The following is a 127,031-nucleotide window of genomic DNA, read 5'->3' as shown; positions in this document are numbered from 1 at the left end:
CCCAGATTCCATGTTGTTGGGAAATGTTCCCCCCCTCCCCGCTTCCCCACAGTGTTGTGCACCTCCAGGGGTTTCCCCAGTTTTTCTCAAACCTGCTTTACTGTGATGTTTTGGGGAAAATAGCGGTAAAGCATGGATGGCTGCAGTGTGGGTAGGAAAATACAGAATTTCCCAGTCCTACAGCATCCATTTCCCCTGACCCCACAACAGCCATTTCCTCCACCTACCAGCAGGGGACTTAAAAAAAATCTGCAACTAAATATTGTTATATCAATATAACATTATAACAATATGTGCAACAGGTTCTTCAAATCCCCAGCTTTCATTTTCTCAAAAGTAAGGCTCTAACCTCTTCCATTGTAGAGATATAAGGGGAAAGGTACACCTCTGCAACTGAAGGAGCTAGAAACTTTAAAAAATGAAAGCTGGGAATTCAGAAAGCCTGTTACACACAATGTTGCAGTGTTATATTGGTGTAACAATATTTAGTGGCTGATAATATATATATATATATATATATATATATATATATATATATATATATATATATATATATATATATATATATATATATATATATATATATATATATATATATATAATTGAAAAAGTCCCAATGGCCCAGAGAAGGGAGGATGGCCACTACTGTATCAGGTAAACGGCAGGGAAACATGTCATGTGGAAGCCCTGTTGTCACTGTGCTGAATTAGCAGCCACTCCAGCAACGGGGAAACCACACAAACTTGTCCCCATGTGGAAATCCTCTCAGTTTATCTGGTGCATTTTTATCCCTCCATGGAGCTCAGGGTGGCACGTAGGGTTCCCTCTCCTTTTCATTCTCACAGCCGGGAGGTAGGTTAGGCCAGCAGAGCATGACTGTCCCAAGGTCACCTAACAACCTTCATCATGGCAGTGTGAGACATTAAGAAGAATTTTCTAACAGTTAGACCAGTTCCTCAGTGGAACAGGCTTCCTCGGGAGGTGGTAATCTCTCCTTCCCTGGAGGTTTTGAAGCAGAGGCCAAATGGCCATCTGTCAGCGATGCTGATTCTATGACCTTAGGCAGAGGGAGGGCATCCTGGCCATCTTCTGGGCATGAAGTAGGGGTCATTGCATGTGTGTGGGAGAGATAGTTGTGAATTTCTTGCATTGTGCAGGGGGTTGGACTGATTTCAATAAATTTAGGGAACTACTGGGTGTGATCCCGTGAGTGAGAATATTGAATGAGAAGGGAGTACATGAAGGATGGGAAATTCTAAAAAGGGAGATATTGAAGGCGCAATTTAAATCAATTCCCACAAGGAGAAAAAAAGGTAGAGGTTTGAAGAAACCAGGGCGGATTTCTAAAGAACTTTTGGTTGAGATAGGATTTAAGAAGGGCATGTACAAAAAGTGGAAAAAGGGAGAAATCAACAAAGAGGAATTCAAACAAGTAGCCGGCACATGTAGGGAGAAAGTCAGGAAGGCTAAAGCGCAGAATGAGCTCCGGCTAGCCAGGGAAGTTAAAAACAACAAAAAAGGGTTTTTTGGTTATGCCCATAACAAAAGGAAGATCAAGGTAACAATCGGGTCACTGCGTGGAGAGGGCGGTGAGTTATTAACAGGGGAGGCAGAAAAGGCAGAATTACTTAGCTCCTTTTTTGTATCAGTCTTCTCCCAAAAGGGGAATAGTGCTCAACCTGAGAATAATGGAGCAGAGGACGCAATAGGGGAATTACAGCATAGTATAGACACTGAGATAGTACAGGAATACCTGGCTACTCTCAATGAATTCAAGTCTCCGGGGCCGGACGAACTGCATCCAAGGGTGTTAAAAGAACTGGCTGAAGTGATTTCAGAACCACTGGCAATAATCTTTGAGAATTCATGGAGAACAGGAGAAGTTCCAGCAGACTGGAGGAGGGCAAATGTGGTCCCACTTTTAAAAAGGGGGGAAAAGAAATCCCAAACAATTATTGCCCAGTCAGCCTGACATCAATACCAGGTAAAATACTAGAACAGATAATTGAACAGACGGTCTGTAAGCACTTAGAAATGCCGTGATCACTGACAGTCAACATGGGTTTCTCAAAAACAGGTCATGCCAAACTAATCTCATATCTTTTTCTGAAAGAGTGACAAGCATGGTAGATGAAGAGAATGCTGTAGATGTAGTGTACCTTGATTTCAGTAAAGCCTTTGATAAAGTCCCCCATGATCTTCTTGAAACAAAGCTAGTAAAATGTGGGCTGGACACTGCTACTGTTAGGTGGATTGGTAATTGGTTGACCAACCAAACCCAAAGGGTGCTCATTAATGGCACAACTTCATCCTGGAGAGGAGTGACCAGTGGGGTGCCACAGGGGTCTGTCCTGGGACCGGTACTATTTAATATTTTTATAAATGATTTGGATGATGGGATAGAGAGCATGCTAATCAAATTTGCAGATTACACCAAGTTAGGAGGGGTAGTTAATACCCCGGAGGATAAAATTCTTCCTAATATCTAGACAGAAACTCTTTTAATTTCAACCCCTTGGTTGTGGTCCGACCTTCTGGGCCATAAGCAATAAAATGGATTTCAATAGAGAGAAGTGTAAGGTACTTCACCTAGGCAGAAACAACATAAGGCACAGGTACAGGATGGGAGAGAGTTGGCTTGACAACAGTACATGTGAAAGATCTGGGAGTCTTAGTGGACCACAAACTAAACATGAGTCAACAGTGTGATATGGTGGCTAAGAAGGCCAATGCAATTCTGGACTGCATCAATAGGAGTATTGTGTCTAGATCAAGGGAAGTATAATATTGTCATATTACAGATGACAATTATAATATTGTCACATTACAGACGACAATTATAATAGTTAAAACACCCACATGCCACCTTTCCACCCAACTCACAGGCAGCATACAATCACAATATAAAAGCAAACTTTTAAATACAAAAGAATACACTACTTTTAAAAATTAATAAAATATGTAAACACGCATCCTAACACTTCAGAGGCTGAGGAATGGGCATTAGGGTTGCCAGCTCCTGGAGATTTGGGCGGTGGGACCTGGGGAAGGGAGGTTTTGAGGAGGGAAGGGACCTCAGCAGGGTATAATGCCATAGAGTCCACCCTCCAAATGAGCCATATTCACCAGGGAAACTGATCTCTGAAGACCAGTTGTCATCTCAGGAGATCTCCAGCCATCCCCTGAAGGTTACAATACAAAATAGGCACCTCCGTGCCAATACCAATGGTTAGAAAATCTGCAACGGAGTCTCCAGTACAAAAGTAGCAAAAAATTCTTATTGGTGCTCACACATGTAACATCAACAATACAAGAGTGAAAGATACATATAGGAACAATCAAAGTTATATACAGTATGTACAATCTAAGTAAGGTGCAGTTTCAATGCACCAATTGCCATGTTCTTTCAAGTAAATGTTGTATTTTCTTCAAAAAGTCCAATAGTAGGTACTATCCCAAAAGCACACTTTTTGGGAAAAGGTGGGGGACGGCCGTTTCAAATCTTTTCTTCAGCCCCAAACAGTAAACATATCCAAATCGTACCCAATAGTAAAATCTTACACTCTGTTCTCAGTTCCCAGTGGTTCCCAACCTTTTTTTGACCAGGGACCACTAGGACTTTTTTGTTCGGTGCAGGGACCCCAAGGCTCAAAACAAAAATTCCGAGAATTTGAAAATAAACTTTAATCATAACTGTTAGTTAAACATTAAACTTAGAATAATATTTGAATATATATTTTTATAATAGAGAACTTTTAATTGAAAATATTAATTTATTATGGGTTTATGACTTTGTTTCGCAGACCTTAATTTAGTTCTCACGGACCTCTGGGGGTCCACGGACCCCAGGTTGGGAACCAGTGCTCTATATGTATCTTCCTCTCTTGTATTGTTGATGTTATATGTGTAAGCACCAATAAGAATTTTTGCTACTTTTGTACTGGAGACTCCGTTGCAGATTTTCTAACCCCCTGGAGGTTGGCATCCCAGTTTGGAAATGATACGGTAAACAAGGGTTCGTGGGGGGAGAGAGAGACCTGAGATCATTATTCAAGAAAACAGTTTATTTGCAGCTGCTGACTCAGAGGCCCTAATGGGCAGAAATCTCTGAGCCCCGATCGTACTGAGGAAGGGATATTTATCCAAATTCAAGATATGACAACCCATCAACATTCAGGGTAGCGCTGATAACACTCCAGGCATAGAGGCGGCGCAGTACAGTTCAGTTCTATCCAGTTTCTCCTATCAATGTTTATAGTTCACTCTGACTCTCCATGACTCTTAACCCACTTCCTTAGCACACAGACATACAGGGATATTCTGCCCAGCAACAAGCTATTCCCTGGCTGTCCTAATACATTTGACAGAAAGGAAAAGAGATTATTACAAATTGCTAAATCAGTGGATCTTCCATAGTCAGGGGAAGTCTACCTGCTGTCACAGTATTCATAACCACAGTAATGCCCCACCACCCCAAAGACGAAGGGCTCCTCCTGAGCAACAAAGGCCCCACACCGTACACTTACCAGGGCGGCCCCGACCTCCTCCCGGGCCTCCCTCTTCGACACTGACAGTAACCCAAGCCGGAAGCAAAAACTCCCGGCAGGAACCGGGAACCACTTCCGCTCACATGACCCCGGCGCCGCCAAAACAACCGCCGGCGTCATAGAAGCCCGCCCCCTCCCCGTTCCTTCGCCTTTCGATTGGTCCTTTTCCCTGATTCGCCGCTCGGCTCCGAAAGGGGCGGGGCCAAAGGCCGGGCGCAAAAAGCCCCGCAGTTACTTCTGAGAGAAACCGCCGCGCAAAGTAGGCGGGGCAAGAAAGGGAGAAGAGAACCGTGGCCTGTTATTGGCTGGGGCGGAGCGAAGAGGCGGGAAGGTGCGACTGTGCCCGCAACCCATTGGCTAGTGAGAACCCCCAGGGGCGCGCTTATTGGTTCACTGAGAAAGACCGGGCGGATAAAGGGAATCTCTAGTGCGGCCGGAAGAGCGGTAGCAGACACCCAATGGGGGAAAGAAGCAAGAGTGTTCATTGGCTGTTCTGGGGTGAAAGGCTATTGGTTGGATGGGGAAAGGGAGGGATGGAGTTGAATGAATGAAAAAGGAAAGTACAAAGCTTATTCCAGCCACAACCTGTTTAATGTCAGGATCGTGATATATGGAAAGTAGACAACATATAAGTTATTATCATAATTACCGATAGGTGGCTGCCAAGCGTTCCAAACAATATTTATTTTATTTATAGTTTATTTATTTATATTCATTGTCACTGAGTTAAGGCAGATTGCCAAATATAAAACCATGCAATAAAAACAGCATGAGCATAAGACGTACAATAAACAATGCTAAAACTGGATCACAAAAGTAAGAAGAAAATACAGTAAAGCGACAAACAGCGCAACAGCCACTGGTATAGCCACTGGTACTGGGATCTGGGAGACCCGGGTTAAAATCCCCACTCAAAGGAAAGTACAAAGCCTCCTCATCTTCTGCCTTCCCCCAACAAGGTGGATAACAACAAGATAAAATAACATAACAGTTATACAAACAAAACATCATATTATAAAAATCAGGCTGCAGCCCTGATCTAGATTTGCCCTGCCTCTAGGGCAGTGGTTCCCAACCTTTTTTTGACCAGGGACCACTAGGACTTTTTTGTTCGGTGCAGGGACCCCAAGGTTCAAAATAAAAATTCAGAGAATTTGAAAATAAACTTTAATCATAACTGTTAGTTAAACATTAAAGTTAGAATAATATTTGAATATATATTTTTATAATAGAGAACTTTTAATTGAAAATATTAATTTATTATGGGTTTATAACTTTGTTTCAGGGACCTTAATTTAGTTCTCGCGGACCCCTGGGGGTCCACGGACCCCCGGTTGGGAACCAGTGCTCTAGGGCCATTTATGCAAGGAAGTTTCCCCTCCGTAACCCCCTCTGACTGCCTTGGGGCTTCCTTTTGATTATGCATGCCTTTCCCAATACTGGCTCAGAGCTCTGAAATGGCAAAATGGATTGCGCCGATTGAAGCTGCAGGGTGGGGGAGGTGGTTACATTTTTTTCGAAGTTCCCCTGCATTACTCATTCCCTGCAAGTGCAAAACTAGAACAGCATGGAGACAGGTAGGCTAGAACTGCTCTCTGGCAACCCTAATAATGCCACAGTGAGAGATCTGCAGCCACCACCTGAAGGTTGGCAGCCCTATCCCATCATGGGAAGAGGTGCTAAAATATTCACCAAGCAATGGGGACTCATAATTCCAGGAGATCTCCAGCAATCACCTGGAGGGTGGCAACCCCAAATGACTTTTAAATTCTATAAATATGCCAAACATATGCCAAACAGTACAATTTTGTATGGTAAGTTATAAACGATGCATTTTATGTTGTTAAATCAGTAAAACAAGTTAAAGTTTGATAGGAAAGTATTTCATATTTTAATTTTCCTCAAATTTACTTTTTTCTGAGGAAAAAAACTTTGAAACCCCCCCCCCCCATGGCTTCAAAATTTCCAGATATTTATGTTCGTGGGCCGGGGGGAGTTGACAGGTAATATGTATATAATTTACAAATTAATGAATGACTAATAAAGGAATTTTTTTATACATATGCAGCCTGATTCTGTGCATCTTTACTTGGAAGAAAGTCCTGTCAGAAAGAAGCAACCAGATTTAATTTAAAAACTGAAATCCCACCTCATAGTCACTGGCCCTCAGGATGCAATCCTAAGAAGCTCCATAGAATAAAATGAGCCTTAGTTTGGGGGTAGACTTGCTTAGTATTGTTCCTTAAGTTTACTGGGCACTATGCTTAGGTTACAGTCCATAAGCCATCAATGATTAGAATGAGCTGTATAAAACTGTGTGTGTGTGTGTGTTTGGATATGACCATTTACTAGCACTGAAGCTGAATTTTTGCAACAGTCTGAACTAGCTGACTGCCAATAGGCCAGGTGGCATTCCTGGCTTCTGTCTGTTGAGGAATACACCCTTTGGCCTTGATCCAAGAAGAAGTGCAGGGACAGAGCAATTGGGAGCGCCAGTGCTTAACCTCGGAACATTTGGGACTCCCCGTGAGCTAAGCCTTATGGTAGGGAGTTCTGCATGCATGGTGGATTCCTAGCTGCTGTCTCCCTCACCCCACATACCCACATGCAGCAGGCTTTTGTGCACCTGTTCTGACCATCTCTTCACATAGATTACATGAATTGATTATAGGCAATTGACTTGTTGCAGTGAAAACAGGCACTGCTTGGAGAGGGCCATTGTTCCTTCCAAATGAAAGCTTAGGACTTTTTTGCATGGCTGTTTCACTTGCTGTCATCCTTCCGATGACTTTGGGTCTCTGTGTTGATTATGTATACCGTTTCCAATCGTCAGAGGTTGCCTTGCTCTCCCCTGGCGTTTCCCCGCATTTTGCCTGCGTTTTCAGAGACCTGTTTTATCTCACATTTCAAAACATGGGCAAAACATGGGGAAACGTGGGGGGGGGGGGAGAGCGAGGCGACCTCGGAAAAAGCATGCATAATCAACACAAAGACCCAAAGTCGTCAGAGGGGTGATGGCGAGTGAAACAGCCATGCGTAAAAGACCTTATTTGCCAAAAAAGCAAAACCAAAAAACCCACACTGACCTCTGCCATACATACGTCCAAGCAAAGTTTTCATAGCTGGTAAATCTGTTTGTGCTGGCGTGCAAACTAGCTTTACATATCATCGCTTGGATCAGGCTGGGCCTTAAAACAAGCTCTTGGCACACTTTTATGGACAGTATTTTTGGCCAGTCTAAACTAGTGCAACTGTTACTGAATGTACCAAGGCAATTGACTCCCAGTCATAGCTATTTTTGCTGGCCCACCTATTCGTGGAACTTTCCAAGTGATATCAGAAAGGGGGGCTTGGAGAATAGAGATGCCAGCCTCCAGGTGGGACCTGGGGATCCCCCCGGAATCAAGGCTCATCTTCAGATCACGGAGATCAGTTCCTCTGTAGAAAACGGACTCTCTGGAGGGTGGACTCTATGGCATTGTACCCCACGGAGGTCCCTGTCCTCCCCGGGCTCCAAATCTCTAGGAGTCTCCCAATCTGGAACTGGCAATCCTACCCCCACATTCCCCACCAATGGTCAGGGGGAACCTGGCAACTCTATGAAGGAAAGCAAGTGGAAAAGAGTGCCCAGGACTCTTGAGATTCTAAGACTTGCTGTGGTGTGTCCTTCTTAACCTTTAAAATGAAAAGCCAAAATAGTTTCCCAATGCACTTTTTTTTTTGTAAATCCTGTAGAACGGGGGGGGGGACCTTTTTTTTTTTTTGCCAAGGGCCATTTGGATATTTATAACATCATTCACAGGCCATACAAAATTATCAACTTAAAAATTAGCCGCCCAAGCCCCAAGCAGGCAGCTGCCCCAGATGACCCCTCCCCAGCACGGGCAAGCAGGCAGGCATCCAACCGGTGGTGCACTCGGCCATCTGGTGGCACAGGATGGTCTGTTGCACCAGCCAGGTGTAGCCGTCCAGCCACATGCTGGAGTTGCTCCTGCTCCGCATGGTCAGGGCCAGATTCTACAGCTGGCTCCTGCTACCTCCACCTGCAGGGATGAAATGAGGACACACTGGCTAAAAACTTGCCCCCCTCCCGTGCATTCTGGCCCTGCCCCCTTTAACCCCTCCATTGTTGCCACTTCTGCCCCCAGCCCTCTTGTAGTACAGAGGGAATACATTTCTCCATGGCCCGAGTGGGAAAGGGTTAACACAGTTTCTTGGGCGGTCCTAGCAGCTCCATAGCTAACAACTCTTCTGCAAGGGGGGAACAAGATTCCTTTTCTCAGAAAAAACAACTCACATCTGCCTTGAATAGAGGCTATTCCTGTCCGCGGGAGGGGGCGGATCACCAGTCTTAAATCCTTCTGAGCTAGAGATCTGCCAGGACGTACAAAGGGCCAGACCAAATGATTTCGGGGGTCTTAAACGGCCCCGGGGCCTGATGTTCCCCACCCCTGCTGTCGAATTTCTTCATCCCCAGTTATAAAGTGGGGTGGGCTCACTGAGGATAGAACAGCTAGGCTGAGTGCACAGCCAGCAATTTCCCCTACTGTTTGTGTTTTTCCTTTTGGGGAAAAAAGTTTAAGTGCAGCCCTTAAGTTGAAAAAAAGCACACTACAAGCTACTTCTAAAAAGTGCGCACACATGGGACAGAGGCATGGAGGGCTTGTATTGTGAGATTGGTGCAACCACCTTGCACACTGCACTCAGAAATGCAGTGCTGGCCGGGGGCAGGGTATCACAATTTGTTTGCTGGGAAACTGTGATCCCTACACAGTGCGAGCTTTAGCAAAATGATTGATTGACTGCTGTCTTTTTATTGCACAAAAATCCTCCTTGTCCAGAATAGGGTTGCCAACCAGGGACTAGCAGGAGATCTCCTGCTATTACAACTGATCTCCAGCCAGTTCACTGGGAGAAAATGGCTGCTTTGGCAATTGGACTCTATGGCATTGAAGTCCCTCCCCTCCCCAAACCCCACCTTCCTCAGGCTCTGCTCCAAAAACCTCCCACTGGTGGCGAAGATGGACCTGGCAACCCTAGTCCAGAAAGACCCAGAGATTGCTAAAGTCTTTAGGGTTCTTGTAGGGTTGACAGGGCTGGATCTTGGGGAGTCTGGCGGGGGCACTTGCCCCAGGCACAAGAAGAGGTTGGGCACCAGCGCGGGCATGTGGAGCACAGGCATGGTGAGAAGGAGTACCGTTGCGCTGCTGCATGGGTACAGTGGCCCACCTAGCTGGTGCACGTGCTGCCCGCCCGCAGCTCATACCAGTTGCTGCTCTCCAATGTGCACCCCACCCAGCGCAATTTTTTCACCCCTGGGGCCACCAGCAGCTGACTCCAGTACACGCATGTGCGTGCACACACACACACACACACACACACACACACACACACACACACATATATATGGCACACCCCTTAGGGTTGCCAACCTCCAGGTGGCGGTTGGAGATCTCCCGCTATTACAACTGATCTCCAGCCGATAGAGACCAGTTCTCCAGCTATTACACTTGATCTTCAGATGCTCAAGGTCAGTTCTCCTGTACAATGGCTGCTTTGGAGGGTGGACTCTATGGCCTAGGCAGGGATAGAGAGCGGGGTATAAATCTAAATAAATAATCATAATTGCACCCTGCTGAGGTCCCTCTCCTCCCCAAGCCCTGCCCTCCCAGGCTCCTTCCTCAAAATCTCCAGGTATTTCCCAATCCAAAGCTGCCAACCCTTGTTTCCAGTGTTCAGAAGAAACAATGTGCTGTAAATTTCCCTTTTCCTGGAGGAGGTGGAAGTGAAGGCTTGCAAGGATGTATCAATGTTATATCCCTTTAACGGCCACAACCTTCCTACAAAGAATGATGGGTGTTAGTGAAGGGACGCGAATTCTCTTTGGAGCCTCCTCACAGAATTAGAGTTTCCAGGGTTTGCTAGGGAAAAGGAGTGATGATTGAGCCAGGGTTGCTTCCATACAGAGATTTTGCTCCAGTTTAAGTACAAACCTGATCATTTGGAGAGAGTGGGGGTCCATACAGCGGTGTCCTCTAATCATTCACTTTCTGGGTTTTCCCCTCCTTTGTTCTGATAATTCTCAAACATGGTTGGGCACAACGTTTTCCAAAATATCACAGTCAAAGGGTTTTTCTTTGCTGTGTGGACAGCAAGGTGCACACCTTGCCAGATCGAACACACATCGCCATAGGGTTGAAAGGTCCCCCCTGTCTACCATTGGGGGTACAGCTGGCAGCGCCAGGCTTGGAAACTCCTGGAGATTTAGGGCTGGAGCCTGGGGAGGGAAGGGAGCTCAGTGGGGTACAATGCCACAGAGGCCACCCTCCAAAGCATCCATTTTCTCCAGGAGAATTGATCTTCATATACTAACGGTTGCTAGAACAAATCCTGCAAGATATTGGAAAAGCAATAAATTCCCTGATTTAAATAATTGGCTTGATAAGGTTAAAGAAACCTATGCTTTAATTAAGTTGACGTATTATAATAACGACAAAAATACAGAAGAACTGGATGCTCGCCGGAATTTAACAATTTCAGGAATGAAAAAAACACTCCAATGTGTAAATCGCAGAGAGGTAGTGATAATAATCATGCGGATTTTAGATAAATAGGTAGAGCATTGCTTGGTTCACTGTTATGGGTATTTTACTTATATTACCAGCACGGTTTTAGTTTCTTTTCAAGAATTCGTATTATGAGTATTTTAGTAATGTTATATTTCCATTTTCTTTTATTGTTATATTCTCATTTTCTCTTAAGAAATTCTCTTTAAGAAAAGAGAGAATTGATTTCTGTCGTCTAGAGATTACCTGTAATTTCAGGAGATCCCCAGGCCCCACCTGGAGGTTGGCATCCCTATGCATCATCACCATTTTCATTCCCTCTGTGCCTCTCCCTCCCCGTTGCTGCCACTGACCTCTACCATTGATAGGGTTGCCAGGTCCCCCCCCCCATCGGCGGGAGGCATTAGGGGTGATTGCATGTGTGACATGATCATGTCACTTCCGGGTTTACCCCCAGAAGCGCCGCATCGCCGTGGCCATTTTATCACTCAAACGGGGTTTGAGTGCTAAAGTGGCCACAGAGATGCACCACTTCTGGGGGTAAATCCGGAAGTAACATGATCCAGTCGCATGCCATTGTGCGGCCGTGCAGTCTCCACACCGAAGCAGCTGGGTGGATTGGCGGGCAATTGGCCGCCGAAACCACCCACCTGGCCACCCTGGCCATTGGAGGTCTTTTTCTAGCTTTAAAAAGAAACAGCAACTGACATATCACAATAGTGTTGTAAACAATATTACAATCTACTAGCTCCTTTGAATTCAGAGAACTTAGAAGGTGAGGGTGTGTGTGGAGAGGAAATGGGTTCTAAGGCCAGGAAAGTTTAACTAATACCGCTACACTATTTGATCGACTGCTTGATGGTATGCCAATAAAAGTATTGAAATTTAATTTTTTTTACTGCTACACTAGGGTTGCCAACCTCCAGGTGGAGACGTCTTACTTTGCCGTCCAGATACAAAGGAAAGGTACACTCCTTCACGCACTGATCGAATAGTGCACGGCAAGATTGAAGGCTTGAAAAAGTCTACTCGAAATGGAATTATACCGGATCTCCATTGCTCCACATCTTGTTGCTGTGATTTACTGATGCACTTTGTACAATTATTCATACGGACTGAATAAGAACTGAGCATTTTGGCTTATATTTTGTACCTTAAAGCTTTATTCTAAGAGTTGGGGTCTGACTCAGACCAATTGTGATATACATTTCTTTGCTCTAGAGTTGCATGTTTCCAATATATCTCTTTAATAGCAAGAGTTGCTTTTGTTTGATTCCTTTAATTTGGAAATAATAGTCTTGTGCTGCATTTTGAATTCCACACTCCTGATTAGCACTTGTAAGCCGTTTTTTGATTACAACCTCCAGGTGGTGGCTGGAGATCTCCTGCTTTTACAACTGATCCCCCGCCGACAGAGATCAGTTCACCTGGAGAAAATGGCCAGTTTGGCAATTGGACTCTATGGCATTGAAGTCCCTCCCCTCTCCAAACTCCGCCTTCCTCAGCTCCACCCCCAAAATCTCCAGCTATTTCCCAACCTGGAGCTGGCAACTCTTTGCTACACGGATGCTCCTTTACCCCTTTCCATTGGAATGGGCAATGGGGATAGACTTCTTTTTTGGGGCACGTTGAAACACATTGGGCAGGGCTCCATCTATGAAGCTGAGGGTTTAGGAGAACCACAACGAAGCCGACAGTTGGGCAAGGTGCCAGCATCAGGCCCTTGGCCACCCGATCCCATCATGTTGTGTCCTGGCCAGAAGATAACAAGCTGCTACATGCTTTGGGCAGCATTCCTGAAAGGGATCAAGAAACAGGCTAGCCACCTTGACTAAGAGAAAACACAACCGAAGCCCAATGTGAAAACAGACCTTGGGCTAGGGTTGCCAGGTTCCTCTTTGCCACCGGCAGAAGGTTTTTTGGGTATAGCCTGAGGGCAGGGTTTGGGGAGGGGAAGGACTTCAATGTCATAGAGTCCAATTGCCGAAGTGGCCATTTTCTCCAGGTAAACTGATCTCTTGTCGGTTGGAGATCAGCTGTAATAGCAGGAGATCTCTAGCTAGTACCTGGAGGTTGGCAACACTACCTTGGGCACTTCCACACATCCTGAATAATGCACTTTCAATCCACTTTCAATGCACTTTAATGATCGTTTGCAAGTGGATTTTGCCATTTCACACAGTGCCTTGAAAGTGGATTGAAAGTGCATTATTCAGGATGTGTGAAAGAGCCCCTTGGTCATTTATGCATGGGCACTTGGACTCACATTGGGTCTGACTCGGTTGTTCCTTGGAGCTCTGCACGAGTTCTCCGTCCCTTCGAAATGACTTCACTGCCAGCCCCTGCAATGTCCGGTCTCCCCATTCCTCTGTTAACCCGCCTTTTCCCTCTAACCTGAGCTCAGCCCGGCTGAAATCTCCGTGCAGGTGGCAAAACTGGGTCACAAAAAGCTTGGCTTCTCTCACAGCCAATCACAAAGCAGCGTGTAAAGAGGGAGCAATGCAATTACAAAGCAGCATTTAAGGGGTCGGGACTTGACTTGAGCTTGGAGGCTGCTGGTGCAGAGATTCCCAACAGGAAAGTGTGGGTCCAGCCAGCAACGAACCTCAGGCAAAACTCCCGTGCATAAATGGCCCTTGTCCCTTCCGCGGGGAGAGGGCCAGGAGCCGGCTGGCTTGACTTGCTTCCTCGTTGAAAGCGAAATGTCCGCTCACAAGTAGTTCTTTGACTACAGCGCCTGTTGCTGCACATGGTCCCAGTGGGAAGCTGGTGTGGAAACAAATTCCCCTTTCTGAACTCACACAAAGGGACTCTCTGGTAGGAGGGTGATTTTCTTGTTTATGGAGCGCAGAGGCGGGGTGGAGTGAAATGCGGGGCATAGATGAAAATCAATAGACTCCCCATGGTCCATCGCTCCGCAAGTCCATCATTTGACAGAGGAAAATAAGGGGCACTTATTTCAGGAGAGGGGAATGGCTGGTTCACAGTTTGGATGCAGGCAAGTCAAATAAACAAAACTGGTAATGGGGGGGTTGGTAGCAGGACATTCCCCGCTACAGACATTTTTGCAAGGTTAATTTCAAAATATGCACTCCATGGAGAGGCAGAAAGCCCATATCCAGTCTCCAGAAGACATACGGCTGCGCATATTTAATCTCCCCCCCCACACCACCCACTCCCAAAATATTCAAGTGTTTAGAATTTCTCAGCTCGAAGCTGAGAAATAGCTCTCAAATAAATCAGGAGCCGTTCTTTACTTGCAGCAGGAAAACAGCAAACATCAGGGAAGTTTTATGATAAAATAGGTACAGTTGGAAGAGAAAGCAAGTGGCCTTGCATTTGTTACTTCACTCAGTCTTTTGGTTAAAAATCTCCTGGGGGGAGGTGTTCCTGATCGATCAACTCAGATTCGCCCTAGGGATGCCAACCTCCAGGGGGGCCTGGAGATCTCTCAAATTTACAACTGACCTCTAGATTACAAAGATGAGTTCCCCTGGAGAAAGAGCCTGCTTTGGAGGGTGAATTTGATGGCATTCTATGGCAGTATACCCTTCTGTCCCTGACCTGGATAGCTCAGGTTAGCCTGATCTCATCAGATCTCAGAGGCCTTTCATGCAGGGACATTTCCCCGAGGTCACCCCCGCCCCGATTGCTTCAGGGCTTCCTTTTGACCATGCATGCCTTTTTCACCTGTCAGCAGTCGCCTCACTCTCCCCACGCGTTCTGCCCACATTTTCCAGATTCTGGCTAAAACAGCATCTGGAAAACATGGGTAAAATGCGCGGGGAGAGCGAGGCGACCTCTTCAAAAGGAAGCCCCGCAGCGGTCGGCGGGGGTGACCGCAGGGAAACGTCCCCGCATAAAAGGCCGGAAGCTAAACAGGGTTGACCCCGGCAAGTATTTGGATGGGAGACCTCCAAGGAATACCAGGGATGTGATGCGGAGGCAGGCAATGGCAAAACCACCTGCGAATGTCTCTTGCCTTGAAAACCCTATGGGGTCACCGTAAGTCAGCTGTGACTTGATGACAATTTTAAAAAACAAGAGAGGTCCCTCTCCACCCCAAACCCCGCTTTCTCAGACTCTACCCCCAAAGACAGGAATTTCTCAACCCAGAGTTGGCAACCCTACTCCCAGCCCCAAACGTCTGCCCAGTCTACTGGCTGTATCTCTCAGCACTTACGTTTAGCCTGGGGGTGGGGGGAGGGAGGTGATCCAGTCCTTCGGGGCTGTGCAAACCTGTCCTTCCGTGCGTCTTCTGGGCTGATGCAATAAGGAAGACCTGGGTGGCCTCGTAGGTTTGCAGCCTCCCCTCCCCATCCCGCACTCCATAAAACACACTCTTTAAACACTGCACTTTATTTACAAAGCTTTAATAGACCGGAGAGGCATACAGGGAGGGGTGTAGGGTGTGCTGGGGAGGGGTCAAAGGACACAGAAAAAGAGAGAAAAACAACTTCAACTATACAAGTGGACTGGATCTGGATTCTTCTGCTTTGGGATATATGAATGGAATATGGGGGGCGGTGTGTGGGAGGCTGGAAGTGGGCCAGTTCTGTCTATCCTGCCAATCTGGACCAAGCGGAGAAGAAAAAGGCTCCTCTATACTAATACCAATTAGGTTAGGAAAACAGTACAGGGGCAACAGTCATGTACAAAAAGGTGCAATTTATATAAGCTACTGAAGTGAAAACATGTACAATATTGTACTCAACAAGGTAACCACGCAACAAACTAACATATTGATTGTTAGTTTGTTGCGTGGTTACCTGGTTGAGTACAATATTGTACATGTTTTCACTTCAGTAGCTTATATAAATTGCACCTTTTTGTACATGACTGTAGCCCCTGTACTGTTTTCCTAATCTGGACCAAGCGGCAAGATATCAGGCCAGGAAGTCAAATGGCAAACTCTCTGTCTCATCCAACAACCTGAATTCCTTCGCTTAGTTCAGGGATCCCCAACCTTTTTGAGCCTGTGGGCACACTTGCAATTCTGACACGGTGGGCACAGCAACACAATGGCTGCTGCAGGAGGAGCCCTACCTGGCCCTCCCCTAGGGTTGCCAGGTCCCTCTTGGCCACCAGCGAGAGGTTTTGGGGGGCGGAGCCTGAGGAGGGCAGGGTTTGGGGATGGGAGGGACTTCAATGTCATAGAGTCCAATTGCCAAAGCGGCCATTTTCTCCAGGGGAACTGATCTCTATCAGCTGGAGATCAGTTGTAATAGTGGGGGATCTCCAGCTACTACCTGGAGGTTAAGGAACTTAGTACAGGAGCAAAACATACAACAAGGTGCAAAAGTACAAACTTTATATGCTACAGAAATTCCCAAAAATAACAGTGTCTATATAAATACAAATTGTGAAGTCTCTTCTTCTTTCCGGATCCCTCACGTTTGGAGGCTATCTATCTACCATAGAAAGACATGTTATGAGAAAGTAACTTTATTCCATGATCTTGTACATAGTTACCCTAGGATTTTGTATATAGCCACTATGTTTGTTCTTACTGTTTGGTGTATTTATATAGACACCTTGTTATTTTGGGGAATTTCTGTAGCATATAAAGTTTGTACTTTTGCACCTTGTTGTATGTTTCACTCCTGTACTAAGTTCCTTTTCGATATTGGTACAGTGGTGCCTTTTTTTCCTCCACTACCTGGAGGTTGGCAACCCCATAATCCCCACTTCCTAAAAAACTTGGCGGGAAGGCAGAAAAGGTGTTGACGGATGTCATCGCTCCCATGGGCACCATGTTGGGGACCCCTGGCTTAGTTAAATGACATGGGAATCCGGTGGCAACTTACAGACTCATGCAATTTGTCCCAGCCTAAGATTTCATGACTGCAAAGCTCACTTAATCAGATGCACCCAGCTCTTTGGGTGCACGCTTCATGCCTCTGAGGAAGTGAGCCCTGACACAGGAATATTTCTACTGGAATAAACTGTGTTAGTCTTTAAGGTGCTACTGGGCCCATGCTTGGCTGCAAACAGACTAGCATGGCTACCCATCTGCAAGATTCCCCTGGACATCCTTATGACTACTGGCTTAGTTCAGGACACTGGCCACTGGCCTTGCAAAACATGGTCGCAGAATTTCTGATCGTAGGGTTGCCAGCTCTGGCTAAGGACATCTCTGGACATTGGCGGGCAGAGCCTCGGACAACAGAGTTTGGTGGGGTGAGAGAGCCAAGCAGAGATGTCAGGACATCGAATCCACACACCCCCCGAAGAGAGGTTGCCAACTCTGGGTTGGTGGATTCCTGGAAATCTGGGGATGGAGACTGGGGAGGGAAAGGTTTGGGGAGGGACCTTTGGCGCAGGGTATAATGCCACATTCTACCCTCCAAAGCACCCATTTTCTCCAGGGGAACTGATCTTTGTCATCTGGGGATAAGGTGGAATTATGGGTGATCTCCACTTGACGTTTGGGAAGCCTACCTTCAAAGCTGACATTTTCTCCAGGGCAACTGATCTCTTTGGTCTGGGGAGCTGTCATAATTCCTGGAGAACACCAAGCCCCACCAGGAGGCTGGCAGCCCTGTCTGAATGGAAATGCATGAAAGCGTATTGGGTATCTCCACGCAGGATCGGACCAGGCGTCCGTTGAGTAGGGTTGCCAGCTCTCGGTTGGGATATACCTGGAGATTTTTGGGGCGGAGCCTGAGGAGGACGGGGTTTGGGGAGGGGAGGGACTTCAATGCCATAGAGTCCAATTGCCAAAGGGGCCATTTTTTCCAGGAGAACTGATCTCTGTCGGTTGGAGATCAGTTGTAATAGCAGGAGATCTCCTGCCACCACCTGGAGGCTGGCAACCCTACCGTTGAGTCAAGCACTGCGCCTCAGCCAGTGGCCAGCCAGATGTGGCCTGGAAGCCCGCAAGCAAGACACAAGGGGAGGTGGCTCCCCTCTGCCATTTGCCACCGGCATCTGGCCCCCTGAGGTAGCCTGCCTCTGACCCTGGAGGATTCATTCCCTGCTGCTGTGCCTTCTGGGTGCCCTTCCTTCTCCCTTCCTCCATGCGAAATAATTCACTGAACACAAACCAAACCACAGCCAAATGAAATACAACAGAAGAAAAGGATAAAAGAGAAAGGAAACGATCCAATCTTTCTTGGTGGCAAATGGGAGTTTTCTGCTGAGAGGAGGGTCTCCTGGTTTCTCTACTCTTCCCCTCTTGTGCTAGGTGGTTGTGCGGATTGGAGGTGGGGAGGAACTGGTTTCCAGGTCAGCGGCACAAGGAGGTTTCTCTTCCCATCCAGACTGACTCAGTTCCATGATGTGATCTACAGTATAGGAGGGTGAAAAAGTTACATGTTCACTTGCAATATCACAACGTACTGTTTCATTCTTCAAAAGGTAGGCAGAATTCTTCTCTTCTGCTTTCCTTATTCTTCTTCTACGGCCTTTTATGCAGGGACGTTTCCCCACGGTCACCCTCCCGACTGCTTGGGGCTTCCTTTTGATTATGCATGACTTTCCCGCCCATCAGAGGTTGCCTCGCTCTCCCCACATGTTTTGCCTGCATTTTCCAGATTCTGGCTAAAACAGCATCTGGAAAACACGGGCAAAATGTGCGGGGAGAATGAGTCAACCTCTGGTGGGTGGAAAAGGCATGCATAATCAAAAGGAAGCCCTGAAGAAGTTGGCAGGGTTGACTGGGGAAATTCTGCGACCATGTCCCTGCATAAAAGGCCATGGCCATTTATTCATGGAAGGTTTTGCATTGGATTTGCCACTCTTTAGATGCACTTTTCCCCCCATCCATATTCTCAAAACTCAACAATAAACCGCCATGCAGAACTTTGAGAATTCAGATGGGGAAAACGTGCATCTATAGAGTGGCAAATCCAATGCAAAACCTTCCATGAATAAATGGCCCATGTGTCACTTTTGTGCCGGCTTTGGACTCTGGCCTTTGTTATTTTATGTTTCTTCTATTCTTTGCACACTGAGCCAAAAGGCAGGATATCATAAAAAATAGAAAAAAAGGGGGGGAAAGTCACCAAGAAGCATGATGAGGACTAAATATGTGTCAGAAGCCATTTCCCGGTGTCAGAGGCTTCAGTGTACAAGTAGAGAGCAGCTGGCTGGCTGCTGCGTGAAAGAAGTATGCTGGACCATCTATTCTGGACTAGATGGGTAGGGTTGCCAGGTCCCCCCTTGCCACTGGCAGGAGCTACATTGTGGTAGGGCTGGGGGGAGGGGGTGTATCGGCATAATAACATCACATCCAGGGTAAACCCAGAAGTGGTGAGGATGCTCTAGCACATTCCTCCAAAAGCTGTCCTGGTGGTATAAAATGATGTCTTCAAGGGTAGGCCCCACAGTCTGAGCAACCTGTCAGTAGCGTGAAGATAGTGCTGTCGCTTCCTCAACCTTATTACATACTTCCAAAGAGGCAGAAGGATGAGAGCAGGAGTCAAAGGGAAAATGGGCGAAGAAGGAAGAAAGCTGCCTGCTGAAGCCCCTTGGAAGCTTAGAGGATATTGCAGTGGGGGGATTTCCAACCCACCAAAGGAATTTTTGCAGGCCCCCAAGTTGTAACTGTGTGTATGTGGAGTGGAGTGTAGGGCTAGGATCTGGGAGACCCACGTTTGTATCCCCACTCTACCGTGGAAGTTTGCTGGGTGACCTGGGGCCAGTCGCATGCTCTCAGCCTACCCTACTGTGCAGGGTTGTTGTGAAGATGAAATGGAGAAGGGGCGAATGTTGTGAGCTGCTTTGGGTCCCCACTGGGGAGAAAAGCGGAGTATACATGAAGTGGATGAATGGATCCAGTAGTAAACTGGGTGGTCCCTGTGAGAATCACAAAAACAGCAGAACCCACAGACAATGTGGGGTTCTCTTCAGACTTGGGGGACTCCTTGGATATGCAGAAAAATATGACTTTATCAATTCACTCAAAGAGAAAAACTCTTTTATAAACGGAAAAGGGGCTGTGTGAGGGGGGAATCAACCTGCTAAAGCTATTGATGACCTTATAAAATAATGCAGGGTAGGATTTGGGGGGTTTCCAAATCGTCCCCTGCCTTTGATCCTTGTGGGCCCCCAGCTTGTATAAACCAGGGGTCCCCAAACCATTTGAGCCTGCGGGCACATCTGGAATTCTGAGATGGCACGCTGGCCGCAGCCACAAAATGATTGCCACAGCTTAGCTTGAATAACACAGCGTAGATCCTTGTGCTGTGGTGGCAGCAGCTGCCAAAGCAACATTTAAAAAAAAAATCCGCATAGTCAATCTAATCTCCAATAGTCAATCAGAAGCCTTGCTGGGCTTCCTGGCCCCACTCTAGGGTTGCCAGCTCCAGGTTGGAAAACACCTGGAGATTTTGGGAGTGGAGTGTGAGGAGGGAAGGGTTTGGGGAAGGACTTCAGTGAGGCATAATGCCATAGAGTCCACCATCCAAAGTGGCCATATTCTGATTCCCACAAAGGAAATATTCTTCCTATATAACTACTGGACATATTGGACTTACATCTGAATGGACTTGAGAGGTTTCCAAGTCCTGAATATGCTGGATTGAGATATATTACTTACCTGTATCTTGTTGTATTATATTGTATATATTTATTGTCACTTTTGCACTTTATTCACTTATAAAATTAAGCATTGCATATATTGTTTCTGTGCTGTTTTAGTTCTCCAATACTTCTTCAGCACTGAGCCTTTGTTTTCTCCACCACCTGAAGGTTGGCAACCCTACCCCACCCACTTCCTAAAAACACTTGGTGGGCACCAGAAAAGATGCCGATGGGTGCCATGGGGCCGACCGGCACCATGTTGGGGACTCTGGTATAAACAATTAATAGCCAGGGACTAGGCAGGCCCTTGTGTTGCTTTGCCGTTGGCCAGGACAGAAAGAGCCTTCCATTCGGCTCCCTTACCTGCAGGGGGTGGGTCTCCCTTCTCCAGCTCCACCTCTGCCTCCTGGTTCTGCTGGTCCTCCTCTTCCCCTCCTTTGGCACCATCTGGTTTCTCAGACTCACCAGGGAAGCTGGGCTCCTCCTGGACCTCCTCTACAGATCCAGCGAAGGAGACTTTCTGCCCACCTAAGGGGACCAAACTTCGGTGATCAACAAGAAAAAAAAATACATTTTTGGTCCCTCAGGCCTCCTCCAGTCTACTTTATCACTAGGATTGCCAGCTCTGGGTTGGGAAATACCTGGAGATTTTTGGGGCGGAGCCTGAGGAGGGTGGGGTTTGGGGAGGGGAGGGACTTCAATGCCGCAGAGTCCAATTGCCAAAGCAGCCATTTTCTCCAGGTGAACTGATCTCTGTCAGCTGGAGATCAGTTGTAATAGCGGGACATCTCCAGCTACTACCTGGAGGTTGGCAAGCCTATTTATCACTGCAGTCTTGAACATTCCAACCTCACTGTCAGCCAAGCAAACCTTGCCTAGTTTCATACTACAGATTTAGGTCCCCTCCTTGATTCTTCTCCTTAAGGGCCATTTATGCTTGGTGCCCTGCATATATATATTTTTTTATTTCTTCAAGCTGAACCGTCATTTCAGAAGTCACTGCAAAGCCAGCGCATCCCGGCTTCACATTTCTTAAGAACGCGACCTTTTGTATTTGCTCCACCCCTCATAGAAGCATTCACTGAAGGAAGCATGCAGAATCCCAGCTGAGGCTTAACTATGCAAACGGCCATTGCTATTGGCTATGCAAACGAAGGAGCAGGCGAGTTGGGGGGTGGAATTTGTTTGACTTTCTCCTCTTGCCTCGGGACCGTGAATAGTCATTTTAAAGGTCGGATTTAAAAAATCAGCATTGAGCGAGGAGAGGAATCGACCCTGCATAAATGGCCAAGGAGTCCAGACAGGGAAACAATTCTAGAATCGGTGCACTGGTAGCAGTCGGGTTAACAAAGTCGGGTTTACCTGCCTGCTGACATGTAAAGGAATTACCACAAAGTGTTCTTTGAGGCCCCTTCTTGTGGTTCAGTCAACTATAGTGCTTTGATGGGTGATGGACTAATGCAGGGGTGGGGAACGTCAGGCCCGGGGGCCGTATAAGGCCCGCGTAATCATTTGGTCTGGCCCTTCATGGGTCCTGGCAGATCTCTAGCTCAGAAGGATGCTTCCCTGCCTGAATTTCTTGGGCCCAGCTGGGGACAGCAGAGCTCAAAAGTGAGCCGCTCTATGTGGCAGACACTTGGAGCCATCTCCGGCCGTGCCCCTTGGCTAAATGTTTGACCAAATATAGCAGGCTAATTTTTAAGTTGATAATTTTGTATGGCCCGCGAATGATGTCATAAATATCCAAATGGCCCTTGGCAGAAAAAAGGTTCCCCACCCCTGGACTAATGGATCTGGAGGAGGACTGTGGAACTGCTGCAAAGGTGTCACGATAAACAGTTGAAGGGAGGGAGGCCCAAATGTGTTCTGTATGCCCATACCCACTGTGCCATGTCTAAACAACATTTTCCATGGCAGGGTATGAAAGATGTGAGTTCATCTGCATTATGTTTGTGTGTGTGTGTGTGTGGGGAGATAGGGGAATGAATACAAGGAATATTGGTGCATGTTTCGAAAACGTTACACTGAAGAAATACAACTCTGCCCCCCAAAACTGAAATCTGTGACCCGCGTAACTTGGCTAACTATGAAAAGCTGCAGATTTCTGCTGGTTTTGCATAACCTGCCTTTGCTATTCATATACTAAGGCAAAGAGCTATACTGAGCAGCACAGTCACAGAGAAGATCCACGGCGCTGCCTACAGTTCTGTTTCCATGGCAATAATAACTGGTGGCAGTCAAGGGTGGGTTTTTTTTGGGTTTTTTGCAGAGAATTCAAGGTGACATTGCAGGTACATGTTGGCTTGGAGTGCTGCACTGTGCACGCTTGCCTCGGTTCAAAGCTTTGGTGAGTCTTTGCAGAGCTTTAGAAACCGGCGAACCCTTTTTGACCAGAGTGGGTCACATGCAATGAGTGTAAATATTATGGGTAATAAAACTGCTGGGGAGGGAAGACAGCGTAGAATAGCCAGTCTCATCAGGTCTTGGAAGCTAAGCAGGGTCAGTACTTGGAAGGGAGACCACCAAGGAAGACTCTGCGGAGGAAGGCAATGGCAGAACACCTCTGCTTTTCACTTGCCTTGACAGCATCTTGCTGGGGGTTGCCAGAAGTTGGCTGTAATTTCACAGCTCTTTACACACATGTATACATACAACAAAACTTTAATCACACCCCCTTCAATTATCTTAAAAACTATTTCTATCAGTGGTAGTTCAGTGGTAGAGCATCTGCTTGGCATGCAGAAGGTCCCAGGTTCAATCCCCGGCATCTCCTATTAAAGGGACTAGGCAAGTAGGTGATGTGAAAGACCTCTGCCTGAGACCCTGGAGAGCTGCTGCCGGTCTGAGTAGATGATACTGACTTTGATGGACTGAGGGTCTGATTCAGCATAAGGTAGCTTCATGTGTTCATGTGCGTTCAGACAAAATGGGTACCCCATGTCCCTGATCCAAGTGATCAGGCCCCACCAATCCGTCTTAAATCTGACACTGCGGGACCCTAATTTACCTTTCCGTTTCTGTGATTTGGAGACAGCTGGATAGTCAGGATGCTCCGATTCTTTGGGCTTATTTTCCAAGACTTCCCGGGGAGATGTGATGCAGATTGGGAGAGAATGGAGAGAAGAAAGAAAACTGAAGAGATGCTTTTTCATAAAAATGCCCCATTGTGTGTGTATGCATTTGGACGGGGAAGGGGAGGTAATGAGATAAACAGAAGAAGCATCGGTCCCCAGATCATTTTGTGCATTCCATTCCTTGGTCTGTATAGTCTCAAGAGTTTCTCTCTGAGGACTAAAAGATTATGCATCCAGATTAGACATGAGGGGGATTCTTGTATCCAGAAGCCCGCAACCATATTGTCCAAGCACCCTCATGAGAACATAAGAAAATAAGAAAAGCCCTGCTGGATCAGATCAAGGCCCATCAAGTCCAGCAGCCTGTTCACACAGCAGCCAACCAGGTGCCTCTAGGAAGCCCACAAACAAGACCACTGCAGCAGCATTATCCTGCCTGTGTTCCACAGCACCTAGACAATAGGTATGCATCATGACTATTATTCATTTAGACCAGGGGTCGGCAAACTCATTAGTCAAAAGAGCCAAATATCAACAGTACAACGATTGAGATTTCTTTTGAGAGCCAAATTTCTTAAACTTAAACTATATAGGTAGGTACACTGTTTATTAACTTAATAAACTTTAATTAAAGTTTTAAGTCTTAATTAAACTATAGGTACACTGAATAAAACTTGATATCATACTTAATAGTGATCTTATTTATTGATAAAAATTAAATTGTAAGTCCCTGCCATTTCCCCCTCCCCCGTCTGGTCCTCGTCTGGAGGCCTGGTCCACCGCCATAAAAGCCTATTGGTAGACCTGGCCTCCGGCTGAGTCCCATTGGGAGGCCAGGTCTACCCATTGGCTTTCTTGGCAGTAGACCTGGCCTCCGGAGGCCCATAGAAGCCAATTGGTAGATCTGGCCTCTGAAGGGGGACTTTTCCCCCTCCTCGGAGTCCAGGTCTACCGCCAAGAAAGCCAGTGGGTAGACATGGCCTCCCAATGGGACTCAGCTGGAGGCCAGGTCTACCAAAGGAAGCCCGCCCCGCCCAACAGCTGATAGGCGGGGGGGGGCAGGAACCACCGAGCCGCCCGCCCAGCAATCGCGTGGCTAGAGGGGAGGGGAGGCTTTAGCCTCCCAACCATTGAGGCCAAGGGAAAGGGGGACCTGGCCATTCTCCACGGAGGGGGGGGAGAGAGAGCGCCCGCTCGCCTGCTCTCTCGCGTTCGCTCTCTCTCTCAGGAGCGCCGGCTCCGCAGCCCGGCTGCCGGCGCGAGCGGGCGCGAGAGCAGGGGCTCTGAACCAAGTTTGGAGAGCCGCACTCAACGGGCCAAAGAGCCGCATGCGGCTCGGGAGCCGCAGTTTGCAGACCCCTGATTTAGACTAGTAGCCATGGATAGTCCTCTCCTCGATGAACATGTCCACTCCCCTATTAAAGCCCTCTGAGTTGGCAGCCATCACTACATCCTGGGGCAGGGAGTTCCACAATATAACCTTCATATTAAAGCAAATTACCCCAGGGCAGTGATTGCAATCAGAAAGTATAAAAAGACAAAAACTCTGTGGTCCTTTGGCAGTTCAGCTGTTTGTTCACTTTGTTGTGGCACAATCTATTGTAAGAAAAGGGCTTTAGGCCTTTTTGGTTAAAATCACACTAAGCAGGAGCCCACCAACTGTGCATGACTGGAGCGCATGCATGATTCTGCCAATACACATGGTCGCCACGTTGTGCAAAGGTTTGCATTCATGGGTACTGAGCATGTACATGCAAGGTAAATATATACCATCTCCCTGTTCAGACAATTTGGTGACTGCTAGGGTTGCCAGGTCCCTCTTCGCCACTGGTGGGAGGTTAGTTAGTTAGTTAGTTTTATATCCTGCACTCACTCCCCAGCCAAAGCCAGGCTCAAGGCAGCTCACAACATATAATCAATACAATCAAAATAGTATTAAAAATTAAAATAAAATCTTAATAAAAACTAAGCAACAGTATGCGATCCCATAAAACATTAAGCGAGTAAAATAGCAGATGGCGCTCATAGAAATGCAGAGACCACTGCAGCGTGAGGTTTTTGGGGCGGAGCCTGAGGAGGGCAGGGTTTGGGGAGAAGAGGGACCTCAATGCCATAGAGTCCAATTGCCAAAGCGGCCATTTTCTCCAGGTGAACTGATCTGTATTGGCTGGAGATCAGTTGTAATAGCAGGAGATCTCTCGCTAGTACCTGGAGGTTGGCAACCCTACTGACTGCACATATTGGAAGCATCATGGGTAGCACATACTCTCATGTTGTGCAGTTGTTAGGCTCCTGGAATGCCTGAATGTAACATCCAAAAAGAGTTTTTGTTTGCAGAGATCTCCAGCTAGTACCTGGAGGTTAAGCAATCAAAATTATGCACTTGCGAGGCTGGAACTACAAGCACAGACTGAAGTGTAATGCAAAATGGTCTATTCAAAGGAATGACCTATGTATACAAAACACAAACAACAAAACGTGCTCAACAGAGCAACATGCAAAGACTGATCACAGTACAATTTCAAAGTCACAAGGTAAGTATAAATGTACAATTACAAAATCCCAAAGGTAAGTCTAGGTGTCAATAAAAGCATCTGCAATTCAGTCAGAAATCCACCAGGACAAAATGATGCAAGGCAATAGTCCGACATCCAAAATTGCTAAGTATCACAGGGCAACAGAGTAGTTATCAACCGCAATGGGCTTCCGGTAAAATCCCCATTTCACAATCTTTTTCAAGCTTTCAATGTTTCCGTGTGCCAATAAAGCCCTTTTGGGAATAGAGCTTATAAGCTTGCAATAAAGTGGACAACTTTCTAAAGCGTCCCCATGTTTTGCCCGTGTTTTTGCCCATGTTTTGAGGGACTTATTTTATCTCAAATTTGAAAATGCGGGCAAAACATGGGGAAATGCAAGGGGAGAGCGAGGCGACCTCTGACAGTCAGAAACGGCATGCAGAATCCAAACAAGGACCCGAAGTCCTCGGAAGGGTGACTGTAAGGGAGACAGCCAAGCATAAAAGACCTCTGGCATTTCGCTCAAGCTGCCCAATAGTGGAGTGCAGGTCTAGCAGGACTATTACCACTTCAGACATGTAAGGACCACATGAAGAGAACAAACCTGGCAAGGGTGTTCTAGGTTTCCATGATGGGCAGCGAAGTCCACGGCCTGCAATCTGAGGTGGTCAAAACCAGCGGCCGCTCTGACTAGCTTGTCTGTCCTCATGAATCCATGTTTATGATTATTTTGCCCTTTCAAACTGTTGCTGTTCTCTCCCCTGCTCCGCTCTGTTCTTATCCATTCAGTGCAAAAGTTGACTTCTGCCTCTGGAGAACAGCCTTTTTTACTTCCTAACCAACAAAGCGCCAACAGAGGCAATCCCAGAAAAAGAGGGCACGAAGACACCTGTACTTCTAAGAGATGACCATTTTGGCAAGTGCTGCCTTTCATGCCACAATGGGGAAAAAAAGTACTTCTGAAATCCCCTTTTTTTGCAGAATTACAAAATGCATGGAGGCTTTATCCTTTACCTCTAGTGCATATCACATTAATGGTGTAACAGAAGAAGAAGGAGTAGGAGTAGGAGTTGGTTTTTATATGCTGACTTTCTCTACAGACACCCTGTGAGGTAGGTGGGGGTGAGAGAGGGTGACTGGCCCAAGGTCACCCAGCTGGCTTCGTGTGTAGGAGCGGGGAAACAAATCTAGTTCACCAGATTAGCCTCTGCCACTCATGTAGAGGAGTGAGGAATCAAACCCAGTTCTCCAGATTAGAGTCCACCGCTCTTAACCAACGCTCTTAACCACTACACCACGCCGGCTCCATTATCAAAATGCCATCTCTGGAGTGAGAAAAAGTTGCACTCTTACCTGTGCATTGCCTTAGCAAGGCTGCCTTGGTTCCTGAGCCTGTCTGTTTCTGCCCCTGAGATCCTGCAATATGTAACAAACAGATATGAGTTGGGAACAGGGTTGCCAACTTCTAGGTGGTGCCTGGAAATCTCCCAGAATTACCACTGATCCCTAGACAACAGAGATCAGTCCCCCTGGAGAAAACGACTGTTTTGGAAGGTGGACTATATGACATCATACCCTGCTGAGGTCCTTCCCCTCCCCAAAGCCTGCCCTTCCCAGGCTGTACCCCCAAATCTCCAGGAATCTCCCAACTCCAACCCAGAGCTGGCAACCTTAGCTGGGAAAGACAAGGTCAAGATACACTCCTCAGTGTCCAGTGCACTGTTGGTACTAAACACAATACTAAACTAATGTGGGGTCCCCGCCCTTCCACTCCTGCCCCAGGTCTCTCCATAGGGTTGCCAACCTCCAGGTACTAGCTGGAGATCTCCTGCTGCAACAACTGATCTCCAGCCGATAGAGATCCGTTCCCCTGGAGAAAATGGCTGCTTTGCCAATTGGACTCTACGACATTGAAGCCCCTCCCCAAAACCTGCCCTCCTCAGGCTCCACCCCCAAAACCTTCTGCTGGTGGCAAAGAGGGACCTGGCAACCCTATCTCTCCATTTTCGGCCTCCCGATCCCGCAGTCGCTTCCTCGGCCTCAGAATCGGAGTCTGGGGGAAGAGCTAAACCCTCTGCTCCTGGGTTATCTTGAGAGCCCGTGCTTGCAGCTCCAGACACCCCTCTCTCTCCCCATCTCCTCCTTCCCCATGGCCCGGGCGAAGTTGGGATGCCAGGGCGTCTCCGAGACGGCCACGTCCGAGGCTCCGGCTCGAGCGGAAGCGGCGGCTCTGTTGGTGGCGGCGTGACTTGCGGCAAAGCCTCCAGACCCTCTCTTCCTGCCGCGGCTTTTCTTGATGCCCGGGCAAGTGTGGGTGAGTCGGGGAGTCCCGGAGCCATTGTAGCAGTACAGCGTACAACCACTGGAGCAGTACATCGGACCGCCACTGGAGCAGTACAGCGGTGTTGTTTTTAAGGAAACACGTTTCTAGTCCCGACGGTTGTCAGTCACAAGCGGCCTCTTCCCACTCTGAGGCCATGTACCCCAACAACGTGCAACGGTCAAATTAAAATTGCTCTTCTTCTTCTCCACCTGGCGATCAAAAAAGCCCACCACGGCCGGATTTTCATAACTATTCAGATCCCCAGTATTTGCACCAGACCCTCAGCAACCGTCATGGGTTCCAGACCTTTGCTCTGGAGCAGCAAGAGAAAGTGTCAACGTGGACAGAGGGACTGGGGGCGGGAGAGAGAAGAATGCCTTGTATAGAAGCCACCTCTATCTTAGAGCTCTTTCCTGCTGGGGAAGAAGAGCTGGTTTCCCAGGAGACGGGCAGCTTCCTGTAGTCGGCGAAGGAGAAATGCTGTGCGCGCGTCTATGTGTATCTGTGGACATTTGCAGGTTTCTCCCTGACAGCAGAGGTGCTAAATGAAGGGAGATGTATTCAGCACACGCCGTGCACCCCCAGTGAGTGGGATCCGCGGCAAGCAGCAGGAGAAAGCCCTTTAAATAGAATTGCGTCACCACGGTAACAGCCTACGGGCTCGAGCACCACTCGACCTCAGGATACAGCCGCGGTACGCGCCACACCCCTCTGAGATGTCACCCTGGGCCACGGCACGTTAATATATACCATATTTTTTCGCTCCATAAGACGCACTTTTTTCCTCCTCAAAAGCAAGGGGAAATGTCCGTGCGTCTTATGGAGCGAATGCCGGCTGGGCGCGTGCGCGTCGGGGCGGCGCGAGCCGGCGTGCCCCGCCCCGACGGCCAGCTGGGAGGCGGGCAGGGCTGCGCAGAGCCGGCTGGGCGATTGCGCCGGCTTGCTCTGTGCAGCCCCGCCCGCCTCCCAGCTGGCCGTCGGGGCGGGGAACGCCGGCTTGCGCCATCCCGACACGCAAGCGCCCAGCTGGCTTTCGCTCCATCGGACAAGTTTTTAGAGGAGGAAAACAAGATTTTTTCTTGTTTTCCTCCTCTAAAAAATAGGTGCGTCTTATGGAAAGGTGCGTCCTATGGAGCGAAAAATAGGGTATTTGCTGGAAGAAACGGGGAAGGAACTCTGTCAGTCACTTAAGATTTGAAAGGAGAGAGGATGAAAATCCAGGGATTTATCAGTGATTCCGGATGTTGAGAGCTGAGGAACATCTGGAACAATAGTTCGGGATTCACTGGAACGTGTGACGGGACATCCATCTCCCAAGTTTTTAAAACTTTGTTGTACTTCATGGGACAAATCTGTGTTTCTTGGTTCAGCACTTTGCTGCAGCCGACTAACGTCCACCGAATTCAGCAATCTGTCTCCGAAATTAGGGCCTCTGATGTGGACCAGGGGCTGAGGGAAGAATGCTGGTATTGCTGGGGGAAAGGGGTGTCCCTCTTATAGGCTACGAATGGTTGTAAATGTTTTCTGATGATAAGTTTTGTTTTTTTAAACTATATTGCGACTCACCATAAGGACCAGATGTAGTTGAAAGGCAGCCCCCCAACAATAATTTTCTAAATAAATAAAGACATAAATAAAGACAGCCACGATGCCATGCGTTGACGCTGAGCTTCCGGCAGCCAGAGATAAACGAAGCCTGAAGCTCCCTTTTGTCTGTTCCCGATGGCCATCGGTAGACTGATTCTCCTTACCATTTCTCATACCATCCAAGCTGGTTTTAAAATCTGTGCTGCAACTAACTCCAAAAGTGTTTCCCACTGTGTGAAGAAGTCCTTCCTTTCTTTTCACTGACACGTGTATACCCCCAGTCAACTGTAGACCTTATCAATCAATGCTTTATTATAGGTTTGCGACCTCAGGGTTGGGAAAAACCTGGATATTTAGGTGTGGAGCCTGGGGAGGGGAGGGACTTCAACAGGGTATAATGCCATAGAGTTAAGGTTGCCAGCTCCAGGTTGGGAAATACCTGGAGATTTGGGGGGGGGGGGTGGAGCCTGATTACACCGTGCCATCTGCCTTGTCTCTCGGTGAGAAAGGCGGACTATAAATAATGTAAATAAATCAACATAGTCCCAGTGTATACATCTTTCTCCCTGTTATGGTTTTGGGGCTGGACTTTCATTCTTAACAGGCATGTGTAGCGTTGCAGCCAAATCTGGAGCAGCTGCAAAAGGTGTCCTTTCTTCCTTCCAGGCCTGAGGTGGGATCCTGTAGTGCAGGGATGGGGAACGTCAGGCCCGGGGGCCGTTTAAGGCCCGCGAAGCCATTTGGTCTGGCCCTTCGTGGGTCCTGGCAGATCTCTAGCTCAGAAGGATCTAAGGCTGGTGATCCGCCCCCTCCCGTGGACAGGATTAGCCTCTAGTCAAGGTAGATGTGAGTTTGTTTTGCCGAGAAACCTTTCCCCCCCTTGCAGAAGAGTCCTTAGCTATGGAGCTGCTAGGACTGCCCAAGAAACTGTGTTAACCCTTTCCCACCTGGGCCATGGAGAAACGTATTCCCTCTGTACTACAAGAGGGCTGGGGGCAAAAGTGGTGACAATGGAAAGGTTAAAGGGGGCAGGGCCAGAATGCGCGGGGGGAGGCAGTTCTTAGCCAGTGTGTCCACATTTCACCCCTGCAGGCGGTGGTAGCAGGAGCCAGCTGTAGAATCCGGCCCCGACCATGCAGAGCAGGAGCAACTCCAGCGTGTGGCTGGATGGCTACACCCTGCTGGTGCAACAGACCATCCTGTGCCACCAGGTGGGCGAGTACGCCACCGGTTGGATGCCTGCCTGCTTGCCTGCACCGGCGGGGGGGTCATCTGGGGCAGCTGCCTGCTTGGGGCTTGGTCGGCTAATTTTGAAGTTGATAATTTTGTATGACCCGCGAATGATGTTATAAATATCCCAATGGCCCTTGGTGGAAAAAAGGTTCCCCACCCCTGCTGTAGTGCATGACACCCACCCTATGCGCTGTGGATCATGCGTTCTGGTTCCACGCGGACACACAACGTCAAGAAAGCATGGCTTTCTTTTCTCACTCCTCCACATTGGCAATTTTTTGCAACAGAGTAGTGACTAGGGAACCCAGCCAGGAACAATCCAATGGCAACATCATTCAGTGCACAACATAAACTTGGTGTTTTGGGGAGAGTAACCCCATGAGGGCTGGTTAGCAAAGAAACCTCAAAAGCCATCTAAAGCAATGGTTCCCAACCAGGGGTCCGTGGACCCCCAGGGGTCCGCGAGAACTAAATTAAGGCCCGCGAAACAAAGTTATAAACCCATAATAAATTAATATTTTCAATTAAAAGTTCTCTGTTATAAAAACATATATTCAAATATTATTCTAAGTTTAATGTTTAACTAACAGTTATGATTAAAGTTTATTTTCAAATTCTCAGAATTTTTATTTTGCACCTTGGGGTCCCTGCACCGAACAAAAAAGTCCTAGTGGTCCCTGGTCAAAAAAAGGTTGGGAACCACTGAAAGACTGCAGTTGAAAGCAAGGCCTCTGTGTGTCCTCTGCTGCCCCCTGCTGGCTCTGACTCCCCCTTCCCCACCTCTCCGATCCCCTGCTCAAGGAACAGCTTTACCTTCTGGCTGACACAGGCCAGGCATTTCTCTCACGGTGTCGTCTGAGTCCTGAGCCTCTTCCTCATCCTCCTCTTCGTCCTCTTCCTCTTCCTCAACCTCCTCAGCGTAGTCTTCTTCCATCCAGGAGCTGTTGGATTCCAAATGGCTCTGTGCCAGGCGCTGCATAGCTGTGATGGGTTTAAAAAAAAAAAACCAGATAAAGACAGGACTATTAGGAACACCCAAAGGGGTTTCGAAGACACCGGAGCTCCATTTCCCTAGCTTTGTATGTTTTCAGGCGTTGTACTGGGAGCTAGGAAAGGCCCTCCAAACTTTTAGAACCCCCCAACTCCAACGTTTCACTCCAATCTCTACCTGTGGCAAAAGCATGTTTCTAGCCCTCATGGTAGCTGAAAGGTTTCACTGAAAATCCATAGGTGGAATCCACCATCAGCGGACAGAAAGTGAAGGCTCTGCTACGACATATATGGTTTATGGGTTTGCCCCGGGTCTTGTTAACCAGAAAGCTCTGGGAATTCTGTGTTGAAACTAGGGTTGCCAACTTCCAGAGGAGATCTCCTGTTCTTACAACTCCAGAGGAGATCTCCTGTTATTACAACTGATATCCAGCTGATAGAGATCAGTTCACCTGGAGAAGATGGCCACTTTGCCCATTGGTCTCTATGGCATTCAAGTCCCTCCCCTCTCCAAACCCCGCCCTCCCCGGTATCGGCCCCCAAAATCGCCAGCCATTTCCCAGCCTGGAGCTGGCAACCATAGTTGAAACTTAATTCTCAGGCACTCAGGGGCCCAATTTGGATCGGGACTAATGGTAGCTCAAGCCTGCCCGCCCCACACACCCCCGGCACCATTATCCTGATCTGAAATAGCCCCGGGGAGCTGCTATTTGCCTCACAGCAGAAACTCACATGTCCCCCATCCAGGGTTGCCAGTTCCAGGTTGGGAAATTCCTGGAGATTTGGAGTCTATTCAAACTGGAGTTCTCCAGTGTCATTTTTTAAATAGGGTTGCCAGGTCTCCCCTGGCCACTGGTAAGTAGGGTTGCCAACCTCCAGGTACTAGCAGATCTCCTGCTATTACAACTAATCTCTAGTCGATAGAGATCAGTTCACCTGGAGAAAATGGTCACGTTGGCAATTGGACTCTATGGTATTGAAGTTCCTCCCCTCCCCCAACCCCGCCCTCCTCAAGCTCTGCCCCAAAAACCTCCCGCTGGTAGCAAAGAGGGACCTGGCAACCCTACTGGTAGGGTTCACCATCCAAAGCATCTATTTTTTTCAAGGGGACTAATCTCTGTAGCCTGGAGATCCCCCGATCCCACCTGGATGCTGGCATCCCTACCTTAGTAGGAGATCTGTGTAGTCTCAGTACTGGAAGAGGAGGGGTTAACTCACCCCACATCCTTCCTCTCCCACGCTGGGCCTCCAGGGAGATACCGTGGGAGCAAAATTTGAGACAGGGGTGATGCTTCAGGTTGCCAACTCCAGCTCGAGTAATTGCTGGGGACTTAGAAGGGTGGCGCCTGGGGAGTGAGCTCAGCTGGGTATAATGCCAGAGCCCGCCCTCCAAAGCACCCATTTTCTCCAGGGGAACGGATCTCTGTAGTCTTGAGATCACCTGTAATTCTGGGAGATTTGTAGGTCCCACCGGGAGGTTGGCAACCCTAAACTGTGGCTTCATCCTTCACAAGGGAATTCCCCTGGTCATCTTCTGGGCCTGCCGGCCAGTTGGCAACAAGCCCAGCTACTAGGCGTGGCTCCTTGGCTTTACCAGCACTGCTGGCCTTTGGAACACTGCTGCTGTTCCAGGGCCCATCAGCTTCTCCTTGGAGACTAGGGATGCCAGTCTCCGGGTTAGGGTTGCCAGGTCCCTCTTTGCAACCGGTGGGAGGTTTTTGGGGGGGAACCCTGAGGAGGGCGGGGCTGGGGAGGGGAGGGACTTCAATGCCACAGAGTCCAATTGCCAACGCGGTCATTTTCTCCAGGTGGACAGATCGGCTGGAGATCAGTTGTAATAGCGGGAGATCTCCAGCTAGTACCTGTCGCAGGAGGCGGAGCCAACTGCAAAATGTCAGGGAGTGAGATTATGCGTCACTCTTCAGCATTTTAGCCTGAAGCTCCATTTTACAGGAAGCTTTTAAAATGCACATACTGTTTAAAAATATTTTCTTGCATACACACAAGTACACGGGTTGAGCGAGCTAAGAAACATTCATCTGGCAGTATATGCCAGACACCCAACGGCCAATCAGAAGCCCTGTTCGCCCCACCCACTTTCTAAAAAACGTGGCGGGCACCAGGAAAGGTGTCAGCGGGTGCCAGGGCCCCCCGGGCACCATAATGGAGACCATATTGGTTACAGTGTTGAACCAGGGTGGGGGAGAACTGAGGTTCAAATCCCTGCTTGCCATGAAAGTTCCTGGGTGACCTCGGGCCAGTCGTTCTCCGCTTCCCCTACATCAGGGTTGTTGCTGCTTGGATAAAACGGAGGCAGGGAGAACCATGTGAACTGTCCTGAGGTCCTTGGAGGGACGGTCGGATAAAAATGTGTAGGGCTGCCAACTCCAGGTTAGGAAATTCCTGGAGATTTGGGGGGTAGAGTCTGGGGAGGGCAGAGTTTGGGGAGAGGAGGGACTTCAGTGGGGTATAATGCTATAGAGTCCACCTTCCAAAGTGGCCAGTTATCTCCAGGGGAACTGATCTGTGTCAGCTGGAGATAATTTGTAATAGCAGATCTCCAGTTAGTACCTGGAGGTTGGCAACCCTCAAAATGTGATATTTAGATAGTTAGGCCACAAAAATGGCCAGGGGAGGTTCTCTAGCTGTAGTTCAGTTTCCTCTTTGACCTCCGACGGATCATAATACAGACAGAATGCAACAAGATTCACTTTGCCCCCTTACCCCCTTGAATTTCCACATGCCCAAATGCAATTGTGTGAAGCATTTCCACATTCTTCTGAAGATGAAGAAAAACCAGCTCGGCAAGGTAAAATCTCCGCCGGATAAACAAACCCAAGAGACAGAACAAAGGTCACTTGGGAATGCCCTAGTAACACTTTCGGATTTGTTCTTTGCGGAACCAACGACAGAATATCTAGCAGGCGTTTTGCTCCCTTTGCTTTCAAAAGCCAAGATTGGCCGGTCTGATGGAGAAAGGGGCCAGGAGAGCAGCTCAGGTCCTGTTCCGATTTGAAGCTGTTTTGATATGTTGGCTTTAAGGTTGTTTAGGTAAAAAAAAGTGTGTGGGGGGGGGGATGAATGAATGAGAAGGGGGAGAAGGCAACGCTCCCAGTTCGCCCCTTGCAACGTGTACCAATTCTGCTCTTTATGATCATGTGGGTGTGCTTCAGATGGGTGTGCTAACTATAACATTATCCTCTCGGGGGTTGTATGCAAGGGGCTGTTTCAATTGCGATCACACACACACCCCACTACTTCAGGCATCATTTTCATTATGCACGTCTTTGCCAACCTTTAGAAATCACTTCGCTTTCTCTCTCTGCGTTTTGCCCGCGTTTTCTAGATGCATGTTTTTGCGATGGAGACAACCCGTGCATAAAAGGCCTGGGTCCTCCAAGTGCAGTTCTTTGCTTGAGTTTTCAGGTGCTCAGAGGATGGAGAAAAGAGACTTAACCACCCATGCCCCCTTGACTAAGGTTGCCAACCTCCAGGTGGCTTTGTATAGTAATCATCATTGTGTTAGACATAGGAATATTTATTGTCATATTGGAAATTGCAGAAATATGTGTATCAAAGCTTATATTGTTATTTAACAATACAGTTTGAATTGGTATAAGAAGTCTATTTTGTTTACAGTTGTTTTCATTGGAGTCTTGTGCTGCCCCTTGGGTTGTGACACACATTTTGCAGCACTGGTGTTTTCTTGCATTTAATTTCAAACCTCCAGGTAGTAGCTGGAGATCTCCTGCTATTACAACTTTCTCCAGCCAACAGGGATCAGTTCCCTTGGAGAAAATGGCTGCTTTGGCAATTGGACTCTATGGCAATGAAGTCCCTCCCCAAACCCTGCCCTCCTCAGGCTCCACCCAAAAATCTCCAGGTATTTCCCAACCCAGAGCTGGCAACCCTACCCCCGACACACTACTTTCCCAGCCTGAAATGGGGGCAAGCAATAGGGTTGCCAGCCACCAGGTGGGGCTCTGGAGATCTCTTCAAATTACAACTGATCTCGAGACTACAAAGATGAGTTCCCCTGAACTACCTGGAAATTTTGGGGATGGAGCCTGAGGTGGGCGGGGTCTAGGGAGGGGAGGGACGTCCATGGAGTGTAATGCCAGAGAGTTCACCTTCCAAAGCGGCCATTTCCTCCAGGTGAACTGATCTCTGTCGCCTGGAGATCAGCTGTAACAGTTAGAGATCTCCAGCCACCACTTGGAGGCTGGCAACCCTAGCCTGAGCCCAGCAATTTCTCAAGGGCATAGAAACAAAGCTTCCTTTCCCACTCCTGCTTTCTTGGTGTCAAGGGCAATGCTTCCTACAGAAACCTTCCCTCCCTACCTCCCCATTCTTGAGCTACTATGACCACCCCAGGGAGGCTGTTCAGGCATTATAGTTTTGGTGATCACGTTGTGTGTAAGAGAAGATCACAGTATGCACAACCCTTACAATGCACTTACGGTGTAATCCTAAACAGAGTTACTCCAGTCTAAGCCCATTAACTCTCTAGGATTGTACTGATAGTTGCCATTTTGTATGAATACAGCAACACACAAATTTTCGAGCTTTGGTAGGGTTGACTGGTAACCCAGATTTTTGAGGGTATGTATGGAACCAAAAAATACATATGTTATTCCAGTCACACAAAATGGCATCTGCGCATATTGGAAAAATTGTAATATTCATTTATGCACTACGCAGTATTTACTTAAGCATCGTTGGATGCCATTACGTTAGGGTTGCCAGGTCCTTCTTTGTCACCAGCAGGAGGTTTTTGGGGTGGAGCCTGAGGAGGGCGGGGTTTCAAGAGGGGAGGGACTTCAATGCCATAGAGTCCAATTGCCAAAGTGGCCATTTCTCCAGGTGAACTGATCTCTATCAGTTGGAGATCAGTTGTAATAACAGGAGATCTCCAGCTAGTACCTGGAGGTTGGCAACCCTATTTTATGTGAGCTTGGCTTACCAAAAATCATGGTGACTGAACAGGGCTTTAGGAAAGCTGGAAAATGGGATTACCAACTCTGGGTTAGGACATTCCTGGATTTGAGGGCGGAGCCTGGGGGGGCAGATTTTGGAAAGGGAGAACTCCAGGCCCCGCCTGGAGGCTGGGCGTCCCTAGCTGGAATCCCACTTCATAGATTTCAAGAGAAGTAGAGACATCTCCCCATCGAAAAAAGGGAAAAAAAATCCTGGCCAGTTATTTTGAATGAACACATGAATTATTCAGAATTATTGTTTTACAGCAATGTTCTTTGCAGGGTGAAAAAACGCCCCCTCCCTTTCAATGATTTTTCAGCACCACTTGTCAAAATTGTTTTCTGGTCGATTTACTTGACCTTGCCCTTCAACACAATTGCATTAGTGATGTTATCACATAAGCCCCCTTGGGACTAAACAGGGTGGCCTATTTGAGGGGTGTGTGTGGAGCCATGCCCTCCCTCCGGCCAAATGTATGCAAGTCTTCCTAGCCCTGAGTAATACTTCCCTGTAGCCAAACAGGACTTTCACACATGTGGCACAGATTGTTAGCATTATATAGCTGACACCTTCACTCTGAACAATAGAATATGAATGAACGTTCAGGATCATTAGCTAGGAGGGCCCAAACACCTGCAAGGTTTTAAACTGATCATAAGGCAATCACTACATTTCTAAACACCCACGCCCCACCCAGTGCTCGAGAGGCAAAACCTCCACAGAGGGGTGACCAGAATATTAATAGAAGTTTTCTTAACAAAAATAAATAAATAGACCAGCTGCGCTAGAAAGTACAGGGCAGGAACTTTCTCACACTACCAGAAACAAGTCCAGTGAAGAATTGTTTCCTTGTTCATCACACTTGGCAGTAACCTAGTCCTCAGTGAGGAATGTGATTTGTCTGGTTTGAGGAAGAGAGACAATACCTTCATTGTTGGTGGAGAGATTTGCATTGAGTAGCGACTGTCGACTTCTTTCTCCAATACCCTCTGGTCTCTTTGTCAACATGCCTTGCTCCTGGGTTCCTTTGCTCAAGTCCTGCTTATGTTTATTTAACCAAAGGTAAATAACCCTGCTTTAACCCTGCTTTAAATGGCATTATTTGCTACATCCTACCCACCCCATCCCTGAGGCTTTACAGACTGAGAGGGAAAGGAAATTGAAATAAAGTCTGTATGGTCATTTAAGCTTAGTTACATAGCCTCGCGATCCCCGTGGGACTGCTTCGAGGCTTCGTTTGGATTATTCATGATTTTTCCAACCTTCAGAAGTCACTTCGCAGCTGCAGCACACTTGTCCCACGTTTTCAGGAACCTGTTTTATCATGATTTTAAATTTTGCCTCGATCCCAAAGCAAAGCTAATCGAGGCAATTTCTGTGAACAGTCTTAACTTTGGGTTTCTCTTCCCCCGCCCATTCTCGCTTGTCCCTCCCTCATCCAACCCCTCCCAGAGAAGTCATTTTTGTCAGTTTTGTCAGCAAGTGCAAAAATCTTGGGGAACGGAGCCGGCTGTTCCCACCCCACCCACCCACCCCCCGTGCGCGCCTCATAGGCATCCTCTCTCGTCTCTTTGGTCAGCTTCAGCAGCGAGTGTTAAGATTTCAGGAATGGTGCTGGCTGTCCCCCCCCCCCTTAGTTTCTGTTAATGATTTTAGGGTTTTCCCCCACTAAAATAACACTTTAAAACTATATATTTAAAGCCCAGATGCATATAATTTTGAGAATTCGAATCAGAAAACTATGAATCTGCAGAGTGGCAAACCCATGACAAATTTTGCCTGCATAAATGACCAATGTATATTTGAGTGTAGGGAGGAGCAATCGGTTTGCCAGTGGAGCAACTGCAGAGCAGAGAATGACCAGTGGCAAAGAAGGCTCTTGAAAAAGAATATTGGTACTCTTTCTTGGCTCCATCATCAACCAAAAGCGGGACTGCAACCAAGAACTCAGAAGGAGATTGAGATTGGGAAGGGCAGCCAGGAAGTAGCTAGGAAAGATGCTTAAGTGTATGGATGTGTCACTGGCGACCAAGATCACGTTAATTCATGCCCTAGTATTCCCCATTACAATGTATAGATGTGAAAGCTGGACAATGAAGAAAACTGAGAGGAAGAAAGTAGATTCCTTTGAAATATGGTGCTGGAGGAGAGTTTTACAGATTCCATGGACAGCCAAAAAGACAAATCAGTGGAGTTGAGATCAAATCGAGCCTGAACTCCCCCTAGAAGCTAAAATGACTAAACTGAGGTTATGGTACTTTGGTCACATTATGAGAAGGCGAGAGTCACTGTAAAAGACAATCATACTAGGAAAAGTGGAAGGCAGCAGGAAAAGAGGAAGACCCAACGTGAGATGGATTAGCTCTAAAGAAAGCCATGGCCCTCAGTCTACAAGACCTGAGCAAGGCTGTTAGTGATAGGACGTTTTGGAGGACATTGATCCATAGAGTCGCCATAAGTTGTAAGTGATTTGATGGCACTTAACACACATAGGTTTGCTATGCAGGGGTGTGGAAATAACTTTCTTGGAGTACCCTCTGATGTGCACAGCTGTGAAAGGTACAGTTCTCCTTTGCCTCTGGTCAGCCAGAGTGGCAACAGTTTTAATTTTCTGAATAATGAATGTAACTAAAATGCTGAACTTTGTTGCTTTTTAAAAAATGTCATCACAAACTGAACAGTCTAGAAGTGGGAAGCGCATTAGGCCGCATTAAAAATAGTCCTGAACCATTTTTAAACCTCCACCCCCCATATCTCCCACCAGGATCCTATGAGCTCAAGGCGTCACCTTTTCCTTCTCTTATTTAATTCAGTAAACGTTAATGCCGCCTCTCCAACAAACGGCGTCTCCAAGAAATTTCCAAAAATAAAACGAAATGACTGAAATGCAATTAAAGAGAAGAAACCAAAATAAAACTAACCCAAGTGGCAGAGCAATAAAAGCAAGAGCCCCATAAAAACAGTAAAAAAACAGCGTAGAACAAAGCAGATAGTGGGATAAAGACATGAGAGATATTAAAATAGTGGGATCTCTGTTAAAAGCCTGGGCAAATCAGGATATCTCGACTTAGCACCAGAATGGCAATAGCATGATGGCACTGCAAAGAAGACTGAACACTCAGGGGCTCTCAATATTCCATGCTTCATGGACAATTTTCAGGCCTCATCAGATTGCTTTTGGAGGAGTTTGTTTTCGTTTTGTGTCAGTAGAAAAGAGCAAGAGTCCAGTAGCACCTGTAAGACTAACAAAACTTCTGGCAGAGTATGAGCTTTTGTGAGTCACAACTCACTTCTTCAGCCTGTTCTGAAGAAGTGAGCCATGACTTACAAAAGCTTGTGTGTGTGTGTTAAGTGCCGTCAAGTCGCTTCCAACTCATGGCGACCCTATGAATGAAAGTCCTCCAAAATGTCCTATCTTTGACAGCCTTGCTCAGATCTTGCAAATTGAAGGCTGTGGCTTCCTTTATTGAGTCAATCCATCTCTTGTTGGGTCTTCCTCTTTTCCTGCTGCCCTCAACTTTTCCTAGCATGACTGTCTTTTCCAGTGACTCTTGTAGTCTCGTGACGTGACCGAAATACGATAGCCTCAGTTTAGTCATTTTAGCTTCTAGGGTCAGTTCAGGCTTCATTTGATCTATAACTCACTGATTTGTTTTTTTGGCAGTCCACGGAATCGGTAACACTCTCCTCCAACACCACATTTCAAAGGAATCTATTTTCTTCCTATCAGCTTTCTTCACTGTCCAGCTTTCACACCCATACATAGCAATAGGGAATACGATGGAATGAATTAATCTAGTCTTGGTGGCCAGTGACACATCCTTACACTTCAAAATCTTTTCTAGCTCCTTCATGGCTGCCCTTCCCAGTCTCAATCTCCTTCTGATTTCTTGGTTGCAGTCTCCCTTTTGGTTGATGGTGGAGCCAAGGAATAGAAAGTCTTGAACAATTTCAATTTCCTCATTGTAAACCTTAAAGTTGTGTAATTCTCCTGTAGTCATTACTTTTGTTTTCTTGATGTTCAGCTGTAGTCCTGCTATGGCACTTTCTCTTTTAACTTTCAGCAGTAGTCGTTTCAGTTCTTCACTATTTTCTGCCAATAATGTAGTGTCATCAGCATATCTCAAATTATTAATGTTCCTCCCTCCAATTTTCACTCCACCTTCATCTAAATCTAATCCAGCTTTCCTAATTATATGTTCTGCATATAGATTGAAGAGATAGGGAGATAAAATACATCCTTGTCTGACACCTTTGCCAATTGGAAACCATTCCGTTTCTCCATATTCTGTTCTAACTGTGGCCTCTTGTCCAGAGTACAGGTTGCGCATCAAAACGATCAGATGTAGTAGCACACCCATTTCCTTTAAAACCAGCCATAGCTTTTCGTGATCCACACAGTCAAAAACTTTGCTGTAATCTATGAAACACAAGCTGATTTTCTTCTGAAATTCTCTCGTATGCTCCAGTAACCAGCATATTTGCAATATAATCTCTAGTGCCTCTTCCTTTTCTGAAACCAGCTTGAACATCAGGCATTTCTCGTTCCATATATGATAACAGCCTTTGCTGTAAGATTTTGAGCACCACTTTACTTGCGTGAGAAATAAATGCGATGGTCCGATAGTTGCTGCAATCTTTGATGTCTCCTTTCTTGGGAACTGGAATGTAAATGGATCGTTTCAGTCTGTGGGCCATTGTTTTGTTTTCCATATTCTTGTCAAGATTTTGATGGACTCCGTTTCTGTGGCTTGGAATAGCTCTATTGATATCCCATCTGCTCCTGGTGATTTGTTTCTCCCGATTGTTCTCAATGCAGCTTTCACTTCACTTTCTAAAACTGTAGGTTCTCTTCAAAACTTCTTCTTAGAAATAATCTTTTATCCTTTCATCTCTTCTGTATAGTTCTTCAGTGTATTGTTCCCACCTTTTCTTTATTTTGTCCTGTTCAGTTAATGTATTTCCATGCTGATCTTTCAGCATGCCTAACAGTGCTTTAAATTTCCCTTTGATTTTTTGGATCTTGTGGAACAGATCTCTTGTTCTTCCTTTTTTGTTGTTCTCTTCTATTTCTTTACACTGGTTATTATAATAGGTCTCTTTGTCTCTACATGTACTTGTACTCTGCCAGAAATTTTGTTAGTTTTTAAGGTGCTACTGGACTCCTGGGCTACTTATGCTTGGTTATTTAGCCTCATGATCCCCACAGGAAGGGTTTTGAAATGCAGCACCTGCTGAAAATCCTTCTTCTGCACAACTATTCAGGCCCAGCCTAGTTGTTAGGGTTGCCAGCTCCAATTAGGAAAATACCTGGAGATTTTAGAGGCGGAGCCTGAGGAGGGCTGTGTTTGGGGAGGAGAGGAACTTCAATGGGGTATAATGCCATAGAGTCCAAAGCGGCCATTTTCTCCAGGGGAACGGATCTCTGTTGCCTGGAGATCAGCTGTAATAGCAGGAGGTCTCCGGCCACCACCTGGAAATGGCAACCCTTGCATTTGGAGCCAAAGAGTCTGTACTCCAAAAGCTGCCATTTTCTCTAGGGGAACTGACCTCTGTAGTCCGGAGAGCATATCTAATTCCTGGAGAATTCCAGGCCCCACCTAGGGGTTGGGCCACCCTAGGACACGTGGACTTCATAACATGTGAATGGGGCCCAAGTTTGTTGTTCCGAAACATTCTTCTCCTTTTTTCATACATGATCTGGGAGTGAGGTGGCGAGATGTTCCCTTTTTCATAGAACCTGAACTTTTTTTTGAAGCCTGAACTCTGAGATGCCCCAAGTTCTTCTGTTCAGCTGATGTCTTTACCCTTTTTTTTTCCTTTTTTTTTTTGTTGCTAAAGCTTTAATTTTTTGGTAAACATTTCAGTGATGGCTGTCATTCAAGGAGCTGAGCTGAGCATCCTGCCCCAGACAGAGCAGCCACTATAACAGGGATGGGGAACCTCCGGCCTGCGGGCCGGAAATGGCCCGCGAGGACATTTTCTGTGGCCCTCGGGAGCCCCAGGGCCCTTCCATAGAAACGTGCAGCACGGTCCTCCCCAAAACGGTTCTTGAAGAAACGCTGAAGCTTGCAGAAACGCTGCGGCACACTTTAAAAACCCCTCTCGCCGCCTATCAGCTGTTGAGCGGGGAGAGGGTTTTTTAAAGTGTGCTGCGGGGTTCCTGCACACCCAGCGGCGCACGGGGTTCCACGCATCCGGGCTTTAGCCTTCCCACCTCCCCTCGGGGGCAGAAGAAGAAGCCAGCCGCTCCCTGAGGTGGAGCATGCGCAGGGGAGCCGATTAGGCAGAGGCTTGGGAAGGCCTTTGGTGGACTCGGGGGGGGGGGAAGGCTGAAGCCTGGTTGCTCAGAACCACATGCGCCGCTGTGTGTGTGTGTGTGGGGGAGGTGAGAAGGCTGAAGCCCGGTTGCGCAAAACCGTGTGCGCCGCTTTGTGTGGGGGTGGGGTGGGGGAGGCGAGAAGGCTGAAGTCCGGTTGCTGCGACTTGCTGTGCTCAGCCACGGCACACTCTCCTCCACCGCCGCCACCGCAAGCAGGAGCTGCAGCACCACCGTTGCCCAGTGGGCACGGGTGCCAAGGGCACCATGAGACGCGGGCTTCAGCGGCAGTTCAAATGGTGCTGCTCCGCTGGTACGGGGCTCAGTGGTCTTCGGCAGCTCGGCACGGCCCCTGCTGTCCGCCAGGAGGGCTGGGAAAGGACTGAAGGAGAGAGGAGGGACAGGACAGGAGAGAGGACAGAAGGGCTTGGAGATTGGGCTGGTGCTGTGAGCATCCGTTGGGCCGCCCACGGGGCTCTCTATGTCCAGGCCCCAGGCGCGTGGCTGCCCCATCTGGTGCCTCCCAGGGGTGGGACAGGGGCTTTCTTTCGCCCCCCCTCCCAGCCCCAGATCCTGGCTGAGACTTTGAAGCAGAGAGGGAGCCAGAAGGAGATGCAGCGGGGCGCGCAAGGGGAGAAGGCTGGCTTGGCGCACACTCGAGGCTCTCAAAACGGCCGCATGCGCGTGCACGCCTTCCCTCTCGCAGCCAGCCAGAGGTGCACTGGAAGGAAGGCAGCGCAAGGCGGAGAGCGAATGTGCCGGGAGACTCCTCTCTCCCTTTCCGGGAAAGGGAAGGAGGGAGGGAGGAAGCGAGGGGGCCGGAGGGTGACCCCAGCACAGCTCGCACCCTTCCCGCCAGCAGTGCCGGGGCGCCCAGACAGCTTCCTGTTGGCAGCCGAAGTTCAATTACTGCTGCTGCGGCCTGTGCGCTGTGCGCGGCCTTTCCGCACTGTGACAGCTGCTCTGCCCAGCACCCACCTAGATCTGGCCCTGACGGAGGGGGGGGCTGCACGCGCCGCCGTGTGTGGGGTGTGTGGGGAGGAGCCTTTTCTCTCTTTTCTTCCTCTTTTTCTGTCACTCTCTCTCCCTCTTTTTCTGTCTCTTTCTTTGTCTCCGTCCTTTTCTTTCTCCCTTTCTCTCTTTATCTATCTATTTTTCTTTCTTTCTCTCCCTCCTCTTTCTTTCTTTCCCTTCCCTTCCTTGCCCGGGCCCACTGCTGGCTGCCCTCCCACCTGGGAGGGGGAGGGGGGGAGCAGAGGCAACCTCCAAGAGTTTTCTGAATAGCCTCTCCTAGGGTTGCCAACCTCCAGGTGGTGGCTGGAGACCTCCTGCTATTACAACTGATCTCCAGCCAATAGAGATCAGTTCCCCTGGAGAAAAGTGCCACTTTGGCCATTGGGCTCTATGGCATTGAAGTCCCTCCCCTCCCCAAACCCCGCCCTTCTCAGGCTCCGCCCCAAAACCTCCCGCCGATGGCAAAGAGGGACCTGGCAACCCTAGCCTCTCCCCTCCCCGCCGAGATCTACATATGGTATGGACCACGAACGATGTGATAAATATGCAAATGGCCCTTGGCAGTAAAAAGGTTCCCCACCCCTGCACTATAATGATTTGTATATGAACTGCAGCAATTACATATACATTTGTATCTATGAATATAAATTGTGTTGGTGTGTGCCGTTAAGGCACAGCAGACTTATGGCGACCCCATAGGGTTTTCAAGGCAAGAGATGTTTGCCATTGCCTGCCTCCACATCATGACCCTGATAGTCCTTGGAGGTTGCCCATCCAAATTCTAACCAGGGCTGACCCTCTTTAGCTTCTGAGATCTCACGAGATCAGGCTAGCCTGAGGCTACCAAGGACAGGGCCTGAACATAAATTAGCATATGCAAATTTTGTCCTGTTTTTGAAGGCTCTTCTTTGGTTATCCCTATCTGGGAGTCTGGAATTCTTCGCATCAACAGTTCCAGAATCCTCTGCTTATTTCTTGTGAGAAAAGCAACTTTGCTCAGTTTTCCCTAGTAGTGCCAGAATTTCAAGATGGCTTAGGGCCAGCATTCACCTTGTAAGCCGGAAAATATCTATTATAAACAAAAGAATTCTATTTGTATGTGAACTACAGGCTTGTTTGGGGGGGGGGGCTTTTCTTTGAATCTACTGAGGCCTAAAGAATAAAAATGTTTGGCCACAAAGTTTATTAAGTTGGTTTCAGGTAGCTGGCTCCAGGTTGACTCAGCCTTCCATCCTTCCGAGGTCGGTCAAATGAGGACCCAGCTTGCTGGGGGTAAAGGGGAGATGACTGGGGAAGGCACTGGCAAACCACCCCATAAACAAAGTCTGCCTAGTAAATGTCGGGATGTGACATCACCCCATGGGTCAGGAATGACCTGGTGCTTGCACAGGGGACCTTTACCTTTTTTAAAGTGGAGATCTCCCTGCTGTTCCTGCACTGTTAAGGTCACCAATGAAAAAAAAAGAAAAAAGACCTGTTTATCTGGTGAAGTATTTAGAAAGTTGGAGGATGTGGAGAAGAAATCTTGGTTTTGGGACGGAATGGAAGTTTAAGACTCATTTTAACAAGATTTCTCCAAGGCGGAAAACTCTTGCAACTGCTTACATTAGTTTTTTTGAAAGAGACAGAGGTAGGTTGTCTACCTCCAAATGGTGGCTGGAGATCTCCCAGAATTACAACTGTTCTCCAGATGACAGAGATCAGTTCGCTTGGAGAAAATGGCTGCTTTGGAGGGCAGACTGTATGGCATTGTACCCCATTGAAGTCTCTCTACTCCCCAAACCCCACCTTCTTCAGGCTCCACCCCCCTAATCTCCAGGAATTTCCCAACCTAGAGCTGGCAACCCTAGACAGAGGGCCCACATATTCACAACTATCAGGTCAGAATCCTTCCTTAAATGGAGCCTTTCCCAAATGTGCCTAAAAGGATTCTCAGTAGTGATGCCTTTTTAGGGGAAGGGGCAAGATGGAAGAGGAGTGAAGACAACATGAATTCCAGAAGACACACACGCACGCACGCACGGGTTTCCAATTGCTTTTAATGCTCCTGCTCTGGTACCTTTAACAGCAGCAGAGCTCAAGCAGAGATCTCTCTCCCCCCCCCCCCACAGTTTTATATTTGTGGCTTCTGGGGCTGCGTTTCTGGGCGTCAGGCTGCTGTTAAAAGCAAAGAAACAAGGTCAGGTGGAAAAAAAATAGGTGCCAGCTCTAACAAGACACCCTGGAGAACATCCTGTTGAGTCAAAGAGAAGTAACTATGGGAGAAATGGGGGTGGGGATTCTTAAGCAATTTCTCCTGTCTTGAATCAGTTTGCCAGCATTCAAAAGTATGGCTCCCTGATCTGATTATACTCAACACTTTCAATTATGGCTGTGCAGAATATAGGCATTCCGGGGCGGGGGGGACGGGACGGACAAATACAGTTGTTTAAAAACACCAAGAATTTGATATTTAACATGGCTGTCTTAAAATGCCTCAAGAGTTAAGATTTTGAGATGGTCTAAAAGTATCCCTGAAAAGCAAAACTGGGACCATTCAAAATCCCAGCAGCAGTCAAAATGGAATAGTGAAGGATCTACAGATGACACGCGTAAAAAGTATAAGCTTGCTCTATCTGGCTCCCACTTTCGATTTTCTGGCCGTGCCATGTCTGTGCACCAGGGTGGGCTGATCCAAAGATGCAACTGACTCTGAGCAAAGTGCCTGGATGAGAGTCTGCCTGAGAATCACGAACATCATCACTTCCTTAGCAGAAGGAAATAAGAGCATGGGGGACGGATCCAGCCACAAACCTGGCATCGCTAGCCTCAGGCCTCACAGTAAACGCCAGGTATTATGCAGCAAATCATGCGCAATGGTCTCCCGGGGCATTTTCAAATGCAGCCAAGCGCAAAAGGTGCAGTTCTACAATTCAAACTGGGCAAAAACTGTATTCTGTTATAGGGATGCCAGCCTCCAGCTGGGACCTGGGGATCCCCCGGAATTACAGCTTATCTCCAGAGAAGCAGGAGGAGGAGGAGGAGGAGGAGGAGGAGAGTTGGTTTTTATATGCCGACTTTCTCTACCACTTAAGGGAGACTCAAACCAGCTTACAATCTCCTCCCCTTCCCCTCCCCACAACAGACACCCTGTGGGGTCGGTGGGGCTGAGAGAGCTCTAACAGAGCTATGACTGGCCCAAGGTCACCCAGCTGGCTTCGTGCGTAGTTAAAGGTAAAGGTCCCCTGTGTAAGCACCGGGTCATTCCTGACCCATGGGGTGACACCACATCCTGACGTTTTCTAGGCAGACTTTCTTTACGGGGTGGTTTGCCAGTGCCTTCCCCAGTCATCTTCCCTTTACCCCCAGCAAGCTGGGTGTGGAAATAAATCCAGTTCACCAGATTAGCCTCTGTCGCTCATGTGGAGGAATCAAACCTGGTTCTCCAGTCAGAGTCCACCACTCCAAACCACCGCTCTTAACCACTACACCACTCTGGCTCAGTTTCCCTGGGGAAAATGGTTGCTCTGGAGGGTGGACTCTATGGCATTGTACCCCACTGAGGTCCTTGTTCTCCATCCCCAAATCTACAGGCATTTCCCAACTTGGGTCTGGCAACCTTACTCCCGCCCCATCTCCCGTTGGTGGCCAGAGGGCACCTGGCAACCCTATTCTATTAGCTGATGTAAAAATTGGCTAATAACCATGCCAAAGTTAAGTGAGCCATCCGGGTGCTTCTGTCTCAAACCCCAGACCAGGGGTTGAATGTCCTCCTTCCCCTGCAGGTGCCATTGCTACTCTAGAGCATTCTAGAACAAGTCATGTGACATGGACGAGGTGATGGTAAAGGCAGTGATGCTGAAGGAAAATGCCCAGGAGCATGGCAGAAACATACCTTGCAATCCCATACCACTTCATGGTTCTAAATGTTCTGTTTAATATGCCCTGCAGTCTCCCAACATCTTAACATGAAAAAACAGAATTTGTGAATTTGGGCTTGGGAGTGGGGAGAGGGCTGCTTCCCCCTTTCTCCTCTTTTCATTTCCCCCACCCCCCACTGGAAATCAGCCTCCCCAAATTGCATGTCTTCCTGCAGGGAAAAGATACAGTTCTAGACAGCATGAGGATTCTCCCCCTTCCCTGGATTTTGTACAAGAGAGAGCACCTTTTAAAGCAACAGCTGTGGGACTCTGTGAAAAAACGGTAGGCATGTGTGGGAAGGCAAAGTGCCACAGCCCCCCCCCCAAAAAAAAAGATCAAATCACTGTAGGGGGTGGGGAAGATTTGCAAAAAGACAGGTGTGAACAATAGTTGCGGGGGAGAGGGAGAGAGGATGGCAGCGCGGGATGATGGGAAATGGATGAGTGTGGTATTCCATCAGCAAAGAAGCCGTGGAGTGTTTATGGCAGGAAAAGAAAGGGTTGCCGTGTGTATGATCATCAGTGTGTAAAGGGCGAGGGACGATTCTCACATTAATTATGAGACCCAGAATGCCTCCAGTCCTAGACGCTATACTCCTCTCTTTCAACCGGATGGCTAATGAACACATGAACACATGAAGCTGCCTTATACTGAATCAGACCCTCAGTCCATCAAAGTCAGTATTGTCTACTCGGACCGGCAGAGGCTCTCCAGGGTCTCAGGCCTTTCACATCACCTACTTGCCCAGTCCCTTTAACTGGAGATGTCTGGGATTGAACCTGGGATCTTCCGCATGCCAAGCAGACACTCTACCACTGAGCCACAGCCCCTCCCCAAAGCTCACGAACACATGAAGCTGCTATTATACTGAATCAGACCCTTGGTCCACCGAAGTCAGTATTGTCTAAGACCGGTAGCAGCTCTCCAGGGTCTCAGACAGAGATCTTTCCCATCACTTACTTGCCTAGTCCCTTTAACTGGAGATGCCGGGGATTGAACCTGGGACCTTCTGCATGCCAAGCAGACGCTCTACCACTGAGCCACGGCCCCTTCTAAGGCATCTTAGAAATTCTAGTTCTGGGTATCCTCATCCGCCAGCCACCTCCTTGCATGATACAGGGAATGGTTTGCTGCAGATTCATTGCTTGCACTATTAACAGTGAGCATCCATGCTCAACCAATACCAGAAAGGAAGCATCAGCGTAAGAACCACTCTTCTTTCAGCCCGTTCCTGAGTCTTGCAACGGCCGAGGATGGTGTGGCGAGGTGCCGCCAGGCCCGCCTTGGCACCTCCAAAGAGGTTTTCCGGCTGCTGCAAGGCTTTAGAAAAGGCTTTAAAAAACAAAGCGAAAATGGGGGGAAGCCCCATTGAAAACAGCCATGCCACACCAAGAAAAACCTGTCGCAGCAACACTGTTGCTGGAGGGGGCATTCCCAGGCTGGAGGGGTATAGGAAGCAGACTACAGTCAGCTCCGTCCCCTGGAAATGCCCCAGGAATGCCCCCCATGCCAGTGCCGCATTTCTCTTCTGGGATTTAGGTCCCAGAGAGGGAGGCGTCGTCGGAGGATGCGGCCTGCAGCTCCGTGGTGCCCCAGGCGCCACCAGAACTGCCCACGCCACCAGCGTGACTCTTATTCCGTGGTAAGAAGGCATGCTGGCGGCGGGGTCACACTGCGTCCACTGCACTTCCAGCCCCCAACCTCAGGAATAGGGTTGCCAACCTCCAGGTACTAGCTGGAGATCTCCTGCTATTACAACTGATCTCCAGCTGATTGAGATCAATTCACCTGGAGAAAATGGCCATTTTGGCAATTGGACTCTATGGCAGTGAAGTCCCTCCCCTCCCCAAACCCAACCCTCCTTAGGCTCCTTAGGCTCTACTCCAAAACCCTCCCACCACTGGCGAAGAGGGACCTGGCAACCCTACTCAGGAATAGGCTGTTTGAAAGCCCACAAAGTTGCCTGCACCAACAGCTGTTCCAAGTCAGCTATTCCAGAGTTCTACATTCTTTCAAATCCTGGGTTAAAATCCTAAATTTATGAACTTGTGGTTCAGTCCGCCACCATATCTGTACAGGAAGTGAAGGATTTGGCACTGCCTCTTAGCCTCAGACTTTAGAGGGGGGAACTATAGAGAGTCAGAGAGACAGGTAGGTCAGGTTCCTGAACATCCTTCCTTTCAACTGCTCTGATGCTATCCCTTTGGTGTATAGAACAAGAGTCCAGTAGCACCTTAAAGACTAACAACATTTCTGGCAGGGTATGAGCTTTTGTGAGCTGTGGCTCCTGCTGTGGCTCATGAAAGCTCGTACCCTACCAGAAATTTCGTTAGTCTTTAAGGTGCTACTGGACTCTTGTTCTATTCTACTGCTATCCAGCGTGGTTCAAGGTCACCCGGCAATAGGGTTGCCAGGTCCCTCTTCGCCACCAGATTTTTGGGGCGGAGCCTGAAGAGGGTGGGGTTTGGGGAGGGGAGGGACTTCAATGCCATAGAGTCTAATTGCCAAAGCGGCCATTTTCTCCAGGTGAACTGATCTCTATCGACTGGAGATCAGTTGTAATAGCAAGAGATCTCCAGCTGCCACCTGGAGGTTGGCAACCCTACCCAGTAAGATCTGTGATGGGTTCTCAACAATGCCTCAGCAAACACCAGGAGACTTTGGGGGCTCTTCCTGAGGAGGGTGGAGTTTACGGAGGATGTGAGGTCACATTGTCACTTATGGTGAAGCTCTAGGCTGCCTACCCTTGCCTCTGTGATCTTTTCTGTAGAGACCAGGGGAAATTCCTAGAACATCACTATTTGGAGGCTGTTTTTCTAAAACTCCTCAATTTCTCAGGGCTGGGAAATTGGGGCCGGGACTGGTAATTCTCTGCCCAGGGTGGGAAAATGGGAGGACTTGCTTCATGACAGAGTGGGGATTTGAACTGGGTTTCCCAGATCCTAGTAGGGCTGGCGATCTCCTGCTATGACAACTGCTCTCCAGCCTATAGAGATCAGTTCACCTGGAGAAAATGGACACTTTGGCCATTGGACTTAATGGCATTGAAGTCCCTCCCCTCCTCAAACCTCGCCCACCTCAGGCTCTGCCCCAAAAACCTCCCGCCAGTGGTGAAGAGGGACCTGGCAACCCTAAAGCATGGTGCAGTGGTTAAGAATGGTGGTTTGGAGCGGTGGAGTCTGATCTGGAGAACCGGGTTTGATTCCCCACTCCCCCACATGAGCGGTGGAGGCTAATCTGGTGAACTGGATTTGATTCTTCCTTAAGCGGTAGAGAAAGTCAGCATATAAACACCAGCTCTTCTTCTTCTTCAGCTATTGACAGACTAATACGGCTACCCAGCATGATGTTTGATGTATATAGATTGCTACTTTCGGGGAATCTTCCTTCCAGCTGACACCCTCTCTCCATACTCTTCTACATCTTGGCACTGTGATGGCTGGACATGCCTCCTGCCTCTCTATCTATCCTAGCTAGTTAGACTAGATTAGAAGCCTGTCTCTACCCTCTCAAGAATGGAGTTCTTTACGATAAAGGACTAATTAGTTTTGCAAAGATAAAGAGGCTCCATGCGTAACTTTGTTTCTGAGCGGCATGCACAAACTGGATAGACTCTGCTGCGTCATGTGCCTGGAGCACGCTGCTAACCTAATATTCATTCAGTCTGGGCTCAGTTTATATCACTAGGCTAAACCATGGTTTGGTTGCTCCTGCTGAGTCTCTGCTTCCCGCACACCCGACACTTGGATTCCCTTCCTCACTTCCCTAAACACACTATGGTGTAAATCACAGGGTGTCCCCAGGGTGCACACAATAACAATCATGCAAAAGGCACACAAGTATGTTTTACTGAGAAGTGTATGTGTGTGTGTGTGGGGGGAGATAAGAATACAAGAAAAGCCACGCAGGATCAGACCAGTGGTCCATCTAGTCCAGCATCCTCTCTCACATAGTGGCCAACCAGTTGCTCTGGAGAGCCGACGGACAAGGCATAAAGACCAAGGCATTCCTCTGATGCTGTCATCTAGCCGTTGGTGTTCAGAGGTTGACTGTTTCTGGAAGTGGAGGTTACTTTTAATCATTACATCTAGTAGCTGCTGATGGACCTCTCCTCCATTATTCTGTCTAACTCCCTTTTAAAGCTTTCTATGCTCAGGGACATCACTATATCCACTGGCAGTGAATTCCAGATTTACTTGAGTGAGGAACTACTTCCTTTTGTCCGTCCTGAATCTATTGCTCATTGTGTTTGTTGGGTGTCCCGAACTTCTAGTATTATGGAAGAGGGAGGAATAGTCCTTTATAAGTGAATGAGGAGGAGGAGGAGGAGAAAGGAAGCATACAAGGATAGGGACCATACTGTCTGAACAACCTTCAGTTGAACTAGGGTTGCCAGCTCCGAGTTGGGAAATACCTGGAGGCGGAGGCGGAGGATGGTGGGGTTTGGATAGAGGCTTCAATGTGGTATAATGTCATAGAGTCCACCTTTCAAAGCAGCTGTTTTCTCCAGGTGAACTGATCTCTGTTGCCTAGAGATCCGTTGTAATCCCAGGAGATCTCCAGGAGGTTGGCAACCCTAAGTCTAACCAATTTCACAGCGCTGACATGAAGAGAAAATGGTGCCTATGTGAGAAAAGGCATCCCTGCTGCCCCGATTCCTTAAGGAATGGAAGCTGTCAAACTCAATTTTTATTAAAACAAAAATGTTCTCTCATTTCTTTTCCGAACTCTTGCTTTCTTGCTCTCTGCCTTTCTCCTTGTGTCTGTTCTCCCGCCTGATTTTAATTGCATTCCTTCTTTGTACCTGCTTCAGATACAATTCATTCTGCTGGGTGGCCCAAAGTGAATGCAAGTCTCCCAAGAGTGGCCTCACCTGGGCCTTGTGTAAGGCACCCAGTTTTCACATCCCCCCCCCCAAGAAAATACTTCCAGTCCCAGATGCCAAGTGGAAGTCAGGACAGAGCGGAGAATCCTGCCGGTGGCCAATCCCTGCTTTACCGTGGGCTGCGTTCTGCAGGAAACTTGCCAGTAATAATTGGCAACCCTCACAATGCAAACAGCAGATTGTGGAAATGCACACAGCGGCAAAAGGAGGTCTTTAAATAGGACTTTTGTTGTCAAACACGCTCTGGGCTGCAGCCACCTTGGCGCTTCCAACCTCCGTTTGGGGAGTAGCTCCTGATTGTCACCAGGAGGAAATGGGGGGGGGGGAGAGGATCATGTTGACGGTGGTGCTAAATTTGGAAAGTGATTGCAGGCACTGTGTGTGAGTCCACACGCACATGTGTGCATGTGTCGCACTGTGCTGCTGGTGCTCATCTTTACCTGGCATTACGTCAAAGTCATAAACATAGATTTAGTTGGAGAGAGGAGGAGTAAGAAGTGACTGTGAGAGAGAGAGAGAGAGAGAGAGAGAGAGAGAGAGAGAGAGAGAGAGAGAGAGAGAGAGAGAGAGAGAGAGAGAGAGAGAGAGAGAGATGATTAAAAAGAAACCAGCAACGACCCAGCATGGTAGTACGGCAGCTAGGGTGCTCAACCAGGATCTGGGAGACCTTTCATTTGAAAATCCTGAATCTAGAAACGTACCAGTAGCCACTCCATTGTATAGGCATGATGTGTGTTTTTCACCCTAGTTAATGCTCAATATCAATCTAGCTGCAGCATTTTGTGCCAGCTCCCGTTTCCAAAACATCTTCAAGGGTAGAGCCACAAAAATATATGGCAGTGGTCTAGCCTAGAGGTCACTGGGATGTGAAAGACCACAGCAAGGTCTCTTTTTCCTGAAAGATGCTTCATCAGCAGACCCATTGTGTTGCGTGGCCCAGATGCAATGTAGAGGAACTACGGCCACGTGACAGACCTGTAGGGTCGCCAGGTCCCTCTTCGCCACTGGCAGGAGGTTTTTGGGGTTAGGAGGGCAGGGTTTGGGGAGGGGAGGGACTTCAGTGCCATAGAGTCCAATTGCCCAAGCAGCCATTTTCTCCAGGGGAACTGATCTCTATCGACTGGAGATCAGTTGTAATAGCAGCAGATCTCTGGCTACTGCCTGGAGGTTGGCAGCCCTACAGACCTGTCTCATCTCCTTCATGCTGGAGCTGCCATGAGCAGCCAGCTGGCAGCAGCCGTGACAAGACAGGAGTGGCAGCTTGGTACAGCCAAGCCTCAGCGATGCCTCCTGCCATCTCCCCTCCCTCGACCAGGATCAAACAGGATTATTATTGTTTTATTAAGGACAGGTCCACCATTAAACAGTGCCAGTTCTAGGGAAGATGGGGGAGCTGATTTGACCTCCATCGTTTCTCAAGATTAGATGAAGGACCGGACGTTGGGATTGGCGCCAGTTGCCTAACCCGGCTTCTCTGTAGATAGCTTGTACAAAGGGAACAGATAGATTATTTTGTCTTTGTGCCTATTTAATCTCCTCGTTTCTTCCTCTCCTTTTCGGCTAGTCATTTGTCCATTGTGTGTTCTTGTAGATTTTTAACTGGGAAATGTAATAAAACTATGATGAATGCAGAGGGTTAGAGTGGGGCAGGGTTGGACTGGGGAGACCCGGTTTCCAGTCCCCCTCTGCAAAGAGGCTCACTGGGTAAAGTTAGGCCAAGCACTTTGGCCCTGCTGTAAGGGTACTTTTTGTATTTCTTTTGGCTTTTTTTCCTTTGCAAATTTGGCTACCAAGGCTGCTTTAGCAAGGAAGATAATGTTGTGACGCAGGCAGTGGTCGAAAACACTCGGCCACTTTGTCTTGCGATTCTCCCACCAATGTAGTGAATCTCCCCAGGCCACATGCATGGTTGTCTCCCTCCTGCTGGATTAACCCACCTCCTTCCAAAACTTCCCCAGGTTTTCCTGTTCCTGCTTTCAGGTGCATTTCAGCACCCTGGTCGACTCCCCAATGGGAGAAGCCACTGCCTGGCCACGGCGGCAGCAGCAGTAGCGGCGGCAACTTTCCGCCCCCTGGACCACCGCACGCCCCCTCTCTCCCCCCTCCTCCCGTCCTCAGTGCGACAGGCAGCTTTTGGGAGCAGGGAGGCTAGCGGGAAGTAGCCCGGCTGCTCCGGCCTCCCGGGGCTGGACGCCCGGCCCTCCTGCCGGCTTGTGTGCCTGCTCAGCCTAGAGCTCATGGGGGCAATGGACACTGCTGGGGCTCAGCCTCCGGAGCCAGAGAGCGGCAGTCCGGGAGGCCTGGCTGGTACTTCTGGAGTCTGATTCGTGGGGACCGGCAGAATATGGGGAGGGGAGGGGTAATTCCCAGCAGACCTCAGGCAGACATCTCAAATTTGTTTTATCTCAAATTTGAAAACGCGGGCAAAACACGGGAAAACGCAGGGGGAGAGCAAGGCGACCTCTGATGGTCGGAAACTACATGCATAATCCAAACAAAGACCCGGAGGAATGAGAGCGAGTGAAACAGCCATGTGTAAAAGACCTGGGTCTTTAAAGTGCTACTCGAGTCAAATTTTGTACTATGATGACAGACTGAGAAACCTTAATGCACAGTTGAACTTTCAGCCTAGCGTCCCTCGCTGGAATGGGATTCCCTACAGTTATTTTAGGTGCACGCAAATGCTTGGATGTCACCAGTGGGATTTCTTCCCACTTTTCTTCCCTTTCAATAACAGCTCTGTGTGCCATATCACAATTTGAACACACGTGAACACACATGAAGCTGCCTTATATTGAATCAACAGCTCTCCGGGGTCTCAGGTAGAGGTAGGGTTGCCAATCTACAGGTGGTGAGTGGAGACCTCCTGGGGTTACAACTGATCTCCAGTGACAGAGATCAGTTCACCTGGAGAAAATGTCTGGTTTGGAAGGTGGACTCTATGATATTATACCCTAAACCCCGACCTCCTCAGGCTTCACCCCCAAAATCTGCAGGTATTTCCCAACCTGGGGCTGGCAACCCTGTGTAGAGGTCTTTCACATCACTTACTTTCAGGTCCTTTTTTTTAACCTGGAGATGCTGAGGATTGAACCTGGGACGTTCTTAGGATTGGGAAATACCTGGGTTGGGAAATATCTGGAGATTCTGCGGGTAGAGCCTGAGGAGGGTGGGGTTTGGAGAGGGAGGGGTTTCAATGCCATAGAGTCCAATTGCCATTTTCTCCAGGGGAACTGATCTCTGTTGCCTGGAGATCGGTGGTACTAGCAGGAGATCTCCAGCCACCACCTGGAGGTTGGCAACCCTAGGCATTCTGCATGCCAAGCAGAGGCTCTTCCACTGAGCCACAGCTTTTGAAAGTTGTAAAAGTGGCTCACCATGTGGCATGGGGGGGGGGGGGGTTGCGGCTTGAGAAATATAAGCCAGAAGAGTTGCATTGTTCTTTTGGATTCCAGCCATCATTGTTGTAAGGATGCAGTCGGGGAGAGGGGTGATAACGCACACGTGGCTGTGAGTCAGCTCATCTCCATGGAATCCTGATTCTCCAGATCCAGAGTGACTTCGGTTAATGCGCAGTGGTGCAAAGTCTGGTACGTGAATGCACACCCCCACACACATTCATGCTGTCTCCCGGCCCGGCCCAACCCCAGGTCCACTTTCTTCCTGCAGAAGGGCTAGCTATCAAACAGATGGCGTTGTCAATCGCTTGTGGAAAATATAAAAATAAAAGTGTGGGGCGGTAAGAGGGGGCACTTAACACATCCACGTTAAGTGCCAAAGGGACCGGTTTCCTTAGCATCGCCAGTTCCCTGACAGCCTGAAGAAATTCAGCAGCAAGGGCGTGTCACGCAGGTCTAAGAAGAGCAGGAGACCAAGATAGTGACATTTGTGGTTAACATTTGCAAGGGTTTTTTTTTTGGGGGGGGGGGCGGATGTACATGCTGAACAAAACTTCCCACTTACACAACCAGAATTCTGCACTTCAGATCAGTTCGGCACATGTTCTGAATTTGCATCACTGATTCTTTCTTTTCTTAACACAGCCCAGGGAAGGAGGCAGGAGAAGGGTCGTCGCTGATCAATACTGGAATTTGGGGAACAAAATATAAGGTGGAGTATACCAGTTTTCTGGAGTGATGCTGTGTGGCTCGAGCATTTGGGGGATGCTCTCAGGCAAAGCAGTCTTCTCCTTAACCTCAAAGTTATGGGGTATAAGGTTGCCAGGTAGGGTTGCCAGCCTCCAAGTGGCACCTGGCAATCTCTCGCTATTACAATCAATCTCCAATGACCAAGATCAGTTCCCCTGGAGAAAATGGCTGCTTTGGAGGGTGGACTCTGTGGCATTACACCCTGCTGAGGTCCCTCCTTGCCCCAAACCCTGCCCTCCCCAGGTGCCACTCCCAAAATCTCCAGGTAGTTCTCAACCCAGAGCTGGCAACCCTATTGCCAACTCTGGCATGGGGAATTCCTGGATATCTGGTGGCGGTGCCTGGGGAGGGCAGAATTTGGGAAGGAGAATCAGTGGGGATGTGATGTCACTCTAGAACTTCCGTTTCTCCTATCGTCTATGGTATACCATAGAGTTCGGCCTCTGAAACTGTCATTTCTTCCAGGGAGAATGATCTCTGTAGTCAAGAGATCAGCTGTAATTCCAGGAGAACCCCAGGCCCTAACTTAAGATTGGTAGCCCTAGCAGGGTGTGCTGCTTCCAGCCTTCTTGGATGCTCCATGCAGAACTCATGGTTGGTCTTAGGGGTCCTGGCAACCATCTACCTAGGGTTGCCAGGTCCACCACCGGTGGGAGGTTTTTGGGGTGGAGCTTGAGGAGGGTGGGGTTTGGGGAGGGGAGGGACTTCAATGCCATAGAGTCCAATTGCCAAAGCTGACATTTTCTCCAGGTGAACTGATCTCAATTGGCTGGAGATCAGTTGTAACAGCAGGAGATCTCCAGCTAGTACCAGGAGGTTGGCAACCCTACATCTACCCTTGCCCCCTTTTGGAGCCAGCTGTGGCAAGCAGGGAGAAAGCATGTAGGGATGGATGGAATGTGACATGCAGGCACAGAGGAGTGGAATGCTTGGAGATTTTATTAGGGCTGCTTTTAAGAGCACCCTGGCACTGATAAAAAGCAGGTGACGCTTTTATTGCACTGGTGAAATGGAAGGGGGGATTTCAGCTGCTACATTTTCTGTGGTTCAGGCTGCTTTTAAAGGCGCAGTATTAATTGAGTCTGCCTAGTAAATGTCGTGATGTGACGTCACCCCATGGGTCAGTAATGACCCGGTGCTTGCACAGGGGACCCCCTTTACCTTTTCATTAATTGGCTGCATTTGGATGTCAGTAATGGCGGGTGTCTATCAGAAGACCTTTTTTTTGGGGGGGTATTGCTTATATATAGTCTGGTTCTTGGCTGTTACATGTGTAGGCAGCTGAATTAGTTGTACCTACAGTGGGTGTGGGAAAGGCACCACAATTTGGAGAGACTGGAATGGATACGGTAGAAGACAGATTACAGGGAGGGAGCTTAAATTTATTAAGGTTATCTGCCTTTTCCAGTCCCCCTTTCATTCCAGGATCTCTTAAATGCCACGTCAATAACTCTTTGGGTGTTAAAGGGCTGTTGTAAAATGTCATGTTGGTAAATAGGAAAAGAAACAACTGCTATCTGGGGTTTAATCCTGAATGAATAAACTGGCCTGTCTTTGTTACTGAGATCTAGGTCGATAAGGCGCATGAAATGAGCTTGTCTCAGGGCTCAAACAGAGGAGTTGCTATCGGTCTATAAAATGCAAACTGCGGGCTCATGCAGCTGCACCTCCCTTAAGTTTCATTGTGCAAAACCTGTCTCCCCCAGTGATTACCATTTTGGCAAGGAAAATCTGTATTTTTAAAGGAACTTTTCTCTTTTAAAATGCTCATACCAGAGTATGAGAGTCCATCAAATAGAAGTTGAAGGGTTAAAGCCTACTAAACATCAAAAAAGGGTACTTTCCCAATGTACAGAGTAAGAATAAGAACAAGGACAAGATAAGCCCATTGTGAGGCTCGGAAAGTGAAATTGTAACAGGAGATGAAGAGAGGGCAGAACTCCTCAATTCCTATTTTTCCTCAGTCTTTTCTTGTGAGGGAAGCAGTGCTCAACATGGCATAAACAGAACACACGATGAGGGAAGGCAGTTGCAGCCTAGGATTTGCATTGGGGTAGTGCACAAACACCTAGTTACTTTAAATGAAACAAAGTCCTCAAGCCAGATGAATTGCATCCAAGGGTAATCAAAGAACTTGCAGATGTAATTTCTGAGTCCATTGTTTTTGAAATTTTTTGGAGAACAGGTGAGGTGCCAGAAGATCGGAGGCAGGCAAATGTTGTCCCCATCTTCAAGAAGGGGAAAAAGGAGGATCTGGGTAGCTACCGACCCATCAGCTTGACTTCTGTGCTGGTGTCAGGCCAGACTGTGTGTGTTATGGTTCCGCCTGGTGTGTCCCAAAGCCAAGCCTGGTAACTGCCAAATTCCTTTCCTCTGTGGGAACTGCTCTCGTGGGGGGGGGGGGTTTGCCATGGCTGCCATCACTATCTGATATGACCAATGCTCTTCCATATAGGCCTTTAGCCGTGCCTTTAGTTCTCATTCGTGCCAATTTATCTGTTAGCTCTGTATACCTGTAGGTTTTCTAATAAATCAACTCTCTTTTGGATTACTCGTCTGTGGATGTTGTTTATGGGATTACCACGGGGACAAGTGCTCACATTTTGGCACGAATCCCTCTCTATTTTTTGCCTGCCTGGCTGGAGCCCTGGAGGGATCGCCGGGATCTCGGATTGGAACAGGGAACGTGCTCTCTGAGTGAATTGTCTGTGGCTGGAGCCCCAGAGGGTTCGCCTGGGTCCCAGGTGGGAGTAGAGACAGTGCTCCCCGGGTAGAGGATTTCTGGCTGGAGCCCTGGAGGGTCCTGAACCTTGGTACCCTCTGTTGGGACCGTCGGACGAATACCCCGATGACCCTTCTCTGCTGAATGACATTCTTGCTGAGGCGCTGCGGACGGATGCAGAGATCAATCGCCTAGTTGTACTTATTCAATTTCAGTGGCGTTGCTTTGCTGAAACGACCCCCTGGACGACCCCCGATGCAGATCAAGGTGCCCAGCACAACCGCCGAATGCTGGATAGTTTGTTGGAGGAAGTTCGGCTGGCGCAGGAGGATTTAGCGTCTTTGACCCGTTTGTTAGCAGAATTAACTTTACACGAGACACAACAGGAGGCGGCGGCGGCCCCGATCCACCCTGTGTGCGGCTCTCCCATGGCGGGAATGAGGGAGGAGGAGGTCCCGAGATCAACCGTTCCCAATCCCAATGTGTGCCTGAAGGAGGCACAAGATGTGGTGGTCCGGACGGCTTTACAGTTTGGTGGACTGACCTCGACCATGGCCACGGTGGCTGAGATCGTGAAACGACTAACCCTGGAGTTTGGGTTGGATGCAGCTGCTCTGGCAGTCCGGGTTCAACCGTTGTTGGACCAAACTTCCTCTGAGCTCCTTCTGCTTCTGGAGCAAGAAGCCCTCCCGATCGTTACAATGGCACTCGCCGTTAAGCTTGAGGCCGACCAAGCGCTCGCCGATCGGAAGCGAGCTGAGGAACAGTTGCGGGCCGCCAATGCGGCTGCAGCTCAGGCGCTGGCAGATCAGAACAAGGCTGAGGAGCTACGTTTGACTCAAGCGGCCAACGCTCGGAGCAGCGCATTGATGGCCGCTGACGTACATCCCCAAAAAAGTACAGGGTTTGGATTGTTTCCCTCGTTTCCCCCGACCTATGGCCAGTCTTGGGCGTGCAATGCGAACGCCGACTCGCTGGTCGCCGGGTCAAAACAGAATACTCAGATGAGAAGGACCTATACCGTGAGAAGTCTCACTGGGCTACTGGCCTCCAAGTCAGCCAGGCCCGACGTACTGGGGGAACTGGGGACGAAATGCGTCTCTTACGGGGCCAAAACCGGGACTTGACTGATCATGTGGCCCGTCTGCAGGACCAAATGGAGCTCCTAATGCGTGAAAACGAACATTTACAGTGAGCTCAAACGCCCCCAGTTCAACCAGTGCCAGGGCATCCAACTCAGCCGGCTCCACAGCCACAGGTTCCGCCGCTGAGACTGCCAACTCTGCCCCCTCTGGGGCAACCGGCCCAGCTGGCACCGGGGGCACCACAGGTTCCGCCGCTGAGACAGCCAACTCTGCCCTCTCTGGGGCAACTGGCCCAGCCGGCACTGGGGGCACCACAGGTTCCGCCGCTGAGACTGTCAACTCTGCCCCCTCCGGGGCAACCGGCCCAGCCGGCATCGGGGGCACCAGTCCTACTGCCTCTGGGACAACCAGTTTTGCCGCCCCCAGGCCAACCGCCAGCGCTACCCCCAGCGCCCCCTCTCATGCAGTGGAAGCAACCACAGTTAAGGGTGACTTACGACGTCTCAGTTGAGGCTCTGCCCTGTTTCCTACACCAAGTGGACAGTTATATGAGGGAACAGGGGCAGCACTTCCCCACCGAAGACAGCCGAGTACGGTTCGTTGCCTCACTATTGACTGGAAAAGCCACCGACTGGATAGTTCTCCAGTTTGACACTTGGGCCCAATCCATACGCTCACTCGATGATTTCATGCGAGCGTTACGGCGACGTTTTGAGGACCCCTTCCTGGGAGAGAAGGCCAAGGCAGCCCTCCTGCAACTTCGACAAGGCTCTACACCAGTGCGGGAATTCGCGGACGAATTCCAAAGGCTCGCCAGTAAAATAGTGGACTGGACCGAGGCTACCTGAATACATTATTTCCGAGAAGCCTTACATCCTGAGATATTGAATTGGGCTTATATGCAACGAGACCCAGACACTCTTGAAGAATGGATTTTACTAGCTGAGGAGGTGGAGAGCTGCCGCCAATTCATCTTGCTGGCCCAACGCCTGGCCAGGGAGGGAGGCAACCAAAAGCCCCCGCCTAAGGCTGCAGCTCCTACATCGCGGAGATCTGCTCTACCCTCGCAAGACCACGGGTCTCGGTTTCAAAGGGGAGCCTGTCTTGTTTGCGGAGCCATGGGCCATTTTGCTGCAGCCTGCCTGCTTCAACCGGACCGGTTGGTCCCTTCTCGACTGGATGGACCGCCCCGGAATCGGGGGCGACCTCAGTGAAGAGGGACCGTGGCCAACCGTAGCGCTGCTCCAGGACGGACCGCGCCATCGGTTCTCCATGTCGGAGAGGAGCCCAGCGAGCCTGCACAGTGGACCCATCGGGGCCCCGGATTACAAGTGCCCCGAGAGGGGACAGCTCACCATCTTCGGATGAGGACAGAGGCTGGGACCCCCCTGCTTTAAATCTTGAATCTCCTTTGGATCTGTCAAAAATCGGGCGGGGTCTGCAGTGAGTGGAGCGACACCGCGGACCCTCGCAGCTGTTACTGCAAAACCCAAAGCTCCAGTGAAGGTGAGTGAGATCGAAGATGCTGTGTATGTGGACGTAGTGTTACAACACCATAAAAGGGGCCCCCAGTTACAAGTCAAAGCACTCATAGATTCTGGGTGTGCCCGCTCCCTGATCAATGAAGCCACTTTCAAAGCACTCAAAGTCAAGTCAGAGACCCTGCCAGCTCCCATCCAGTTTGCCCAAATGGATGGCAGTGACTTCAAGGGTGGGCCAGTAGATCGTCGCACTCGCGGGGTGGCGATGGGCATTGGCCACCATTGGGAGCAAATTGACTTCACCATAGCCCCTATCAGATATGAAGTGGTGTTGGGAATTAACTGGCTCAAGGGGCACAGCCCATATATTGACTGGGGGGCTGGGACTATAAAGTTCTCTGATCCTAATTGCGACCAACACCATCACGAGGTGGCTGTTGTACCTCCATCAACCTCGGCTTTAGTCTCAGACACCCCCTCATCCTCTCCTCTACCTGTTGAATATCAGGACTTTGCTGATGTTTTTGATGTGCAGGAATGTGAAGTACTACCCCCCCCCCCACTGAACAGACTGTGCTATTGAAGTGGTGGGGAATGAGAAACTGCCTAAGAGTAAGATTTATCCCATGAGCGCTTCCAAACGTACCATGCTACGTGAATTCTTGGACAAGAATTTGGCTTGGGGTTTCATCCGACCGTCTACCGCCCCTTCTTCGGCCCCTGCTTTCTTTGTGTGCAAGAAAACGGGTGACTTGCGCTTATGCATCGACTTTCGAAAACTCAGTGCAGTCACCCAGTCCAATGCCTATCCCATTCCTCTGATTTAGGATCTCTTGGGACAATTAAAGGAGGGGAGTATCTTTACTAAATTAGACTTGGTGGAAGCCTATTACAGAATCAGGATTCGGGAAAGCGATGTAACTCTAACAGCCTTTTCCAGTTGCTTTGGCATGTATGAATTCTTAGTGATGCCTTTTGGATTAAAAGGGGCCCTGGGGGTCTTCATGCAATTCATTAATGAGATCCTACATGACTTGTTGTATAGAGGAGTGGTGGTTTATTTGGATGATATTCTCATTTACTCTAAAACTATGGACGAACACATTGCCTTGGTGAGGGAAGTATTGCAGTGCCTCAGAGACAATCAACTCTATGCTAAGGTGTCCAAGTGCGAATTTCACCAAAACCAATTGACCTTCATGGGCTATATAATTTCACACCACGGTCTCACTATGGACCCTGACAAGGTGCAGTCTGTAACCAGTTGGGAACCACCCTCAACCTGTAAACAGGTTCAACAATTTCTTGGGTTCGCTAACTTCTACGGGGGGTTCATCCCCAACTTCGCTCAAATCACACTCCCCATCACTGATCTCCTGAAGACTAAAGGAAAAAGAAGTGCTGCCGCGTTGCCTTTGGCTAAAATCAATTGGACCCCCCAGTGCCAAACCACTTTCGATACTCTTAAGCGACTGTTTACCTCTGAACCGGTGTTAAAGCACCCTGATCCTGAACAGATGTTTATAGTCCAGGTTGACGCCTCAGACATGGCAATGGGGGGTGCATTTTTACAGCAAGGAAGGGACGGTCTTCTGCATCTGTGCGCTTCTCTAAGAAGTTCGCGCAATCTCAGCTCAACTGGCAGATCTGGGAAAAGGAAGCGGCCGCCATCCACCATGCCCTCACGGTGAGGAGACAGTTTTTGGAAGGTTCTAAAGTCCCTTTTGAAGTGTGGAGCGATCACAAGAACCTGGAGGCGCTCACGGGGGCCTGTAAACTGTCCGCGAAACAGGTACGCTGGGCGGACTTCTTTCCTCAGTTCCGTTTCGTATTAAAACATGTACCAGGGAAACAGAATGTCCTGGCTGATGCTCTATCCAGACTTCCCCAATACCCAACCAAGGTTGAACGCCCCACAGAGTCCCTGTTCACTCCTGCTCAAAGAGGTTTGCTGCCCACTCTAGCAGTCCAAACTCGATCGCAAGCCCGGCTCCCGCCACAGCCTTCGCATGGGGGGGGGGGAACTCCAAGCCCAACCACGCAGGTCGGCCCGACTGCGCCACCCCCCTCGCCTCCTTCGCCAGCTCCGCCTGCACCCAGTCGCCCTGACAGTCCAGCCAGCCGACCCCCCTCGGGGACATCAGCTTCCCCTCCCGCCAGCATGGAGCCCACTATGCCAGATAGGGTGGATCTAACAGACTCTTTTTTTACCTCACTTCCGGTTGCCAAGCCGAACTCTCTGTGCAAGCCCTTCCCACCGCTCTGACTGAACGTGGGGGTTTTTGGTACAAAGACTCTAAGCTGTATGTGCCTAAAGGACTACGGAAGGAAGTACTACAGCTAGTCCATGGAGCCAAAACCGCAGGACACTTTGGATTTCTAAAAACGTTACATTTGTTACGGAGACAGTTTTGGTGGGCGGGCATGCGAACTGACGTAGATTCGTTCATCCACAGTTGCCCAGTATGCGCTACTGTCAAGAGGTCCCAAGGTAAACCTCCCGGATTATTGCAACCATTAGAGACCCCCACTAGACCTTGGGAAGTAATTGCAATGGATGTTATGACCGATCTCCCCCTCAGTGAAGGAAAAACTGTACTTTGGGTGATCACGGACCTATTCTCTAAACAGGTGCATCTTGTCCCTTGCACAGGTATCCCGTCCGCCCCAAAACTGGCCCGCCTCTTTGTGTCACATGTCTTCCGTCTACATAGTTTTCCGCGCAAGGTGGTCAGCGACCGCAGAAGTAGCTATGTAGCTAAATTCTAGAAAGCTTTCTTAAAATTGGTGGGGGTGGAACAATGTCTCTCAAGTGCCTTCCATCCCCAAACCGACGGCCAGACGGAACTGGTTAATGCTGTGTTAGAATGCTATTTGCGTTGTTATGTTAACTTCCATCAAGATGATTGGGTTGAATTGTTACCCTTTGCTGAATATGCATACAATAATGCTGTCCATCAATCCACTGGGTATAGCCCCTTCCGGGCTGTATATGGTCAGGACTTCGGCCCCATCGGCCACTATGATGTCTCAGGGGAGGAGGGGGGCAAAGGTGTAGCCAACTGGGTACACACTATTCAAACAACCTGGCCCTGGCTGATTAAAAACCTGGAATGGGCCAAACGTAAATACAAGGCTCAAGCTGACAAACACCGCTCACCAGGGAAGGATTATAAAGTGGGGGATATGGTTTACTTGTCCACCAAGAATCTGCGGTCCAACCGCCCGTGTAACAAACTCAGTGCCAGGTACGTGGGACCCTTTCCCAGTTCTCGAGTCATCAACCCAGTAACTGTGGAGCTCTCGCTCCCAAAGTCTTTAAGACGGATCCATCCCGTGTTCCATATCAGTTTACTGAAACAGCACATTCCCTCCCCGGAGTGGCACCCTGAACCTCTCCCAGAACTGCCGGTGATGGTGTGTGTGTGTGGGGGGAAGAACATTTTGAAATCACAAAAATCCTGGACTCACGTCTCCATCATGGTTCCCTCCAGTATTTGGTTCGTTGGAAACACTTCAGTTCTGTGCAAGATGAGTGGGTGCGAGCACGTGATGTTTCTGCACCCCGTTTGGTCCGTCAATTCCATACTGCTTACCCTCACTAACCAGCGCCCTTGCACGGGACTGTGGGAGGGGGGCCTTAAGGGGAGCAGAATGTCAGGCCTGCTCTCTGCTGAGACAGTCACACTGTGTGTTATGGTTCCGCCAGGTGCGTCCCAAGGCCAAGCCTGGTAACTGCCAAATTCCTTTCCTCTGTGGGAACTGCTCTTGTAGGGGAGAGGGTTGCCATGGCTGCCATCACTATCTGATATGACCAATGCTCTTCCATATAGGCCTTTAGCCGTGCCTTTAGTTCTCATTCGTGCCAATTTACCTGTTAGCTCTGTATACCTGTAGGTTTTCTAATAAATCAACTCTCTTTTGGACTACTCGTCTGTGGATGTTGTTTATGGGATTACCACGGGGACAAGTGCTCACAGCTGGTAAAAGTTTTTGAACAAATCATCTGTCAGTCCTTGAGCATTTAGAAAGGAAGGATCTGATCACTAAGAGCCAGCACGGGTTTCTCAAGAACAAGTCACGTCAGACTAATCTTATCTCCTTTTTTGAGAAAATTACTACCTTGCTGGATCAGGGGAATGCTGTAGACATAATTTATCTTGATTTCAGTATGCTTTTGATAAGGTTCCACATAGTATTCTTGTTGACAAATTGGGAAAAGGTGGTTTAGATCCTATTACTGTTAGGTGGATCTGTAACTGGTTGACAGATCGCACCCAAAGAGTGCTTGTTAATGGTTTCTCACCCACTTGGAGAAAATTGGTGTGTCATTCACTCCACAGCCCAACAGTTTCCTTGTCTGAGCTGGCAGTGGTCACAGAGCGGGTGCTGAGCCCCCCAGCTTGGTGGGTGTTTTATGGGTGGTTGCTTCAACATTCACAGCAACACCTTTTTTGTCCAGTACAGCTCAGAACTTTAAGGCCTCACTGAGAACAATGGATCTGCTTCAATATCTGACCATAGAGAGGAGGTTGAAGTTGGTTCCCAGTTCATTCCCTGTTCCTAGTTCCTTATCCACGTTTCCTAGTTCCTGAGTGATATTCAGGACAATTTAAAAGCTCTGCACCCCAAAAGAAAGTTTGGACCACCACATATCATACACCCCCACATTCAAGGGACTGTGCCCTCTGAGAAGGCGCATGCTGGTGGTCCAAAGTCCAATTCTTGTGCCAGCTGCTCCCTAGTGGGGTGACCCCAGAAGAAATGAACATACAGTCACAGGGGCTCAGCTGCACCCCAAAACAATCTTTGAACCACCACACATTACACATCCCCACACTCCAGTGGTGCCAGAACCAGTGTTTGGACCAGGCACCACTGTATGTCTTCTTGCAGGGGACAGTCTCCAGAGTCTCCATAGCACACATGCCAAAGGGCCAAACAGCTGGCTGCCACTCCAGATGATCCATCTCATCCAAGAAAGCCTGAAGCTGTTCAGCCATCACCTACTTGCTTAAGCACCTTGCCCAATAAGCCTTGAGATTCCTAAACGCCCACAAATGCTCAGATTGCCTCTCAATGTCCAGTAGCTACTTGTCACAGTGTAAAGCAGAGCCCAACACAGGAAAAAATGGCCAGTGAAAATTTCCAGTTGCGCTTCAACATTTCTACTTGACAAACAGCAAGGAAAAGAAGGTTCCAAGCTCCCTTACCTTTAAGAGAAGGGGGTGTGTAGGCACAGGGGGCATTCCTTTTGTTTTTAAGGTGGTAACCTTCACCCAAAGCTCTCTGGAAAAAAAAATAAGAAAAGAAAACAGAGTCACTGGTTCAAAGACAGAACAAGTCTCCGAAGATTTCCCAGAGGACCTCAGGTTGGAGATGTGACTTGAAGTGTGAAAAAATTAAGGAAGCAATCAGAGGAGTTGGTTAAATTAAGAGACTGGCTTTGATCCAAAGTGTTCTTTTATGAGCATGGATTTTGCATGCATATTGATGGGTTTTGGTTTTTTTTTTGCAGTTTTTTTTAAACAGCTGCTCCTCCACATTCCACCTTGGAAGCTGCTTCTGAAATGCCACATTCCAAATAAGGGCTGTTACCCAATGAAAGAAACCTCGGTCGATTAATAATAAGTCTTGATCTATGAATTCCTTAAGTCTGTGCATGTTTCCATATTGATAAAAATGACACCCTGAAGTCCAAAGACTGATATCAGTTCTTAGGTCTGAGAGTTTTGCGTGCGTGTGGGGTACCACCCAAGGAGAAGCAGTCCTGGACATGAGAAAAGAAGAGCTGATTTTTATATGCCAACTTTCTCTACCACTTAAGGAAGAATCAAACAGGCTTACAATCACCTTCCCTTCCCCTCCCCTCAACAGACATCCTGTGAGGTAGGTGGGGCTGAGAGAGCTCTAAGAGAACTTCATGTGGATGAGTGGGGAATCAAACCTGGTTCTCCAGATTAGAGTATGCCGCTCCAAACCACTGCTCTTAACCACTACACCATGCTGGCTCTGTGAAAAGGGGGAGGGATGTATATATATTCATCCCCCTTGCAAAAAATCTGCTTTTTTATTAAGGAAGGGGTTCTTCTTTGTCAGTCAAAACAGAGTTTTGACCAATATGTCAACTAAATCTTGCAATCCTAGATTCAAAATAGGTTGTGAGCAAATTTAACCTCCAAAGTAAAGTTGCCAGGTCCTCCCTGGCCACCTGTAGGGAATTGGGGGGAGGGTTGCCAGATGCAGGTTGGGTAACTCCTGGAGATTTGCGGGTGGAGCCTGGGGAGGACAGAAACCTCCGTGGGGTACAAGGCCACAGAGTCCACCCTCCAAAGCAGGCATTTTCTCCAGGGGAACTGATCTCTGTAGTCCGGAGATGAGCTGTAATTCCAGGGGATCCCCAGGTTCCACCTGGAGGCTGCTGGCATCCCTATCCCAAAGCCCAAGAATGGGAATTGGGATGAGCACACATTTTCCCCATAAACACCTCCACTTCCTCCTAGCTTGGTCTACCTGCTTGGTCTACAACAGGGGGGATCCCAACAGAGGTCCCTTCTCTTCCCTCTCCTGTTCAAGGGCCCTTCATTTTTCCATTTGCTGTTGCTAGCACCATTAGCCTCAGAATTTACTCAGTAATGTAACTTTCAAATGGCTTCTTCATTCCCATCTATCAACCACACTTTCACTAAAGGACAGTTTACTTAGTGATACCGGCTTCATCCTGCATCCATTCTCGTGCTTTCATAGAATAAAGACATTTCTACAGTCAACCCCGTAGGTTCAGATCTGGAACTGGGAGGAAATTTTATTTGGGTAACTTATCATTCCAAGGCTCATGAAAAAAAACTTGCTGGAATCAGACTTCGATTAGTTACTTTCTGGATGCAACAACCTAGTTCGGAGCCCAAACAGGGGGCCTGTTTCATGAAATATTTGCCTAGGGTTGCCCATCTCTGGGTGGGGCCTGGTGTTCTCCCAGAATTACAACTAATTTTCAGTTTTAGACCAGTTCCCCTGGAGGAAATGGCAGCTTCAGGGGGTTGACTGTTTGGCATCACATCCCTGCTGATCTTCCTCCCCAAACCACCCTCCCCAAATCTCCAGGGATTCCCAAGCTGGAGTTGGCAGCCCTACTTTTACCACCTATGAAAAGTGCCTTCCCCTTTAGGGATCCCCCCCCCCTTCAATGGAGAGAAAAGTGAGAATGGAAATTCTACTCACTGGATATTCAAAATTAACAATTTATAAATAGAAATAGATGAGCTCTTTAAAAGCCCTTCATGTTCCATCACGGAAGCTATGGAAGAACAGAGTCAACAGATATGGAGGTTTTAGAAGCCAGTTTACACCAAGCTTCCCTTCATACCAATAGAGGAAGCTTCTCTCACCTTTTTGATACCATTCAGAATCTGGTGCCCTAAGCAGTTGCCTAGGTTTGCCTAGTGGTTGGGCCGGCCCTGGTTCCACAGTGAAAGTCTAACCGGGGATATGCATGCCATCAGTCAACTGAGGCTCTCCTTGTAAATCAGAGATGGCAACTTTTAATCAGTGGGGCTAAGAATTAAGTTCACACGTTTCAATTTTGTGAGCTACTTTGGTTCTGGAGTTTTGCTCTCAAGGGGAATAAAAAGGAAAACGTTTGAGCAGGGAAAGAAACGGAATGACATGTTCTCTTCTAACAATGAGCGCATTCGCTTTTGTGTATTTAATTGCAAGTTCTCACACTTCTTTCAGTACCTAAAAATAGACCGCTGTTTCAACCAATGTGCAAGTCATTTTCAATGGAATCTGTTAATTATGGAATGGGTTAGTTAAAAAGGAGGCTGATTAATTAAATTAAACACCCTTCAACCGGTCGATAACCAGGTTAGCCTTTCTCCATCTTCACCTATCTGCTCCAGCTTTGCAACCCAGATCCTGTTACATTTTGGGGGAAAGTTAACCACTCTCTTTATTTTGAAAGAAGTCCTGGAGAACTCAGAGCCCGCGCACTGTCATGTGTCATTCAGTTGGTCCTAATAAAAGATATTATATGGATTGTATTCTGGGTTTTTGTATTCTTCTTATTTTGGACTGGGAAACAGGTGTGTGTGTGGTGGTGGTGGTGGTGGGAACATTCCATATTCTGTCTGACCGCTGCCAAGGACTTTACCTTTGTCAAAAAACAAACTGCCAAATGGGAAATGGGGGTGGGGGAGGCAAGCTCCCCCCGCCAATTAAAGGGATAATCTGATAAAACAACAGAGAAGTCATGGGGTGAGCTTGAAATGCAGCCAGGCTTTCTCAAAGGCACTAAGCTCCTGGCTGCTGATTTACCCCCCCTCCCCATCCCATTCCACTGTAGCATTTTGCCATGCATTACAGAGGAATTTAATATGACTGAAGATCAAGGAGAAGTCAGGGGAAAATGCCGGCAGAAATAAGCCTGCTCTGCAGGTGGTGCGTGTATGTGTGCACAGGGAAAGTAGTGCGCAGATGTGGCTTTGCAGTGGACACTTTTTGTTGCTGGTGTTTGGGTAAACTCCAAGGTCTTCCAGGGCAGAGAAGCCTGCAGCTCAGTTGCAGCCCCAGAAGCAAAGGGCATTTGGTGCAGAGCCACAGAGCAACAGCCTGGGAGGCCTCGTTGTGTCTCCTCATCTTTCCAACGACTTCTCAAGAAAGCCGCATCTTCCCAGCCTGCCCTGCCCCAGAGATCTACCTGTGCTTCCCAGCTTCAAAGCCCAAAACACTCTGCTTCTAGGGTTGTACTTAGGGTTGCCAACCTCCAGGTACTAGCTGGAGATCTCCTGCTGTTACAACAGATCTCCAGCTGATAGAGATCAGTTCTCCTGGAGAAAATGGCCACTTTGGCCATTGGACTCTATGGCATTGAAATCCCTCCCCTCCCCAAACCCCACCTTCCTCAGGCTCCGCCCCCAAAATTTCCCGCCGGTGGCGAAGAGGGACCTGGCAACCCTATCTGCTTCTCCCTCTTTCCCACACCTTAGGGCACATTCTCCGTCCCAAAGGTGTCCTGACCACAAACAAACAGCTTTTGCAGTGTAGCCCTGCATATCCCAGTTCAACTGATATCCAAAACAAATGGGGGAAAGGCTGTCTTCATTTTTTAACAGCTGTTTGCTGCACAGACAGGGTTGTTGTAAGGATAAAATGGAAGATGAGAGAATGATATAAACTCCTTAGGGTTCCATTTGGGAGAAAGGCAGGGTATAAATGGAGTGCCCACATGAGCGGCAGACTCTAATCTGGTGAACCGGGTTGGTTTCCCCACTCCTCACAGTTCTCTCCGAACTCTCTCAGCCCCATTGACCTTACAAGGTGTCTGTTGTGGGAAGGGGGAGGGAAAGGGATTGCGAGCCGCTTTGAGACTCCTTAAAGGTAGAGAAAAGTGGGGTATAAAAACCAACTCTTCTTCTTGCAGACATTAGAGCCAATGCTTTCTAGGAAGGGCATCTGTGTAGCATACAGTACTGAATAATTCACAGTGGGTAGCTGTGTTAGTCTGTCTGCAGTAGTAGAAAAGAGCAAGAGTCCAGTAGCGCCTTAAAGACTAACAAAAATATTTTCTGGCAGGGTATGAGCTTTCGTGAGCCACAGCTCACTTCTTCAGAAAGCTCATACCCTGCCAGAAAATATTTTGGTTAGTCTTTAAGGTGCTACTGGACTCTTGCTCTTTTCTACTAGCACTGAATAAGTATGAGGAGTGAAAGTAGTGTGTTATAGATTTGTATTGTTTAAAAAACATTAATTGAAAAATAGAACATTGCTATAAATTAAACATAGCACCCAAGGCAGGGCCCTCAAAAGGGAGATCCCCTCCCAAAGGCTGAAATTGGCCAATCTCAGGGCAAAGCCTGAACCCTTGGCTAGGAAGGGGCGTTAAATTTACGCATCACTTCTTGCCCCTGTGGAAAATCCGCACTTTTTTCTGACTTAAAACTGCAGGCTCTTTTCAATCTTACGCTCCCTACAAAAAGATTGGCTTTTAAAGGGTGCCTTAAAGAAAGGATGATTCACCTTCCAAAAAGCCCACTCCCCCTTTGTTTCTTCCATGAGTCACTGATGTGAGCACACAAGCTCCGAACAATGATTCATTTTGCCTTCTCTGACGGTTAACGACAGGACATGTGGTTTAGGGTTTCTCCTGTGACCCGTCAACCAGACGGGCTGTGGGGGTTCCGTGCTGAAGCGTCGTTCCCAGATGTGCAAGAGCCCAAGATGGATCAAGGCTGCAGCGTGCTAGGAGAGTGTCCTTAGGTGCTGCGATCCTGCAACAAATGTCCACGGGACATCCAGGGATCACACAGGGGGAAAGTTCACTGATAAAACGTTTGTGGGAAAGAAACTCTGCAATAGAAGGAAAGATACACACTTTCCCCCCCACCCTTCCACAACACATACGGGTTTGGTTTTATACTAGTTTGACAGTTGTAGGTCCTCCCAAAGAATCCTGCGGACTATAGTTTGGCAAGGGTGTATGTTGAGAATTCTCCATCAGAGATCCCTCATAGAACTACAATTCCCAGGATTTTCTACAGGAGTGGTACTCATCCTATGGCTCACAGAAAGCCATATTTGAAAGTAACCACAGTTTTAAAAGCCACATTTACTTCCATCCCAGGCAACCTAGGATTGCCAGCTCTGGGCTGGGAAATACTTGGAGATTTTGGGGGTGGAGACTCAAGAGGGCAGGGTTTGAGGAGTAGAGAGACTTCAATAGGATATAATGCCATAGAGTCCACCTTCCAAAGTGGCCTTTTTCTCCAGGGGAACTGATCTCTGTCACCTGGAGATCAGTTGTAATCCCAGGAGATCTCCAGCCACCACCTGGAAGTCGGCAGCCCTACCTGCACCTAAAGGAGACTTGCAGCTTAAGCCTTCCTCCAGTAGAGGCTATTCCAAGGTGGGGGCCACCAAAAACAAGCCTCACCAGGCAGATGCCTTGCCCACTGTCCTGGAACATGGGTATGGTTGCCATCCTCCAGGTGGTGGCTGGAGACATCCTGGGAGTTCAACTAGGGTTGCCAGCTCGGGTTGGGAAATATCTGGAGATTTTGGGGGCAGGGCCTGAGGAAGGCGGGGTTTGGGGTGGGGAGGGACTGCAATGTCATCGAGTCTAATGGCCAAAGTGGCCATTTTCTCCAGGAGAACTGATCTCTGTCGGTTGGAGATCAGCTGTAATAGCAGGCGATCTCCAGCTATTATCTGGAGGTTGGCAACCCTAAGTAGAACTGATCTCCAGGCGCCAGAGATCAGTTCACCTGGAGAAAATGGCTGCTTTGGCAGGTAGAGTCTATGGCATTATACCCCATTGCAGTCCTTTCCCTCCCTAAATCCTTCCCTCCTCAGGCTCCACCCCTCAAATCTCCAGGTATTTCCCAACCCAGGGCTGGCAATCCTAAACATGGTGCAGGTGCCACACTGGGGAACAGGGCTCCAAATAGCCACAGGTGACATGTCAAAGAACCACATCTTGCTCCCACGCCACTTAGTAAGTGTCACTGCCCTACTCCAGAAGGTCGCTCCAGAAGGTCGGACCAGAACCAGCGTGTTGAAATTAAATCAAAAGAGTTTCCATCTCGATATTAGGAATAATTTTTTAACAGAGCGGTTCCTCAGTGGAACAGGCTTCCTTGGGAGGTGGTAAGCTCTCCTTCCCTGGAGGTTTTTAAGAAGAGGTTAGATGGCCATCTGTCAGCAGTGCTGATTCTATGACCTTAAGGCAGATGATGAAAGGGAGGGCATCTTGGCCATTTTCTGGGCATGGAGCAGGGGTCACTGTGTGTGTGTGTGGGGGGGGAGGTAGTTGTGAATTTCCTGCATTGTGTAGGGTGTTGGACTACATGACTCTGGTGGTCCCTTCCAACTCTTATGCTTCTATGATTCTAAATGGCTACTGAAAACTGCTTAAACCTGCTATCTAGACACAGCCTTTTCCATGCACTTTCTCCTCCAGTTTAGCCCACCATCTGGAGGCTTCTGGGATACTGACCTGGTATGGGGATGCTTCATCTTCTGTAGAGAGGGCGACACAGGAAACAAGGGGAAAAAAAGATCATATGGTCAGTCAAAGCAAATAACCTGGACACCTCTCATAGTATTGCAAGATGTCTCTTGTTTTTAAAGAATGCTCCTTGCTCTAGAGCAGGGGTCCTCAAAATGGTGCCCATGGGTGCTATGATGCCTGCCGACACCCTTTCTGGTGCCCGCCAAGTGTTTTTAGGACACAAGAGGGGCCAAGTAGGGCTCTAGTCCCGCTTCTGATTGACTATTGGAGATATGATTGGCCGTGCAGATTTTTACGTATGTTGTTTTGGCAGCAGCTGCCACCACAGCACAAGGATCTGCCCGGTGCAGCTGTGGCGATTGTTTTGTGGCTGGCTCTAGCTTCTGAGCCCACCAAGCCATGTCACAATTCCAAATGTTCAACATAACTTATCAGCATCTTCAGCAAACCTTGCATCATTCCAGATGAGTAGCCATGCAGGAAATGACAGGAGTCCAGCTTAGGGTTGCCAGGTCCCCCCTCTCCTCCGGCAGGAGGTTTTTGGGGCGGAGCTGAGGCTCGGATCGTGTGCGTGTCGCCACGATCACATCACTTCCAGTTTATACCTGGAAGTCCTGCAACGCAACAGGCCTTTTATCATTCAAACTCACAGTTTGAGTGGTAAAAGGCCTGTTGCGATGCGGCACTTCCAGGTGTAAACTGGAAGTGACGTGGTGCACATGCACACTTGCCCGCCAACCCTTAGCTGGTCGGAGGGCAACCGGGTGGATTGGAGGGTTTGGCCCCCACCACTGGGGCACTTGGCAACCCTAGTCCAGCTGTACCTTAAAGACTAACAAAATTTGTCCAGCAGAAGCTTTTGATGAGTCAGAACTCTCTTTGTCAGATGCAGAGTTCATGCGCCCTGACTCACCAAGGCTTCAGCTAGATTAAAAAAACCAGTTAGTCTTTAAAGTGCTCCTGCGGTCCTGTTTTATTTTGTTGCGGCAAACCGGTGCCGATGGCCCCACAACCCAGCTCATCTGTGCAAGCATCTGGGCGAGTGGCCCTCTGAAACACAGCTGCCCAGGGCCGGTAGATCCAGATGGCAAACTGCTTGAATGTACGGCTCCATGTTTTGGGTGGTCTGGATGCTGCCACCTATGCAAACCATAGCAAGAAGAAATTTAAAAAACATTGTGCTGCACAAAGCAGCCTCCCAGCAATTATATTTTAAACGACCACCCACTCATCTGGTTGGATTTATGGATGGGGCTGGAGCATCCGCTCCTTTTTAGCAATGGCCCTGTTAGATCTGCCATGCGTCACATAGGAGGCGATGCCCCACCAGCGCAATTATTTAGAACTTAGAACAAGGTGCACTAACAAACAGTGGAAACCAAAGGGGTTTCCACTATCTAATGTAACACTATCTAATGTAACAACCAATTAATCTATTTTTATTATATATTGTGCACAATTGTATTTAAAAACACAGGGCCTAAAATACAGACTTCCTAAAAAGCACAAACATAGTTACAAATATTACCAACACATAACAGTTGATGTTAGTACATAAAATGACCAGTGGTCATACATACACAATTTTACAATAGCGGCAGAAGAAGAAGAGTTGGTTTTTATATGCTGACTTTCTCTACCGCTTAAGGGAGACTCAAACTGGCTTACGATCACCTTCCCTTCCCCTCCCTACAACAGACACCCTGTGAGGTAGGTGGGGCTGAGAGAGCTGTAAGAGACCTGTGACTGGCCCAAGGGCATCCAGCTGGTTTTATGTGGAGGAGTGGGGAAACCAACCTGGTTCACCAGATTGGCCTCTGCCGCTCCTGTGGAGGAGTGGGGAATCAAACCCGGTCCTCCAGATCAGAGTCCACCGCTCCAAACCACCACTCGTAACCACTACACCACGCTGGCTCCTCCTGACATATACACAAATGTTGTACAAGGTAAAAATATATAGAAAAGCATTTTATTCTGTGTGGCTTTAGGTTAAAATAGTTAGTCCCCGTGTCTTAAAACATGACTCATGGCTCACACCTTGTATATGGTGCCCTGCATTTCAGGATGTGTATAACATCAACAAACATGAAGAAAAGAATGGCAAATGGAGGTTTTGCGGGGTGGAGACTGAGGAGGGTGGGGCTTGGGGAGGGGAGGGACCTTCAGTGGGGTATAACGCTATAGAGTCCACCTTCCAAAGCGGCCATCTTCTCCAGGTGAATTGATCTCTATCGCCTGGAGATCAGTTGTAATAGTGAGAGAGCTCTGGCCACCACCAGGAGGTTGGCAACTCTACTACTCTTAGGCAACAGAACTACGTACCCAAGGTGGCACCAAGATTAGCTGGACTACTCCCGAGGACCCAGATTGGTACAATTTTGTTTTCTCTTTAAAATGGTGTGGCATTAAGATGCAAAGCCATGATTTGGGTTTACAGAAGCTCAGCGTCTCCGTCACCCAAAGCCCATGGCGGCTGGTTTCTTGACCTAGTGAGATGTGTTTGTCCTTAACCAGTGTGAATGTCTAGGCATGGGGACACAACTCATGGTTCACCAATTGGCAGTCAATGCCTGGGTTCTGCCCTCACAGATATGAAGCAGCAATAAGAAGAGCCAGTGTGGTGTAGTGGTTAGGAGCTAGGGTTGCCAACCTTCAGGTACTACAATTCAAAAATCGTCCCTCGTGCTATAATAACAGAGTTGAAGGAAAATAACAAGCACTGATGGCTACTGGAAACATCAATAAGACTTTTTATAATTCAGTCATAAAAATCAAACCTTATACAGTGAAACAGAAGCAAACAAAGTCCCGTGGTGAAAATAAATTTCGCCAGGTAAGGTCTCCTGGTTGCCAAGTTCCAGGTGAAGGCTGGAGATCCGTTCACTGGGGCGGCACTAGCGGCATGCCAAGCCGCAGATGAAACAGGTACCGCAGGCAAAGGTAGTTGCCGATGCTACAAGCCTTCCTCATGACAGATGTGATATTATTCACTGGCATTTGAGCCAAATATACTAGCTCAAGCCACCTTAAGCCCGATGGACAAAGCATCAGCGAAATAGGAAAATACCGGAATCCTATTTCGGGCTTAAAATATTCTAAGGAAATTCTCCTCAAAGTACAGGGCAATTTAGCCCCAGTTTTTGTTACAATTTACTTTAAAATCAAGTTTTGGCTCAAAATTCTTCGGCTATATACAGCCAATATCGATCTGCAACTACCTTTGCCTGCGGTACCTGTTTCATCTGCGGCTTGGCATGCCGCTAGTGCCGCCCCAGTGAACGGATCTCCAGCCTTCACCTGGAACTTGGCAACCGGGAGACCTCACCTGGCGAAATTTATTTTCACCACGGGACTTTGTTTGCTTCTGTTTCACTGTATAAGGTTTGATTTTTATGACTGAATTATAAAAAGTCTTACTGATGTTTCTAGTAGCCATCAGTGCTTGTTATTTTCCTTCAACCTTCAGGTACTAGCTGGAGATCTCCTGCTATTACAACAGATCTCTGGCTGGGGAGCGAGGGCGGGGCACAAAAGCAAATAAATGAATACTGAAGGGATAGGCATAGGTTTCCCAGTGGGACAAATAGTGGCTCCCTGGTAGGGTTGCCAGGTCCCCCTGACCACTGGCAGGTAAGGTTGCCAACCTCCAGGTTCTAGCTGGAGATCTCCTGCTATTACAACTGATCTCCAGCCGATAGAGATCAGTGCACCTGGACTAAATGACTGCTTTGTCAATTGGACTCTATGGCATTGAACTCCCTCCCCTCCCCAAACCCAACCCTCCTCAGGCTCTGCCCCAAAAACCTCCTGCCGGTTGTGAAGAGAACCGGAAACCCTATTAGGAGTGGTTGACTCTAATCTGGAGAACTGGGTTCAATTCCCCACTCCTCCACATGAGCGGCAGACTCTAATTTGGTGACCCGAGTTGGTTTCCCCACTCCTACACATGAAGCCAGCTGGGTGACCTTGGGCTCGTCACAGTTCTCTGAACTCTCTCAGCCCCACCTACCTCACAAGATGTCTGTTGTGGGGAGAGGAAGGGAAGGAGATTGTAAGCCAGTTTGATTCTCCTTAAAAGATAAAGTTGGCATATAAAAATCAGCTCTTCTTCATATCTCTGAGCATGTGTAAAGCTCTTTTTTATTACCCACAAAACATCTGGAGTTTCAAGTAGAACTTCCAGAATAGAAGAAATGAGAGTGTATGCATATCAGATGGTCTCATTTCAGTTCTCAGAGCCAGTCTTGGAATTTGAAAAACGGCCAGCCACAGAAAATTTCAGCCACAGGTGAAATTAAGACCAAGAAGTGGGACATGCTCTATTCTTTCTGTGAATGTGTCTTGGCCACATAAACTTTGCTGGAGGATTTGTGAGGGAATGTTCTTTGGATGGCAACCAGCCTGTGGAATAGAAAAAATTCCATCCAGACTTCGTGCCATTCCCTGCACAACAGCAGAGTCTTTGTTGGGAGAAAGAGCTACCGAGAGCTAGGAGCTGTTCTGCCAGCAACCTGGGGAGTGGCAAAACTGCCTCCAGGACCTCCTCGGCTCCAGATGCTGAGGTCTCAAAAGGTAAGGTGGGCATCTCAAGGAGCTATGAGCATATAAGATTTATAAAAATTAAAGATCATTTTTAGAAAACAGAACCCTTACTTTCCAGCTGATGTCTAAATGAAAAACACAGCTCCAGGGACAATCCTTCTGAAAAACATTAAGTAAACTGGCAAGAAGGAGAGATTGGTTTGGTTGTGGGTTGAGTTGTCAACTCATGGAAGTCACACATCTGGCAAAGACTGGGCTTCCACTTAGGGATGGAGCCTGGCCTAGGGTCCACTCACCCATGGGCAGGACCAACGGTTTCAAGGGCAGAGCCCATGCACCAGGGACAAGCTGAGGGTCAAAGGGCGGAGTTGACAGAAATCACTAATTCATCTAAGGTGACCCCCCCCCCCCTGTGGCTGAGCATATATCAGCTAGTGAAAGGGAAGCAGAAAGGGCAGCTGCAGTGTTTTGAGAAGCTGCTTCTGATGCACAGAAAAGCCTCCAGGGAAAATGAAAGGGAAAATGAAAGGGAAAATGAAAGGGAAAATGAAAGGGAAAATTTGATTACAAGGCAGTAAATTTATAAAATCCAACCCCCCTTTCCTTTATATGAAAACTCTCAGCTGGAAACCAGCCAGAGGAGGAGGGGAGTAATCATATTGGTAGAAAACTGGCCAGTTGGTAACCCTAGTTGTGAATGAGAAAGTAGGGGACAAAATGGGATTTTCTTCTCTTTTTTAGTTTGCATTTTTCCTACAGAAGACACTTCTGAATATCTGTTTTTATGTGTAGGTTTGGAGATCAGTTGTTTTAAGAACTTGTTATTTGGGTAGGGTTGCCAACCTCCAAGTAGTAGCAGGAGATCTCTTGCTATTTCAACTGATCTCCAGCCGATAGAGATCAGCTCACCTGGAGAAAATGGCCACTTTGGCAATTGGACTCTACGGCATTGAAGTCCCTTCCCATCCCAAACCCTGCCATCCTCAGGCTCCACCCCAAAAACCTCCTGCCGGTGGTAAAGAGGGGCCTGGCAACTCTATATTTGGGAGAGATAATTAACCAGGTTGAGAATATAAATAAGCTGGAACATCTCCAGGTCAAATCTCACCTCAGTCATGAATTTAGGGCTGCCTGGAATTGCAACTGATCTCTAGTCTACAGAGATCAGTTCCATTAGAGAAAATGGCTGTTGTGGAGGGTGGGCTCTATGGCAGTAGAGGCCCTTCCCCTCCCAAAACACCACCCTCCCCAGACTCCATCCTCAACTATCTAGGAATTTCCCAACTGAGTTGGCATCCCTAACTAGGACCCTTCCCTTACATCAAGCCCCCCCCCTTTCCCTCTTCCCCCTTCCAACCTAATTTGGAAGAATCCAAACTCACCAGGGGATGAAGTTTCCGACAGCTGGAACAGCAAAGCTGGGGTTGGCCTCCGCCGGCGGATCTAGAAAATGAATCAGAAGGAAGGTTGTTTTTCTTTCTCATCTCCTTGTGGGCAACACATATGTTTTCGGACTGGGTTTTTCAAATCTCTCCAGACCTGCCATTTTTGTCTTTCTAAAGACTAGACTACTGCAATGCACTCCTTCAGGGGATGCACCTGAAGGCTGTTTGGGAGTTCTATGCTTCTGAGAGACAGACCGCTTATCCTATTGCACCAGAGCTCTGGAGAACTTCAGAAGCTGCCTTTGACTGGCCCTTCCCTTATTTCCTGTCTATGGACAGCCCAAATTTAGAGGCAAACTAGACACCTACCTGGGATGCCAGAATTCCCGGGGCACCTGCCTTTGCTTTGCACATGTCTTAGAGAGAGAAAGCCTCAGTCCATCCTTGGATGAAGAACACAGAGGCTGCTCAGTTGGCTTGGGGAGACCTCCTACATTCCAGGGGAGACCTCGGATTGGATCCTACCAGCTTTGCTCATTGGTGTAAAAAGGGAGGAATGGCCCCCCTTTTCACCACCCAAAGGGCTATGTTGGGGATCAAAGGAAGGATCCTCCTAGACAAAATCCACACAGTAGGCAGGCTGCAGTGAGGAAAGGGATCTGGAGTGACTGAGGGGGGAAAGCTGATGGGACCCAACTTGATCTGATCTCCAGTAGCTGCCCAAGGCACGGACAAAGTTGTAAACCGGGAGGAAAAAATGCTTTAAAATGGCACACGTTAAAAATCAAAATGGAAGGGGAAGTATGCTGGTCAACTCCTGATAATTTTGTATGCTCTTGTTACATGATGTGATATAAGAGATATGAGATATGAAACAATCTCTGGGGCTAATCTTGCTCTCCCCTTACCTTTGTGCTTTTGAAAATGATACAGTAAATCTCAGAGGTCAGGGACCTCCCCTCTCTGCTGACACTACTCTGTCAAGAGCCAGTTGAAGGAAGGTAGAAAAGGCTTGTTCCTTGCATAGTCGAGGAATTGCATTTCCCTTCCCCCAAGCACAGCCCAAGATCCATTTGGTACCAAGTGGTCTGCAATATATTTTTTCTTTTTACCGTCAAGTCACATCTGACTTATGGTGACCCTGGAGGCGTTTTCAACCTGTTATTCCTTGGAGGTCTCCCATCCAACTACATGCCAGGGTCAACCCTACTTAGCTTCTGAGATCGGACGAGATCAAGCTAGCCTGGGCTATCCAGGTCAGAGATGTCTGCAATACAGCTACCTACAAAGGTCAGGGTGAAGAAGAGGAGACATGCATTCAGGACAGTAAATGTGTGCTAGGCAGGAGCTCAGCTAAATGCAGGGGCTCAGCTTCCTCCCAGCCTTCAGGGGCATAGGAAGTGACAGGCATCACCTTCTGTGCCCTGCTGCCACCAACCAGGGCCAAACATAGGGTTGCCAACCTCCAGGTGGTGGCTGGAAATCTCCTGCTATTACAAGTGATCTCCTGCCAACAGAGATTAATTCACCTGAAGAAAATGGCTGCTTTGGAAGGTGGACTCTATAGCATTGAAGTCCCTCCCCTCCCCAAACCCCATCCTCCTCAGGCTCCATCCCCCAAATTTCAGGCATTTCCCACCCCAGAGCTGGCAACCCTATCCAAACCCAATCCCTGCAGCATTGCTAGGGATGCCAACTTCAGGTTGGAAAATTCCTCAAGATTTGGGGTTAGAGCCTGGGGAAGGTGGGGTTTGGGGAGGGACCTCAGGGGGGTACAGTGCTATCGAGTCCACCTTCCAAAGCAGCCATTTTCTCCAGGGGAACTCATCTCTGTTACCTGGAGATCAGGTGTAATTCCAAGAGATCATCAGGCCGCACCTAGAGGTTGGCAACCACGGACATTGTTGTGGGGCTTGGTTGAGATCTTGTTAGTGGAGGCATGGCCCCTGGGAATGTTGGTGTCCCTTGTTTGGGGCTAGGGTTGCCAACCTGCAGGCGATAAGCAGTAGTAAGCAAAAAACAACAGAAAGGCAGTAGCACAAGTAAATGCAAAGAGTGAACGTTGTTGACAAAATCTAAAAAGTCAGAAATATGCTGACTGTAAAGTACAAAGTGCAAAGTACAAAGTGCAACAGTACACAGAAAAAAAATATATAGTAGTACAAATAGTCCAAGTCAAGCAGTCATATTGTAGACCAAAGCCAGTGTGAAGCTGGTCTTATGCACAAGCCTCCAAGGCAATCAAACGACGTGCTGTGTAGCATGCGTTCTTGGACATCAAGTTCTGCGTATAGGTTCCCTTGACCTGTATCAAGAGTGCAAGCAACACAGGGATTCGGTAATCTTCCTGTTTCGATTATGAATCTTCCTCGGAATTCGACATGGTCTGCTCAGTGGCTAGTTCACATGTCAATGTGAGAGAAAACCTGCAGGTGATGGCTGGAGATCTCCCGCTATTACAGCTGATCTCCAGGCGACAGAGAGCAGTTCCCCTGGAGAAAATGGCTACATTGGAAGGCTCCAAGATACCTTGAACTGGCCCGGATGCTAGGGTGCTGCGGGGGCAAACGACACCTGAGTGCATCCACAGGTCTGATCCATGGCCCCCTGCTGCCATTTTAAAGGGATATAAAAATGCCGCGAGGGCCTGATCCTGATTTGGCCTGCAGCATATTTAAGGTTGCTAACCTGCAGGTGGTGGCTGTTACAACGGATCTCCAGGAGACAGAGATCAGTTCTCCTGGAGAAAATGGCTGCTTTGGCATTACTCTATTGCAGGGGTGGGGAACCTTTTTTCTGCCAAGGGCCATTTAGATATTTATAATATCATTCGCGGGCCATACAAAATTATCAACTTAAAATTAGCCTGCTATACTCTTGGGCAGTTCTAGCAGCTCCATAGCTAATGACTCTTCTTCAAGGAAGAAAAAAGGTTCCTTTTCTCGGCAAAACAAACACATCCGCCTTGAATAGAGGCTATTCCTGTCTGTGGGAGGGGGCGGATCACCAGTCTTAGATCCTTCTGAGCTAGAGATCTGCCAGGACCCACGAAGGGCCAGACCAAACGCTTTTGCGGGCCTTATACGGCCCCCGGGCCTGACGTTCCCCACCCCTGCTCTATTGCATTGAATCCCCACCCCAAACCCCGCCCTCCTCAGGCTCCGCCCTTCAAAATCGCCAGGTATTTCCCAACCCAGAGCTGGCAACCCTAAGCGGGGCAGACGGGGGTGCTCTTGTTCCCTCTCCGCCGTCGTTGCAAATGCCCAAATGGCCGCAAGTGTTCATGATTTTGCATGTGCGCGTGTATGTGCAGTCGCTTCGGCGCTTGAAAAGAAACAGGCAGGGAAACCACAGTGCCTCAACCCGCTGTGCCGTGGGCCCAATCAGGATGGGGTCCTTGCAGTATTTTTAAATGCCGTTTTGCCCTTAGTGACTCTGGGACCCTGGGCAAACCACTACCATCTCCTGGTCCCATCCCCGACCGGGCCCATGCAAGGGGAGGCCCTCACCCCGTGCAAAGGGGGCAGGCATGGGTGCTGAGCCAGCTGGCTGCTCCCTGAGCCCCAGAGGGGGCGGATGCACACAGCCACTGCTGGCTCTTCCTCTTCTTTCCCCCCCACCCGCCATTGCGGGGGAGGACAGTTGCTCACCCAGCCCGGGACCTAGGGCTGCCAGCTCCCTCTTTGCAACTGGCGGGAGGTTTTCGGGGCAGACCTTAGGAGGGCAGGGTTTGGGGAGGGGGGAGACTTCAATGCCATAGACCTCAATTGCCAAAGCGGCCAATTTCTCCAGGTGAACTGATCTCTATTGGCTGGAGGTCAGTTGTAATAGCAGATCTCCAGCTAATACCTAGAGGTTGCCAACCCTACCCAGACCACACCCTAGGGTTACCAGCTCTGGGTTGTGAAATACCTGGGGATTTTGGGGGTGGAGCCTGGGCAAGACCTCAGAAGGGTATAATGCCATAGAGTCCACCCTCAAAAGCAGCTATTTTCTCCAGAGGAACTGATCTTGGTAGGGTTGCCAACTGCCAGGTAGTAGCAGGAGATCTCGTGCTAATTCAACTGATCTCCAGCCGATAGAGATCAGATCACCTGGGAAAAAATGGCCGCTTTGGCAATTGAAGTCTATGACGTTGAAGTCCCTCCCCTCCCCAAACCCCGCCCTCTTCAGGCTCCGCCCCCAAAATCTCCCGCCGGTGGCAAAGAGGGACCTGGCAACCCTAGATCTTGGCCATCTGGAGATCAATTGTAATAATGGGAGTTGGCAACCCTACAGCAGCAGGCTCATCTGTTGCTTGAAGTGTGCATTGGCCAGAGGGTCTCTTGCACACCGGAACCCAAGCTTGGGAGGGGGGACTCCTTGCTCCTAGAGCTCTCTGTCCCTTTAGGTGACCCTGCCATTGGAGTGGGAAACTGCACGGGAGTCTGGGATACACTATTCCCACACAGCTTTCCTTCTGGGTGACCAATCATTCAGCCTCATTTCCTCTAGCTATTAAATGGAAACAGCAAAGGCCTGCAGTCCCTGTGGATGGTCCTAAAGATTGGTGAATTCAGGCTGGCTGCCTGAGGGAGGTCCAACACAGCAAAGTCTTGTGGCACTTGAAAGATTATGCAGATTTATTGTGCCACAGAGATGCACCCTTCTCAGCCCATTGACTAGGGATGTAGGGTTGCTAGGTCCCTCTTTGCAGCTGGAAGGAGTTTTTTGGGGCGGAGCCTGAGGAGGGCGGGGTTTGGGGAGGGGAGGGACTTCAATGCCATAGAGTCCAATTGCCAAAGCGCTCATTTTCTCCAGGAGAACTGATCTCTATCGGCTGGAGATCAGTTGTAATAGCAGGAGATCTCCAGCTAGTACCTGGTGGTTGGCAACCCTATAGGGACGCCAGCCTCCAGGTGGGACCTGGGGATCCCCTTGAATGAGAACTCATCTCTAGACTACAGAGATCAGTTCCCCTGGAGAAAATGGCTGCTTTGGAGGGTAGACTTAGGCCTGACCTAAGGGTTAATGCAGAATAGAACTACTGAATGTGAACACGTCTGCAAATAGATTAAAGTCTGAGCTGCGGGTTAACACAAGAAGCTCAGAAGTAATGAAACTAGGGTTGCCAATCTCCAGGTACTAGAAAAGAAACAGTATAACTAAATAATTTCAAAAATGCAAAAAGTGTATTCTTCAGACTAAGTGCAAAAACACAGTACGAGGACAATGTGATTACATATATACACAAAAGGTACAACTATATACTAAAATAGGAACAATTTAAACATAAGCTTAATAGCTATCTCCAAAGAAACAACGCGACAGTCCAATAATGTAGAATGGAAATCTTCACATCCAAATTACCGTAGGAAAGGTTGCTCCATAAAGGTAAGTAGCAAAAATGAAGACCGGAGAGAGTTCACATTATCAGGTTGTTTGTGTGACTTAAAAGAAATATAAACCTCCCAGATGGGTCACTACAAGTCTTTTGCGTTAGACTCTGAGGCTGATGAAGCTATGCTTTGGTGAAAGCCCTATATGTATCCGGGATAGCGTTTCCTCTCTCCGGTCTTCATTATTGCTACTTACCTTTATGGAGCAACCTTTCCCAATTTGGATGTGAAGATTTCCATTCTACATTATTGGACTGTTGCGTTGTTTGTTTGGAGATAGCTATTAAGTTTATGTTTACATTGTTCCTATTTTAGTATATAGTTGTACCTTTTGTATATATATGTACCTTTTGTATATATATGTAATCACATTGTCCTCGTACTGCGTTTTTGCACTTAGTCTTAAGAATACACTTTTTGCATTTTTGAAATTATTTAGTTATACTGTTTCTTTTCTAGCATCTAACATTAACAGTATAGTGAGTTTTTCCATACAAACTCCAGGTACTAGCTGGAGATCTCCTGCTATTACAACTGATCTCCAGCTGGCAGAGATCAGTTCCCCTGGAGAAAATGGCCACTTTGGCAATTGGACTCTATGGCATTGAAATCCCTCCCCTCCCCAAACCAAGCCCTCCTCAGCCTCTGCCCCCAAAACCTCCTGCCGGTGGCGAAGAGGGACCTGGCAACCCTAAATGAAACATAGATGAGACTCTTTAGATGTAGGAGCTTCAGATGCAGTTGCAAGTAGACCAGAGATAAGAAAATTGAAGTGTGTGCCTGTCTCCCACAAGACTCTCCAAGCACTCATTGTCCTCCTAATTTGTGGATTAGGTCACTATCTTGTCCAAGGACAGAGGTAGAGGCATTACTTCATTAGAATAGTAAATTGCCCACCCTAAAAGGCATAATCACCTCCCTTTTCTGATCATGGGATGTATGAAGAGGTATGTTGTGGGTGTAGCATGACATTGTATGTATAAGGTAGGAAAAGATGATGTATGGTATGACTGACAGCTATGCAAGTATATAATTTTATGCTGAACTAAAAATAGTTGCTTCTGCCTTTAGAGTAGAGCCTGTTATTCAGTTGAATAATACATCTTTAAACCTTCTCCCGCTTGGTGTGCTTGTGGAGCCGGGGCACCAAGGGATGATCCTGTTGGTTTTAAAACTGTTTATGGGCCAACAGACTAGGGTTGCCAACCTCCAGGTACTAGCTGGAGATCTCCTGCTATTACAACTGATCTCCAGCCGATAGAGATCAGCTCACCTGGAGAAAATGGCCGCTTTGGCAATTGGATTCTATGGCATTGAAGTCCCTCCCCTCCTCAGGCTCCACCCCAAAAACCTCCCACCAGTGGCTAAGAGAGACCTTGCAACCCTACAACAAACTCTGTGGCATTGCACCCCACTGAGGTCCCGTCCTCCCCAGGCTCCATCCCCAAATCTCCAGGAATTTCCCAACCTGGATCTGGCAGCCCTACCCCCATCCCCTGCCGGTGACCAGGGAGAACCCTAGCAACCCTACTATTGACCGAGAAGGGTGGAACTCTCCTTAAGAGGGCACCGCTGTCGTTAACATAAAATTTTATAGGCAAGCAGCTACTTCGTCAGATGCGTGAAGCGTTATCTTCCGTTGGCATATATACATGCATGCAGACAAAGGAAAATTTTAAAGTGTGGCCTTTCAGCCTTTAAGAGATATCAGTAAGAGGCGTGACATGGAAGAAGCATTCCACAGCCTTTGAGAGCCATTGTTTTCAGTGCCCTTCCTGTGCTCATATATCTCTCTCTGCTAGCTGAGGATAACATTTCATGCATTGGACAAAGAGAAAAGTTTATAGGTCAATTAATCTGTTAGTCTCTGAAGCTCTACAGGACTCCGTTGCTTCTGCTGCTCCACTCCAATAAAGCTGCCCCTCTGGAATATGTCACTAGCAGGGCCTAACAATTCCTTCATATGCCCAAACCTAATATAAGTTGATAATGTTTATATATGCTTTAAAAATAGACACCGTATATTTAAGTAGATAGCATTGTCCTTGATCTAGCCAGCATCGTGTAGCAGTTGCCGTCTTGGACCATCATTATTCATATTTTATGGACAGGGAACCAAGACTACCAGCCAGCAACCTGCCTAATACTTAGGGTTGCCAGGTCCCTCTTTGCCACCAGCGGGAGGTTTTTGGGGTGGAGCCTGAGGGGGGTGGGGTTTGGGGAGGGGAGGGACTTCAATGCCATAGAGTCCAATTGCCAAAGCAGCCATTTTCTCCAGGTGAACTGATCTCTATCGGCTGGAGATCAGTTGTAATAGCAGGAGATCTCCAGCTACTACCTGGAGGTTGGCAACCCTACTAATACTACCCACAAAGAGTCTATGGCTAGGCCTGTATATACTTTACTCAGGTATTTATACCCTGCTCCCCCCCCCAGTAAGGAGCCCTGTGGCGCAGAGTGATGAACTACAGAACTGCAGTCAAAGCTCTGCCCACACCCTGAGTTTGATCCTGATGAAAGTCGGTTTCAGGTAGCCGGCTCAAGGTTGGCTCAGCCTTCCATCCTTCCGAGGTTGGTAAAATGAGTACTCAGCTTGCTGGGGGTAAAGTATAGATGCCTGGGGAAGGCAATGGCAAACCACCCATAAACATAGTCTGCCTAGTAAACATTGTGATGTGACATTACCCCATGGGTCAGGAATGACCCATGCAGAGGGGGCTACCTTTACCATTAGGGACCCCAAGCAGCTTACAATATCATTCTTCCCTCCTCCATTTTATTCTCACAACAACAACCCCGTAAGGTAGGTTAGTCTGAGAGAGTGACTGACTTTAGGTCAGCCAGCAGCAGAGAGGATTTGAATCTGAATCTCCCAGCCTCTAGAAGAGGAAGAAGAAGAGTTGTTTTTTTATATGCCATTTTTTCTTCATTTTAAGGAGATTCAAACCAGCTAACAATCTCCTTTCCTTCCTCTCCTCACCACGAACACCTTGTGAGATAGGTGGGGCTGAGAGAGTTTGGGGAGAACTGTGACTAGCCCAAGGTCACCCAGCTGTCTTCATGTGGAAGAGTGGGGAAAGGAACCCGGTTCTCCAGATTAGAGTCCACCACTCTTAACCTCTACACCACACTGGCTCTCGCTTGACGGACACTCTAACTACTAGACCACCTTGGCTATTGTATATAACAAAAACATACATTCTGCACCTGGGGACCCCAACACTGAACACTGGAGTTCTGTAAAACATCTGCAGAGCATTTACAAAGTATTTGTGGATTTAGTGTGATTTATTCTCATCTGACAATCATCGGGAGCAGTAATGCAGGGCACTGAAGCCCCACCCCACCCCCTGCCCGAAGATAATCCTGACCGGCGGCAGCCCTCTTGCTGGTTTCGAGATTTCACAAGGGCTAACGTCCACACACTTCAAAGCCCACCTTCCAAGCCATAAGGGCTAGAAAACCTGCTTTGCTTTGCTTTTTAACGCGAGCCAACATTTCCAAGAATTTGAATCCAGCAACCAACATGAGGGTCTTTCCTTGCAGCCGTCTGAGCAGAGAATCACAGAAAAGCACACGAGAAAGCGCACAAGGCTTGGATTGGCATTGTCTGAGAAACTATTTCCATTTCCCTCCCACCTTTCTTCCATTCCAAGGTGGCTTCCACACATTCCCCAGGAGGTCTCCCGGCCAAGCAGCCCCGCTCTGCTTCGTTTTGGCAAGGTTGCTATTTACCTCTCAGCCCTGCCCCGGGACATAACTCTTGTATAGAAGAGCCGTGTTTTTTTTTTAAAGCATATAGAAAAAGTTTTCACGTGTGCAAACTGTAGAGAGTTCGCCGTGCCTATAGGAATGCCTGTGAGTGTGCAAATGTACAGAGATGCATGTGAGAAAGTGCCTGAGACAGGTAATTCTTGCCAGAATGGGTCTTGATTTCTGGAATCCAGCCTGAATGTGGACGAGCGCACAAAAAAACCCAGTGTGCACACCTGCGCCCGTCAAGACAGCGCAATTTTTGTCTGTGTAGTTTTCCCTTGTCTAACCTTATTAATGCATTTTTGGTGCATATTCACAAGTTTGCTCAAGCGCTCAGTACTTAACCAATTTAAATGCCTGTGTGTGTTTCTTGAAATCTGGTGTGTGAACAACGCACAGGACGCCTTATATCCACAGGGAAAGATGCATAATAGAATATGGGTTTTCCAGACCTATATATACTTCCCCAACATTTGGAAGCAACTCCTGTTGATATTTCCGCACCCTTCCCTGAGAAGTGAAGTTGCCTGCCTGCATTTCTTGATGTCAAAAAGCATGCATCACGTTCGGTCTCTGCGGATCTGTGCCAAAGAGTGAAAGATTTGGCAGGAGGGATCTAAGCAATCGCTGCCAGCTCCATCCCTTGACCCGAAGGACCTCCCCCCCCCATCTGTCCCCCTTACCATTTCGACTGCCCGGGGGTCCAGCTGGCTGGGGGGAGCAGGCACCGAGAACTGGATTTTCTTCCGCTCCTTGGGGTCCATCCTGGAGTCCGCCACGCTGCCCGTTCCGATCCCAGCAGGAAAGTCTCCCGTTCTGCAGCTGGGGAGGTGGGCGCTCCTCCTGGTCTCTTCCCAGACCCTCTGGATCAACCCCCTCTGGCAAGGTGTACCGCCCCCACCCCTGCCCCTCAGTAGGAGTGCCCTGTGCCAACTTCTGGCTCTGCGCAAGGGAACTGAAGGTGGCAGAGCAGCAACCTCATTCCTGCTGGGCTGGGAACTGTAGGTAGGTAGGGGAGGGCAGGAGGAGGCAGAGAAGGGGAGGTGGGAAGGGGGTGGGAGGAGGGGAAGGGAGCGACGCTGGGTCTCACTCCCTCCTTCCCTCCCCTGCAACTGAATTATTTAATCCTTTCCTCCCAGGGCAGGTAGGCATCAGGACTCTGCCTCCTAACAAGCCCTCGGCTGGGTGCCCATTAAAACAGATGCCAGATAAAAGACACCAACCACTCTGGTCGTTAACCCTTTTGTGCATCAGCAAGCTGGGGGGGGGGGACTTCAGGCAGTGGGAGGCAGCTTTCTGGGCAAAAGCCCCACTCGCCAGCCTGGATTTTGTTTTGCCTTGGGGGCAGGTCTCAGAACACAGGAAATTATTTCTTGATTTCTTTACTTCACTGATACCCCACCTGTCTCCTGAGTAGGGTTGCCAAGCTCCAACCTCCAAGTAGTAGCAGGAGATCTCCTGCTATTTCAACTGATCTCCAGCCGATAGAGGTCAGTTCCCCTGGAGAAAATGGGCGCTTTGGCCATTGGACTCTATGGCATTGAAGTCCCTCCCCAAACCCCGCCCTCCTCAGGCTCCGCCCCCAAAATCTCCCACCGGTGGCGAAGAGGGACCTGGCAACCCTAGTCCTGAATGGGGACGCAAAGCAGCTTACATTGTGCTCCTCCTCCATTTTATCCTCCCAACAACCCTGTGAGGTAGGTTAGGATGAGAGTGTGTGAGTGGCGCAAGGTCGCACAGCGAGCTTCCACAGCAGAACAGGAACTTGAACCGGGGTCTCCCAGATCATACTTCAACACTCTGACCATGACACCACACTGGCTGTCAAATAAAGAATAATGGGGATGACTAGGGTTGCCAACGTCCAGGTGGTGGCTGGAGATCGCCTGCTATTACAACTGATCTCCAGCCGATAGAGATCAGTTCCCCAGAGAAACTTGGACTCTATGGCATTGAAATCCCTCCCTTCCCCAAACACTGCCCTCCTCAGGCTCCGCCCCCAGGTATTTCCCAACCCTGACCTGGCAACCCTAGGGATGACTGAAGATGTGAGAGGACTCTGGTATAATTGCAGCCGCTGAGCCCCTACACATTTGGGGAAAAGAGAAGGCTGTTGAGCTCCAAAACCTTAATTAACCTCCAATACCAGGATCACTATACAGAGGAAGGCTCTGGCAAACCACCTCTGTTAGTCTCTTGCCTGGAAACCCTATGGGGTCACCATATGTCGGCTGCGATTTGACGGCACTTTACACACACAGAGAGACCTGGCCTTTACCTGGACAGCCCAGGACAGCCCAATCTCATCAGATCTAAAAGCTAAGCAGGGTCAGCCGTGGATAGTGTTTGTATGGGAGACCTCCAAGGAATACCAGGGTTGTGACACGGAGGCAGGCAATGGCAAACCACCTCCAAACGTCTCTGGCCTTGAAAACCCTACGGGGTTGCCATAAGTCAGCTGTGACTTGCCAGCAAAAAGCCCCCCCCCCCAAAAAAAGACCTAAAGTTTGACCAGGGCTGGTTGTCCACAAGTGGAGGGGCCGTGGCTCAGTGGTAGAGCATCTGCTTTGTATGCAGAAGGTCCCAGGTTCAATCACCGGCATCTTGTTAAAGGGACTAGGCAAGCAGATGATGTGAAAGACCTTCCAACTGAGACCCTGGAGAGCCGCTGCTGGTCTGAGTTGTCAATACTGACTTTGATGGACCAAGGGTGGGATGGGAACAGTTTCATGTGTTCACCTCTTTCTACCAGTCATCAGCAGTACAGGAGGTGACTGGTGTTTCATTCCTGGGCTCACGCCAAGCCAAGCCTCTATGGGAAGGGGTGGATGAATCTTGTTTCAGGTGACAGAATACTTTGAAACAGTCCTGGCCTCGACACCCTGGAAATTAAGCACCAAAGCTGTGGGGGAAGGACTTTACGGCTATGAATGACAATCGGGCGGAGATCACTTAAAGCTAACTTTGTTAATAGACAACTTGCCAAATTCCATAGGTCATTGTTGAAATTGCTCAGGGTGTTTTGAAACATACCTGTGTGGTTCTGCCATGCATAAGAAAGGACAGCCCTTCCTGGGACTATTTGCCGCAGATGGGAGGGATGGTGTCACTAGCCCATAACAGACAAATTGAACAGCTGCCCTGGAGAGGTTTTGCATAAGGTTGCCAACCTCCAGGTACTCTGAATAACCAAGTTACCTATGCTGAAATCAACGTAGTTGCAACCAACAACAGCACGAGGGCTCATAAATAAAAAACTTCTACAAGGAATAATTCCAGAAAGTTCTATAATAATATTAACAACAAAGGCACAATATCACAACTACAGTCCCCTCTTGGGAATTATTCACAGTCCAAGATAAATCTAAAGTCCAATTTCCTTAGGATTCCAAAAGTGTGAACGAAATTAGGTTACATCACCAAAAGTCCAAAGAAAAGGCAATTTCAGGATGGGATAATTTCTCAGGGCGAGGCGAAAGCTCCTGTTCCTTGTGGCCCCAATCCAAAATGGGTCCGTGCAAGCTTGAGGATTAAGTTTGAGCAATGCAACTCCCAGAGAACGTTTAATGGACACGATCTGCATCAGCCACATGAGGGGAGGGTAAGTCTCCGAGGCAAACCATCCTGCACTGCAGGTGGTACACCTGACTGCCAGTTACGGTTGCCAATCTCCAGGTGGTCCTGGAAGAAACCCTGCCCTTCTCAGGCTCTGCTCCCAAAATCTCCAGGTATTTCCCTACCTGGAGCTGGCAACCCTACTGCCAGTGGCCTAGGGTTGCCAGGTCCCTCTTCACCACCGGCAGGAGTGGAGCTTGAGGAAGGCGGGGTTGGGGAGGGGAGGGACTTCAATGCCATAGAGTCCAATTGACATAACGGCCATTTTCTCCAGGTGAACTGATCTCTATTGGCTGGAGATCAGTTGTAATAGCAGGAGATCTCCAGCTGGTACCTGGAGGTTGGCAATCCTACAGTGGCCTCCAGGGCAAGAACCCTCCTGTCCTAGAGGGACAAAGCAATGACCTCTTCTCACCCCTTGGGTATGTGACAGGGCAGTAAGGCTCAAGTGTATCCCAAAAGGGCAGCTGTGTTTGTCGGAGCAAAATAAAGCAAAAATCCAGTGGCACTTTAAAGACTAAAGTTAAAAGCAAAAGTGGGGGGGGGAACCTCTTCCAAAAAACCAGATTAGGTAAACTGAACTAAAAATGAATTTTAATCATATAATTAATAATAATGAAATAATAGTGAATAGGCAGCAAAAACCATAAAAAATTGTTCCACTGCAAATATATCAATTTATCAATATGGCATATAAACCATTGAACTTGCTTTATCTGCCATACTGTTAAATTAGTAATTCAATGGTTTATCTAGTAGTTCAGTGGTTTATTTACCACATTTTTAAATTTATATATTTACGGAGGGTCAATTTTTTTTATGGTTTATGCTGCTTACTGGCTATTATTTCATTGTTATTAATGACATGATTAAAATTCATTTTTAGTTAGGCTTTTTTTTTTTGTATATTTCTGGGGCCTGTTGGTTACTTCACCTTACAGACTAACAAACATTTATTTCAATATGAGCTTTTGTCAATAAATGGATAGATAAGACGTGAGCAATGACTCACAAAATATTCAAGCAAATGTCGTTAGTCTTTAAGGGGCTCCCGGACGTTTGTTTTATCGGGTGTCTCCCACTCTTTCTCAGTTTCTAGGCTCTTCACCTGTTCATTTAGGAAGCAAAGGAAAGGGGATAACACCTATGGGGAATTGGGTTGCCAGCTCCCAGTTGGGAAATACCTGGAGATTTTGGGGGTGGAGCCGGAGGAAAGCAGGGTTTGGGGAGGGGAGGGACTTGAATGGGTTGTAATGCCATAGAGCCGACCTTGCAAAATGGCCATTTTCTCCAGGCGAACTGATCTCTGTCACCTGGAGATCAGTTGTAATAGCAGGAGATCTCCAACCACCTCCTGGAGGTTGACAGGCCTAGTGAGGAACCACTGAAGAGGGGAACACAGTTTTCATCTTTCACCAACCTACCCAATAAGATGCAATCACTGTGTGGGGGGGAATGCATTATGCAAAATTATTTTTCACTTAAGACAGGAAACATTTTGAACTGCCCCCCCTGCCATGCTCAGTTGTATAGGCTCACACATGTGTGAGGGATTGCTCCATCCACAAACCAAGGTCAGCTGGGTGAAATGCTTTGGTGATCCTTGGCAGACACACTGGCCATTTATGCAGGGTCGATTCTGATGCTCGCTCAAAGCTGCTTTTAAAAACCCGCCCTTTAAAATGCCTATTCATGGTCCCCATGCAAGAGGAGAAATTCCAGCCCCACTCGCCTGCTAAGCTGTGGCTGTGATTTTTCATGGTTCCTTCAGTGAATGCTTCGATGCGGGGGCGGAGTAAATACAAAAGGTCCGTTAAAGGAACTCTTAAGAAATGTGAAGCAGGTATGCCCTGGCTTTGCAGTGACGGCTAGAATGACGGTTCAGCGTGAAGAAATTAAAAAAAATATGAGGGCACTTCAGCCTGGAACGCGCTGCTAATTTCCAAGCATAAACGGCCACTGCACGACAGGATTTCTCACATCTGGCTCAGGAGTGATGAAGGAAAGGATATAAAATTCTGCACTAAATACTACCTTCCAAATTTGTGCAACATGGTTGCAGAATCACAGAACAGATATTTATTCATTTTTTATTTCTTTACGGCCCCTCTCTGCCGCCAATCCACCCCTCTTTCCATCCCCTACGCAAATCTTTCTAGCACCTCCGTTTAATTTCAACTCTATGACTGCATCCTGACAGAGGGCAAGTCCCACTGAACAAAATGGGACTTACTCCTGAGTAGACCCGCACAAGGTTCCACTAGGGATGGAGACTGCCACATTTTCATTAGGTCTTATACAGCACCACGCACATGACCGACGTCAAAGGAATATTAATGGCCGCTGTCCTCAAAATGGCTTGCAAGGAACAGTCCAAGACGTGGTAACTAGAGAATGTTGTCCTGAGGAGATGCTGCCGTCAATAAGCAAGCTTGCAGGCTCCAGCTTAATCTCTTTTGCTCAATAGCTGCATCCTTCCCCCTTTCTTTTGGCTTGCATATTTGTTCTGGAAACTCCTGAAATAATAAAATAAGCACTAGGAATTAGGCATGACGCAGCGGAAAACACTTCTTAGCAGTAACTTAACCCCAGAAATCTGGACAACTGCAGCAGAATTAGGGGTGCCAGCCTCCAGATGGGACTGGGGATCCCCCAAAATTACAGCTCATTTCCAGACTACAGAGATCAATTCCCCCGGAACAAATGGGTGCTTTGGAGGGTGGACTCTGGGGCACTATACGCCACTGAGGTCCCTGTCCTCTCCAAGCTCCATGCTAGCGTTGCCAACCTCCAGGTAGTGGCTGGAGATCTCCCGCTGTTACCACTGAATCCCATGCGACAGAGATCAGTTCACCTGAAGAAAATGGCCGCTTTGGAAGGGGGTCTCTTATGGCATTATTCCCCATTGAAGTCCCTCCCCTCTCAAACCCTGCCTTCCTCAGGCTCAACCCCCCCTCCAAATCACCAGGTATTTCCCAGCCCTACTCTATCTTCAAATCTCCAGGACTTTCCCAACCTGGATCTGACAGCCCTACTCTGCCATCCCCAAACACCACCACCAAATCTCTTGGAATTTTACAAGCCAGAGCTGGCAACTCTAACCAGAAGCCGGGAGAGAAAAGGGAGTTTCTGAAGAAGCAAAGTAAGCCATGCATTAGAGCAGGGGTCCCCAACCCTTTAGATCCTACGGGCATCTTAGGAATGCTGACACTAGATGGTGGGTGCAACAAAACCTTCGAACAGCAACTAAATGAATTCAACTAGGCAAGTAATAGCCACAATAGTTTTGTTTTCTGTATGCCTATGGTACAGTTTGTTCCTTTATGTTTGCGGTAGTGTGTCGATCTTATGCATTTTGCCTTAGAATGTAGTACCTGGAGGTTGGCAACTTTAGCCAGACCCACAGCTAGGGTTGCCAGCTCCGGGTTGGAAAGTACCGGCAGATTTTGAGGGTGCAGTCTGAGGAGGGTGGAGTTTGGGGAAAGGAGGGCATAATGGTATAATGCCATAACATGGTATAATGCCATAAAGCTCACCCTCCAAAGCAACCATTTTCTCCAGGGGAACTGATCTCTGCCGCCTGGAGATCAGTTGTAATAGCAGATCTCCAGCCACCACCCGGAGACTGGTAACCCTACCAGCAGCCCTGATCTTGACCACTCAGTTTTCCCAATAGAAATGTCACTGAGGCCGCTTAGGTAGGGTTGCCAGGTTCCTCTTTGCCACCGGCAGGAGGTTTTTTGGGTGGAGCCTGAAGAGGGCAGGTTTTGGGGAGGGGAGGGACTTCAATGCCATAGAGGCCAATTGCCAAAGCGGCCATTTTCTCCAGGGGAACTGATCTCTGTCGGCTGATCAGTTGTAACAGTGGGAGGTCTCCAGCTACTACCTGGAGGTTGGAGCAACCCAAAACAGCACTATAACAATGTAATGCAAATAAGTGAATTTTATAAAGTGCAAAAGTGAATAAATATATACAACATATACATATACAAATAGGAGTACAACCAGATACAAAATTTGCAAAAGCAATCCAATAAATATGACTGTCCAAAGGATATCACAGTTCTCAAATACAAAAGGTAAGTCAAAGTATGTAATCAATAAGGAAACTTTTGATGTGAAAGTCTTTGAATGTTTCCAGATTATTTTTAGGTTTCAGTTATTGGAGCAAAGCCACAGGACAAAGATGTCAGACGTGTCGTCTAGATCTCTGCTACCTGCGCAAAGCAGGTGTGTGTGCTGCGTAGCTGCTTTGCTCTGGTGGCAGCTGAGTTTCAAGTAGACGCTGCACTCATGTGAAGACCCCCAAGGGGGGGCTTTTGACTCGCTGCCCTTTAAACCAAGCCCACTGTCCTAGCTGTTCTAGTTGTCTAGTTGCTGGAAAAAGGGAATAATTCCAGAGAACATCTGGAGTTTCAAAACATTCCCCTACTGCAGCAGCACCCCAATGTACCTATTTAGCATTTAGGAGAAAGCGTTTGTGTGTGTGTTGGGAATCCCCACAAAGGTGCTAGAAAAGATGGAAATCTCCGAATCTCTCTCTTTCCAAGAGATTCTTGGGCCAGCGACAAAATCCGGTAATTTGGCGGACACGATTCATTACAAAACGCTTAGGCTGGCTCAGAAGGGAGGGACCTGAGGCCTCAGCCGATGAAACTCTGGGAATTTTGAGGCAACTCGCCGCCTCTGTGGCCGGCTTCCAGCAGTTCCAGCAAGAGGAAAAATATTTACCCTAACAGAATGTCCGGCCAGCAGCTCCATACTGACTTATTTAGACCTGTACTGGAAAAAATAAGAAAAAAAATAGTTGTGGGTCTATCAGGGAAGCAAATCTGCCCACTCTTTCTCTGCATTTTTTTTAAAACTGTAAATATTCCACAGAGGGCTCAAGGCCATGGACTTGGCTGTATTAGAAAATTGCCAGAAATTTGCTTTGCTCAAAACAGGAAGCATACGTAAGCTGCAGCCACAGAGGTACAAGAACACAGAAAAGTCCTGCTAAATCAGACCAAGGGACTACCCAGCCAAGCATCCTGTTTCCAGCAGAGGCTACTCAGATACCTCCGATAATAATTCCAGATGGGTAATAGGGTGGCCAGGTCGTCGTGTCCCCCCCCCCCCACCCGGCCACCGGCAGGGGATGGACTTGCAGCAAAATAAAACAGTAGTCCAGTGGCCCCTTAAAGCAATCAACATTCTTTCCAACAGGAGAGGAATGTTCCCAAGAGGCCAGTTTGAAAACTCTTTGCAACACCTGCCTTCCCCCTTTCACTGCTTTTCAGACTTTAGTATAAATTCATCAGCCTTATGGATGTACACTTCATGCGCCTGATTAAGTGAGCTCAGACTCACAAAAACTCATGTTGAAATATATTTTGTTGGTCTTTGTAGTGCCACTGGACTCCTAGCTGTTTTCTGGACACCACTGGAAGCACACAATAAAAGCAGGGCTGCAGTGACTCTCCGCGGCTTTCTGGTCCCAGCGCCTCATTTTCAGAGGCAGGCACTCTCTGTACCTGGAGGTTCCAATGAGCTGTCATGGCTAAAAATATTTGCAGGCCTCTCCTGTGGCCCCTGGGCATGTTTGCTTGGGAGCAGATCCCAGTGAATTTAGCAGTATGTAGTCAGTCTGCTTCACGTGAACGTAAAAGACTGTTGCAAAAGACTGTTCCTTGGTGCAACATGGTGCAACACTAAACTGTCTTCTGCTGGAATCGCCCTTGCCAGGTTAACTTTATTCACTTATTTCAAAGATTTACCTCCTTCCCTCTCCAGAATCTGCCAAGGCAGTGTGTGTGTGTGTGTATATCTCTATCTCTATCTATCTCTATCTCTATCTCTATCTCTATCTCTATCTCTATCTCTATCTCTATCTCTATCTCTATCTCTTTCTTTCTTCTTTCTTTCTTTCTTTCTTTCTTTCTTTCTTTCTTTCTTTCTTTCTTTCTTTCTTTCTTTCTTTCTTTCTTTCTATCCATCTATCTATCTACCATGTATGTAAAACAAAATAACTCAATAATCCAAATAAAGAAAAACAGCAGAAAGCAAACCAATAGGGTTGCCAGGCCCCCCCTCTCCACCGGCAGAAGGTTTTGGGGGCAGAGCCTAAAAAGGGTGGGGTTTGGGGAGGGGAGGGACTTCAATGCCATAGAATCCAATGGTCAAAGTGGCCATTTTATCCAGGTGAACTGATCTCTATCGGCTGGAAATCAGTGGTAATAGCACGAGATCTCCAGCTAGTACCTGGAGGCTGGCAACTCTACAAACTAATGCCACGGCCCCGCGAAGCTCCTGCCGGTGGAGCTGCGGGGCCTGGCAAGCCTATACTACCTGGAGGCAACCCTAGGGCAGATACTGGGAAAAGTAGAGTTTGAGGAGGGAGCTCAGCGGAGATGTGATGCCATATGGCAGGGATCCCTAACCTTTCTGAGCCTGCGGGCATCTTTGGACACCTTTGACACAGTGTGGTGGGTGCAGCCACAAAATGGCTGCCACAAAACAGCAGCCTCAGGAGGTGATGTCTTGGCATTCGTGAGACACCCATCCTCCCAAATTTACTCAGCATTCCCCCCCTCCAGCACCCAGCTGAGCAGCAGTGGGGAGACAGGCTGGAGGGTGGGTGGTCTCCCTATTTAGTTTCCAGCTCCTGGGGTGGGACATTCCTGGAGATTTGGAGATGGAGCTTGGAGAGGGTGGGGTTTGGGGAGCGGAGGGTCCTGAGCAGCCTATAATGCCATAGACTCCACCCTCCAAAGCATCCACTTTCTCCAGGGGAACTGATCTTGGTCGTCTGCTGATCAGTTGTAATTCCTGGCGATTTCCAGGCCCTACCTGGAAGTTGGCAACCCTAGTTTATCAGATTTTTAAAAATTTTATGTGGACAGACACAAATGGATTACTAGGGTTGCCAACCTCCAGGTGGTACCTGGAGATGTCCCTCTATTACAGTTGATCTCCAGGCGACCAAGATCTGTTCCCCTGGAGAACATGGCTACTTTGAAGGGTGGATTCTATGGTATTATATCCTGCTGAGGTCCCTTCCCTCCCCAAACTCCACCCTCCTTTGGCTCCCCCCCAAATCTCCAAGTAGATCCCAACCCAGAAGTGGCAAACCCTATGGATTTCTGATCCTGTGTCCCACTATGGAAAAAACTTGGATGCCTCTATCCTAGAGTTCCAGGGAGCCAGGCTGAATCCTGAAGAACTCAGCTGCACATGCCCATACCAGCCCCTTTTATAGAAGACTTGGCCAAAATGCAAAAAGAAAAACAGTGATTTACTAGGTACAAGTACTAGAAGATAAGAACTGTTCCTGCTAATTTGATGGCTGCTGTGCCATTCATGCATTCATTATCCTTTGGGCTGTGCTTAAAAATGACAGAATTGTCTCCCAAGAAAGGAGAGGTTCTGTGATCCAAATCCAGCACATCTGTAGCTGCATATAATATATTCTGTTAATCATGGCATATGGGCAGAAAGCCAGGCAGGCGCACCCAAAATCTCAGTGTGGTGTAGAAGTTATGAGCGGTGGTTTTGAACGGTGGACTCTAACCTGGAGAACCAGATTGGATTCCCCACTCCTCCACATGAGCAGTGGACTCTAGTCTGGTGAACCGGGTTGGGTTCCCCACCCCTACACATGAAACCAGCTGGGTGACCTTGGGCTAGTCAGAACTCTATTAGAGCTCTCTCAACCCCACCTACCTCACAGGGTGTCTGTTGTGGGGAAAGGAAGGGAAGGTGATTGTAAGCTGGTTTGATTCTCCCTTAAGTGGTAGAGAAAGTCGGCATATAAAAACCAACTCTTCTTCTGGAGAACCAGGTTCGATTCCCCACTCCTCCACATGAGTGGCGGAGGCTAATCTGGTGAACAGGATTTGTTTCCCCACTCCTACACACGAAGCCAGCTGGGTGACCTTGGGCTAGTCACAGCTCTCTCAGCCCCACCTACCCCACAGGGTGTCTGTTGTGGGGAGGGGAAGGGAAGGAGGTTGTAAGCCAGTTTGATTCTTCCTTAAGTGGTAGAGAAAGTCAGCATATAAAAACCAACTCTTCTTCTTCTTCTTCGACCCTGGAAAGGAGGAGAAGGGAAAAGGCATGGACAGTGAAGGTCAGAGTGTATGAGGTAGGAGAGCTGTCAGTTTCTATTGGGCAAGACAGGGGTATTCACACAAGGATGCCAGCCTCCAGCTGGCATCACCTCCAGTCTACAGAGACCAGTTCCCCTGGAGAAAATGAATGCTTTGGACTCTGTGGCATTTTACCCCACTGAGTTCCCTGTTCTCCCCAGGCTCCATCTCCAAATCTCCAGACATTCCTTAACCTGGAGCTGGCAACCTTACCACCAACCCCCACCATCCCCTGCCAGCAGCCAGGGGGAACCTGGCAACCCTACACACACAACAGGCCACATGCAAAGCAGTCAAATGCTACTGAATTCACACAGCTTTACATTAAAGGTGGCAGGGCGCATGGAGGGTAGGGTTGCCAGCTCCGGATTGGGGCAGAGCCTGAGGAGGACATGGTTTGGGGAGGGGAGGGATTTTAGTTCCATAGAATCAACCTTCCAAAGCAGCCATTTTCTCTAGTTGAACTGATCTCTATCAACTGGAGATCAGTTGTAATCCCAGGAGTTGTAATCCCAGGAGATCTCTAGGTAGTACCTGGAGGTTGGCAGTGTGTGGCTGTCAGTGTCGAAATATGTCTGTACACCAAGTGCCCATGTCTGTTACTCGCACGGGCCAGTCTGGGCTAGCCCCCCCCCCCCCGATGATGCAAAACCCTGCTCCTTTGATCCTGGAGATTTAATCAGGCATCACCCACCTGTTTTCATAGCCTAAAAGAATAGAAACTTTTTGGCTTTCAAAAATAAAAGTTGAGGGTTTTCCCCGCCCAGGATGCTGAATTACGCAGCTGACTTACGCATTTCTCTAATGCAGTTTCAGAACTGACACCACCCTGATAATGATTATGAGGATTTTAATCACACTTTTAATAACATAAAAGCTGGATCAGACCAGCGGCCCCTGTATAGAATTGCCAGGTCCCCCCTGGCCACCAGCGGGGTGGAGGTGGGATTGGAATGTAGGGTTGCCAGATCCAGGATGGGAAACTCCTGGAGATTTGGGGATGGAGCCTAGGGAGGACAGGGACCTCAGCAGGGTACAATGCCACAGAGTCCACCCTCCAAAGCAGGCATTTTCTCCAGGGGAACTGATCTCTGTAGTCTGGGGATGAGCTGTAACTCTGGGAAATCAGTCTGGTATCTTGTTTCACACACCAGCCGAGCTGCACCATGAAGGCCTATAGAGAGGGTGTGGATGCTAACACCCCCCCTCCCGTTGTTACCTCCTCCTATCACTGGCATTCAGAGGGTTGCTGCCTCTGACCATGGAGGTTCCATTTAATCATCAGAGCTAACAGACATTAACGGACCTTCCCTCCATGAATTTGCCTGTTCTGCTTTTAAAGCCTACTAAACTGGTGCCCAGCACTGAATCTTGTGGTGATAAATTCAGAAGCGTCACTCATTATAAAGACTTTCCGTTTAATTAGACTTGACTCTATTACCAGTCGATTTTATTCACACCCCTGATTTATGGGATTATAGGAGAGGGAAACAAAATCTCCACCATGTCCATATGTTTATAAACCCTTATCATGTTCTCTTCTAAGTTACCTTTAGGATTTTTTTTCCATTTAGTGTCTCAATCTCTTTAGCTCGATCTTTAATATAGTTTCCACCAATTTACCTGCAACAGGCATTAGGTTTTCTGACATGTAATTTTCTTGTCCTAATTTTTTCTTTTCCCCCCCAAATGGTTTTACTTTTAATACTTTCTGATATTTTGGAAGGAAGGCTGATTTTAGAAACAAGCTGCCTCTCTTTGGCCTTTTATGCACGGGTTGTTTCTGTCGCAGTCAAACCCTGAGTACTTTGGGGCTTTGTTATCATTATGCATGTATTTTCTGACCTTTAGAAGTCGTTTTGCTCTCCACTCACATTTTCCCTGTGTTTTGAGGATGCTATTTTACCTTGAGTTTAATGGGGGTTACTGCATTATGTATTCCAGCGATGTATTAAGAGTTTGAAAATGTTAAAAAAAATACTGTTCGCACTTTCTATGTATTCCCACCAATGTATTAAGAGTTTGAAAACGTTATAAAAAATACTGTTCGCACTTTGTTTGGCCCCTTTAGCTGTGAAGACGTCTTCCAACCATTTATTAGCCGTTGCATCCAAAAATCCTTTTAAAGTGATGTTTTTAATAACATTTTCAAACTCTTAATACATCGCTGGGAATACATAATGCGGTAACCCCCTAATGTCTGCCTGAATCCCAAATGGAAAGCTGATCCTATGCATACTTGTCAATTTGGAGTTTTCTCCTCACGCCCATTCTCGCTTCTCCCTCCCACTTGTCTTTCCCCTCACTCAACCCCTCCCCTGGAAGCTGGAATACTATGAGGCTGCTTATTTGGTCAGTTACACAGCGAGTATTGGTCAGTTGCAGATCTCAGCCTGATCCAACAGTTTTTTGTTTGTTTGTGACTAGCCAAAAAAGTAATCAAAAACTACCTAGGCTGCTACTTATTTGGTCAGTTTCACAGCTGGTGTTGATCAGTTTCAGACCCCTGTGCAGAGTGATTTGAGACTTCGACTGCAAATTCTGTGCATCCAGAGAGCAGCATATTCAACGGAAACAACCCTTGCACAAAAAGCCTTTGTTAGGAGGGCAACACTTTCACATCTGAGTTCCTTAAGAACCCTCAGGCGCAAGCCATCGGGACCAAGTGACCTGTAATTTGCCCATCAGCCCTGGGATTTCATTTCTCCTTGCCTGCTTGACCAGGTGGTGGCTGAGTTCTCCTGGGATTACAACTGATCTCCAGGTGACAGTTCCCCTGGAGAAAACAGCTGCTTTGGAAGGTGGACTCTATGGGATTATACCCCATTCAATCCTCTCCCCAAACACCACCCTCCTCAGGCTCCACCCCCAGAATCTCCAGGTATTTCCCAACCTGGAGCTGGCAACCCTAGCTTGACTCAGTTTTTTCCATCATCCTTCCTGAAAACAATAGCTCAATTACTGGGTGGCCTCTCCACATTTTCCACAGTGAAAGCAGATGCAAATAATCAATTCTTGCTTTTACAATCCTTCCACTGATGTGTGATTCCTGATAGTTTCCTACTACTGACGTCTTTAAAGGAAGGCCTTTTATGCAGGGACATTTCTCTGCAGTCACCCCCACTGACTGCTTCATGGCTTCCTTTAGATTATGCATGCCTTTTTTGCCCATCAATGGTCGCCTCATTCTCCCCACACGTTTTGCTCACATTTTCCAGATCCTGGCTAAAACAGCATCTGGAAAACACAGGCAAAACGTGCGGGGAGAGTGAGGTGACTTCTGAGGGGCGAAAAAGGCATGCATAATCAAAAGGAAGACCCGAAGTAGTCGGCAGGGGTAACCGCAGAGAAATGTCCCTGCATAAAAGGCCTCAGTCTTCTTGTTTATGTCAATGATTATAGTAAATTGCCTCCTATTCATAGTGTGGTGGTTTTCAGTATTAGATGAGGGGAAACTAGATTCAGGTTCTCAGTCTGCCATGGAAGCTTGTTGTGATGATTTTTTGTTGTGATGATAAAATGGAAGAGTAGAGAATGATGTACATCACCCTGAACTCCTTAGAGGATTAAATGTTCTCAAACCCAATTCTCTTTTTGGCCACCTTATTTAGGCAAGTCTTCCACTTTTAAAAGTTCTCAAAACAGCTGGCTCTAATGGGGTAGCTCTCTGGTATACCCTCATGCACAGAGATAATTTCTTCTCCCATCCCAGACCTAATCCAAGACTTGCATATCTAAGAGCCCCTCCTTTCTCCAGGGTTGCTTCTTGGCCCCTACTAGGGCTCCTGTGCTTTTAACAGCTATGTAAAAGGAAGGAATCCAACAGGTCCAGCTTTGTCTCCGAATGGATGTGCAAGGATGTTGGGAATTGGTACCTGTTGGATGTCTGCCCATCTTGGAGCTGCTCAAAGGTACAGAGCCTCTAAAAGGCCCTGAAGAATAAAGATTGGCACTGGATTTGGCCGAAAATGCACGGCTGTTTTGTCCGGATATTCTCCCGCAAATGTGGCGAATCTCTGAAGTCATCACGCGCGTGAGTCTCCCAGGTGCATGATCAACCCACCTCATCTCGTGACTTTTCCTGGTCTTTCAAGTCCTGTGTCGTCACAATTTATGAGGAAGGTTTGTGGCATTTTGTGGAGTCTGCCGTTGCATTTTAGTGCCCAAGTTGATTCCCCTCCAGGAGACTGCCTGATCCTGACAGCAGCAGTAGCGGCTGTCCCTTTCCGCCGCCCCCGACCCCCGCGGCCTCTCTTTCCCCTCTCCCACGCCTCCACCCTCCCCCTTGCCGTGGACTTCCCCCTCACCTCCACCAGTGGGACAGCGAGATGGAGGAGCGCAGAGTGCCAACAGTTTGCCATGCCCCTGCCTCCACCCGCAGAGGCAGACTGGACCCCACCCCTCTCTCTCTTCCCAGATGCGTGCCTTATCGGCCCATGTGTTCCATTTTTCGAACAGGTGATCATAAGGTGCACAACAGAGGAGGTACAAAAAATTCACAAAATATCCGTGCGTTATCGGCCTTTGTAGTAAAAACCTGTCTGAACTCTGCTTGGATTTACCTCCCTCTGCCCCCTACTTTGACGGAAGGTTTTGATTTTCACAGACAAGTGAGAAGGATGAGGAATGAAAGGCAAACACTGCCTGTTTTCCAAAGAGCTTTCCCATCCGCTGGGCCCAGAGAGTTTGGTGCAGGTGGGCACAGCGGATCCAGCTGCCACCGTGAGCCGTGAGTCACCTGGAGTCTTCTGCAGCCTGTTGTTGCACAGAAAGTGGGGGTGGAAGAGAGTGCCTGCCGATTCAACCTGCTCGGTTATGCAATCCATGTGCCTTTGGAGAGAGGCTTGAGAAGGCACCAAGGTAGCATCTCCAAATATGAACAGGTGATCTCAGGGCAAGGAACAGAGCATAAAAGTGATGCTAGACCCTGTTTGTCATAGAACCGTGTTTTTTGCACAGTGGGTTTTCTTTACATAAGGGCATTGCTAAGGCCCCCTTCATAGCACACAGGCTCGCATATCAGCATTACAACAAAAGCTAATGCGATCTTCGGGTGCATCAACAGAGGCATAACATCCCAATCACAAGATGTTGTAGTTCTGCTGTACACTGCATTGGTCAGGCTGCACCTGGAGTATTGTGTGCAGTTCTGGAGGCCTCCCTTCAAACAGGATGTGGGCAGAATCGAGCGGGTGGAGAGGAGAGTGATGAAGATGATCAGGGGCCTGGAGACCAAACCCTATAAGGAAAGGCTGAGGGAGTTGGTAATGTTCAGTCTGGAGAAGAGGAGGTGGAGGGGGGACATGATTGCTCTCTTGAAATATTTGAAGGGCTGTCACTTAGAGAAGGGCAGGGAGCTGTTCCTGTTGGCAGCAGAGGATAGGACACACAATAAAGGGTTTAAATTACAGGTGGAAAGGTACCAGCTGGATATTAGGAAAAAGTTTTTTACAGTAAGAGTTGTTCGACAGTGGAATCAGCTATCTAGGGAGGTGGAGAGCTCCCCCTCACTGGCAGTCTTTAAGCAGAGGCTGGCAAGCACTTGCCAGGGATGCTCTAGGCTGATTCTCCATTGAGCAGGGGATTGGACTAGATGGCCTCTATGAACCCTTCCAACTCTATGATTCTAGGTTCGGAAATCCCACACCACAAAGTCCATGGATGGCTGAAGACATGTTGATCTGTGTGTGTGTGTGTGTGTGTGTGTGTGTGTGTGTGTGTGTGTGTGTGTGTGTGTGTGTGAAGTGCTGTCAGGTCGCAGACCCTATCCATGACCTCCAAAGGTCCTGTTGTTAACAGCCAGGATTGCCAACCTCCAGGTGGCACCTGGAGATCTCCCTCTATTACAATTGATCTCCAGACAACCCAGGTCAGTTCTCTGGGAGAAAATGGCTGCTTTGGAGGGCAGGCTCTATGGCATTATATCTTTCTGAGGTCCTGCCCCTCCTCAAATCTGGCCTTCCCCAGGCTCCACTCCCCAAATCTTAGATAGCCTGCCCTGCTATCTAAGGGGGGGGGGTGTCTCTCCCAAATGCCGTTTTTCTGATTGAAAACTGTCCCTTTTTCATTGCATGTGTTAAAAGCAGCCTGAGGGAGCTATTTTTTTTAATCAAGAAAATGATGCTGGGGAATCTTTCCTCAGGAGGTGGTAAGCTCTTTTTCCCTGGAGGTTTTTAAGCAGAGGCTAGATGGCCATCTGTCAGCAATGCTGATTCTGTGACCTTAAGCAGATGATGAGAGGGAGGGCACTGTGGCCATCTTCTGGGCATGGCATAGGGGTCACTGGGGGTGTGGGGGGGAGGTAGTTGTGAATTTCCTGCATTGTGCAGGGGGTTGGAATAGATGACCCTGGTGGTCCCTTCCAACTCTATGATTCTCCCCATTATTTCCACTGTGCCTTAGCTCCAGTTTATGTAGAGGCCCCCACACCTGCCTTTTGAGGATCAATTATATGCCAGGGGATCTACTCATCGATCCCCAGTTACACGTTTTACTTTCGGTTCAACTTTGGGGACTGAAGAGGGTTCTGAGACAGACCCTAACTCGTCGGTTGACCCCTTGCTAAGGCCAGCTCCAGCCCCCCCCCCCCATTGTGCCATTTTCCCTTGGAGATGCCGATGAGTCACTTGGAGGGAAATGCCAGCTAAGCTGGTTAGAGATACAGATTAGGCAAAAGATTAAAAGGTCAGGGGCAGGGAAGAACAGATCCCCGAAACAAACAGCAAGAAGGCTGGGTAGGCCAGGAGGAGAATGGAGATTTGGGATGAGTAAGGCTGAAACCCTCTGCAGAGGTGGAGGAGCTACCAGTGGAAAGATCAGAGCGTGTGCACAAGTCGGAAGGGGGTGGGGGGGGGGAAGCAAACTTTTTTACCACTTTGAGAGAAGCTATTCCATGAGTTGCTGAGGGGGGCGGCGCAGTCGTTATGGCAACATGTGGTGTGTGCACTCACACGTGTGTGCTCTAAGTACTATTAGATAATATTTCCTTGATTTTTGAAATTGCAAAAAAAAAAAAAAAACCTCCTCTCCGTGGAGATTACTCCCCCACCGTTGCTTTGACAGGGTTTTTCTGCCTGACGGGTATGAGGCACGATCTCCCCCCACCTCTCCCTCACCCCCCCCCAAAGAGGGCCCATGAGCACACACGATCACGACAGAGCAATCCAGCTCTCAAACGTGGCCTCCTGGAATTCTCTTGGATTCTTTGGTGTGATGTCAACTGTTGCACTGGATTTCCTCTACCACTTGCCTTCTATACCTGCCCTCTGGTTCTTGGCTTGCCTCCTCCTCCTCAGTTCTGTGTTTTCTATTCACATTTCCGGCATGGTGTCATTGACTCGTAACGAAAAGAAAGGTAAGCTTTGCAAGAGGTGAGCTGTTCAGTTCAAGAGTATCATGCAAGACATTAGCTCTCCTGCAAGCTTACTTACACATTTTTTAAATGTCTGTCTTGTATTTGTAATTTTTATATACTGCCACGCAACCAAAAAGCTGTTTCCCAGGGATAGCTAAAAAATATCAAGCAATTAAAATTGCACACATGCAATAATTAAAAATGAACTTCACAAGTCAGGAAAAAAAACCAGCAGACAGATAAACAAAAGTAATGGTGCAGTCTTAAGGGGAGATACACTGTTCGACATCCATTAAAGATAATAGGATTGGACAGGTGGATTGTACTTTAATAGCAGCAAATAAAAACCTGCAAACAAATATTAGAGGATAGAAGAAATTAAAATAGCATAAATAAAACCTAGATTAAAATTAGACAAAATCTCAGCAAATAAAGCTGAGAAAGGCTCTGTGGGGGGCATGAGGTCTCGCTAAAAGCCTGGGAAAGCAAAGTAAATCTTCACCTAGCACTTGAAGAACAGCTAATATGGGCAAGCATGGAGGGGAGGGCCTTCCACAGTTTGGGTGCTGCTGCAGAAGAGTCCCTGCTCCAAGTTACCTTGGTGCTGCAGAGACACCCACGAAGGGCCAGACCAAATGATTTCGCGGGCCTTAAACGGCCCTCCGGGCCTGACGTTCCCCACCCCTACCCTAGTACCATTACACAGTAATCAAGGCTGCAGAGGTGAGTTCCCCCTAGAGGAAATGGCAATTGCAGAGGGTGGACTCTATGGTGTCATATTAGGGTTGCCAACCTCCAGGTAGTAGCAGGAGATCTCCTGCTATTACAACTGATCTCCAGCCAATAGAGATCAGTTCACCTGGAGAAAATGGTCACTTTGGCAATTGGACTCTATGGCATCGAAGCCCCTCCCCAAACCAGCCCTCCTCAGGCTCCAAAATCTCCCACTGGTTATGAAGAGGGACCGGGAAACCCTACGTCATATCCCTGCTGAGCTTTGTACCGTCACCCTCCCCCGGCACTGCTCCCAAATTTCCAGAAATTTCCAAACAGGAGTTGGTGGCCCAATTACAGCAGAGTCACTTCGTTCACAATAGATGCCTTATAAGCAAATGGCACAGGCCCAGCCTGAAGAAGCCCACCCTTTGTGAATTAGACAGAAGGTTTGCCTCTATCTCTTTCTCAGGAGTGACAAGACAGAGGACCAAGGAGCAGCCAGGTTGGGGTGGTTGCTTTCTAGGGATGCCGGCCTCCAAGTGGGACCTGGCAGTCTCCGGGAATTACTGCTCATCTCCAGACTACAGAGATCTGTTCCCCTGGAGAAAAGGGATGCTTTGGAGGGTGGACTCTATGGCACTGTACCCCACTGAGGTCCCTTCCTCCCCAGGCTCCACCCCCCCAAATCTCCAGGTGTTTCCCAACCTGGAGCTGGCAGCCTTACCCCCCTAACCCCTGCTGGTGGCTAGGGGGTGCCTGGCAACCTATTGATTTCTCTCTTGCCATTTTCTCCAGGGGAACTGACCTCTATCGGCTGGCGATCAGTTGTCATAGCAGGAGATCTCCAGCTACTACCTGGAGGTTGGCAACCCTAGTGCACCACGAAATGCCATGTTGAAATACCCCCCACACTCACACTTCCTAGGAGCTCCTCTGCTTCCCCTCAGTTCCATGCATTCAATGGTTCCCCTTGACCCTTGTCTTGGTATGGAGGCCAGGAGGGTGTCAGAATACCTCCCCCCTTTTGTTTTGAAGCTGGTGAGAAAGGGAACATTTTGCCGCAGTGGCAATTTCTCTCTCTCTCTCTCTCTCTCTCTCATTCACACACAAACAGCATAAAAATAGCAGAACATTTGTGATAATTACCACTTGCAACCTCACCCTCCTCGAGGAATTAAATTATATTTTATGACTTTGGGCTGTTTTGATAGAACATTATGTGTCTCTTTTTGTTGCAAGAAAGTCATCAACCTCAGATAGGGGGAAGGGGAAATCTTGGGAGGAGGGGATGTAGAGATGAGCTCCCCAACCCAGAAAATGCAATTTGCATGCAAACACACTCACGCACACAACTCCTGCCTGCAGACCGGCTGCATGGGGTATACAAAAGCTTGCGTGGCAAAAGGGTGGTTGCAGCATACAGTTGCCAATGCCAATCTCCAGGTACTAGCTGGAATTCTCCTGCTATTACAGCTGATCTCCAGCCAACAGAGATCAGTTCCCCTGGAGAAAATGGCTGCTTTGGCAATTGGACTCTATGGCAGTGAAGTCCCTCCCCTCCCCAAACCCCACCCTCCTAAGGCTCTGCCCCCAAAACTTCCCGCTGGTGGCAAAGAGGGACCTGGCAACCCTATGGCAGGTGAAGGGGTTGCTGGTTTACAATGCACACATTGTGCCCATGTCTGGGAACCCAACCCAGAGAGGGCTGCACCCCGCAGGTGGCAAACAGGCTTCTTCTGAGCTTCTTGCATCTAGGGCAGGCTCTAGGGTTGCCGGCCAGTGCTGGCAACTGGTGAGAGCTTTTTGGGGGCGGGCGCATGTAAATCAGCATCCAACACCACCTGACATCACTTCTGGCGCAAACCCAGAAGTGACATCATCACATTGGAGTGACACTTAGGGTTCCCAAGTGCCCCTCAGCTGGCCAGCAGGCAGAAGTAGGTTAGCTGCGGGGGGTGGCGATTGTGTGTGTGTGCCACACCGCTGGCACTTCTGGCAACATTCTTTTTCCTTTTATCCCTTAGAAGCTCCTTGATCAATTGATCTTGAGCAGCATATATCTAGTGTTGGATGGATATAAGGACTGAAACCAATCTTGCCACTGACAATGTAGCCTTGGGGTCCCTGTCGCTTAGTAAAAAAGGCATTATGCCAGTCACAGAGGCATTGGATTTGTATATTAAAAGGGGGGAAATATAGTGCGATCGAAGTTCCTCGTAAAAGCGGCATTCCAAAAGGGCATGGGCTCTGGCAACGTTCTAGCAATCTCCCCCAAAGCTCTATGATTTCCATAGAGTTTTCGGAGGGGAATTGCTAGAGTGCCCTGCGCACTGCACTTTCAGGGTAAACCCGGAAGGGAGGTCATCGCACCATGTAAGTGGACCACTGCCCCTTGTACACATGGATATGAAGCCGCTGTGGAGACCAGATGGGCCTTGGCAACCCTAGTGACACTCGAGGGTTCCCAAGATTCAGTTCCATTTGCCTTGCTTCCTGTTGCAAGAAACAGAAGTCAGGGTAGGGTTTTGTAACGGGTTCTCAGCAGCTCCCGCTTTTTTTTAGTGTCCCGGAGACACTAAACCGGCTGCTGTTTGAAAGCTACTTCCGTTCCACACGGAACCTTTTGGGGAGGCTGCACACACAATGTCCTGCCTTAGTCACAGGCCGTTTATGCTTCATGCTGAACCGTCATTCCAGCCATCACTGCGAAGCCCGTGCATACCTGCTTCGCATTTCTTAAGAGCCCCTTTAACGCGACTTTTTGTATTTGCTCCGCCCCCGCATCGAAGCATTCACTGAAGGAACCATGAAAAATCACAGCTGCGGCTTAGCTCTTCAAATGACTATTGCTGTTGGCTATGCAAATGAAGGAACAAAGGAGCAGGTGAGTGTGTGGGGGGGTGGAATTTCTCCTCTTGCATCAGGACCGTGAATAGTAATTTTAAAGGGCAGATTTAAAAAAGCAGCTTTGAGCGAGCATCAAAATTGACCCGGCATAAATGGCCACACTCTGATCTTCTTTTATCCCCGGTTCTGCTCCAAACCTGCTTTGCTGTGATCCTGGAAAGGTGGGAACCAAACAGCATTTGTCCTCTGTGTGTGAATTTTCCTTCTATGTCCCCTCAAACCCACCATTCTTCCCTCAGCCACCAACAGGCTTTTTGCTGGATTTTAAAAAATAGGTAGTTGTTATACTGCTGTTACACTTCAGTGATATGGCTGTGTGTGTGTGTGTGTTTAGTGCCATCGAGTCACTTCCAACTAATGCAACCCTATGAATCAATGTCCTCCAAAAGGTCCTATTGTTAATAGCCTTGCTCAGGTCTTGCAAACTGAGGGCCGTGGCTTCCTTTATAGAATAAATCCATCTCATGTCGGGTCTTCCACTTTTGCTGATGCCTTCCACTTTTCCTAGCATTATATTCTTTTCCAGTGACTCTTGTCTTCTCATAATGTGTCCAAAGTACAACAGCCTCAGTTTAGTCATTTTAGCTTCTAGGGAGAGTTCAGATCTAGAACCTACTGATTTGTCTTTTCGGCAGTCCACAGGAACCATAAAACTGTCATCCAACACTACATTTCAAATGAATCTTTCTTCCTCTCAGCTTTCTTCACTGTCCGACTTTCACACCTATACATAGTAACGGGGAATACTATGGCATGAATTAACTTGATCTTGGTCACCAATGACACATTCTTACACTCAATAATCTTTTCTATCTCCTTCATGGCTGCCCTTCCCAGTCTCAATCTCCTTGTCCTTTTGGGTTGAAGATGGAGCCAAGGAATAGAAAACCGTAAACAATTTCACTTTCCTCATTGTCCACCTTAAAGTTGAATAATTGCCCAGTAGACATTACTTTTGTCTTCTTGATGTTCAGCTATAGTTTTTCCCCTTAACCTGGCCCTCCCGAGATGTATGTGGAGGAAGGTCTAAAACGCACGGTCACTTAATGACAGGCAGGAGGAATACCAAGGAAAACATGGAGTCCCCATGTGGACTATTATATGCCTATTATATGAGGTGCGGTGGAACACAGGTAGGATGGTGCTGCTGCAGTCGCCTTGTTTGTGGGCTTCCAGGAGGCACCTGGTTGGACATTGTGTGAACAGACTGCTGGACTTGATGGGCCTGGGTCTGATCCAGCAGGGCTTATGTTCTTATGACTCACTATGGCTATTATGAATACCTCAGAAAGAAAAACCTATCCTGTAATGTGTGAACCTCTACAAACCTCAACAGCGCGCTGGCTAATCTCTAATAGTTATAACGGTAGCAGATTCAAATAGGTCACAGAATAGATAACTAATAACAATATAACATTAACATAAACTATAGCCAACCAGCTCAGTTGCCCTCAGTGGGCAAAATATATCATCGCTAAGGCGATGTGTTAAACTTGCGTTTACCCAGATGTAAGACTACTGGACACCATTGACTGATGAAGCTTTATGCACAAATGGAGGAAGTAATATCTGGAAATTCTGTCTCCTGATTCTTGATATTTATACTTACCAGTGATCCAAAACTGATCTCCCAGGACCACCTGTGGATGAAAAGATTTTCCATTTGAAGAAGAAAGCATTTTCTCAGTGATTGACTCTATTCCCTGTCACTTATTTGGATTTTGGACTTGTGATATATTTTGCCCACTGAAGGCAACTGAGCTGGTTTGCTATTGTTTATGTTAATCTTATATTGTTGTTAGTTATCTATTCTGTGACCTGCTTGAATCTGCTACCATTATAATTATTAGAGATTAGCCAGGATGCTGTTGTGTTTTGTAGATATTGTGAATACCTCTGCAGACCCGTTTGTCAGTCCAGACACTTGGATCACTGGGTTAGAGGAAACAATTAGGTAACCAGCGTGGTATAAATGGCTAGAGTGTCAAACTAGGATCTAGGAGACCCAGGTTCACTTTTATTCCCTATTGGGGAGAAGGGCAGGGTACAAATGAAGTAAGTAAAATAAATAAAGCAGCTGCTACCACCTCTGCTGGTGTCCCCAAATTATATCTTTGCTTTTGACCCATACAAGTAATGGAAATTCTCCACCTCTCCATCACCCATCAAATCAGACAGGCTTTCAGCCAATTTTTTTACAGTAAGAGTTGTTCAACGGTGCAATCGGCTACCTAGGGAGGTGGTGAGCTCCCCCTCACTGGCAGCCTTTAAGCAGAGGCTGGACAAGCACTTGTCAGGGATGCTCTAGGCCAAAGCTTCTTAAACTGTGGGTCGCAACCCCATATGGGGTCACGTAACTGAATGTGGGGGTCGTGAAAATTTGGCAACAGTAAAAGGGTTCTTTATGGTTTATTATCAGTAAATGTTTGATTTGTATACCTATTTTATGTACCTATATACTCAGGGTTGCGTAAACATTTCTTAGGTGAAAAGCGGTCATGAGTGGAAAAAGTTTAAGAAGTTCTGCTGTAGTCTGATCCTGCATTGAGCGGGGGGTTGGAATAGATGGCCCTTCCAACTCTGATTCTACGATTCTATAAGTAAAAATGGCAAGTTGTTTTGCCTCAAATGTAATTTTTGTCTGTTTCATCAGAGAACTTTAATCTGGGGCAGGGAGCCAAAGCAGAAAGAAGCGATGCCCAGACATTTTGAACATTAATTACGACTTGACACGTTGCTGACCCAGGTATGGGATTGCGTCTTTGGCCATATCACAAGAGTTAACCAGGCAACAGCTAAGCCATTCCAACACCCCCCTCCAAAACCCTGACTTCAGCTCTGAATACCAGTTTCACAGCATCCACATCTTGAACACCAAGTCTTTTGTCCAGGGCTTAAGCTGAGCCCAGGGCTCACTCTTGGGATGCGTGACGTCACTCGCCACAGGAGTGGTGCTTAAGCAGATAATGCTCCGAAGAAGACTAAGCAAGCGCTCCACAGGGTGTCACTTACAGGCTTCTGGCTCTGGGTTCCTAGGCAGTGGGTTCCCACCCCCACAGATGGGCGGGGCTTTAAGTGAACCCACCATTCTCCAGCACAAGAATCTTAAAAACATCTAATTTCCTTCTTTTTCTTCCATCCTGCCAAGAAAGTGCTGGAGAGGAGGGAACCAAGCACCTTTCTTGCTATGCAACCAGCAGGGTTGCCTGGTCTCTCTTTGCCACCGGTGGGAGGTTTTGGGGGCAGAGCCTGAGGAGGGCGGGTTTTGGGGAGGGGAGGGACTTCAATGTCATAGAGTCCAATTGCCAGAATGGCCATTTTCTCCAGGTGAACTGACCTCTATTTGCTGGAGATCAGCTGTAGCAGCAGGAGATCTCCAGCTAGTACCTGGAGGTTGGCAATCCTAGCAACCAGGAAGATTGTTCACCCCCTCCTTTTCAGCTCTTGTCCTGCAACACACACTCCTCTTTGGTTCAAAAGAGAATGTGCACAGTTTGTATTTCTCTGTCAACGGCTTATGTGCAACCAGATACCAGCCTTTCCCAATGTGGGATTGGTGAGCCAGGCCGGAAGAAATCCCTGTCCAATCACAGGGGAGCCTTGGCATGGGTTATTTAAGGAAGTTAACAGGGGGAAGGCTTCTTCTGGCCATGCTGGGAGTCCATAGCATACTTAGCTGGCCCAGGAGAGAGAGAACCTTCATCAGGAGCCATTCAGAGGGTCAGGATGATCCGGGAGAGGTTCCACTGAGGTTCCCCATGGAAGACGGATGGGATTTAAACTTCAAGTGAGCCCTTCAACCCCCACCCCCATCCCAAGGAGGGCCAAGCCCCTCAAGCAAAGTTGCAGAGGGTTGAAAGGGACAAACTCTGGCTTGTAAGAGTGTTTTTGGTGTGTCTTGGGTAGGGTTGCTAGAGATTTCCCACTATTACAATGGATCTCCAGGCGACAGAGATCAATTCACCTGGAGAAAATGGCTTCTTTGGAAGGTGGACGCTAGGGCATTATACTCCTTTGAAGTCCCTCCCCAAACCCCACCCTCCATAAGCCCCACCCCCAAAATCTCCAAGTATTTCCCAATTTGGAGCTGACGACCCTAGTCTTGAGTTGGAACACCAATGCCTTCTTCATTGGGGTCCCCAAACAGTGTTGTTGGGGGAGAGATGGGAGTTCGGACTGGTGGATGGGCCATGGTTGTTCCTGGAAGAAGGTTATCCCCAGCCCCAGGATTCCAGTCCTCTGGGTACTCTTTCAAGCATTAGCCTCATGTCTTGCCGTCCATCTTGACATCTTATATGGAGCAACAAGTATACTACCACATTTATGCAGCATCTCTGGTACCTTGTTCTCCTCCTCTTGAGAGTGGTCGCCTAGAAGTTCCCTTGAGTTCCAAGCTCAGCGGGTTGGTGGGCAGAGCAACCTGGCTTAATAGCCTGGGGGGAGGTCTGTGGTCCGGATCTTAACAGGGCCTACTTTTCCACAATGCAATACTCCAAGCAGAACACAAGAAGAAAGTGACTTCACAGTTGCAGCTTTACAGATGTGGAGGAGGACGAGAAAGAACAGAATTCGTAAAGAGGAGGAAGGCGGAATGGATTAAAAAGCGGACCGACCGAGAGATGTAGGCGGTTAAAGGACTGCACTTGATTCAGGGATGACAGTCTTAATTCCCTGTATTTCTTTGCAGAATGCCTTCAGCAGAAATAAAGATGAAGCCGTATTTGGGCTGTCATTGCCCCCTGCTGGTCCCATCCTCTCTGTTACCGATGGAAGTTTATGAATTATATGGAACAGGAAAGAGTCTCAAAGTGGAGTTTACAAAGAGTGTCCTTGGGCAAATCCCTGACACTACAAGTACCACCCTGACCCGGGTTTGAAAGCCGATGGATGTCATTTAGTTCTGATGAATTCCGTGTTCAGTGACATTTCCTAAATCCTGATCGGCCATTAAAACTGTAGACAGAAAATAGCTTTCCGAAGACTTCAAACTGATATGATCAAGGCACTCTTGCTTGCGCCACCCACATTAATTCCTCTTTCCGTTTTGCTATGATCTGTGTTCAAAACACACTTGCTGGGGTTTAGCGTTTCAGATGGGCAGCTGTGTCCATCTGTAACAGCAAAATAAAACATGAGTCTGATGGCGCCTTAAAGCTGAACAACATTTACTAATTTATTTATTTAGAATATTTATTAGCTGCCTTTCTTCCTTATGGCAGTCAAGGAAGCTTACAACATACAGAGATACACAAAATACATAAAAACATTAAAAAACCAAACTTTAAAATCAAAATTCAGGACTGCTATAGCTATTTGCCACAATTTGGAGCACCAACAATGTAATGTTAAGGATTCTGCCATTTCCCAATGCTTTGCTATTACTCTGCCGGCAGCTATTAACATAAATACTATTAATCCTTTAGATGTTACTGATTTTGTTCTCCCCAGATTGTTAACAAAGCTAATGCAGATGTAGCATAAATGTTTTGATGCGTAACAGTTGACATTTCTGCAAAGATTTCCTTCCAAAACTGTGACACTACAGGGCAGGTCCTCCACATATGAATATAATCATCTTGCTGGTTACAGTTTCTCCAGCATTTCATACTATATGCATTACTTATTCTTGCCAGGCGCACCGGAGTGATATACCATCTATGTAATAATTTCAGAGAGTTCTCTCTAAAAACCATTGATATAGTTTTCCCAGTTTGTGTCTTCCATAGTTTTTCTCGGGTGTTATGCTCTGTTTTTACCCCAATATCCTCTTCCCATATTGTTTTTAGTCTGTTTGACTAAAATCAAGTGCGAGTATATTTTGGAAAATAATCCTTTTGCCTTGTTCATATCTTCCATTAACATCTGGTCAAATTTCCCTGTTTTGCCTGTCATAATTTGCCTTACTGTGGGATTCGTAGTTAAGTAATGTAATGGGTGAAAAAACATCCAATTTGTTGGGAATCCTAATTTTTCTCTTAATTCTGTTACTGTAAGGGGAGTTTTGTTTTTATATAAATCTCTCATTCTATATATCCCCTTTTCTTTCCATGCAAGATATTTCTCTGGCTTATCTACTTGTGGAAAGCTGGGATGCAACAGCTATAACGGAAAAATTGACACACCAATTTAGAGTAGTCAAAGGCAACGCCAAAATATCAGACTTTTATAAAACGTGGCATGATTTTATTTCATATACAAACGAGAAAGATATTCAGCATGCATCTAAGCCATTCTGTAGATTATGGAAGAGGAAATAAAGTTAAAAATATAATGATCTCTCTTTTCCCTCTGCTTTTCATTTTAACTTTCTTTTCGTTCTCTCTCTCTTTCAAACCACCTATGCCATTAATGCATTTCTCTCATATCTCTAAGTGTAAAATATACAAGAATATGTATCAAATATTAAGCCCTTGACTAGGGTTGCCAGGTCCCTCTTCGCCACCAGCGGGAAATTTTTGGGGCGAAGCCTGAGGAGGGCGGGGTTTGGGGAGGGACTTCAGTGCCATAGAGTCCAATTGCCAAAGTGGCCATTTTTCTCCAGGTGATCTGATCTCTATCGGCTGGAGATCAGTTGAATTAGCAGGAGATCTCCTGCTACTACCTGGCAGTTGGCAACCCTACCCTTGACCAATAATGAGTCAGCTGTTGTTATGTTTTTTGTGTTTTTTTTATTTGTTTGTAGGCAGTTGGTGTTGTTGTATTGATTTTGTTTTTTGGGGGGACAGTATTTTGTTAATAAAAATTATAAAAATTTATAAAAAATATATATGTAGCATTTCAATATAGCATCTTCTTATACTGGAAAAAAATTCAGGACTGCTAGTAAACTTAACCAAATGCGATCCTAAAGAAAACCATCTTCAACTGCCTCCTAAAGGCAGAAACATTCCTAAGGCTGAACTCCTGAGTCCTTTTACTGGAAATGTGCATCAGAGCAAGTGACCGTGTTCTCTCACACTAGAATGAATTTTGTTAGGCTCTTGAGGTTTGCATTGTGAACTCCTGGGGTCTTCATTCAAGAAGAAGAGTTGGTTTTTATACCCTGCTTTCCTCTACCTTTAAGGAGTCCCAAAGCAGCTTACAATAACAATCCCTTCCTCTCCTGACAACAGGCTCCTTGTGAGGTAGGTGGGGCTGAGAGAGTTCAGAGAGAACTGTGACTGGCCCAAGGTCACCCAGCAGGCTTCATTATGGAGGGGTGGGGAATAAAACCCGGTTCTCCTGATTAGAGTCTGCCACTGTTAACCGCTACACCATGCAGGGCTGCTGAGAGCCACCATGGACCCCTGGACAAAGGTTTCCGGCTCCCCCTGCCCGTATGACCCTGATCCAAACCACATGCCTAATTTTGTAATTGTATATTTGTACACACATATACGTATGTGTACCAATAGAGGGTTACACTTTTAAAATCAGATGACGTGGGCTCTAGTTCATAAAAACTTAATTTCACAATAAATCTTCAGTAAGTAAATCAGTGCCCTGACCTGGATAGCTTAGCACGGTCGGCCTGGCTAATATTTGGATGGGAAACCTCCAAGGAATTCCAGTGGTGTGACATGGAGGCAGGCAATGGCAAACCACCTCCGTTTGGCTCTTGCCTTGAAAACCCTACGGGGTTACCATAAGTCAGCTGCGACTTGACAGGCAAAAAAAAAAAAAAGTGAATCAGTAAGAAATCTGTTCCAGTCTACCTTTGCACCTGTACCTTTACCTGTCACAAAAGCAGGGGAAATTGGGTTATGTAGCGGTGCTGGATGAGAAGTCCTGGGATCATTGGGATTGAATTTGCTGACATAATTTCTAAAAATATTATGTTATTTGTTGTTTCACATGAACCTTAATGTCTGCCGTAGCAAAGTAGCATTTACAAGGGAAAGTAGATGTCCTACAATAATAACAGCAATCCACTTCCTGAACAGTGTTTAAAATGCAATTAAATCTAATTTGGGTGGGTTCAAACTTCTGTTCCACACATGTAACCACTAAAACAGATTAACATGCCACTACCATGCATGTGTGTAGGGGGGAAGCATCGCTTTATTATTTTGATAGTGTGTGTGTAAAGTGCCGTCAAGTTGCAGCCGACCTATGGCGACCCCTTATGGGGTTTTCATGGCAGGAGACTAACAGAGATGGTTTGCGAGTGCCTTCCTCTGCACAGCAACCCTGGTCTTCCTTGGTGGTCCCCCATCCAAATACTAACCAGGGCTGACCCTGCTTAGCTTCTCAGATCTGATGAGATCACGCTAGCCTGGGCCACCCCGGTCAGGGCAAAAGACTTACAGAGGTGGTTTGCCAGTGCCTTCCTCTGCACAGCAACTCAGGTCTTCCTTGGTGGTCTCCCATCCAAATACTAACCAGGGCCGACCCTGCTTAGGTTCTGACATCTGATGAGATCAGGCTAGCCCGGGCCATCCAGGTCAGGGCTATTTTGATAGACTGTGGGGCAAAAAAAATCCCCCCTCGTGTTCATAGTATTAACAAGGCTTTGCTGTTATGCTACTACTAAGTGCACTTAAGTTGCCAACCAGGATACGAATGAGGCGTTGAGACCAAGGCTGGCAAATAAAAGAGGGGGAATTAGAAGGGGGGAGAGAGAAATGAAGGCAGAACATGAAAGGAAGATGAAGGAAAGTATGGAAAAGAGGAAGAGAAATTAAGAGAAAAGGTTGTTTGATTTTCTACAACATCCTAACAGGGCTACCGCTTTGCAAGATCTGGCTGAGAAGACTAGGGGTGTGCATTCGGCAAAGTAAAGTAAAGCCAGAACACCCTCACCCCAAATACCTTATCAGTATTTGGGGCGGTTATCCCAAAAATAATGGTGGCGATTTAAGGGAGCCGAAAAGCGGATCCAGAATAATGTCAATTTTTTCAGCATTATTTGGGCCACTTCAGCTCTGCTGCCATTTTTAAAAGGGGGGGTCCCCTCTCCCTCTCCCTCCCCCTCACTTACCTGCTGGCTGGGTCTCGGAGCGTTCAGCTCTGTACCACCTGCCGCCTCCAAGACCCACGTGGAGTTAGGAGGCGGCAGGAATTTTTTGGGTTTAGGTTTAATAAAGATACGGACAGGCCTCTGTCCCCAGTCATTACTGAACCATGAGGTGATGTTACAATCTGAGGTTTACTAGACGAAAAATTTTGAATATCCGGAAAAAGCCGAAACCCCCCATACTGGTATGGGGATTCGGCTTTTTTCAGATTTTTTGAAAAATTCTGGGTCTATTAAGCCCAAACCTGAAAAATAACGGTTGGGGGCGGGGATGGCACACACCCCTAGAGAAGACAACACTATAGAATTTGGTGGAAGAAAAGGGATGTGTCCCCAACAAAAGGAAGAGGGAAACAGGCTGCTGGAAACAACAACCATGTTGGGAGGCTGCCGTCTAGCAATGAGCGTAGCAGCCATGAGCTAAGCTGACTGGCCTGGCCTTGCTTCAGGTCTGGCTTGATCTGGGTTTAGCGGGATATTCCCGTGTTTCCCTCTTTGTAGTAAACTTAGCAGAAAGGCAAAGGAAGCAGATAGTCAGAGTTATTACCGTATTGTTCGCTCCATAACACGCACTTTTTTCCTCCTCAAAAGTGAGGGGAAATGTCTGTGCGTGTTATGGGGCGAATGTGCGCACAGAGCCGGCTGGGCGCGCTGGAACGGCGTGAGCCGGCTCTGTGCGCCCCGTTCTAGTGCGCCCAGCCGGGCGCACAGAGCCGGCTGGGCATGCTGGAACAGCGAGCCAGCTCTGTGCACCCCGCCCGCCTCCCAGCTGGGAGGCGGGCGGGGCGCACAGAGCTGGCTCGCGTCGTTCCAGCGCGAGCAGACTTTCCCCGCCCCGACGGCCAACTGGGGGGCGTGTTATGGTCAGGTGAGTGCTATGGAGCGAAAAATACGGTATTTGTTGTCCTCTGCCTTTCCTGCGCCCCTTGGGGCTACAGCGCAGAACTGCAATCGAAGTTTAAAGAAAGAGAGACGCATTCGCAGCATGAGGCTTGATGCAGGGGCCCTCCGGCTGACTTGGGCCCCAAGAATTTTGGCCTCCATTCCCCCTTCTCAGCGGCCCTGTCTTTATTCTCCAGGTGCAAGGCAGGGTCTCCAAAGGAGATGGGGCCAACTGCTAAGGGAGGGGAGCGCTCCTCCCTGGCCTCTCTGTAACGCCACCATTCCTGTCCGGGTCCAGGAGGCGGTAAAAGCCACAGAGCTACATTAGGGCTGAAACCTTTAGCCAATTAATCAGGTAAACAGCACATTCCTGACTTCTGAGGATGAAAGTCCTCAGGAGGCCAGGAAGGGGCTGCGCCAGTGTTGGCCCCCCCCCACCAGCGTCCGGGCTACTTACACCACCGTAAGTGGCCCCAACGCCGGTGGAGAGGCATGGATGCCGGTCTCTCAGTGCTGCCATGGCAGTACCACGCGGGAAGCCAACAGGGCCTTCAGCCGGCATCCCACCGGCATAAAGGCCCGCACCAATGTTCCAGGGGTGTCCCGGTGTCCCTGGAAGCGTTCCCAGGACGTTCCAGGGGCAGGGCTGCCTGTAAGCATCCTCCTGTCCCCTTTTGCCCAGGGCACGCCGGCAGGGAGAAGAGCAAGGCTGCGCCTGCTTTTTAGCAGGTGTAGCCTCGCTATTCTCTATGGGGTGAAAAGCCCCATTTAAAATTTTAAAAGCCTGCTAAAGGCTTTTTAAATATTTTCAGTGGCTGGGGATGGCATGGAAGAGGCGCCGCCACACCGCCTCAAAACCAGAATGAGTTGTTAGAAACCTTTCACCCAACAAAAATTTGGCCCACAATTAACTGGGCTGGATATTTCTGAAATATTGTTTTAAAAACAAGCCTTGGATAGCAGGCATTGGCTTAGAACAGACATGCACGAACTAAGGTTCCCAATTCCAGACTGGGAAATTCCTGAATATTTGGGAGTAGAGCCTGTGGATGGCGGGGTTCGGGGAGGGGAGGAACCTCAGCAGGGTATAATGCTATATATAATGCTGTGTGAACAGATTGCTGGGTTTGATGGCCCTTCAAATCAGCTGTTTTCTCCAGGGAAATTGATCTCCGTAGTCAGAGATCAGTTGTCATTCTGGGAGATCTTCAGGCCCCACCTGGAGACTGGCAACCCTAGAGGGAGCATCTCTGGTCACATCCTTTCTGGCTGTGATATTCGTCAGCATCATCTAGGGGGGAAATTATTCCTTCATATGCAAATGTCTGCCGATTTAATGCATTAAAAAATACATTAAAATTCACAATGGATCAATGGAGATTTCTTGCATTGGGTGACATCTGTCGGCTGCAGACCAGAAGGAATGAGAGACAGCAAAATCTACTGCTAATGGGAGAACTGATGCCTGCAGAGCTGCTGGCCAGGCAGAGTGGGCCAACTCTCAGGGAGAAAGTAGGTAATTCTACTAGCCAGGCTGAACTGAAGGTCTGGCTTGGATACTAACCAGCAGCCACGAGTCCCTGATGCCTTAAGCATGGAGGCAGCCATGAAGAACCCCAGTTTATATGAGTCTGAGGGTCTAACTTCACGTTATGTTTTCCCCTGGGCCTTCCCTGTATCCACATAGTTAAATTGTGGAACTCCCTGCCCCAGGACAGGTGATGGCTGCCAACTTGGAAGGCTTTAAGAGGGGAGTTTGACATGTTCATGGAGGAGAGGGTTTTTCATAGCTACTAGTCAAAATGAATACTAGCCATGATGCATACCTATCCTCTCCAGGATCAGAGGAACATGCCTATTATATTAGGTGTCGTGGAACACAGGCAGGATGCTGCTGCAGTTGTCCTGTTTGTGGGCTTCCTCGAGGCACCTGGTTGGCCACTGTGTGAACAGACTTCTGGACTTGATGGTCCTTGGTCTGATCCAGCATGGCTTTTCTTATGTTCTTATGTTCATAGGATCCATGCGCATTGATGGAATATTCCACATAAAGACTTTCTGAACAGGGCAACTAGCATTCCCCTAGGGCTGGAACGGGAGGAGAAATCAGCACTCACTCCCTACACCCTGTGGTCCCAATTCGAACTGGGTCCTCACTTGCCAGGGACTTGTGTTTCTAGTGGAGAACTCACAAGCCCATGCCTCACAGACAGTCCTTATGGCTGACCTGGAACTGACCCAAGGACTATGTATTGAATAGAACCGCTGGAGGGTGGTGGTCAGAGTGCTGGACTAGGATCTGGGAGACCCAGGTTCGAATCCCCACTCTGCTGTGAAAGCTTGCTGGATAACCTGGGGCCAGTCACACACTTCCAGCCCAACCTACCTCATAGGGTCGTTGTGAGGACAGAATGGAGGAGAGGAGAATGATGTTGGCTGCTTTGGGGCCCCACCAAGGAGAAAGGCAGGGTATAAAAGGAGTAAATAAATAATAATTAGTTTCCAGGAGGGAATTTTATCCAGCAACTTCAGACCCTCTTCAAAGTAAGAGTAGAAGAGGACAGGCATACTGAAGGGTCAGGCCAAGAGGGGCAATGTTCAAGAAGAGAGATCGGTATATTTCCTGATGGGAATGAGAAAAGAAGTAGTGTAGCACAGTGGTTAGAGTGCTGGACCAGAATCCGGGAGGCCTGGGTTCAAACCCCCACTCACCATGAAACTAACTGGATGACTGAGTCTAGCCTATTTCACAGGGTTGTTGTGAGGATAAAATGGAAGGATCAAATGTCTGCCACCCTCCGCTTCTTGGATGAAGGGTGGGGTAAAATGTACTAAATGAGCTTAATTAACTATGCTGGCCTGGGCAGTTTGCTGATCACACTGTCATTTAATTTCGTATTCCCAGTCCCACTGCATTGTTCATTTGCATTGTTCATTGTATATCTTATACTATATGTTCACATTGTTGCTCGTATTATCATTCAGTTTTGCACTCATAAGAACATAAGAAGAGCCCTACTGGGTCAGACCAAGTGGTCCATCAAGTCCAGGATCTTGTCTCACACAGTGGCCAACCAGTCCCACTGGAGGTCCAACAACAGAGCATGGAGGTGAGGGCTTCCCCTGATGTTGCCTTCTGGCACTGGGATTCAGAAGTTGACTGCCTCTGAATGTGGAGGTTCCTTTTAATCACCATGGCTAGTACCCACTGATAGACTTCTCCTCCATGAATCTGTCTGATCCCCCTTTCAAGCCATCTATGCCTGTGACCATCACTGCATCCTCTGTTGTTGCCTCATGGCACTGGGATTCAGAGGTAGACTGCCTCTGAATGTGGAGGTTCCCTATAAGAACATCAGAAGAGCCCTGCTGGGTCAGACCAATGGTCCATGTAGCCCAGCATCCTGTCTCACACAGTGGCCAACCAGTTCCTACGGACGTCCAACAACAGGACAAAGAGGCTGAGGCCATCCCCTGATGTTGCTTCCTGGCACTGGGAATTGTAGCCTGGCTTTGAATGTGGAGGTTCCCTTTAATCACCATGGCTAGTATCCACTGATAGACTTCTCCTCCATGAATCTGTCTAATCCCCTTTTTAAGCCATCTATGCCTGTGGCCATCACTACATCCTCTGGCAGTATTTCCTTTTGTCCATCCCGAATCTGGTGCCCATCAGCTTTATTGGATGCCTTTGAGTTCTAGTATTTTGGGAGAGGGAGAAAAATAGTAGTCCTAATGCTATGGCATTGTTCATTTTATATGCTCTACTGTATGATTTCCCCCCCCTTTTCTGTACACTGCGATCCTCTTTGAGTCTCAGTGAGAATAAATAAACTAAATTAAATAACTATATTGTCTATATATTATAAACCGTAATTAACTTACCAAACCCCCTGCCACAAGATGGCAACTGTCTGAGACAGCTTTTGAAAAAGAGTTAGGCAAATTCCTAGAGGATTTGTCCAGTGGATTGTCCAGGATAGTGAAAGAAACCCCCCTTCATCTACAAATTAATGAATGCAGAAGTCAGGGATGGACCACAGGAGGCAGGGATGGGCTTTGCCTTAGTACCCTCCTTAAGAGGTCCCAGAGACACCTGGGAAGAGAATATTCAACTGAAAGGACCTTCGGTCTGCTCCGGCAGAGCTGTTCTAGGGTTCTTGTACCATGCCATAGATTTGGGCATACCATGGGACATTTCACAAATGATAGTACCGGCTTGATGTGGTTCTAATTTTCACGCAGGAACAGCAACAACCTCACAATCCCTACTCAGACGTGGGGTGCAAACTGGGGCAGGAGGCGGCAGACGGTGCGGCTTCAATCAGCCTTTCCACTAAGATACCACAGCACACAAACAACGACTCGGCTCTGGACGCATGTGGATTTCCCCCTGGCCGGGGGCTTGCAATGCCACAGCTGGCCAGCAGGTGTCAGTCCTTGGCCAGGGTTGTTGGCAGAGCTGATGCCCA

The 127,031-nt window shown here is 48.1% G+C and overlaps 1 protein-coding gene across 1 annotated transcript; it reads right to left on the bottom strand.

Annotated features, from left to right (window-relative positions):
- Positions 1-18,274: 18,274 nt before the first annotated feature.
- On the bottom strand, positions 18,275-90,728 carry PPP1R1B (protein phosphatase 1 regulatory inhibitor subunit 1B). Its single transcript, XM_056863859.1, has 9 exons — positions 90,644-90,728; positions 80,824-80,884; positions 74,885-74,907; positions 68,106-68,181; positions 32,185-32,352; positions 27,582-27,644; positions 23,646-23,717; positions 21,002-21,166; positions 18,275-18,399 (listed from the first exon to the last, which is right to left on the bottom strand). The coding sequence occupies exons 1-9, from the start codon at positions 90,722-90,724 to the stop codon at positions 18,296-18,298; spliced, it is 813 nt and encodes a 270-aa protein (XP_056719837.1). The 5' UTR covers positions 90,725-90,728; the 3' UTR covers positions 18,275-18,295.
- Between the last annotated feature and the right edge of the window lie 36,303 nt (positions 90,729-127,031).

The sequence above is a fragment of the Euleptes europaea genome, chromosome 18 (genome assembly GCF_029931775.1).
Source record: "Euleptes europaea isolate rEulEur1 chromosome 18, rEulEur1.hap1, whole genome shotgun sequence".
In the NCBI taxonomy this organism is placed as follows: Eukaryota; Metazoa; Chordata; class Lepidosauria; order Squamata; family Sphaerodactylidae; genus Euleptes; species Euleptes europaea.
This window is presented reverse-complemented; position numbering and strand designations above follow the sequence as displayed.

Bases quoted from the DNA above. Each gene is read 5' to 3' on its own strand.
- PPP1R1B (XM_056863859.1), bottom strand. From the start codon at position 90,724: ATGGACCCCAAGGAGCGGAAGAAAATCCAGTTCTCGGTGCCTGCTCCC. The intron at 68,182-74,884 runs GTCAGTATCCCA...TTTTTTTTCCAG, and splicing joins ATGAAGCATCCCCATACCAG to AGAGCTTTGGGTGAAGGTTA. The intron at 27,645-32,184 runs GTAAAGCTGTTC...TACATATTGCAG, and splicing joins TGGCCTGTGTCAGCCAGAAG to GATCTCAGGGGCAGAAACAG.